Source organism: Lotus japonicus, chromosome 5, assembly GCF_012489685.1.
Source record: "Lotus japonicus ecotype B-129 chromosome 5, LjGifu_v1.2".
Classification (NCBI taxonomy): Eukaryota; Viridiplantae; Streptophyta; class Magnoliopsida; order Fabales; family Fabaceae; genus Lotus; species Lotus japonicus.
The window spans coordinates 184,278-328,456 of NC_080045.1; the positions used below are offsets into that span (position 1 = coordinate 184,278).

Sequence of the window (144,179 nt, forward strand, 5' to 3'; positions counted from 1 at the left end):
GGTTTCTGCCTTGATGTCTTTAGGAAAGTGATTTCTAGTGTCTTGATCTACACATTTCTATATTTTTTTTTTGGCAAAAAGTGAGTTTGAGCAAAGTGCTTTTTACTTGAAATTGACCTTGAGCTTTGAAATTAGTATTCCCTCATGGACTAGTTTATTTCTTGCTTTTGTGCTATTTGGTTTTAGAAGAAAAACTTTTCTTGGTGTTTTAATGAGAGGGGCCGAGAACTATGACTTTGTTGGAGGGTTGAGAATCACTTTTAAAAAGCTAGTTTAGGTACTTAATGTTTGGGAGTGAGGTTTGCAACGTTGGTTAAGTGTTGTATGAGAAAAATATCATATTGGTGTGTGTGTGTGTGTGTAAAAATAGCTTTGGAAGTGATTGGGGGAAAAGGGAAAATTTGTACATGTTTATGTAGGTGTAGCCAAGCCTATGGCATGTGTTTGGGGTTGGAAAATTGATTCTGAAACTTGTTTTTAGTTGTGAAAATCCTAAGTTTGAAGACTGAAAGTTGATTTTGGGGAAACTTTAGGTTTAAAAATACAAGAGGCCCTGAAGTCTGGGGTTAAACTTGAGTTTTAAAAGTCTTGGAGTTTGATTTATAAATTTTTTAAAGGTCGAGGGTTGAAAAGTAAATTACTTAAAGTTGAGGACCTTTTGTGATTATGTGCTTGTTAGGAATTGAATTACTTAAAAGTTTGAGGACTTGTTTGCAAAAGTATTTTTTTAAGGACCTTTGTCTAAATTTGGTTTGGACTTTAGTCCTTGAAGTGTAAAGCATGTGCATTTAGGTAAGTGAGCTAGAAAAATTAGCTAACTTGTTTTGGAACTTTAGATGTAGTCTTAGAGGCTAAAGTTTAGTGTATGTGTTTGTGAAGGTTCGGAGCACGAGATCGATTCGAGAGCGAGAGCTTTGCTTAGGAAGGAAAGCGTCGAAGGTAAGGGCACTTCGATGTTTGAATATCTATATATATGGTGTGTGATGTATGAATGGAAATGATGATGTTATTGAACAAAATGTGACACCTCGTGTGGGCGATTGAAATGACTGATGTATGACTGCAGTGATGCTTGGATTTGTGTTGTTTGTTATATTGTTCCAACTATGATTTTTGAAGTATGACTATTGTTGGTATGAATGCATCTTTTGAGGGGGAGTTCTGCTACTAAGGGGTAGCTTTAATTCTCTATGTTTACCCTATCCATTTCATTAAGTTGGTTTTAGACAAAATTTGACAAAGGGGGAGATTGTTGTTACTTTGTTGTCTTGCATTTTGTAAAAAAACAACTGGTTGTCGAAGCAGATGTCGTGGCATCTGACTTTGTGAAGCTAGGACATCAGTCCTCTGCTTAGAACGTTAGTGTGGGCCCTTGGAGTTGTTATGAAGATATGTTTTTAATTTACTTGGGATTCAAGTAGTTGTTCCATAAGAGTTTTCAATGTGGTTTGTTATTTGTTGAAACAATCTTTGATAGAAGATTTGTTTCTATCTTTACTTGTGAAAAACACAACAAGATCTTTGGAGATTCAGTTTTGATTTGATTATTGTTGCAATCTGTTTCTTCAGCCCAAACGAACCCTAGTCCTCATGTTGCCGTTGCTGAAGTGTATAAAAGGATGAAGACCTAAAACAAGAAGACTATCGAAGCTAATAGAGAGAGAGATCAAGTGTTTTAGGATTGTTCATTGTTCTTTGTCCTTGTTACTTGTGAACACACTTTGCTCCCTGATTCTATAAAGCAAAGTTGTGTTATGTGTTGTTTGATTCTGCAAACTCTGATTTTTGATTGTTTGTTACCAATCACTGTGACAGTTATTGAGAGAAAGTGAGAGGGGCTCTCATACTTAGGTTGAGATACTAAGTAGAAATACACTGGGTAGATTAGGAAGTGAACTATGAACTGTGGTGTTCATGAGTGTCTGTAATTCCTGAATCTTGAGATAGTGGATTTCCTTTCTTTGGGTGCAATCCCTCCAGACGTAGGTGAAGTTTCACCGAACTGAGTTAACAATTGTTGTGTCTTTTTTACTTATGCATTTTAGTTTCTGTTGTTATTGTTAGTCGATTGTCGAATATGTTGTCACAGCATCGCGTAGGACATCTGTTCTAAGGGAACTTGAATTTCATTATGTTTTCGAAAGATAATCAACATGTTTAGTTCACTGTTGGGTCACTATTGTGATCTGTGAAACTCATAGCGTTACAAATCACATTGTGTCCTAGATATTGCCCATATTACTCTCATATTGCTCTTCTAGACTTTGAGAACTCTCTTCGTTCATGAGTTGAATTGAGTGTCAGAGTGCCGCTATACACCACCAGGTTCAATTAGAGAATATCTTCACTCATATTCTAAAAGAATATAAAAATATTATTTATCTATTGACTAATAGGCTAAATCACACCCTTACGCCCCTTCCTCTAAGTGGTGTGCTACAATTTTCCTCATGATCACTACAAAGGAAATTAGTCATTGAAGCCTTAAAAAAAGGAATATGCTGTGTTAACAAACAATTTGATTAAATAAAATATTGTTAATTAAAATACAAGGCAATTAAATTGCATTAATTAATTCTACTTGTACAATTATTTTTTTGGATATTCATTTCTAGAATATAAAATTTGAAATTCATGTTGGCTTACACTCTGTTTGTTATTGGTAGCTTAACTGAGAGATATCTTACAAAGAGAAATATACAAGAGATGAGCATGGCAACCTCGTTTGGTTTAATTTTGATAGCGAAATAAATGAAAAGGTTAAGGTGAACGGTGAACGGTGAACCCCACATTTTTAATTGCAGAAAGTCTACAGTGGCCATAACAATAAAAAATTTTTTTTTTGACTTGTCCACCTTACTCTCTTGAACATATAAACAATAATGTATATATTTATAATTTTAATCGTAAAAATGTCTCTCATTTGTGATGGGCAGGGACAGTGATTGAGGGGTTTCTCCACATCTTTTCGGCAGGGGCGTATTCAGGATTTTCTTGTTGGGGGCGAAATATAAGACTCAAAAAATCTTCATTGAAAGTTATATAAACTTTAAATAGTAAAAAAATATTTAAATACAACTCTTCGTTATTCCATAGTACTAAATTTATTTATTATGGTATCCCGATATAAACAACTAATAAATTTCTGAGAAGATCATCTTCAATTTTATTGCGAAGCCGAGTCTTAACAACTTTCATTACAGAAAAAGATCGCTCTGTAGATGCTGTTAAAAAAGGGAGTGTCAAAACAAGACGTATCAATCTATTAACAAATGGAAACATTGTTGTTTTTCCTGTTTCAATTAACTTCTGGTAAACCTTGGATAAACTAGAATTTTTTCCTAAATTAGGATCTCGGGAAACATGTGAATGATAATGTCTCAGTTGGAACGGCAAATTCCTTCTTTCTAGCTTGGAAAAATACCTATAGTCGTAACCATTTCAAAATTCTTGGGGGGTGATGGCCCCTGCCTGCATACGCCCCTGGGTCTCAGTAGAGCTTTTCAGGCGGAACTCAAGGCGGCCGCAACAAGGCTCAGGCTTGTGTAGGAACTTGGAATCCGGAAGGTAATGTGCTCCATGGATTGTCTTGAGGCGGTGAATGCGCTTAAGTCAGGCATAGATGTGCAGAACTTCGGGCATGTGGATGCAGGGTCGTGCAAGATGCAAGACAAATTAGGTATCGGCTTAAGGCCTCAAAAAAAAATTTTTAGGCCCCAATTTTTTTTAATAGTACTATTCACAAATTTTAACTTATCAAAATAAAATAATTTATAATCTCTTTCTTCCCTAAAAATTAGTCAATCAATATCATCTTTTTTAGTATTTTATTTATCTCAAAAAAAGAAAATCCCTATTAACCCATCTCGTTCCCTCACTAACGTCTCTCACTCTCCAGTCTTCACGTTTTTTTCATCTCTTCATCTTCTGTTCATAAAAAAATTTATTCTTCTCCTTCCCTTGAAACCTATTGTCTAGTGATCAAATTTTGTCTTTGCGGCTCAACCTCTATGGATTTGACTTCGGCTGGATTCTAAACGCCTATAAACCGCATTATACATCCCGGCGTCCCGCGTACGAAGCCTTTCATCTCCATCCCGGTGGATTGGTGGAACCATTCATTTCACGGGCACGACTTTGAGTACGCAGTAATACAACGTGTAGCACCCTTGCGCCTGACAAAACATCAAACAAAAAAATCTCTGTCCGTTTCCAATTTCAGGTTTTATCGTTATGTTCATCGATCATCATTTTCTATATTTATTTCAAAGTTTAGTTTATTTAGATTTCTTTAATATTTAGCTAACTTTTAACAAGATAGATTGGATGTGTTAGCTATTTTAACTTATAAAAAAAATTCTCCATTAACATTTTTCGCCTTAGGCCACAAAATATCTATACAAGGCTCTGTGTGGATGAGCTGTTAATTACTAGCTCGATCATGGTTGGTGACTCTCAACCATACACGTAGGGAGAACAATATGGTGGGAGATGTGTTGGCTATGATGGTGTTGTGAGATGCAGTGGCGGAGCCACCGCCCGGCGACCCTAGGCGCCCGGGCTCCCAGGCCTGGCTCGGTCTTCAAATGCGGACAAGCCAAAGGTTCACAAGGGCATTTTTCACGGCCGCAGTGGCATTTTGAGGGCTGCGAATATGCCATGGACCTAGGAGGGATGCAAATACAGGTAGACCTTTAGATAGCCGAACGAAAAGAGAAGAAAAGTTGAAGAGGACCTGTTGTGTTATCTGTTGAGGCTACGCTAGATAAGGAAGATGACATTTAGTTAGGGTTTTAAGTCAAGACCACTTCTGAGTATGGGCCGTGTAAGTTTAAAAGAGTTTGGCCCATTTTTTTCATTTTACATAACCTAACATATGTAAATAAAGACAAAAAAAGACATGAATTAATAATTCTAAGAGGGTAGTTTTGTGTTAAAAAAGAAGAGGGTAGTTTAGTTTTCTATGGTATACCGTCTTACCTGTATGTGGTAGGGCCTCGGGCCATCTTTTACTCCCTTCGTTCCTTTTTAAGTGTCATTCTAGCAAAAAGCTCTCCAACCTAGATAGTGGATTATTGGACTTTTATTCCCATTATATTGGTCTCACATCCTAATCGTGAAGTTATAAAGTTTTCCAACCATGATAGTGGATAATTAATTTTTTTCCACTCTCTCATATCATTAAACAATTATCATTCTTCCCTCCCTAGTAGCAATAAAAATTTATAACCTCTCTCCAATTCCAACAAAATAAACATTTAACTTCCTTCTCATTCTTTTATTTGGCACTTGGTAATTCTAATGTTTGTTACTAATCCTTTTTATAGAATTTTAACTCTTCAATTAATGAATTTTTTCCTTTGACATAATTTAATGTTAACACCTTTTTCTATGTAACTTTGAAAGCTATTTTGGGTATTTTTATTGGAATTTAATTTTTACTTACAAGACAATACTTTGAATTGATGTAATGAGAATTTAATTTCCACTTACTAGTAAGGGTATAATTGACAAAATGAACCTTAAAACATCAAAACGACCGTTAAATATGAACAAAAAAATTCTTCTAAAACAATACTTAAAAAGGAACGGAGGGAGTATCCATTAAATGCATATCTTTAAAAAAAAAGACAAAAAAAATACATGTATAAATAAAAATGATACAAGACTTTAATAGATATGAAATTATTTATGAAAAGTTAATAATAAAATTAATATTATAACTATTATGTTATATCTACTAAAATAATTTAATCTAAATTTATTTTTAATTTAACTAGAAAGCGAACCAATTATCTATATCATTCTTGTATCATGTACGAGAGAGTATGACGAACTTGATAATAATGGATTGTATCTGCATGTTTTGGTTGGGTGTTTATTTGTGAATGAGACATATTGAAGCTATTCACTCTTTCAAAAAAAAAAACTATTCACGTGGTAATGTTCGCAACTGCAACACCAACCACAACCGCAATTTAAAACTCTGGGTTAGGCATCAGGTGTGGACAATTACGCTTAGGCTTAATCTTACACATATTCTACAAAAGTTCTGGCTCCACCACCGGTGAGATGGAGGGGGGTTTGTTCATTTGGAGGCTTCCTACCTCTCAAATTGTTCCTATTCTCTATCAGGATACTCTAGTGTAGATTTGTTTACTTTCCGTCTTTCCTTTGTATCAAAACGCAGAGCAACAAGGCAAGTGAAGTATTCACCGACCACGGCGCACGTGGTATATTGTTATGGAGTATTGTTATGCGAGTGAGTACCGTCTCGTTGGACCAGTCCCAGTACTGAGTAGTAGTCAACATACGTACACCCACTCATAATTTGCACAAACGTGGTGGTAAACATTGATATATATGCATATGCATTGGGAGATTGAAATATTAATTGGTAAAGTTACAAACAAAGAAAGAGTGAAGGAGAGAACTAGAGAAGAGAGTTCAATTAATCAATCAAATCCATTATGAGTGGAAGGAACATTGACCCGAGAAGTGGCTTCTGCAGCTCCAATTCAATCTTCTACAGCAAGCGGAAGCCCCTCCCTCTCCCTCCAAACCACTCCTTAGACGTCACTACTTTCATCTCCTCCCGCTCCCACCATGGCAAGACCGCCTTCATCGACGCTGCCACTGGCCGCAAGTTCACCTACCAACACCTCTGGACCGCCGTCCACGCCGTCGCCTCCTCTCTCTCCGACATGGGCATCCGAAAGGGCAAAGTCGTCCTCCTCCTTTCCCCCAACTCCATCTACTTCCCCGTCGTCTGCCTCGCCGTCATGTCCCTCGGCGCCATCATCACCACCACCAACCCCCTCAACACCCCTCAAGAAATCGCCAAGCAGATCGCCGATTCCAACCCCGTCCTCGCCTTCACCATCCCTCCCCTGCTCCCCAAAATCACCGCCGCATCACCCTCCCTCCCAATTGTTCTCATGGATTCCGATTCACCATCTTCTTCAGGTGCCAGTGCCACCACCCTGGACCAGATGATGAAAACCGAACCCAAGGCGAATCAGATCAGGGACCGAGTTGACCAGGACGACACCGCCACGCTGCTTTACTCCTCCGGCACCACCGGACCCAGCAAAGGAGTGATCTCCTCGCACCGGAACCTCATAGCAATGGTTGAAATCGTTCAAAGCCGGTTCAGCAAGGAAGATGAACAAACCTTCATCTGCACGGTGCCCATGTTCCACATATACGGCCTCGCTGTGTTTGCGACGGGGCTGCTCATTTCGGGATCAACCATCGTGGTTCTCTCCAAATTTGAAATGCACGACATGTTTTCCACGATCGACAAGTTCCGCGCCACGTTCCTGCCGCTGGTGCCGCCGATACTGGTGGCGATGATCAACAACGCTGATGCGATTAAGGGGAAGTATGACTTGAGTTCACTGCACACGGTGCTATCAGGTGGGGCTCCGCTGAGCAAGGAGGTGACGGAGGGGTTTGTTGACAAGTACCCAAACGTCACCATCCTTCAGGGTTACGGCTTGACGGAATCCTCAGGAGTGGGGGCATCCACTGACTCCTTGGACGAGAGCCGGAGGTACGGCACGGCGGGGATGTTGTCTCCTGCCGCTGAGGCTATGGTTGTTGACCCTGAAACCGGTCGAGCGCTGGGGGTTAACCAGACCGGTGAGCTCTGGCTCCGGGGACCCACCATCATGAAAGGTTTGTCTGTGCATTCGTCACGTCTCCGGGATATTATTCTTTTAATCGGAATGTATGTTTTTTGTTTATTAGCATGGGTTTCATGAGGACTTCAAAATGCAACATTATTGTGATGAAAGAGTCTATGCTAAAGAATCATTTTAAAATGAACATGCTATCCATCAGAATCGTGATACTACTGGTCGAGAATATATGTTCTTTATGCGTACGAGTATTAAACTATTTGGTTTATCTAACTCCTCAAGCAACACAACTCTATTGTCTTAGCTAGGTTTGAACAATTCCAAGGTCACTTAAAAATCATAAAATTGGGAATCTTTTCCTCTCACGCCACATGGCTGCCTACCTCACTATTTTTAAACAATTTCCATTCCCACATAGTTTGTGCAAATTCTGGTTGAATGGGAATGAATGTACTTTAATTTATTAGTAGATGAAATTGTAATTTATATATACATTTTTAAGTATGCATGCGAAACGTAGTTATTGTTTAAACTAATTAACATTAAACCCCTGGGGATTGCAGGTTATTTCAGTAATGAGGAGGCAACCACATCAACCCTTAATTCAGAGGGATGGTTAAGAACAGGAGATATTTGCTACATTGATAATGATGGCTTTTTATTTATCGTTGATCGCCTGAAAGAGCTAATCAAATACAAGGGATATCAGGTAACAAAAGGGTGAATTCTAAATTTTTAATCTGTGATTGTAATTAATATATTTAACACTTAATAACTAGGACTGATTTCTGATTACAAGTATACTAGAACGTAGGAAGTACTTTGTAGTTTGTAGTACTTGTTCAACCAACCAAACTTCTGGAATTGGGATGTGAATTCATGTATATTGTGAGTCATTTATCTTAGGGCTTGGTTTTGTTTCATGGTGCTACAGGTACCTCCAGCTGAACTAGAGGCTTTGTTGCTTACTCATTCAGCTATTTTAGATGCTGCTGTTATACCGTAAGTTTTTCATCTACCACTACCCGATCGATGGAGATTTCTAAAAACTACATTGTAATATTTTCTATTTGTCTCATTCCAGTCCTGAGGCCTTTGAATGTTTTGTGTGTCAGGTATCCTGATAAGGAGGCTGGGCAGTTTCCAATGGCGTATGTTGTTAGGAAAGATGGAGGTAGCATATCAGAAAAACAAGTTATGGATTTTGTTGCAGAACAGGTTAGTCTGGGACAAGTTTCAATATTTATATACTTCCCCCGTTATTATTTATCTGTCCAGGAAGAGAAGGTTCACACAAATTATGGAAAACAATTAATTGTGTTGATTTTCATAAAAGCATTCTTTGTTTTCCTATATCACCCTTTAGAATTTTTTTTATCTTTCTTTATTTATTGCTTATGTAAAGGCATTTCTTGGAAAAACATCAATTAATGCTCTCTTGAAACTCTAAGTGGACAGTTATATAGAAACAAAAAAAATTATTCAAAGTGGACAGTTAATAATAAACGGAGAGAGTACTATATAGTGTCATGTGAGCTGAGGGTCTATTTTTTTCAGGAGTAAATCTTAATAAGTGCACTCAACGTAGCAAAAAAATCCTAATTTCTTTGTTGACATATTGAGATAAGTAAAATCACATTTGCTTTGGACCAACGTAAAACAAAACATAGATATTAACATAATATTTTTTTGAAACAGATATTAACATAATATTGATTGATTCTCATGAAAATAACCCCTCCTCTCCCCTTCATTCCCCTTACACCAAGCACTATGTAATTGGGAGATGTGATTGATAATTAGATGAAAAAGATAGTGGAAATGGGAAGAAGTGAACTGTGAAAAGAAAATAGAAAAGAAAATGGGTGTTTAAATATAATTACAAATTTTTAATATATAGATCCTTATACTAGAGGGACTCCAACTCTTAAACTTTTTTGTTACATCTTGTTTTATAGGATACTTAATGCTGATTTGTTCCGTTTATATACAGGTGGCTCCGTATAAGAGAATTCGGAAAGTGGCCTTCATATCTTCCATACCAAAAAATGCATCTGGTAAAATTCTTAGGAAGGATCTAATCAAGCTCGCAACGTCTAAACTCTGATCGAACAGATGTTTATAATAATAATAAGTTTCTCATGAAATTGGAAATGATCATTATTTTTTTGAACTAGTTACTTCTTGCTGGTATATTCGGCTTTGTTTATTTTTGTTGAGATGATGTTAAATTGTTAATTATGAACATTTTATATGTTCTTTGTTCAGTCGTCAATTTGTAAAACAGAGTGCTCCCTTAATACTCTTACAGAGAATAAATTGCCTATGAGAAATTTTGTGTAATGAACCCTCTGGTATTGTAACAATGCCCTAAGGTTAGCTCTCATAGTTCCTTCTCTATAAGAAAAACATAGGCAAGTGAAAGATAGCATTATTAGCTCTCATAGTTCCTTCTCTATAAGGTATAAACGAACCACTTAATCCCTCTTCAACATCTCGCGAGCACACAAGTCAAGTCTCAAGTAGAGATTAAAACACCACACAGGTTGACTCAGATGACATTATTAGCTCTCATACAGTCTTACTTCCTCAAGTAGATAACCAAGCTACAAAATAGTTAACTCACATGTGTACAACTTTTTTTTTTCAAAAGTAATAGATCTATATTGATGAGGAAAATGTTCAAGATATACAACTCTTATGTGGGAAACCAAAATTGCTCCATTATTATGATCAATAAAAGAAAACCCTCTAATTCCCAAATTAAAAAAAAAATCGACCTGAGACTCTTCCTCTACACAGCAGCCAACGACCTAATAGCTTCCAATATCTCTTCAGGAACATACCGAGACGCAGAAGTAGTTACAACTAGACCATCACTCACCCCCAACGACCAGGTCAAAGCATAAACCTTCAGAGAAACAAGGCCCTCATTCTCAGAAAAAAGAACCTCGTCAGATTAACCTTAGACCCTTACTAATTCTCATCATTTGGCATAGAGACATGAAAGGAAGTTTCAGGAAACAGTTTCTCAATTGGAATCCTTGCATCCATAGAATCGCAAGGCGAAGAACCAGAACCCACCAACTCCTTCTCCGAGAAAAATGGAGTTGTGCAGATCCATAAATCTTCCCTACAACGACATCGCACCATGCCGTATAAGAAGAAAACGACCTCTCACCTTGTGCAAAACTCACCTCCTTCTTCCCAAAAAGGTTTTATTTAAAGAAACCCTCACATCTGATCCTGAGAACCTTGTCAAAGCCATAAAAAGAGTCACACCACCCACCATAATACCATCAAGGATTTTGATTGCCGTCAAAGCATGCGTCAAGGACAAAAACCGAACAAAACCGAAATGAAACCTTCTTCGAACCTTTCTCTTTCATTGCATAAATAAATTTTCAAGCTTTCCATGTTGTGCAAATAGCTCTCTCTGACTTGATGGTAACCCATTGAATCTACAATGTCGTCAATGAAGAGTGAAATGCAAGACCGAAATGGACCACCTTGGGAAGATCATTTCCCATCACCCTTTGAATCCTTTCCATCGTCGCCTCCTTCCGCATCCTCAGAGATGCACCCAGAAGGCGAACCACCATGGCCATAGCAAAGCAATCCAAATTCTTCATTTAGAGAGAACCACATCCTGCCGCCACGCTGCATATCAGGGAAAGAAAACCCAAAGAAGATAAATGATTCTCCAAAGAAAAAGGTAACACATAAGAGAAGATTGATCCATGAAGGACGAAAAGCACAAAAAATAAACGAGCGTGGCTGAGGCGATTGGAGGCAAAATTGCACTCATATCTCAACTAGAAACACAGATGGAGTCTCACCGGTCGGAACAAAGGGACCGCCTCCTAGAAGGAAAAAATGGTCTGCGAAAAATGGAGAAATCTGAGGATCTCGAGAGTACGATTGGAAGTACATAGAAGGATCTCGAGAAGACGACACGACCATAGTAACATGGCCAAGTTACGCTACTGCCGCTACAAAGAGAGATTAGGCGGAGATAGCCTAGAAGAAAGGAAAGGGAATGCACATCTCTCTATCTCAATAAATGTTTATTCGTATAACATTTTTAAATGCTATCTGTTGAATGCAATTGAGTTTTGCCGTTCATAGTGCTTATATCCGGCTTGAATAAGATTGTCTAACTTCTGTATATGTGTGATTATTTAAACCAAAAAATAGTTGATGACTATCAAAAAAATGTGTCAACTGTTGTGAATAAAGAGTAAGCACGTAAATAAGAGAGAAGAAGAGAGGAACAAGAGATAGATAAATAATGTGATGGGGATGCTCTGCTAGGTGCAGACTCCCTTATATTTATACTATTAGGTTTAGAGTGTTGAACAAGTATACATGTGAGCCTGGCCCATGGACTCCTAACTCTGATGGACATCCAAATATTCATAACACTCCCCCTTGGATGACCATCCCTTAAGAATGTGCCTCATTAAAACCTTACTAGGAAAAACCCAGTGTGGGATAAAAACCTAGTGAAGGAAAAAGAGTACATCATTCTATAGTTCGTCTTTGTACATTGCCTCATTAAAAACCCTACCATGAAAAACCCAATGAGAAAAAATATGGTTAAGGAAAAAAGAGTACAATGCATTTTAATTGAAATCTTTAAGCCGACGAACTCCTACATTTTGAACAAGCTTTTCAAATGTTGTAGTTGGAAGAGTCTTCGTAAAGAAGTATGCCAAATTATCACTTGAACGAATTTGTTGGATGTCTATGTCACCATTATTTTGTAGATCATGAGTGAAGAAAAGCTCCGGTGATATTTGCTTTGTCCATCTCCCATGATGTATCCTTCTTTTGATTGAGTAGGGCATGTAGTATTATCTTCATATATAGTTGTTGGCGGCATCTTTCAAGAGGACAAATCACCAATATCAAGTACGCATTGAATCACGAATCTCAGCCAAACGTATTCTCGTCTTGCCTCATGTAATGCTAATATTCCTGCAAGGTTAGCTGAGGTGGCTATCATAGTTTCTTTCACAGATCTCCATGAAATGGTTGTTCCTCCACATGTAAACAAGTAACCTGTTTGAGATATTTAGACAAATATCCAGCATCTGCATAACCAATTAGATTAAGCTTGGACATAAAGGGAAAAAATAAACTCATATCTAATGTGCCTTTAAGATAACGAAACACTTGTTTTCCATTCCAATGTCTTTGTGTAGGTGAAGAACTATATCTTGCTAATAAGTTAATAGCAAATGATATATCAAGTCGAGTATGACTAGCAAGATACAATAATGCTTTGATAGCACTAAGATATGGTATTTCAGGATCAAGTAATTATTCATTCTTTTCTCAAGGTCTAAAAGGATCTTTATTTACATTTAATGACCTTAAAATCAATAGAGTACACAATGGACATGATTTGTCCATATAGAATCCTTTTAGTACCTTTGCAATATAAGTCCTTTGGTACATAAATATCTCATCCTTTAGATACTCAATTGATGAGGCTAGACAAAAGTTTCATTCTCAACTCTTTTATCTCAAATTCTTTCTTTAGCAAATCTACAGCTTTTGTGAGCTCTTCTAGAGTCTCAATAAATCATTGTCATTGACATTAATTATGACATAAGCAATCTCACATCCCATCATAAATATGCATGAGTTGGTTGGGTCATTTTGTGACCGTCCTTAAGCAAATAATCATCTAGATTGCTTCAATCTAGTAATTTGTTCATTGTTGAGAACATGAATTGTGTGCTTTAGGCATCTTACAATCTTCAAGGAGTTTTATAGAGATATCAATCTCAAGTGAGCCATACAAATAAGTTGTAACTCCAAGTATCCACCACGATTGTCACATGTGTCTTAAATATGACAACATTATTTCATTTTACTACAAAGACTCTTTAAGCCTTATCATCTTTATACCTTTAGGGTATAGACATGAGGTCCAACGACCCTTAAATTCAGCAAATGAATTGCTTCTTTCTATTTATGGCCAATCATACCCATTCATTTTAGGGTTCAAGATTCTCGCACATATTTCTAATATTGAGCGCTACTTCATTATGTCGACAATTCTTCATGTTCTTGGTTCCTTGTTTTAACTTGTAGAGACATAATCATATGAGATCTCTTAAATAAATAATTACAGGTACCTGAACCTCTTCAGGAGGAATAAACATTTTTGTAGTCTCTACACTTTTCAAGATAGTTTGCCTCCTCAACAAGACCATCATCCTTCTCTAGGATCTATCTTTTTGAACCAAGTTTTAGGCATGCCTTAGTCTAATAATAAATTTTCCAACTGGGATATTAAGTTAGAGAAGGGTATTTGCAGCATATAAGGAATTTAATAATTCCTTTTCGGTCAGAGAATGCATCTTTTGAACTTCTGGTTCATAGTGCGAGTATACATATGCATTCTTTACAAATTTTCAGAGCTGCTTAATTCCATCTCCCCCTAATGCTGAGAAACAACAAGTAAGATATGAAATATCTATCGGTAATGGCTCAAATTGATTACATAATCTCAGCTTTCCTTGTGGTATCACATTAGTGCGTTGTGGTGGAGCAATTGAAAATATATAACGCACATTGAGAATTCTTAGTTGAGAGATATTAGGTTCCTGACCATGAACCAATTACAATGGGGAGAATTCTAATGAATTGTTGGCTTGATGCGTGTCAATGCTGCTAATTGCAAAATCACATGTCCATAAATAAGGCTATTTGTTCTCATATGTAATTATCTAGCCAAAAATATGAGGCGTTTAATTAAACAAATTAGCTAGATCATTTGAATACGAACATGTGCAACTAGATATTCAAAATCATGTCATTTACCAACTTGATCAAGGTTGGAATTTTCACTCTATCAATATGGAGAGTTGATGACATATATTTGGTCATTTAGTCGATGTATCGATAAATTTATGAAATACTTAAATGACTTATAAAAAGATTAAATACGTGCACATGTATCGCATCTAATATACTCAAGAGTATGCAGGATTCAAACCCATATATTTTACCAATTATTAATTGGTAATGAGAACAATATATAAGAATTCATTATATTGAAGAATCTTTAGGTTCTTCGATGGGTACTCATATGAATTCATATACTTTCGCATCATAAGACTCGGGATGGTCTAACCGGTCATGCATGCCAATCACATTCAATTTGTTCCATATATAGAACTTTGTCATTCAAAATAATACTTCAATGTTTGAAGTAAAATTTTCTGGCATTTTAAATCCTTCAAGGATTTTGATATTTTCAACCCATAGTTTATCGTTACATCAATTAGATGTAAATAAAGTCCTTCAAGACTTTCAGATTAATAAGGAATATGTGTACATGACAATTGTGTCACAAGATGAGTATTACATCTCATAATTTCTTTTAACTCATATCCATCGCATGGAAAACGCAATAGGTTTGACATATTTACATGTCTGGATTACTACCAATCCAAGCAATATCTAACAACAGTTTTTATATTACTCCTTATCTTTCTATACTTTGATACCAATTTAGGGGAAGATAAAGGGAGCAGAAAGCATGAGATCATGCGCCAATGTGAGACTCTAACTCACACTTCAATTCTTAACATTCTCCCCGTAAGTGTGAGTCACAACCATATTATTATGCTCCCCCTCAACAAACTATTAGCAATTGCACTGCAATTCGCTTCATCACCGTGTCAATAGGACATGTTGTCTGACCACCACATTGTGTCAAGAAGACTTTCGATATGAGGAGTCATTATCATGGTCACATCAACCATTAATTCAAATACCATTTTTAGGATTGAAACCGCATCTGGGGTTGTTTCTTCAAAAGAAAATATAAGATTATTGATCAATAGATCTTTTCAAGAGTGACAATGATCCATTTTAAGATATTGCTATGAAATTTCATAGGCTTCTTCTAGAGAGCCACCACCAAAGTTTCATTTCATGAAACAATATCATATATGCCATTGGATGTCCTTCAGGGACATTTGACCATGCGTTGATCTAAATGATCACAATTTTTGCCATGTTTGTTGAAATATTCACTTCAGAAAATATCTCAATCTTTCCTTAATATAGCTACTTCTGTAGCTTACATGATAGACACATGTTTTTCAATCAACTTGATCATTTATAATGGGAATGATATAGTTCTTCAGGAACTATAATGTAGATATTGACAAAAGACTATAGGGTCTTCTTCTTTTGTTTATTTCAAATAGCTAAGTTTGTTTAAATATTCCTTTATGATACAAGAAGGAAGTCCAAATATATGTAAACAAATTTGTTTATCATAACTAAAATAATTTTATAATAAACCCATAGAATTATTCCTAAATATACTCTCTTTATAATCTCATAAATATTTACACATATTAGAAAAAAAAAATTCCTTTAAGATTTAATAGAGATTTAGATACTAATTTAAAAAAAATCATAACCAAATAATCATTCATGTATTGAGAAACAATAATTATATAAGTACATCTTTGAAAAAAAGAAACGATAAGAATTTCTTTTCCTTTAGTTAAAAAAAAAAAATCTCTCAACTAATATAAATGCACGGTTAATTTTTTTTCATTTTTTTTATTTCAAAAGATATAAACGACTTTCAACAAATTATATATATATATATATATATATATATATATATATATTGATCAAAATGTTTTAGATTTGTTACAAACTTTACTTAACAGCATATATTGGTCATTCAATTTAAAAGATAAGATATCACAATTTAACTTAATCAATTATCAGAAAATGATTTATGTAACAAATCATATAAAAAGTAGTAAATTCAATACAGAGATCAATTTAATAATATAGTATATTTTATGAATCTTTTCTTGATCTCTTCCCATTATGATATATCTCATGACCTTTCTTTATCTCTTCCACTTCTGGTGGCAAGATTCAATAATATTTCATTCACATCAAGGAAGGAATGAAGAATGATCAAGTCAACTAAATCATAGAGTAATTTCTCTCAAACGTATCCAATAAATCGATTGAATCTTTTTGGGATTTAATATCCATATAAATTTCTAGTTCTCCAGTGTATTCATCCTATGGTACTTATGGACTCATAGCTCAAAGAGAATATATCTCAATACAATTAGGATATGATCTTCAGGAATCATATTTAAAAAAAATTCTACTACGGTACTTCCAGACTCGTAGGTTATGAATCTTCAGGAAACATATATTTTTCCAATGAATCTTCAGGATTCATCGTAGGTTATGAATCTTCAGGATTCATATATTTTTTTCAATGAATCTTCAGGATTCATATTTTAGATAATCAACTACGGTACTTCCAGACTCGTAGGTTATGAATTTTCATGATTCATTAAAAATAATTCAACTACAATGCTTCTGGATTGTAGGCTATGAATCTTCATGATTCTTTTAGAATAATTCAATTCCAGTGCTTCTGGATTGTAAGGCTATGAATCTTCCTCATTCATGCAAAATAATTCAATAACAGTGCTAGGCTATGAATCTTCCTGATTCATGTAAAATAATTCAATTACAGTGCTTCTTGACTGTAAGGCTATGAATCTTCAAGATTAATGCTTATTACTATGGTACTTCTGGACTCATAGATAAATGATTCGAAGGAGAAGGAGAAGGAGAAGGAGGAAGAAGAAAAGAAAAGAAAAATTAAAATCATAACCTTCCACATGGATGTGGTACTTACTCTGGAAGTGGTACTTACTCTTTCACTTTTTCATTTAAGAATTATGGAGAGACAATCGTGTTGATAACGTGTTGTGAATAAAGAGTAAGCACGTAAATAAGAGAGAAGAAGAGAGGAACAAGAGATAGAGAAATAGTGTGATGGGGATGCTCTGCTAGGTGCAGACTCCCTTGTATTTATACTATTAGGTTTAGAGTGTTGAACAAGTATACATGTGGGCCTGACTCATAGACTCCTAACTCTGATGGACATCCAAATATTCATAACATCAACATTATTAATTTAGTATTTAATCGTTTAAAAAAAGTAGTTTTTTGGGTCTAAAAGTTATGGATTACAATAATTATTTGTCCACACCTCTAAATTGAGGTGGAAAGAGGTGGAGGAGGAGAGAGATAGGAAGAAAAGAAAAAGTAAGAGAGAGAAAATATAAGATGTGATAGATAATAAGAGGAGAGAGATAGAAATAAAAATAGGTGAAAATAAAGTGTATAAATAAGGAGGTGTGTATATATCATTACTCTTATGAATTATATTGATAGAACTAAGCTTAAAGCCCAACAGGAAACCAAGACGGCATGGCACAAGGTAAGACATTAAGAAGCACCAGCTGGATGGTGACACTACACAATAACAGTAAAAACAACAATAATTGCTGAGTGGAAAGGAAAACTAAACGTAAAAGACTAGAAGACATTGGGGAATATATTGAAAGAATCAAGCAACTTTAGAAATATTGTCTCCTAGTCGAAGTTGCTAGGGAGCCTCAACCAATTCCTGTAGGGGGTTCTCTAGGAAGAGGACAGAGAATTGAGCCAATCATGATAGCATGTTTGGTTGGGTGACCTTGTTCTCTTGATGCGTGATGGCCATTTGGAGTTTGGTGGGGGTGAAGGGAGGCACTAGCACTTGCTTGGTTATGTTCAGCAGCAGTGGCACCAGATCTGTCTTTGAACAGGGCTCGAGTAAGCTGCTGGGGTTGGCTCCATGTCCAGTTGGCTGGGAGGCTTCCTTGATGACTCATCACTGCTACACAGTGGGCTGCTTGATTACCATTCTTGTTAGTCCAGTTGAACCTCCATTTTGGTTATGTTTGCTCCAGCTATGAATGTTAGAAATGTGGCTAACACAAATATAATTCTTTCCTTTTTTTTCTCAAAAGTGGCCCATTAAATAAGCAGGCCTATAAAAGGAGTCTACAAGCATACAAGTAAGCCGTTAAAAAAAGCTGGTCCAAAACAAAATTTGACAAAAAATATAGCTGGTCCAAAACAACACAACAATAATCATAGGATGCCTTCGGTTCTATTGATTTGCACATCCTAAAATTATTATATTGCTAACACATCCTAATAATTTTTTCCTATAAAATACCTTATTATTAAGAATAACCCAACACAGTTTTTTTTTTTACATCGGAAAGATAAATTGCCCCCTCTCCACCCCGAACATATATGTCATCTAGCTTTTACCACTTGAACTATCATTCGGGGACACCAACACATCCCTTTACCATATTTTGTATTTCCGAAAATTAACTTGTCTATTCATGTTTTGATTTAAATTGCATGCATTATAAGTGTAGAACTTCTTTACATAAAATGTGATGGTTGGTCTCCACATGAGAAAATAAACTTTTATTTTAATTAAAATAAAAAATAAATAAATCTAACTGCTTTTGAGTGTGTGGCATTAAATTAAATGTTAGTGTAAAGTTTTCGAATGATAGCTCAAGTTGCAAGAGTCAGGGGACATGTAGGTTGGGTGAGAGAGGCTCAATGATCAATCATTAGCAGGTGCAATATATATTTCCGATGTACTAAAAAAATGTTAGTGTGAAGAATTTTTAGCATGACATTGCATCAAAATTAAATTCAAAGTTTTCACAACTCAATCTAAAATAAGAAATTTGATTGCTTCCATTGAAATTCACTGCAAAGCTCTCGATTGTCTCTGAATATAATACATTAAAGAAGAAAGAAAGAAACGGTTAAGTACCGGTTCAAACATAGCTTTGTAAGCAACCACCGCATCCTTATTTTTTTGCTTAATGAACACCTCTTCAAGTGTTTGGTTTATGTGAATCATATCTAGACATCAAATGTCACATTTTACCTGTTCACACCAGATTGAGCTGTTGAGAAGTTAGTTGAAAATTGGAATTGTATGAAATCTAACAGTGCGCCCCTAAACTTAAATAATTTTATGTTTGATATTTATTTCACCTCCACTTTTAAAGTGAGATAGGAAGAGAAGAAAGAATTAGATATATAATAAGAAAAGAAAAATATAAAAAAAAAGTAAGTGAAAATGAAATGAAAGAAAAAAAAAGTATGTGAAAAATGGAACTTTGATTTTTTTTTAGATAAGCTAGGGGAAAAAATGGAACTTTGATAAACGTGATAAAAAAGAAAGAGATAAAAGCAAAAATTAGTGTTTATTAAGCAATAATGTTACTTATTGCAAGGTGAATGGTCAGAGTTCAAATTCTGGTGAAAGAACTAATTTACTAACAATTAACAACTATCATTGGCTTATCAAAAAAAAACTTACACAATTCTTTTTGAGGTGGAAGATGTGAAATGAGGAGAGATATAAAGAAAAGAAAAAGTAAGAGAGAGAAAGTATGAGATATAATAAATAATAAGAGAAGAGAGATAGAAATAAAAATATGTGGAAATAAAGTGTTTAAAAAATGAGGCGTGTATAAGTCATTGTTGGTTTATTAAGGCTTTGTTTGGAACGGTGGATGGATAGAGGAAAGAAGGGTGAGGGAAGGAAAACATTATCGAAAATTGTGCACCTCTGTTTGCTTGCATTGTTATGGATGGAAAGACTGATTTTTGCGGGACCCACAACAAAAAAGCTTTCCTTCCAAATTGGAGAGAAAACGAATAATGTTACTTACACACCTCTCTTTGAGGTGGAAGAGGTGGAATGAGGAGAGAGATATGAAGAAAGAAAAAAGTAAGAGAAAGAAAGTATGAGATGTGAGAGGTGGTAAGAGGAGAGAGATAGAAACAAAAAGAAGTGGAAATGAAGTGTTTTAAAAATGAGGTGTGTATATATCATTACTGGAGAAAAAACTGCAGCTTACTAGTGCTTCAATTTGAAAAGACTAAATAACCATTTTTCTTACTTATTATTACAACTGTTTTTAATTTAATTTGTAATTGGCGTAAAGTATTTAAATTTCTGAAACTTTCTACGTAAAGTTAAGAAAATTTTATTTCTTATATGGGTATAAATTATAATAATAATAAAAATTAATGCATGGAACAATAAAATAGTATTTTAAAATAGATAATTTTTCACATTAGTTTTTTAATAATGATTATAATATAAAAGAGTTGAGGATGTTTATATCATTTTATATATACACACTTTTCTTTCCACTCATTGTTTCTTTCCCTTTCTTTTCAACCAAACAACCTAAAAATCATCTCACTTTCCTTTCTCTTTCTTTCCTTTTCCTTTTCTTTCGTTTCTTTTCTTTCCTTCCCCTTTTCTTTCCGAACCAAACAGACCCTAAGTGTGTAAATAACTAAATATATATTCATAAGAAAAGGCAAAGGATTTGTGTTGGAAATGTGATTTAAAGTGGAGTGGAGTATCGTGCAGCAAATGACAAAGGTATAGAAACGCCCGCCTTGGCCAGTGTGCATGTGCCACGTACCCCACAGACCACCGACCTTACAAATTCAACTGATCGAGGTCGACAATTATGGGCCCACATTACACGCTAGCGTTGCTTGTGTTGCGTCCATCACTATTCATTCATTCATTTGATTCCATTACTTTTGTTTTTGAATGAATGAATCCATCCTACATCTATGTACAGATTCCTCGCCTCTCTCGCACTTTGTCGGTTACAAACACTAGTCCTAATGTCATTGGATACGTTTTTATTTTCTTAATTAATTAATAATTAATTAATCGCTTTAGATTTGCGTCGACATGCCATGCCTTGCCAATGGAAAATGTTATTTACACACCTCTTATAGAGGTGGAAGAGGTGGAATGAGGAGAGAGATAGAAAGAAAAGAAAAAGTAGGAGAGAGAAAATATGAGATGTGATAGATGATAAGAGGAGAGAGATAGAAACAAAAATAGGTGGAAATGAAGTGTTTAAAAAATGAGGGGTGTATATATCATTGTTGCTTGCCAATATATATAAATAAATCTCTCTCCCTCCTATCTTTGCATGCCAAATTAAACAATCATCATCATTCATCATAACCTCTCACACACACACTCATTCATATGTTACTACTTGTCATCCCATCTTCTTCTAGTTTAATTATTTGTGATTGATCATGGCTGAGGAGAACAAGAACGTCGTCGACACCCCCACCACCGATGAGATTGAGATCAATGACCGTGGGGTTTTTGATTTTCTCGGAAAGAAAAAGGAACAAGATCATCAAAAACCTCAGGGGAAGGAGGAGGAGGAGGTGATCCTCACTGAGTTTGACAACGTCAAGGTTTCCAATGAGGAGGAGAAGAAGAACCACAGCCTGTTGGGCAAATTTCACCAATCCAACAGTAGTTCCAGCTCTGTAAGTTTCTTCTTTTCTACACACGCTACTCTGTTTTTAATTAACTGATGGTCTGATCAGTACTTATAACTTAATCGATTGTACGTATTTGATTAAAAAATGCATTGAACGATGTTTACAGTCCATTGATGAAGAGGAGGAGGAGGTTGGAGAAGATGGAGAAAAAAAGAAGAAAAAGGAAAATAAGGGATTGAAGGAGAAGATTCAGGAAAAGATCGGAGGTGAGAAGAAGCATGACGACGTGGACACCTCGGTTCCTGTTGAGAAAGTGGAGGTTCATCATCCAGCTGTAGCAGTAACACACCATGAGGCTGAGTCGACGGAGGAAAAGAAAGGCTTCCTTGACAAAATTAAGGAGAAGCTGCCAGGTCAGCACAAGAAGACAGATCAACAGGGTGATCAGGTACCCCTATCATCATCATCATCAGGGGCAGGGCATGAAACTGAAACTGCTACTGAAGCTGAAGGAGAAGCCAAGGAGAATAAGAAGGGTCTTCTTGACAAGATCAAGGAAAAACTTCCTGGTTATCACTCAAAGCCAACTGAAGACAAGGAAAAGGAAACCCCGGGTACTGCTCATTGACGATGATCAGATCACCAGTCTCTGTTTTGTTTTGTAAGGATCGGAGGATTTGTCTTGCTTTAATTTTGTTTGTTTGATTTTATCATGGCCTTAATTATGGTATTGTTGGTGTTTCTAGACATGTACTACTTCATGTATATGTATATATGGAGTGTACTGTCTATATTTATTTCCTTTCATTTTTAGCAAAAATGGAAATGAAAATATGTATTATTGAAAGCAAACACTACTACAGATTTGACCTTTTGCCACGCCCCAATTGTCACGGTTGTAGGCGGAACCGTGACAAAAGGTCAATTATCACGGTTATAAACGGAACCGTGACAAAAGGAAATAATATTTTATTATTATTTTTTTGGAACCGTGACAACAGAAGTTTTTTTTAAACACAGACAAAATCTGGCTCTTATTTTTCCCTCCCCTCCAATTTTTCCTGAGAAAAACCCTACCACTGCACCCTAACCTCTTCTCGCGCGCTCTCAATCGGTCTCTCTCCAATATGTGCCTTCTCAATCGGTCTCTCTCTCCTGCTCCCTCTCATTCGCCGTTCGCCGTTCTCCGTCACGCCGTTCGCCGTTCGCGCCGTTCTCTGTCACGCGCACTTCTCTTTCTCGAGCACCATTGCAAAGCCCAGGTACCTTTCTCTCTAATATTCATCTCTGCTACTCCCTAATTAGTGCTTGCTGCTGTAATATTCATCTCTGCTTCCCCCGTAAACCAACTCAAATAGTTCATCTGTAACTAAGTTTCACTTAGGGTTTTTCTTGGTCCTGCATTACCTCTAGTTATTTGGGGCTTCTTTTAAACTGTCCCTCATGTGGCCAAAAATCTGGGACTGTTTGAAATCTGTGTGATCTTGTTGTTGTTGTTGTTGTTCTCGTACTGGTAGTTGCAGACTTTTGTGTGATTGAGAAAGTTTTTTGCTGCTGTGCCCTGCTCAAATTGGTACGGGTTTGGAAGTGATTTGGCCAGACAATGTGACCATATTGCTATGAGATTGTGCTTTTCATCAAACAGAATTTTTACCTAGTTTGTCTCCTTCTGTTTCTTTCTTTTATCTTTGTACAGATGTGTTCTGTTTTTGGACCCTGGCTGATGTGTTCTGCTATTTTACGGATCTGCACTGTTTCTGTTTTTGCTCCCTGGCATTTCGTGCTTCTGTTTCATTTAGTGGAGGCTTCTCCCTGTGCTTTTGGTGATTATTCTCAGCTCAAGTGACTGGCGGTTGTGAATCTAGAGGGAACTTGATGTTATTTTGGTGTTCTTGCCTGTTGCTGGAAGCTTGCTCTAACTCCTGTCTTTCTTTTCAGCTCTCTGCTCTTTTGTGTTGTGGTAGCCTTAGTTTCTTTTCAAGTAGCCTAGTTTCTTTTATTGTTCTTTGTTTTCTTGTTAGTTGGTAGCCGGAACTTTCTTGCCTTCTGCTTCGTTTGTATATTTCTTCTATTGTTAATATATTCAGCTTTCTAAAAAAATCTTTGTACAGATGTTGGTGTATTGGTCCTGGGAGTACACCTAGTACTCTCACATTAATATATATCTTATTTTGGTGAGTATCATTTGAATTGTGCCCTTTTAAGACTGAAAGATAAAATTGATTGTTCCAACTGCAAAATCACAGAAAAGAAATTGGGTTAGAGATCAAGGGGGAAGAAACATTCAATTGTAATATCTAAAATCATTCCAAGTTATTTCAAATCCTGGGCTTATTTAGTTAGTGTTTAAAATTTGATCTTTATTTCAATCAGGGAGTTGTATATCTAGGATCTATATAGTATTGAATTGGGAGGATTAAAAATAGTTGCTTGTAACTACCCGTTATCTGCTTTTCAAGAAAAACAGAGATGAGCTAGGTGCTAAAGTACAGGAGCTCAAGGAACAAGTTCTTGGTTCAGAAGATAAATAATTTTACTGAAAGTATGAGTTTTTATTTTTCGGCTGTGCTTACAGTATGATTGTACAGTTATGTCTCTTCTAGTTGAGTGAATTTGTTGATTTTCTTCTCCATCCCTCATACCGCCTCTTTGCTACACAGGCAAGTACTGTAGATTTTGTTTTGGTTGATAAGTAGAATAGTGTCAGCATCTGTATTCCATTATTCAAAGTGTTGCTAGTGCTTAATCTGTTTGTGCAAAAAAAAACTCCTAAGTCTCAACTCCTTTATTCCGAGATTGGAATTGCAACTAAGGTTGCTATTTGAAGCTTTATATTTGAGCACCTGAATGGACAAAAACTGTTCCAGTTTTCATCATATATTATATATCTCAGTTTTGTAGAAAAGGGCAGATTCACTGAGAAATCAATGATGCATGTGGTTCTAGTCTTTTGGTTTGTGGAGATGAACTTGAGAGAGAGTTAAAGAGTGAGAAGCATGCATCCCTTCTTTGATTTGTGTTTTTATTTAATTAGAATTTCCTCTAATATGAGTTTGTTAGGATCTCAGGAATCAGTTCAGTTCGCATGCTTTCTCTTTTGATTTTTGTTCTCTAGCATCTTATTGTGACCTAATTTGATTTCGTTCTTGATGCTTCCATTTAGCATGATAATTGATAAGTATTTTATCTTGGTTTTTAGACATTTAGTTCACATGATTTAAAGGACTTAATGCAGAAAAAGACTAATAAACATGGCTACATGATTTTAACTGCCCCTCATACTATCTCAGGAAAATTAAGTGCTGATGGTGTGGTTAAATTTAATTTGGAGGTTTTGGGTATTAGGTGGTGGGTTTAAATTGGCTTAGTTTTAGCTGTTTGTTTTCTCTGCAATTATATTTTGATCACCCTTTAGATTAAATTGGCTTAGTTTTAGCTGTTTGTTTTCTCTGCAATTATATCATGAGTTTTTCATTCAATTTGTTAGTGCAATGATGATCTACCGTGCTAATTGCAATGACAAGAGGATTACATGGTCCAAAGCCAAATGGAATACTATAAAGGTATACATATTTACATAGCTGAAAACAATTAGATCTAGCTACCAAATCACTGATATATATTATATTTGTTTTTTATAGTGCCCTGCCCAAACAAATTATATAGATTGCGGGTACTATGTACTAAGCTTTCTAAAGGAGATAATTGCGCACAAAAAATCTACAATTCCACAAGCGGTATGGAACTTTGACTAAATTCTTAATTTTTCCTACTTTTAAGTGTGACTCTAAATTTTGTTACTTTTACCATCATTTTGCAGTACTTCTCTGATTGTCAATTTGGCTTCTACGATGAGGATCAACTAAATGAAATTAAAGAAGAGTGGGCTACTTATGTGTTAAAGAATTTTGCCTAGTGTGAGCTATTTGGTTTAATTCTTTGTGAGAGTATGGGCTACTTATGGTATGGAACTGCACTGCATGTTATTTTAGAGTATTTGGTTCAAGCAATGTACTGTACTGGCTAGTGTTGGCTATTTGGTTTAATTTCTTGTGAGAGTATGTTCTCAACAACAATTAGTATTGTTTTGGACAAATTAGTGTAAATGTATTGTTTTCTTATTCAAGGTTGGAATATTTGAGTAATTTGGCTAGAATATGTGAATGTTGGTGATTTTATGCAATTTATTTTTCAATATAAACGTACTAAAATTTATGCACACACCAGGTAAAAAAAAAATCAAAAATTCTGTAGCAATTTCACAGACCAGGTGTATGACCTATTGTCACGGTTACAACCGTGGCAATAGAGGTCACCTATTGCCACGGTTACTTACTCAACCGTGGCAATAGAGGGAACCTATTGTCACGGTTACTCTTTACAAACCGTGATAACAGGCTAATCAATTGTCACGGTTAAATAGGTAACCGTGACAATATGTGGCCTCTATTGTCACGGTTAAATAGGTAACCGTGACAATATGTTGCCTCTATTGCCACGGTTACGTTTTGCAAACCGTGATAACAGCCATATGAATTGTCACGGTTCCGCCTTTAACCGTGACAATTGAGCAATTGTCACGCCTTCTATTGTCACGGTTAAACCGTGACGAATGAGCGGTTTTAACCGTGACGAAAAGTCTTTTCTGTAGTAGTGAAATGAATGGAATTCTATGGGTTTTTTTTTTATTTGTCCCGTAGATTGAGCGCTGCCTAGCTACAATCTCTAAATAGATGTCATGTATTTATAATGAGAGATTGTGTATTTGTAACTTCTAGTACTAATATCTTATAATCAATTGATTAATGGTCCCTTGCCAATGAGAAATCCTTCTTATTGATGACATTCTCGTTTAGGCTAAGGTTGGGGTCCGCAGGAAATAAGTGATGATGGTGTGCCCTACTTCATGATGAATGTTGATCGACCTGATATGTGCGGAGTGTGGATGATGATGAGTCAACAAAATTTAATTTAGATATGCACTAAAGCTTTTCTTTCCTGGTGGAGCCATTGATTTGAAGCACAGAGTGTTATGTTGCACGCAATCAGCCGCCTGTGGCATGGCAGATTTCACTCTGAATCACTCTGGCCTAATTTTGATTTTGAGGATGGAGTTGGCCTCGTCATTATATCGCATACTCATTTTGCGTTCTCATTCTTCCTTTTCTTTTTGGTCTACTTAAAAATGTCCTGATTAGTGGCATAGGATGCTATGTAGTGAGTTTCGATGATAAGTTTTTTTATTATTATTATAAATAGGGGCAAAGCCCAAACAACAAGGACGGAACTAATATTGGACAATCCGGGGAAAAGCAACCCCAATTACATTATTATCTCTTAGAAGAGGGAGAAGAGAATGAGGAACATGAGCAGAATCAAATTCTTCTTCCTAAGAAGTATGCCCCCGACGAGCCAAGTGGTCGGCGCAGCGATTAACTTCTCTAAAAATCACTTGAAGGAAACATTACAGTTCAGAGAAGCTAGGTATTTGATATCCTTCACTAGGTCCGCGCAAAGATGAGCATTAGGATATTTAATTGTGATTAGATCATGGGTTGTTTTAGAATCCATTTCCATGATTAAAGTTATAGGAGCCAAGGATGTGGTGTTAAGTTTTGAATGTTGTATTTTAATCTCTACACATGTCTCACATGACACCATCTAGTGACATGGACATAAATGTGAAGTCTCATAATCTCTGTTTAGGTAATGTAAAATTTTCTGGAAGAAGATAAAAGAGAACAAAACCAGAAGTGTGCTAGGGTTCACATTATGAATGATTATTAGTTGATTAAAACATTAAATACTCATTCATATCATAGTAATAAATATATCTATAATCCTAATAAAATATGAAAACAAAATCGTCTAGAAAATAATCTAAATTACCTTAAATAAGATAAAAGACTTTAAGATATGATAAATATATTATAAGATATATTTTTAATATTCTAACACTTTCCCTCAAGTTAGGCCAAACTAATTTAGCTTTCAGATTGTTGCAAATAAACCCTTTAGAACAAAGGAAACTACTGAGAGTGTACCACCATTGGTATTGCCATTGCCATTGTCACAGAGGAGCAGAGAAAATAAGAGATAGCATTGTCATTGCCAAAGAGAAGAAGAAAATATAACAGAGGGAGAGGTATGAGAGCTTGTCCTCGTCAAAAACCTTTGGGGTACGATCTCCGTGAGGTGGTTGTTAGAGAAAAGATGCAGCCTCGTGTCGCTGGAGGAAGGGAGAAGGAGATGACACGTGTGATTAACGCGAAAAGAGGACAACAGTTGTTGGCGACCCAACTTGCTTTGCCTAGGCCAATACTCAAGTGGAACATCATCAATTATTATACTTATACTCTTTTGTCAAGGTGTACTAAAGCAAAACATCATCTATTGTTAGACTTATGCTCTTTTTTTCTAAGTCTCACTGGCTTGGAACGACGACGCGTGGTGGCAAGTTGCAACGCGTAGGGTTACGTTCAATGGTGGTTGCTTCTACTGATTGCTTCTAGTGAATAAATAAAAAACATAATGAAGTTTCAAATTTTGAGAAACCCAACAACAAAATAGTGTTCGAACATGCTCTTGATACAATGTAAAGAGAAATAATGTAAAGAAAATAGGAGGACGGGAGAAGAGGAAACCAAATTGTGTTAGAGTTTACATAGTGAATGACTAGTTGAATACTCACTCATATTTACAGTAATGGATAGACTCCTTGTCTTAATGAAATAAGGAAACAATGATTCAAATCAATTTAAAAAAAATTCCAAATGACTTAAAATAAAATAAACTACTATAAGATAAGATAAAAGTTTATTTTTTCATATTCTTACACACTACCATACATTTTATCCTATTAATTTCATCTTATGTTGATCCTAACTTGTGAAACTGTGAAAGGTTTCCAACAATGTGAAAGGTTTCCAACAATATGATCTAAACCCTAAATGTTTTAGCTTTTTTTTCCTACTAGGTTCTAAAGCCCGACCTTCTTCTCCTAGCAATCACATACCACATGAAATTTAATAATTTCAAACTAAGGTTGACCCGTGTTTGATAACTTGGGATCCATTTCTCGTGTTTGTCAAAGCGCAAGTTTGATCGGTCTACCCTAAGTTTGATCGAGTACATTGATTGGGTTGATGGTGTGATGTCGATTCATTTACATAAATGATATGAAATGACAATTGAACCGATCATGGGTCAATTTTCCGGTCCAACTGATTGAACCGACAGACCGGTCTGGTTTTAGAACACTATAGTATAAAACTAGTTGAATAACCCGTGCAAGGCACGGGTGACCGTTATTATATAATATCTTAAATTTATGTTTGTAATTTTTTATAATTTTTTTGTTTGTTCGTTTAAAAAAAAATCTTTTTATAATTATTCATTGCACAAATATATAAATGTTTGTTAATTTTTTTTTAAATTATTCTCGCAATTCCTGCCCGGGTGTGATGAAGGTCAAAGGTCTACCTAAGACAGCGACTCCTCGAAATTGAACTCTCGACCTAAAGATTCAAACAATCACTTGTTAAAAAAAATATTTAAAGTTGATTTTTTATGGATTTTATATATTAATATTTCCTAGAAAATAAGATACTAATGTTAATCTCGAAAAATCTTTTGGATGATTATTTTATATAAGATATTTACGTTTATCACTATCACCACTACCGTGCCGTACTACCGCCCTTCACCGTAGAATATGCCATCCAAATTATAAGGTACATAATTTTGAATTTTAAACATGATAATAATAATAATTGTTTGAAGTAATAATACTAATAATGATTAATAATAATAATAATTATAATTGAAATTTTAATGAGACAAATAAATCATACACAATGAATTTAATATTTCCATTAATATATTTAAAATTGAAATTTTATTATGTATAGGAAAAATCTGTAGATGAAGTCATTTTTTAATAGAGAGAAACTAAATCAACATGGTGGTGACACATGATATGGGATAGAGGAAGAATAATTCTCTTTTTATGTATAGCATTAAATTTCCAAATAAGTATTGATTATTTTTTGTTTGAATTCTCTAAAAAAAAATTGTTTGAAGTTGTTGAACCTTATTTTGATTTTTTTTGGTACTTGTCGTTAAATAAAAAGAAAACTAAGGTCTCACATAGGAGACACCCATAACATCAGCTAGCAAGAGAAAGCTCATCCCTTCTGGCGGTTGTTGAATAATCACGAGCTTATTATTCTGTTGCGCCCCATGTTTTGCTAGGAAATCAGCACAAGCGTTCCCCTCCCGGAGAGTATGGTAAAGTTGCACATCCCACGCACGAGCTAAGAGGTCCTTAATATCCCATATGAGGGAAGCATACATGTGTCTCTGCGAAGGGTTTGACAACACAAGATTCACAGCATCAAGGGAATCCGATTGACATTCCACCTTACGAGCGCCATAGTCCCAAGCTAGATTCAAACCATAATAGATTGCAAGCAACTCTTGGTGTAGAATATTTGGGTCATCCCAAAAACCAAAAAAGCCTCCAAACCATTGTCCCAAGCCGCTGCGAAGACAGCCACCATACCCACCTCTCTTGGGGTTATCCATCACACTACCATCCACATTAATGACCATGCTATGCTCATCCCGAGGAAGCCATGAAACCAGCCTTGGAGGAGCCGCGAGACCCACCGTACCAGGCTCCCCGAAACAGTAGCTCAAATCAGAAGCCATGGCCGTAATATTGGAAGCAAGAAGATGAATGTTCAGCTGCGTGTGCTCCATGCAAAACGAGCACCTAGCCCTCCAAATCCACCACAAAGTTGCTGCTGCAATAGGGTTGGAAACCAGCATGTCTCGAAGCCAAGCGCTGCAATCTGGAGTGCCAAACGAAGGTCCTGTCGTTGTAAAACCCATGCGCCGCCAGACCCGCGAAGCTTGGTCACAATCCCGAAGGCAATGGAGAACCGTTTCTTCACCGGCATTGCACCAGGTGCACCTATCAGACGCAGCCATACCCCTCTGGAAGCGACATGCATTTGTTGGAAGGGCATTCTGCACCGCTAGCCAGACAAGCAAAGAGCACTTCAAAGGTGTTTTTAAACGCCAAATCCAGGTCCAATTCAGAGAGTTGTCACCAGGAGCTGCAAGTATACGCTGGCTAATAATCCAATTATAGCCAGAAGCCGTGGAATACTCTCCTGTGATGTGCCCAGACCAACGAACACTATCTGCAACTCCAGGATTGATTCTACCAGCAACCTCATTAATAATAGCAACCAAGTTAGCAGGCAATGCCGTCCATAACCGTTCCAACCGCCAGTGCTCACCATCCCAAATATCCTTTAATTGCAGCTCTACATCATAAAAATGTACAAAGTCCACAAGCTGACACAGCGGCTGAGGAGTGCACCAGGGTGTATGCCAGAAAGATGACAAGCCATTACCAATCTTAAACTCAAAGCCAGGACGCAACACCTCTCTAGCCTTCAAGAAACCCCTCCAAACCGACGATCCTTGGTTCTCAGTTGCAAGCAGAAAGGAACAATTTGGAAAATAACGAGCTTTCATAAGTTGCACCCAGGGTTTATTAGAGTCCACCAGGATCTCCCACACATGCTTACCCAATAAAGCCACATTATGGTCTCTAGCTTTTCTCAAACCTAAGCCACCAAGTCTCTTTGGGAGAGCAATACGATCCCACCCAACCAAGTGAATACCACGACCATCCCTATTTTTCCAAATAAAATTTCTGATAGTAGCATCCAGTTTGTCACACACACCCTGAGGCATCCATAATAGTTAATTTTTTTTTCGAAAATGGTTAATAGTTACAAAAACATATTTTTATTTTATACTTCTTTTCAAAAAAAAAATATGGAATTTTTTAAGTTATGATTGATATTTTGTTATTAATATTTTTTAAGGTATTAATATTTTTTTCAAAAAAAATTGTATTAATATTTATAAGGTTAAGAATATCAAATATATACAAAATAAGACATAAATAGCTGGTTAATATTTTGCTCTTAAAAGAAAATAAAAATCATTATGTTTCCTCGATATTAAACTGCCTAGTAAGTGTTGATACATTTATAGCATCACTAATAGTTTTTTCAAATTTAAATTTCAATATGTTGAATAAAAATTTAGAGATTACATTTTTATTCTAGCGGGATCCTGAATTATTTGATGTTTGTACATATTTTTTAGAATCATTTTATTTTTTATTTAATTATTTCTATTCTTCAAATTCGTATTTATACATTGGTTGAAACAAAAACCTAGTATTAATATTATTTTTGAATTAGGTGTAATAACTAATTATTTATTTCGTATAAATATTGTTTTTATATTTTTTTTAATAAATATAGAATTTGTTTTAAATCAGATTTAGTATTTTTTTAATCTTTCCAAGTAAATAGGGTATTTTTTTAATCAGATTTAGTATTTTTTTAATAAATATATTTTGTTTTAATATTTCTATAAAGATCATTAATATATTTAAAATTTGATTTTCACATACTTCCATCACTACATTTTGAATTAAATTAATATATTTATTATTTAGAAAAACCAAGACCAACAACATCGTGGGTTTCATGAATGCATTTTTTAGTCTATATAGCTAGCACCGTTCATATATATTTTGAACTTTAAAAAGAATTAATAAAAATGAAAATCGTTGGAGGCGGAAATTAGAAAATATGTATAATATTGCGTAGGACATGTTTGATTTTGAAAGTTAATATAAAAACTAAAAAAATGAAGCGAAAGAATATGATTTGTAAAAACCTTGGTGGAAGTTGGTGAATGCCTAAAGGTTTTTGCACTTCATTTTGAAGTTGTTTTTTAAAGACATTTTGAAGTTGTTGAACTTTGGTTGTTGGAAGTTTTGCATTGAACTTAATAAATTTGCACTTGAAGTTTTGCAATGAAAACTTAATGAAATTACATTGATCTGAAACTAAAAAATATGAATCATAATTGTTTGGACGTGTCACACGACATTGTCTTTAAAATTTTATTCGCTTGAGATGTAAAAAATTTCCATGATATAGCAAATTTATCTAACCAATTAGTCAGGATACAAAACTGAAGAAGAAGAAACTCTAAAATAAAAAAACACAAAATAATAATCGAATGGTATAGAGCCCAAAACTATTAAAGACATTAAAAAGGTTAATAATTTATAAACCAAAAACATGTATACTATTAAGAAGAGAAAGTTTTAGTATGTGATATTGCTGACACTATTAATCTTAATGTTGAAGTACATTTGTGAGTTGTTCAATCTTCCATTGCCTTGCATATGTTAAAAATTAAGATTTCATAATAGAGCACGTAGACAAAAAAAGATGTTTAAATAAGATATTAAAATGTGAATAGAATAAAATAAATTAAACTAGTGTATTTTACCCGCGCGTTGCACGGGAAATTTGTTTATTGTATTTGATACATCGATTAATATTTTAAATTATAAAATATTTAAGATGCTAAGAATGTAAGAACAATCATAATAAAGATGTAGATATTTAAAGAACATAAATTCAGACACTCAATTTTAGTGTTTTGTAAGCATACACTTCATTAACTAATATAAAGATTTTGAAAAACATAAAAGTTAATAAGCCAAAAGCTTTAAGTTTTGCATAAACTCTCAAAATAAAATAAAATACCCAAGAAAAAATCAAAAAATAAACAACTTAAATCCTAATCAAATCTAAAATTTAAAAAGGTCAACATGTGCTTGGATAACTTGTTGGATTTTCTTCATATTTTTTGTCAACATGTGATTTTTTTTTATAAATGCCTTAAATTTAAATCCAGTTACCTATTCAAAAAATTAATTCAAACGGCTTTTTGTGTTTTCCAATATACAATTTTTTTAAAAAAAATATACACAAACTATTTAGAATTATTCAATTTGTATATATTTTATTAAAAACAACATTCAATACGATGCTATAACTAATAAAATAGGGTCAGGAATAACAAAGTGAAGTATGCAACTTTAGATGACACTATGTCAGAGAACTATATCACTGTTGATTAAACAACAAAACTACATGCATATGTATACAGTAACAAACACTAAAGTTGTTAAATTATAGAGTGCAGTCCACAATATAGAGGAGGAAAATCCAAGAAAAGAAAGGTGAGCAATAACAATGATCACAATTCAAATAACATATCAAAAACATAAAACACAAAACGATTTCTATTTCTATGTTAGCTTACCTCTTCAATCAATTTATTCCTCATTCACGGTCTCTGAAACAAACAGCTTGAAGGTCATCCTTGAGAAGGATCTGTGCGAACATAGCAATTTCAAAAATTCTCACATCGAACCTGAATCAAAACACGTTTACTCTTTGTCGGCCAGGAAAAAATTAAGTAAAAGTCAATCATTCAATCAAGAAGGTAGTCTCCATGGATTAAAGGTAGCATAAAGCAGCAGCAATAGAACAAAATATTGTCTATGAAAAGGGAACAAAGCAAGTTGTACGAATAGAGAAGATGGGGAAGAAGAAAGTCCTAAAAATGCAGAGAAGCCAAAGACATATAAGGACTCTGTTGAATATCTGTTAAGATTTAGTTTATTATTAATCTAACAAAGAGATAAAAAGAAACTAAATCTATCTAAACCTATCTCTATTTAACTATTTAAGTAGATACTAATCTAAAATAGAGTAACAAATCTAAACTATATCTCAATGAGATAAGACTAATAATAATTAATCTAACAAATAACAATAAAAACAAAACAAAATCTTAAAAAAATATTTTTTTATGTAGATACTAATCTAAAATAGAGAAACAAATATAGATAAAAACTACCAAAATCTAGCAAATCACAATAAAAACTCATAAAATCCTGAATTAATTAAAAATCCGAAAATTCAATAAAAATACCATAAAAATTAATTAATACTCTAAAAATACCTGAGAATGACACGTGGAATTTTTTTTATGAGAATTAACGTGAGAATGACACGTCACTAAGAATTAATCTGGTGCTGACACGTCATGCTAGAAGTTGTTCTTTTCTAATCTCAATGAGATGAGATAAGACTAATAATAAACTAATCTAACAAATAACAATAAAAACAAAACAAAATCTTAAAAAAAAAATATGTAGATACTAATCTAAAATAGAGAAACAAATATAGATAAAAACTACTAAAATCTAGCAAATCACAATAAAAACTCATAAAATCTAGAATTAATTAAAAATCTGAAAATTCAATAAAAATACCATAAAAATTAATTAATACTCTAAAAATACCTGAGAATGACATGTGGAATTTTTTTATGAGAAATAACGTGAGAATGACACGTCACTAAGAATTAATTAGGGGCTGACACGTCATGCTAGAAGTTATTCTTTTCTAATATATATTGATAAGACGAACCATATGATGACACAAAGAACATGCAAAAGTGATTAAAGATGAAACACTAAAACCCTAAATATTTTTCTTGTAGGGGTTGCACTACAAAAAAACTGGTTTTTAGTGGCACTACATTTGTGGCATTTACCAAAAAGTGCCATAAACGTATGTTATTCTGGCATTTAATTAGAATGCCACTAGTTTAATTACACATTCCTAGCTAATTAGTAGCTATTTGGCAGCAGTTTTCTGAAGTGGCACTTAACTTAAATGCCACTAATTTAAAAACACATTCCTAGCTAATTAGGAGCTATTTGGCAGCAATTTTCTGAAGTGGCACTTAACTCAAATGCCACAAATAACCTTTTTCAATTTTAATATATAATTTTTTATTTTTTTTCACTCACACAATTTCAGATTTTTAAACCAAAAAGAAAAAAGAAAAATCATCGATTTCTTTTTAACTTTCACTCACAAAGTTTCAGATTTTTAACCAAACTCTCACGCGATTCATAGTTTCACACCGTTTCTCCCAAACGCTCTCCAAACAATTCCACGCTTTCTTCCGATTCACGAACGCAACAACCATCGTCGTCCTCCCCGATCGTCCGTCATGCTCGGTCGTTGTGGAGCAACCTTCACCGCCGTCCCTCTATCACCACATCACACCAGTGCGACCACCGCTCCATCTCCATTGCAGCCTTGCAATGCTCCTTCCTCTGCTTCCAGATCCAGCAAATTCTCCTGGTTCACGATACTCACCGGAGAAGAAACCCTAGATCCACGATGCTCCATGGCCGACACCTCCAGGATTCCACTCCGGCTACCACCAGGGTCCAGGTGGCGCAACAAGGTAGGTAGTCAGTGGATTTGGTTTCGTTCGATTCGGAGTTCAAATCACCCAATCAAGCTCGAGAGGTTGCATTTCTTGCCCTTCTTCTTCTAATTCGATCTTGTTTCTTACTCGCAGGTACACTGAATTGGAAATTGCGGTGCCGGAGATAGGAATTGTAGGGCTGAACGCGGAGAATTTAGGGATTGGAGGTGTTTGGGTTTGACGGTGATCCCATACTACCCGCATCAACATCAGTAGTTGGAGAATGGATAAAGGTATTGCTCACGGAATCGACTCTGGTTCTCATACGTATACTCAGGTAATTCTCCTTGGTCCTTGCCTCTGTACTGGTAGTTTGCACAATTTTACTTGTACTGGTATTGTGCATGCACTTTGAATTGTATTGCATTGCATTGCATTGCATTGCATTGTGTTTGAATCCACTGCATCATCATTCCGCTTATTAATGCCTAGTGTAGATCATATAACTTCTAGTTTCGCCAATTTTGTGTTTTGGCAGCCATCATTATTTTGGTCAGTTCATAATTTTAATTGATTTGACGCGGTTGAGGACTAGGCGAATTCAGTTCTTAGTCGTCTTTATCACTATATATGATGTTTTCTTGACCATAATTCATTTTCTGAGTTATGTTAAGATGATTAGAAAATCTTGATTCCAGTTTGAGAATGATTAGCTTGGTCACACATGGAATTGCTCACGGAATCGACTCTGGTTCGCACACGCATGGAAGCTTCCCACCAGCGACATGCTCATCGGTATGGATTAGGCATTGAACATGGATATCTGTGACATTCTCAATCGTGACCCTTGGTATGCATACCTTCCATTACTCATTTCTCTTTCCTTTGGCGACCTGATCGAGTTCATGTTCAATCTTCTTGGCCATCTTCCTATTCGTTAGGCATTTTGATCGAATTGTTCTTTGAGGTGTTCATTTTGAATCTGCTGGAGGTTTTCTCATTCTATGATTAAGTAGTGGTTAAGCATTTTTTGTATCCACGATCTTGATGCATAGAGTGATTTGTGAGTGTTAAATATATTCTTAAATTGCAATTTAAAAGAAGCATGGTAATGTCTGGTTCTGCATGTCTATGTTTATGTATTATAATTACCAATTTGCTCGGCTGGCATGGCTGAGGGAAACGCTGAAATGCTGAGCTTGCAGGGAAAACAAGGCTTTGGGTGTTTCTGGGAAGCTTAAGAAGGAAAACAGTTTAACCAATCGGAAAGAAAGTTATGCAGATTCAAGGTCTTATTGTCAAGGTAGTAGAAAGCACAAGAAGCAGCATGAAACTGGGTTTTCCGATCAATTTCGTTTATCCACTCCCAGTCCATCTGGGGGCAAACAGGTACCTTTTATACCCACCACCATTTTATTTGGTTGAGGTTGTTGCTGTTGTTAATGTGATTTTTATTATGCTTTTTACCCTCTGAATGCGGAGAAATCGCCGCATTTTTTCGCGATATGAGTGGCTTCATTTGGATTGTTTTTGTTGAAATTGATATGCTGAGCTGAACTGCAATTAGGGCTTTCATTTTATATTAGAGAGTTGCATATGGAGAGATTTACAGAGTATAGAGTTTTCCATGAACTAGCTGTTACTAATCAGAAACAGCACATGTTCATGCTTGCCAAGACGGAATGACTAGTTGAGAAAATTCATGGAAGGTTTTTATAATTGAGAGTCAGAGGCTAGATTAGATTTGGGCTTTCATTTTATCAGTTATAGTTTAATTGGTATAAGAATCATTTCACGGTAGTGATCTTAAAAAACTTAGCACAGAGTTGCAGTGGAATCTGCAATGGTCATTTTTCATGGTGATAATTAGGCTTTGATCTTTTTAACAACCGACTCTTTTAAGCCACTAAGATTCGTACAAGGTTCCTGAAGCTCTAGAGAAAGCCAAGGTATTGCTTCTGTTCTTGCCTTATGATGATCTGTTATTTCACTTATTTGTGGTGGAAGTTAAAGGATAAGCACTTTTTTTGTTTTCACCTTTGTTCACTTCAGCTATTCCTCACCCTTTTGCTCTGTTTTGATTTCAATTTTGGTTTTTGTTGATGTAGCATTGAGATTGGCAACTTTGAAGGCACCTATTGGCATTTGGGTCTGATGTGGGATTTGATTTCTCAACAGTTGATGGGTGGCCCCTTGTTGCTTTCAATACTATTTTTTATTTCATAGGAATAGACATAGACATAGTTCATTCTTATGTTTATAAGAATAATTCTCCTGAGAGAGATTATTGAAAGGAACATATTGCAGTTGTCTGCGTTTCTATTATATGTGCTTAATTTTGATGACTCGGGTTTAAGTTTGACTTAATCTATCCTGTGTCTGAGATTGTATCGAAACTGTAGTTTTGCTGACTTTGGTTTAAATTTGAAATAACTTATTTGTTGTGTCTATGAGATTGTATCGGAACTGGTGCTGGTCTAGCACAAATCATGAATTTGTCTATGGAAAAAAATAAGGAAGTATAATCAATTATTGAAAAATATTATTGAAATTGAACATTGAATTTTGTGGCATTTACTAGCTGCCAGAAAAGTTTGAGTCTTATATAATGGTTGTTGCATTTGTGGCATTTAAAAGATGCCAATACCATTTGTGGCATGTAAAACCGGCATTTAAGCAAAAAATGCCACAAACAAGTTGTGGCATCTGGAATAGGGGCACTCTAAGTAAATGCCGGTAACAGCACATGTGGCACTTATTAAATGCCACAATTTAACAAAATAAATGCCTCTAAAAAACACTTTTTTTGTAGTGTTGTACTTTGCTTTTATAATTCAATGAAACACTAAAATGTTAAAAAAAAGTAAGGGAGGGAAGAAGAATATGGTGAATCAAAAGTGGAAGAAAGTGAAAACCCTTATCTTATAAAGGGAGAATGAAAAAAATGATACCTAACTATTTCAGAAAAAAAAAAATGTCAAAAAAAAAAGAAATATTATGAATATGAAAGAACATGAAAGTACTTATAGAAACACCATGAACCATAAAGTGTATTTTTTTTTCTAATTAGCTATATATAATAGCATTTAAATTAAAGGTGTATTCAATTTGAATTTCAAATTTGATAATATCATTTGAATTTCAAATTTTGGTATAATGCAATCCATAGTATATACATTTAGGAAAAGATCTCCGCACAGTCATCTCTTACTTGGCATCTACTGATTGGTTAATATCAGGAAAAATCCTACATGGCACTCAATCCTTCATTCTTCTTATCCTACACCTTTCTCCTTATCCTTCACTCATCTCTCCTTAACCACATTGATTCTAAACGCGTTTTACATCTCTGCCGTTTCAACCTTCATTCGCGTTTACATATGCTGTCGTTTCAACCTTCATTCGCGTTTATATCCTCTGCCATTTCAACCTTCAAGATCATCTCTTCCGATCTGTATTAATCGCATTTCATAGCCCTTCAAATTCCTCTTTAATCGCATCTCTCTTCCCCTTTCGGTTCCCTTTTCTCTCATCGCTCCCTCCCTCTCTTCCCCTTCAATCGAATCTCGCATGGCCCCTTCCAATTCCCCTTGAATCGCATCTATCTTCCCCTCTCGGTTCCTGTTTCGAATCTGTGTAACTGAGATGTTTATGGGTGGCATAGAATTGATGAATTCGACTCTGTGTAAATCGCCCCTCCCGGCTTCTTTCCTCTCAACGCCACGACGGCGACACCGCAGGTATTCAGGCCTTAATTGATGTATGTTTTAGTGCCTGTATTTTGATTTTGATAAATTTGTGGTTTGCAGGCCGATTATCTACATCAGATACAATACCTGATGTTTCGTAGAAACCCTAAATCAGATTCTGGCAGGTGCTCTACATTATATCCTCCATCAAGGTAAGAGCTTTGATGTTTATATCAAATCCTGATTCTCTTAGTTAGTAAATTCCTCACAACCTCAGACTTTGTTTCATATCTGTTTTGTTATTTCAGGGAGATTTGTTCCTTCTTTTTTTTTTTCCTTGGCTTTGCAGTATTATTTTACTCCTGATTGAATTTACTCCTGAGCCCCAACGTATTGCTTATAGTTTACAACATATACAAATGATTCATACAGAATTGTGGTGATGGATAGAGGTCATGTTGTTGAGGTTGGTATATTTTTCTATTATATTTTGAATACCTCAAATATTTTAATCAGTATTCTTTCTTGAGGTTTATTATCTTTCATACATGAGCCTCACTTATTTGAAGGTGTTATTATTTTGTATCATGTTTTAAGTCATTATATTTTAGTGACAAGTTCATTCTTTCAGCTGAAAGAAACTCCTTTAAATTTTAATTTTTTAGGGGAAGCTACCTTTAAATTTCAAAGAAAACTGGAAGAAGGGAGAGGGGAGAGAGAGAGAGAGAGTAACTGAAAACAGTTATTGTATTATCATTGGTGGTTATAACTGTTAGTAATTAGTGTATTTATACTAGAAGCCAAGCTTACACAAGCTATTGCTATTGTACTCTGATAGGAGGTGTGAGCATTCCTTTATACATGTGTGTGTTCCCCTTTGCCATTGCAGGATTCTGGACTTATGGGAAGCCAAATTAGAGGTCAACAAATAGAATATGACTTGCTAATATGAATCCATACAATTATTATAGCTTGGACTGAGATTGGATGTTATTCAGACTTGGAGAATGAAGATGAGGCTGAAAATCAGCAATAAATAAGTGGTTCATTTAGTTTTTGACATTATAGCCATCTTATGGTGAAAGGGAAAGGAACACTGGAAATCATTGAGATAGAGTGTTTCTGCTTTAAGTGTGTTTCTCCCTGCTTTAGAATCTAACTTACACACTTTATTATGCCTCATTTTATTTTCTTCAAGCTTACATTAGACATTTCTTTATCATATACTACATTTTTTTCCTTCAAACAGCTGCTTCAGATTCTGTTTCTTTTTCATATTCTTCTACTGCATATCCTATATTGAGATTTTGATTGAGATGAGAAACTCTTCCTTCACTTTCAGCAGAGATGAGAAAGAAAAATAAATGCAAGAAGGAGAATGGTGAGAGTGAACACTTCCAACTCTACGCTTTGTATTCCATCTTCTACTTACTCTCAGAAGTTAGCAGTCCAAAACCCCAAATTTGCAAGTGTTTTCGTGTTTCAAAGTTTTTTAGAGCTTTTATAGGCTAACATCTATATTTTGTGTTTCTGATGTTCCTAGAAATGTCATACCCATGAGGTACAACACAATGAGGATGGATTTCAAATGTGAAACAAAGCAGTTGAGCAGCTTTGGTCTCATTTATAAGGTGAAATCTTCTTTACCTGTTTGTCTCTAAAACAAACTATTTCACAATATTTATGTGATTCTATGAATCTGCATTTCATTTGGCTAAAAGTTAGGAGGAGTTTAAATTTAAGCTGTTATGAAGCAGCTCTTGACGAATGAGAGTTCTTGATTATGAGAAACATTAGGTTAATAAGGGTTATTAATTAATTGAAACACCTTTATTCAGTGTAATGATTAATGTGTAAAACACTATCAACTGTATTTCTCCTTTTTTTAGAGCTTTCTTCTAAATCCCCCTATCCTATGACCCATAATTGTTGGCTGTCAGTTGAACTTGCTATAGTACCCACGGAGAGGTGACAAGGCAACATAAATTCTCATTTCTTTATTTTTTTCTCATTTCTCTGTCCACGTTTCTTGCAAATTTTCACACACATGTTGGGCTAATACTGAAGGTTGAAAAAAAAGTTAATATAATTCAAAGTGAAATCATCTTGAGCCATAAGATATTTTCTACATTACAGTGTAGCTATTTCAACCATGGCGATATGTCTAAACAATATCAGTAAATCAATTGGCAAAAATCATTCAATGTGTGAAACTTCCATATTATGATAACAATGCTTCCAAATACGCCTTTTGCAATTTCAAAAACTGATTCTATTACTCAGTGATTTGACTGTTATGTTTCTTTTATAAATTAAATGTCTTACTGTCTCTTCACTACAATTTGGGATGGATTGGTAAGTAAAAGTCTATGATGATCATGATTAAAGAAAATCAATGGTTATGATTTAATCAAGTACCATAAATGCTGTCTGCATAATCAGGGATTTGAATATTTGATTCTATTAATCAGTGTCTTGGCTGTTATGTTTCTTACAAAGGTCACGATTCTTGATATGCTTGATGGATTATATGAAACAAAGGAAATGATTTGTGCAGAGATATTGGAGCAAGCTGAGAGTAGGGAGTCTTTTATTGGGTGAGACATGTTTCTCCCGCTAATAGACATGTTAAACTTATTTATCTGCCTTCTGATGTGGTTATGTGCTGCAGGTTTGCAAGGAGTTACAATAAGAAGTTGGAGCAGATCTAATAGCATGATACAACCATAGAGAAATTATGGTAGTTTGGGTGGGGTTGAAAGGACACGATGCCCAACTAGGTGACAAAGAAGCAAGGTTGATGACTTATTTGAAGAGGTTGCAAAGATTGGTATTTTTATTTTACCCACGGGAAAGAAGCAAAGTATGATCCAAACAGGCCTAAGAGACCTCCATTCTCATTCCTCTAATTAAGGTAATTACGATTTATAGGTTAACACAAAATTAAACAAGGGATGGTTTTTCTGGAATATGTAACAATTGAAACTTAATTCTGTGCAGCAAAGAAGCAAGGAAAAAATATCAGGAGGATAGGTTTATAATTTATATCTGCTGCTAACCTTTGCACCCCACTTAATAGTCAATAGCCTCCCCCCACCATTCTTTTAAAGAAGCAAATTATTGGATTGCCACCTGAGCACCTGAATTTCACAGCACTATATTAATTGGGTTCACATCTTATTTAGCTTATGTTTCCTCTTTTAGCTTGGCACCATAATCCTAAGTAGCTTCACAACAGTCTTATATTTACTATCTTAAAAGCAACTGAGTTGGATGTTATTCTGCACAAGCAACTCATGACCATCATGTGTGATGTGTGTTTTAAAATGATAATTGGCATCTCAATTATGCAGAATGTCCACTCATGATGCTCTACTTTGTCTACTATATAATGTGAAGAAGTATTAATGAATATGCTCTTTTCTTCTTCTTCTTTTTCTGAAGTTTTCATCTTTATTTATTTGGGTTTTGATTTTTTTGCTTCCTTATCTTTTTAGTGTTATGTTCTAGAGATGTGTTAAGTGTGATAATTAAAGTTAGTGCTGATTGAGCAATAGATAGGAAATCACATTGAATTTGAAAATTGATATTGAAAGTTAGTGCACCTATCCAAATTTCTTACTCTGTACAGAATACAAAAAAAATCATATTTAGGTTTCTAAGCTGCTTTATATACTACACTCTTGCATTGTCTTCTGAACTATTTCCGACTCTTCTGTCACAAGCCTTAACTTTTGCATTAGAATACTGAAATGGATTCTCACACATGCTAATTATGAAATATACCATAAATATTATCAATTTAAGTGTCTGATGCAGTAATTCTATATTCTATAATAAAACATTTGTGTGCTCATGCTATTGTTCTAATTTAAATGCTGTGTGATGTTATGTTCACTAAAGTATCTTAACAGGTTTGTAACCCTCAATGAAGTCCACTGAAGGAGGCAAATTCATCACTAATTACTGCATTATCTTGGTAGTCTAGAACCCCATTGTAATCCATACACCTATTAAAACTCTGCTCACAATGACTTCCTTTTCTTAGAAGTTAGAACCCGAGTGACATTAGATGATGTCTTCATTTTGTTATCCCTAATACTAGGACAAGGGTATCCTCTAAGATGCTTCTTCTTACAAAAGTCACGATTCTTGATATGCTTGATGGATTATATGAAACAAAGGAAATGATTTGTGCAGAGATATTGGAGCCAGCTGAGAGTAGGGAGTCTTTTATTGGGGGAGACATGTTTCTCCCGCTATAGCAGGGGATGATTTCCGTATGAAGTTTTGCAATCATTATACTTCTCTTTTCACTAATTGAAGAACTGTATCAGTACTGAGTAAAGATGTACCTACTATATTTTCTATGTTTCTCTGCTTTCTTTATCTTTTCTATGGATTTCTATGATTTTACCCGTTATTAGTAGAGATTAACTACTACTTTTGACAACAACTCCTTTGGTTTCCTAAAATATTGATGAAAGTTTTTATATTGAAACATAAAAGAGAGATTGTTGTACCTCAAAGTCGGACTCTATTTTAAAATCTCTTTCAGTTCTTATGTAGGATCTGAACTTGAAGTGTTGTTATCTATGATATTGCCACCGGCTGTGTGTGGACATCATAATCACTTAGTTTGAACGCTATAAAGGATGGACATTTATTCAATTAGTTCAAGGATTTCTATACTGGGTTTTGTCCTAAATTTCTATAATCTTGAACTGTTGCTCTTTGTGACTTTGCTACCTGCTATTGTAGACATCCTATCACTTCGTGTTTTGTTAGAATATTTCAAGAACTTAACTTTGGATTTGTGATTTTTAGAATAACTTACTTAAATTCTAAATAAGGGATGCAAATTCTGATTTTTTCAGGGAACCAACAAGAGCAATAAGGGATGCAAATTCTGTAAGAGGCTACTGTGTCCAATCTGCAACCCTTTAATTTGGATAAATGGCTCAAAATCAACATATGTGGCAAGGGGAACCAGTAACTGAATAATTAAACTCATCAAGCCAGATTTCTATGGCCCTCTTGGATGTGGGAAAACTGTTAGCCAAAGCAATTGCTAATGAATCTATGTTTCTTCTCCACGAACCTTAATCTAAAGCAATGTCTTAATCCAGCTGGCAAGTATTTATGTTTGGAAGAATGTCTTTCTAAGTTTTGGACTGAATAATCCATGAAATATTGAAATTTAAGATCTTTCTATATTTTTATGCTCCATGAGAGCAGCTTAAACAACTAAACACTTTTTATAGGGTTTAGTATAGGAGAGGAGGGGTGGAAAAAAAATAAATGCACGTGGCTTGGCAAATTTCAATTTTTCACTGAATCTCCCTCAATTTGTTTATTCCAGTTATATCTTTTCATTTTCAAGGGAAATCCCTTAGTTGTAGCATCAAATATGCACCATGCTGCTTATTGAAGTTTTAGCACAATTACTTAGTTTTAGAATGCTTTGGTTTTTATATGATTTTTTTCTATAGTAGAAAGAGATATGTGTTTGTTAACTACATCAATCAATGTTTAGTGTTGTTGGTGACCAATCTTTCTTTCATTTGATATTTTTTTGTAGCGTTAATATTCATTAAGTACTCATCTACATTGTTCAGTAGGCCCAGTCATCGCTTGCGTGACACCTTCTGATTGACTAATTTCCTAAAAAATCCTACATGGCAACTCTTCCTTCCTTCCTCTTATTCTACACCCTTTTTCTTATCATACATTCATCTCTCTTAAAAAGCATATATAAGACTCTCTAATTCATCATTTATCTCCATCATTTTATTTCCACAACTCTCAGCCTCTCTTGGCTTCCGACGATTCACTCTCGGTATTCATCCCCATTTTCCATTCAATCGACCAGTTAGATTTGAATCTTTTTCGTTAACTATTAACAAGTTGAGTGCTTTTTCAATTGCAGGTGATGATTACCAAATCATGGTTTGGAACTACATCCGCACAGGTAAAGTCAATATTCTATTTAATAAATATTGTTTATACTGTTCAAATCGATTTTTTTTATCTACCTGGAATGTTCACTGAATTTCTTAGCGTTGAATGTCACTGGAAAGAGGAAAGGTAGGAAACACAGCAAGGTGGCAAACAGATTCTAGAGGACCAAGTCTACAGAATAATTACAGAATTCAACTACTTGATATATACTTCAGCCTTGAGTCTACAAATCGAGCTCTGCCAAAACGCCACTCTAATAAAATGCAAAACTAATGTCCCCCAATGACTTCGCAGATTCAATCAATATAGGTCCCTAATTCATCAGCAAATGCACAAACATCACGTACAGATAGTGATATTGCTTTGTATACTCTGCCTCATGTTATTTTCTATTATTAAATTTGAATTACAAGTTCCTGATTTGAATTTTAATATTTTTTACTCAAATGTGTATATTTGGTATTTTTTTATCTCCTAATCAACTCTATATAATGATATCATATCAAATTATGGACTCTCACAGTCGTCTCCTATTATCCTACTCAGTGCTGCGTTTTTTGTGTCCTTTTACATGACTTCAAGATCTCCTTTTGTTGTTCTCCATGACTATACGAAGTTTTGGCACATCTCCCGTTCAACTTCATAATGATGTAATAGACGACGTCCCCTGTAACGTGCTTTTGTCAAAATCCACTGAGGTGCATTTAGGATCTGAGTGGCGAAAAATCTGCAAGATCTCCTTTTGTGGTTCTCCATGACTATACGAAGTTTTACACAATCATTAAAACATTGTTGGTGTATCTTTGTTATACTTAGTCCCTTTTATTAAAAAAAACTCTCATTATGACACAGAAGTGAGTCTCAATACATTTTGATGAATATAAATATGTACATGTTGATTCATATTTTAGGTATCATATGTTCCTTCAAAAAGTAGATATTAACATATATTTTCACACAATAGTATAGTGTTGCTGATTTATGCAACACTTGCCAAGTCTTAAATTAAAGATTTTGTTAAAATCAAGATAAAAGAATGGATTTCAATTTCCTCACATCTATATCAAATGTGAGCCAATAACAAGCCATGTTTTTTAATTGATCATGATCATCATCTATTATAACAAACACTTAAATTTTATAAAACCTATTGAAAATTCATTTGGCTTATGTAGAACAATTATGATTGTTTCAAGCCTCATAAGAAATTCAAATTTCATAACTTTTTTTTGACGAAAATTTCATAACTTTATGATGACTATGACTATGGAAATAAGTGAGATATATTATTTCCGTACATAATTATCTAAACTTTATATTGAAAATTAACTAAGGTTGAGCAGATAGTGTATCTCTACAAATTGGAATATCTTGCTTTTGAAGATACGTTTTTTCTTTTTTCTTTTAGTATAAATTTTTAAAATGAGATATTTTTGGTATATTGGAAAGATAAATTTCACCCATCTGAGATTGATCTTTAGACCTCCCCACCCAACATACATGTCCTCTAGCTCTTACCACTTGAGCTATCATTCGGGGACTTAAAATTAGATTCAATTCAACTTAACAAATGTGTATTTAAAAAATTAAATTTAAAGCAACAACTCATTTTAAATCCATAATGAGAACTTCTAGGATTCAATTTTAGACTAAAATAAAAAGCAGCAACTTATCTTGAAACTTAAAATATTTTCAAACAATAGAGAACTTCTAGGAAATTAAAAGGAATTATTTAAGATCAAAATAAAAAATCAACAACTTATCTTAACTACGAAAATATTTTCAAATAGTAGAGTAATTCTAGGAACTTAAATCGAATTAAATTTAAATCACGTCATGCATTAAAGCAAAGAAATTCTTGAAAGAATGAAAAAGGTGAACATATTCATGTAAATACAACTTCATTTTAAATTTTCAATCAATTTATTAAATATTGATTTTCTTCGTTTGTTTTCACTTAATTTATAACGACGGCATGACATACTCTCCCAAAAAAATATGTGATTTAGTCCTCATAGGATAGCTCAAGTGGTAGGAGTTGAGGGATATGGTTGGGTAGGGGAGGTACCAAAAAAATATGTGATTTAGTTCACAAACAATTTCTATTTAAGGTTGAAGCGAGTAACAAATTTGAAAATGTGTTTGATTCATCATTTAACGTCCACAAAATTTGCGAAGACCCAAATTTGAAGAAAATTTCAAAAGTTGTTTGCACATTTAATTAATCTAGCGTGACATGACACTTTTTGAACTATTCATTATTTCAAATGAACGTCTATTATAATTCATTTTATTTGATTTATTCGATCTATATAACACATATTCTATAGTTTATAAAATATCACAAAATCACACCGTCGACAAATTGTACTTAAATCACCGTACTTTGCGACATCAACTTCGCTAAGTTTGACCTCTCTTTTTTTTTAAACAAAAAAACTTAATATTTTTAAAGATTTAAATTAACTATTAAGATTATCCACTACAACAAAGATGAAATAAACACAACTTCAATAAAATACGTAAAGCTTACAAAACGATTAAAAAATAAATTTAACAATTTTTTTTATAAAAACAATAAAAGTACATATACTGTCCCATGCATGGACCCACAAATAATTTCAAAATTCAAGTCAAATTTACAAGTGCAGATATGATGAAGATCAATGTGGAGAAGATTTAGAACCATTCCCTTTATGTTGCTTACACATAAATAGCGTTTGTGCTAAACGTTTCTTTATATTTGTTTATCCGCATTGACAATTCATACCTTTTTTGGGTATATTGACCTCGGTGGTCAATTTGAATCATTTTAACAATTTTTCAATTTTTCGTATATTGACCACGTTTGTCAATTTTTCAATGAATCATTGTATGTTGTTTCCACACAAAAACACATTGCTCTAAAACAACAACAATGGAAAAATTAACCATTTATGGGAACACTAATCCTATATGCTAAACTAACAAAATAACACCCACAAAACTTTAAAAAACCATTAAAAAACACACCATAACTATAATTAATAAATTAATCTTAAACAATTTGTTAAACAATTTTTTTTAAAAAAAAAATCAAGAAGAAATTCCCCCGTGCAAGGCACGGGTTTAAAACTAGTATGATTGTATTTAGATTCTGATAATCATATAATTGCATAATTGTAGCACTACAATTATTAGTCAAATTAATTAATAATTGTGAAATTTAAATTTTGAAATCTAAATTAAGAATTACTTAATTTATAACATTCCTTTTAATATATTTTCAAATAACCAACTGAGCTAGAAAAAAGTTATATATTTTCAAATATAATTTCAAGTAAATGTGATATAAATTACATTGAAAATTAAATTAAAAAGGATTTAAATTAATTTTTTCTGATTTGTTATTATTTTTTTTCTATTTTAGAATTTAATTTTTTTTCTTATTATATTAGATATATTTTCAAATTGAATTCCAAGTAAAGGTTACATAAAAATTTGAAACTTAAAATCAATATTAAATATTGAAAATCTGTACTTTCGTAATATTGAAAAATTAAAATAATAATTACGTTAAAAATTAAATTAATAAGTATTTAATTTTTTTATCTGATTTGTGATTATTTTGTTCTATTTTCGAATTTAATTTTTTTCTTATCATATTTGATATGTTTTCAAATAGAATTCCAAGTAAAGGTTACATAAAAAATTGAAATTAAATATTAAAAAAATTAAAACATTAATTACTTTGATAATTAAATTAAAAATGATTTAAAATATTTTTGGACTTTTAAATAAAAGTTACATAAAAATTTAAATTACATTAAATGATATTAAATAGGGTAAGCCATGATTGGTATATATTTTTATTTTAAATGAAACAATACTTGACATTTGAATTTTAAATATTTCTCATAATTTTAAAGTGAGGATTAATGTTCTTTATTAATAATTAATAGGTTAAAATACTAAACATGTAGAAAATAAGAAAAAATAGCCGATTACTAATATGCTCTTAACAAAATATTATTATTTTTTTTTTCGAGAACATGAATTTATTAAAAACTGGAAAGAAAAAGGATGGTGGGGACAACCCCCCACAAGGTAATCAAAAATCCACACTACTGTTAAAATAGTACAAATCATTTGGTTTCTCAGATCCTCTTTTGGCTAAAGCATCAGCAGAAATATTAGCTTCTCTATAGATATGTCTAACTTCTATAGATATGTACAAAATATTTTCTTATATATGCTTTTTTTTAAAATACATATAAAATGTATTCAAAGTTAAGAGAAAACAAAATATTTACGAATGGATGAGGTGAATATATATTTCTTTTAATGTAGATTTAATATTGTATAAATGGGTTAAAAATATAAGAAAAACAAAATTTCTATATTTCATCCTTGTTTTCTTGCAAAAGCTAATTTTAATTGATGGAAATTAAAATTCTTGTGTTTCTTCCAAAAAAAGTGAATTTAGATATACAGTAAAAAAATTTAAATAGTCATCTATCTATCTATCTATCTATCTATCTATCTATCTATACTATATATAAAAGCAAAGTTTTGCAGCCTTGGGGGCAAAAAAGTCCTTCAATAATTTATTCCAATAACTATGAAAGCTGGGCATGGATATTTTTGTAAAAAGTCATTTTATTTCACTCAGGTTTGATCCCAGCCGTTCATTCATATCAGTTTCACTCCTTCTTTCATTCAAGTGATTTATTAAATTTCTGAAACGCTTTTCAGTTTCAGGAAAATACAAACGCTTCCCCTTTCACCTTAGCTTCATCCTTTAATCCTTCTCTCAGCCGTTTCTCTTTCAAGTTCGTTTAAAACCTTCTCTCTCAAACACTGATTTTCTGTGCTGCCTCTGATTTCCAGCACCTCCTCAGCCTCCTTCCTTCGCTGCCGTCAAGTTCCACGATCCTGTCCCGGACCCCGTCGCGCTCAATCCAGAGTACCAGCCGCGTGTACCCGTTTCAGATCGGGTTATCGGGTCGGATAATGTCAACCCGTTGAGATTCAGAGGCAGTTTCAGCGGTTGCAGGTTGGGGAGAGTGATTATCGGAGGAGAAGTGAAGATGGGTTTTCCGGAGGTCTCGCCCTTCCACCGCCGTCTGGAACACCCTCATCTGCGACCAGAAGCCCCTCGACGCCCTCCTCCTCTACGCCCACGTGAGAGCCGCACATGATCCTGCGCCGTTTAGGTATTACGTATTTGATCTCTGGCGGTGTTGTGCTATTAATTTAGAAAGAAATGATCTGATTTTGTTTGTGATATGCTAGGATTCAGAACTGATATCGTTTCCCTTTTTTCCTGATCTGATATCGTTCCCTTCTTTTTTTTCCCTGATCGTGATGGAGAAGGTGGCTGAGGTTTGGCACCGGAAATATGAATTCAGAATGTTACTTTCTTCCATGAACTACTCAGATCTTAAACTTTCAATACCGCTTAAAGAAGGCTGAAGCACAAGAATACCATGTGGTTTGGTTTGCTTTAAGAATGATGGGTTGACTTATCAATTATTTGGCTGATACTATTTTGCATAAAAGTTCTGCCCAATCTTCACTGAGAAATGTTGAGGTTAGGTAAGCAATTTTGTTCTCTACCCTTATTTTTTCGTTTCAAAAATTAATTGAATGTTCGATCGTGAGATTCTGATGTAAGATCAAGTTTTGATCTAGTAGTACAACTCTATGTTTTGATGATTACAAGTTAACCTTTTGATATGAACAATTGTGGTACTCTAACGTGTTTTTCTGAGTGTGCTATTTACAGGCTCTGACCTCAACTCAATCTCACACAAATCAGAAGCACTGTGTATAAAGGGTAACCCAAGCAACGCTTTCGCATTCACCATGTTCAGTATGAACAGTGGAAAAGCTTCAGAAGTTCTGAAGCTATACAAACTCTGATGTGGACTCAGTCGCTAGAAGCTCTGAAGATCCAGAAGTTCTGATAACCAAGAAACACTGAAGGTTCAGATGTTCTGATGGTGTAGAAGACTCTGAAGATCCAGAAGCTGAATAGTGGAAACTCTGAAGTCCAGAAGCAAGAAACTCTGAAGGCCATGTTCTTCCCTCTGAGTTCAGAATCAGAAGATACAATGGTCAGAGGATCTGTGCTTTCCCTCTGACTCTGATCAACCGGCTTCACAAGTTCCAATATGAAGTATTCCCCTGATCAGAAGTCTCCTAGGTTAAAAGGTCAAGTCGCTATCCAAGTACAAAAGCAAGTGTACCTTCCTGACGACCTACCTAACGTTCTCAGCCACAGCAGAAGCTGGATTTTCCAGAACTGCCCTCCAACGGTAGCATTTCCCATGCAACGCTCAACCCTAATCCTTGGAGTATATATAGAGGCTGAAGATTGAAAGAAGCAGCTAGAAGAAGTAATACACACGCGCAAGACATATTCAAAATATTCTAAGCTTTCTTTCATCTGAAATTCATTGTGTTTACTATTAGCTTTTTAGAAGCAAATCTCTTGTAAACAATTCTTGATAAACAGTTTGTTTAGTTCCTTTAGGAGATCAAGGTTGATCGGATCCTAGAGAAGACTAAGAGAGTGAATCTTAGTGTGAGCTAAGTCAGTGTAATTGTTAGTCACTTGTAGGTTTCAAGTGCAGTTGATGTTGCAAGTTCTGGGGCTTGCAGGGATGATAGTAGGGATTGAAAATTATAAAGAACTACAAATCTACATGCTTAAGAGAAAGGCGTGCAATGAAGGTAACTATTGGATTTTTTACATATTAGAATTCTCTGTTTTTATGAAACTCTGTATTGGTTAAAATTGTTGCAAAATAAGGCTTGCTTTCAGAGCATGAACTAATTCAGCTATTTGCTAATCAGTAGGCCTTTTTTGCTGAACTCGGAAAATTGTTTTTTTTTTTGTCTTTGTTCCTCTTTTTTTTTTGTCATCTATTTTTTTCTTCTATCTGGTTATGTTCAGATTTTTTTATTTCTATGATTTTCTTTCTCTTAGATGAAATGGATTGCATGCTTCAATATGGCAGCAACATGCCATGTAACATGATGTTTTCTGCACTTGTTGCCACTTACCTTTATTTCTCAAATTGTGAAATTGCTGGGGTAGCGGGTTATATTATGCAAGTTTTAGTGGATTAATATATTTTTAAATACTTTGAATGAAATCTTATTCATTCATATTTGGAGACAAAATGGATTTCATACAGCTTTGGTGGCAGGTTGCATTGTTTGCCATTTTTCTATTGCAAACATCATGCTATGCTCTGTGGTTGCTTTAATGATCTAATCCATTAATTAGTAGATTGTTGAAATTTTAATATGAATTATGGTGTTGGTATTTTGGCCTTCAGTTCAAATGGTATACAAAAGATTTGGAAATGGGCTAGCAATTAACATAATCCTACTGGAAAGGGAGCTTTTAAGCAAATAATTACTTCCTGTAATCCTCCTTCAGTCCTTTATTTTCTTTATACTATCCATTAGTTTTCCCTTTAAATAGAGAACATGATTTTGAAGTGTATGTTATTACAGGCTACTACCCATGTTGTTCCACATTATTACCTACCCAACAATGGTCTTCTTATGAGTTATGACTAATGATATCGTGTGTCAACCTTGAAAATTAGCTAAAAGATAAAGGCATCTAATGTCATTAACACAAAGTTCTGCAAAGAAGTATATCAGAACTAACTGATATCAATTCTGCAAAGATATAAACCTGCAAGTTGGGTATAGTATGAATACTTCTCTTTTTGTTTTTTTTTGGCAGATAGATTAAATTGAGTTGGGTCATTGGATGTTATAAGAAGATATTCAAGATAATGAAGCTAAGTTGTTGCAACTCGGATCAGTTTCCACTGTGTAGAATATTTTTTTTGTAGGATGCAATGTACAAGAACAATTATCTAATAGGAAAATTACTTAGTTTGTACTTGGTACTTGAGTGAAGAGACATTAAGCAGTTGAAATATATAGTTATACATGTGTACTTTGAATGTGAAGACTGAATATTAATTAAAGCATTGTAGTGATATCTCTTTGTTATACTTAGTCCCTATTAATAATAAACCCCAACTTACTCATTATGAATCTTATTTTGATTTGTCAAGTGAAGTGTAATTTTGTCAGGAAAGGCCACAAATTACTTGACTCCTCGAACAATCTTTTGCTTTGGTCACCGGTTGGTTAGGATGAGGCCACTGGCTTGATGCTTAGGTAAGGGTGATCATTTTAAGTATATGTTATGAATGAAGTACTAATCTGCACTGATTGCTGAGACAATTGGTCATAATTCCTTCCGTTCTTAGTAGTAACCATCATATATATGTGATTTGGGAAATAAATGATCGCAAGTATGCTAGGAAATATTGGTTTTATCAAACTAAATATTTGTAGGATCATATGATTAATTGTAAAACTCTAAGTACTCCTAGAATCAAAGAAATGACTAGCTTGGGGATAAACTATTACTAAGTGTCTTTAATTAACTCATATATGTGAGTTAAACTCTCTATAACAAACTATTGAATTGTTATATAAAAAAAACTAAATTAAATAATCTAATACTTAGATAAAAAACATAAAATAAAATATAATTATTACGTTTCTACAAAATAAAATTAAATACTTTGATCGCAAAAAAAAGTTTCAAATTTATGTTATCTAAATTTATTTTAGTTTTTGAATTCATAAACGTTCTTTTAATAAACGTTACATTTTAAAAAAACTATCTAATAAACAAAAAATGAATCATCTTTTAACACTTTTTTTATGTAAATCAGAATTTTTAAAGGAAAAAATATTTATGACCTACAATATGAAGTGTAGGTAGAGATAGAGAAGCAATAAATTATCAAATTAAAATAAGATAAGTTAAAATGACTTGCAACTTGCAAGATGACACCGGTGTCATCTGAAATGCATAAGCATGGAAGAATACCACTTTTTTGAAATGGGAAGACTAACTATTCGAAATAAAATATTAATGAAAAAATTTCGAAACTAAATTAAGGGTAAACAAAAAAATTTTAAAATAAAATAACTAAATTAAAATAAATATATAGTAATTAGATTGAGAAAACTTATCATTTAATTAGGTTCATACAATGTTATCAGTTTAAAGGGTAAAAAAATGAAAGGATTTTCATATTTATTTTAAACTCACAACGATATATTTACATGGTACTTCATATAGCTACAAATTGCATTATTTAGATGGTATTACATTTTTTTGTAAGTAAGAAAAAACATAATTAATAAAAACTTCAAAAAAGTATCAATTAATTGAAAAATTGTAAATATAATAATACAAATTGATAAAAAAAATTAGTTGAGAATGACTTCAAAAACTATTAAATTGTTATATAGAAAAAAAAACTAAATAATGTAGCATTTAGAAAACACGGGTAAAAAAAACAAATAAATAAAATGATTGTGCTCTTACAAAAATATAAACAAAGATATTCATCACCAAAAAACAAATTTTTCTTTTCTTATATATATAATTATTTTTTTTCTTTTAATTTAAAAATTATCTTTTAAAAAACATAATAAAAAAACAAATATTTTAAAAAAATCACACAATAAACTAAAACGACGATCCCCCCGTGCATCGCACGGATCACTCATAAAGCTAATGTTCATTAAAAACATAACGGTTAAAAAAATAATTAAATTAAAATTGAAATAAATCATTTAAATACAATTTAATCTATTTTTCTTTTGACTTAGTAATTGAATGAATAATTGAGGTTGTGATAATAATATTTGAGTGTTATTAATCCTTTAATCTTCCACTAATGCCAAGTGATAAAATTTCCAAGCAATTTTTTATTATCTTTATAATAAACTTATACTAATTTCTTTTTCTTTTTCTCTATAGATTGAAATTATAATTTCTTTTGGGAGATGCATAAAAAGGAGAAATTTGCATGACCTTTTGCATGACTCCCTACACTCTATTATTTGGTGTATTATTGTTTTGTACTAAAACATTATGGATGGCTATAGAGAAAAAGAACTACCTACACTCTAAATTCGCATGACCTTTTGCATGACTCCCTGCACTCTAAATTCGCATGACCTTTTAGTTCAAGATTCTTCTTTTAGTAAATCTATGAAAATAACTAAGAATATGAAGAAAAAAATACACATTATAAATAAAAATGAATATCTCCGTGTATTTCACGGGTCACAATATTAGAACTTGAATTAAAACTTCTCGAGTCAAAATATGTTTATATTTTCCAAAAAAAATTTCTTCTGTTTTTGTGCTCAATCAACAATTATTCTATATGAAAATTATTGTGACCTAAAAAAAAATTAAAAACACTTTCTTTTTGGGTAGGACGTCTTTCTTTTAAGGAAATCATGTTCGAGTCGAGAACATCCATATCACCGTGAGGTTATATCTTTTAGGGGAAAGTTTCTTTCATTCCACATGAAACAAAAAATAAAAATCTATATGAAAATGACCTAAATGCACATCAAATTCACCTCACATAATTTGCCTAGCTTAAAACTCTCATGTATTGTTATTTTTTCTCTTTTTTTTTTACTCTCTTTTATTTCTTAGATTTCTTTTCATATGTTTATTGTTTGACATAAATAAGGATGAAAAGACACACACACAGATATATACAAATGCAAAACTCAACAAAAAATAAATGAATTAGATTTAGACCAAAAGCTAAAAGATAGTCTAATTAGTGTTCTCATTAATAATGAAGACCCTCACTACTCTTCAGAATATGAATACGAAGGAGATGAAGACCAAGATGTAAACCTGGTCGAATACTCATCAGACTCTCATTCTTCTTCAGAAGAAGAAAGAGAATGTGTCAAAGATAGTTTAGGGTTCTGTGATTGTGCAGGATGCTTAGGACAAAATGTCAACATGCTAACACAAGATCAAACTATGAGTTTAATCTCTATAATAGACAAAATGGAAGATTCTCCTTTGAGAGACGAATTCCTACAACAACTAAATCTTTTAGTCAAAAAGGAAGAAACCTTAAAAAAAGATATTAGCCCTCCAATAAATAGTATGAATGAGATTTTCAATAGATTTCGGCCTAAGCCAACAATAACCTTATCAGATCTTCAAGAAGAAGTGAAAACATTAAAAGAAGAAATTAATCAACTAAAACAAAATGATCTTAGCTTAGAATTTAGATTAATGGAACTAGCCGGAATAAAGATTATTGAAACCCAAGAAACTTTAGCTAGTGTTTCAGGACTAAAACAAATTCATGATAAAGATAATGAAGAACCAAATGAAAATTACCTTAATCTCCTTAATATAGTTATAACTCATAAATGGCATTCTGAAATAACCCTAGTCATTAATGATTTTCGAATCAATATAATAGCCTTAATTGATAGTGGCACAGATGTCAATTGTATTCAAGAAGGATTAGTTCCTACTCAATTTTATGAGAAAACTAAGGAAGGAGTCAATAGTGCAAATGGATCCAAAATGAACATTCAATACAAACTATCAAATGCCAAGATTTGCAAAAGCCAAATCTGTTTTAGATCGTCATTTGTACTAGTCAAAAATATGACAGAAAAGATTATCTTAGGAACTCCATTCATCTGCCTATTATATCCTATTGATAAAATAGATGAAAAAGGAATAGTTACAACAGTCTTAGGAAAGACTATTACTTTTCCATTTATAAAGCCTCCTCAGGTAAAAGAATTAAATTTATTAAAAGAAATCTCCACCTCCAAAATAAATATGATCTCTAGAAAAAAGAATCATATTAATTCTTTACAAAAGGAAATAAAATACTACAAAATAGAGGAACAACTCAAGAGATCTAATATTCAAAAGATTATTAAGGATTTTCAAGACCAAATAGAAAAGGATCTATGTGATCTAAATGCCATGGCCTTTCATCATAGAAAGATACATACCATAGCATTACCATATATAGATGGGTTTAATGAGAAAGACATCCCTACCAAAGCCCGGCCCATTCAAATGAATGAACAATATTTAAAATATTGTAGAGAAGAAATTGGAGAATATCTTAATAAGGGCCTGATCTGCCATTCCAAATCTCCTTGGAGTTGCACAGGGTTCTATGTCATGAATGCTTCTGAGTTAGAAAGAGGAGCCCCTAGATTAGTCATTAATTACAAACCCTTAAACAAAGTATTAAAATGGATAAGATATCCATTACCTAATAAAACAGATCTCATTAAAAGATTACATAAAGCAACAATATTCTCAAAATTTGATATGAAGTCAGGATATTATCAAATTTCGGTGAAGGAGGAGGATAGATATAAAACCGCCTTTGTCGTTCCTTTTGGTCATTATGAATGGAATGTAATGCCACAAGGTTTGAAAAATGCGCCTAGTGAATATCAAAACATCATGAATGATATATTTTATCCATACATGGATTTCACCATTGTATATCTAGATGATGTCTTAGTATTCTCAAAAGGTATAGATCAGCACGTTCAACATTTAGAAAAATTTATAGAAATCATTAAGAAAAATGGATTAGTAGTTTTAGCAAAAAAGATGAAAATCTTTGAAACCAAAACCAGATTTTTAGGTTATGAAATTCATCAAGGACAAATTACCCCAATACAAAGATCATTAGAGTTCGCAAAAAACTTTCCAAATGAATTAAAAGAGAAAACTCAATTACAGAGATTTCTAGGTTGTGTTAATTATGTAGCAGATTTTATCCCCAACATAAGGATAATTTGTGCCCCTTTGTTCAAAAGACTTAGGAAAAACTCCCCGCCATGGTCTGAAGAAATGAGCCATAGTGTTAGGGAAGTTAAGAAATTAGTTCAAAGTCTACCCTGTTTAGGAATACCAGATCCAGATGCCTCATTAATTATAGAAACAGATGCATCAGAATTAGGATATGGAGGGATACTTAAGCAGGTAAAACCTCAGTCTTCAAAAGAGCAAATAGTTAGGTACCATTCAGGTATCTGGCACCCAGCTCAACAGAAATATTCCACAATCAAGAAAGAAATTCTTTCAATAGTCCTATGTGTTCAAAAATTTCAAGATGATGTTTTCAATAAAAGATTTTTGATAAAAACTGATTGCAAAGCAGCACCTTCAGTTTTACAAAAAGATGTTCAAAACCTAGTTTCAAAACATATTTTTGCTAGATGGCAATCTTTACTTTCCTGCTTTGATTTTGAAATAACTCATATCAAAGGAGATAGTAACTCCCTCCCAGATTTTCTAACAAGAGAATTTTTACAGGGTAAACATGAGTGAAAAGCCCAAGTCAAAAGATCAATACGGACCCCCACTGGGTTCTTCTTCAACATCCAAAGACAAAGCACTTGCAATAACTCCTCTCAAGAGTGCTGGATCATCCGTACCAGCCACCCCGTCAAAATCCTCTCCAAGACTTACCACCTCACAAATTGTCAAAACACCTCCTCAAAATCAAAAAGCTCCATTAGTCCCACTGACTAATAAATATAACTTATTAACTCAACCCTCTTCAAAATCTTCTGTCAAACCTGAGTCAACAGAATATTTAGAAAAGCCAGAAGGCTTGCCATCTCTCGTCATAGAAAAAGAGTATTTCCATTTATATCCCAAAGAGATAGCTACCCAATTATTTCCTCCCAACTTTCAATATGTCCCAGGACATCCCAAAAAGACCCGACTTTTTTATGAGTTTATCCTCGTTGATTCTGACTCAATAGAGGTTACTCATAATCCTGACAAACAAGGAGAGATAGCCTTTTCAAAAATCAAAATCATCAAAGTTCTTTCAGCACAAGACTGGAATGCCCCTCTTCATTACTTCAAAAACTTTTCTAGGAAGTTTGACCCCCTAGTTATAATTACTATGACTACACAGATGCTTGGTATAAAGCCCTGTATCTTAGACCCTTTCAACACTCTTGGTTTATATGGTTTCAAAAAGGGATTTCCCTGAAATTCCCACAATGGTTCAAAGTCTGGTTCTATCAAGTAGGTCTGGATGAATCAATTTTTCCTGAAGAAGTTAAGCCTTTATTCAAATATTTTGTTCAAAGGACCAACTTCGTTATGGAGGAACAGCTCCTTGTGTTCGCAGCTTCTCAAGCCATCTCATGGATATTAACTTGGGACTGGAGATCTGTCCAAATCCTTGATGATACAGAATTATACCAACTTTATCGAATCTTCAGGATAAAGTGGTGGGCAAAGTTCAATATTTCATTAATACAACAAACCAAAATTGAAGCATGGATAAAAACCTATCAGCTTACTCAAAAAAGCAAGAAGCAATTATCCGCCTCTCTGGCTCCCTGTCTCTCTCAAGAAGCCTTATTTCTTCAAGAAAAATAAAAAATCATGGCAGAACTAGCCTCAGCCAGCTCGCCAGTAGAATTTCAAAAAAGATTAGACATGATATCAGTATCAGGAAGTCAGAAATCCGATTCATCAGCTGAAGACACTTCATCAGCCAAAATGGAAAATCATCTTCAAGATAATGAGGATGACTGTTTTGGAATCAGTTATCATCCATTCAATTAATCGGCCCCTGGTTTCCGATACAAAAGGACAAAAAGATCAACATCAAAACTCCTCATTATGGCAGACAAAGAATCTGCTGCTTTTATCATAATCTACTGCTTTTATCATGTAACCCTAGTTGCTTTTGTAAACCATAGTTACTTTCTTAAAAGTAATCATGGTCAGAATAACCTTAGTTACTTTCAAAAACCAGAGTTACTTTTACAAGTAATCATGGTTAGTTTAATGTGTATAAATAGGCCTCATAGAGCTGAAGAGAAGGCATCGGGTTTTTGACCTACCTTTCTCTCTTTCTCTCTCTCTTTCCACTAATATGCTTGTGATTTCTGAAGTTCTTCTTTGAATAAAAGCTTGTTTCTGTAAGTACTCTGAGTTTTTCATATTTCATATAATTGCAAAATGTTTTTTATTTTCCGCAGAATCTGGTATATATATATATATATATATAATAAATTCTTTTTTGCAAGAGAAAAACAAACACATTTATCGTGAAAAAAATACTTACAAACTAATATTTTCTTATATCCAAAATTAAATTTTATCATTTATTAATCGAAAAATTATCTTTGACCACTGTTAAAAAGTACTCCACACACCCTTATTAATACCAACCGCCCTAATATATAGGGGTAGTGAAAATGTAACACACTTTTAAGTGTGGTACACATTGAGGGATGATAATGATAGGTGCGGGTGATATTAATATCAATGTCCATTATCTTTTAATACATATAACAACAATAACACGTATTTTAAAATTTTCCGCAATAAAAAAATGAAAAGTAAAAAATACTAGTATTATATAATTGCAAAAGAAAAAAAACATTGACAGTGAATATAACAAAACAACTCTAACTGTACCGTTACATGTGCTATAAGATCAGAAATAACAAACCTTTGAACCAAAGATATTTTTGAAGAAGATTAATGAAAAAAAAACATAGAACATTGTGGATTAGAAAAAAAAAGAAAAAAAAAATCTCAATTGTCAAGATGAAGGTATATAAGGAACAAACCTTTGGTCATTGCATGTTAATGGGGAAAAGATGAGCAACGAAGATAACTTTTTTCTTCATGTTATGAGAGAAAAAAATATATACAATCATGTATTAAATAGGATAAGAAATTAAATAGGGTGATAGATGATCATCTGTTGAAAAAACTTACTCAATAGAAGATGAACACCGACACCTAAATCTCTTCTCCCTCTTTTGGTATGACCCGTTTTTTTTCTTCCTCACATTGTGTATTGTACACTTTTGTGCTTGACACAATTTATAGCACTCTTATAAAAAAATTGATATCGTTGTCAATCTAAATTTTTTTTGTCTTAAATTACTATAATTAAATTATATGTACACAATTTATAGCATCATAACAAAAAAAAAATTAAAACTCATGGTCAATTTAAAAGATTTTATCTGAAATTACTATAATTAAAGACATGAGAAGTTTATTTTGATAAAAAATCATGTTCATCTATTATCTATATCTAAAAAAAATCTTCTTTTAGTATAATGAGATCATTACACAAAATACACAAAGGGAATGAAAAATAAAACGACTCCAATTATTTTTAATATTTTCAAATGTGATATTTTTATGTATCTTTTTTATTTATTTTGTGATTTTTGAATATGTGTTTTAATGTTAATAATATATTAAAATTAATATTTCAAAACGATGTGGGAATGCTACGTGACAAAACCTTCCTTTAGTATATTACTAGTACTTATACCCGTGCAAATGCACGGGTCTTATAGAATAATTGGAGATAATGTTATTTATTTTATTAGGTGATGGTAAAACTTGGATTCTGATTTTGTTTCTTGGCTAAAGTAAAATTTAATTGTGTAATTTCAAGCATGTTATCGTTTGCCATTGGTAACTTGATATAAGTTACTCTATTGAAGAAGGAATTATTTTAATCAAGATAAAGTCAAAGTCTTTTGTTGAGATATCATGAATAAAGAAAAAGCAAATTTTAAGAATGGACTCCAAAATAAGATGCCAATCATTTAGGAGAGTTATACTTTATCTAACCATTTTGGGCTAATTAATTTTTGACCTGTAAGTAATTAGTAAGATTTGTTAATAAAATGATAATGTGTAAGATGTAATATAATTCTTAAGAAAAGGTAAGTAATATATTAGAAATTTTGTATAACACTCCAGATAGAGTAGTACAAAAATGACAAGGGGTGTAACTCAGGTGCCCAGGTACAGAATGAATAAAAAGGCTAAAGGAAAGCATACAATCAGGAAAAAAGAGAAAAATATAAACAGCAAAAAAAAAAAAGCAGTGGAAATGCTCCTGGAGAAAATAGGATAGTCATGGTTTGTCAGAAACATGAAGCCGAGTTGCCAAATAATAAACAATGCAACCAGTAACTTCTGTGTTCTCCTTATTGGTACTTGAATCCTGTGATTACATTGGAAACAAATAATTATTATTAATAATTTATAACAATGGAATTTGTCTAAATTTGTAAAATGCAGAACATACAAATACAGTACAGTAGGCACTTCATGGTGTAGTAAATTAAGCAATATATATCATTTTGGCATTTGTGATAAATATGATTATCTATTTATTAGAAAGTAAAAGAGAATTATTGATTATCATACATAACATGAGAACAACACCCTCATATTAGGAAAAGCAAGTAAACTAAAGACAGAGCACATCATTCAACTCACATAATTATAACTATGTTTGGTATAATTTCCTACGAAGCTGTGGACTAATAGTGCTTACTGGAATTTGTTCATTTTACCCTTACTCATGTTGTGGGATCATTGAAAATTTATAAAAAACTATTTTTCAAGAGATAATATGGCAATGTTATATCTATTGTTATTTAAATGTAGTTCTATCATTTTGTAGGTGAAACTTTCTGAGAATACTTTTTCACTTGAAATAGCATGACAGAAGGCAGTGGAACTTACATCTAAGGTTAATGAATATAAAAAGCTAAAACAAAAGTTTGAAAATGACATATTATAGATTTGGAATAACTAATACTGAATTAATGTTTCTACCACTAATGGAAGACAATCCATTATTTTTTCCACCTATTCTTGTTTTTTATATTTATTATAGCATCTAATTGCTATTAGGTTCAGGGATATAGTTCTAATTTAAAAGATCATAAAGGATTCCCTGATGACTGTGATATAACTGAGCCTTGCAGGAGTGAGGTGTCTGAGGTGATTTTTTTTCCCCATATGCTATTCTGATCAACCTTCACTATTTCTGTATCATATTCTTTGACAGAAGCATTATATGAGAATCTTAAAAGACTTATAATCTTGTTTGTGGTTTATCACTATTGTTTTCTTATGAAGATCAGATCTCATTGTTTCTAGATTGATTCAGAAGAGGTATCTTTATTGTCTATATAGATTTGGAACACTCAGCTGTTTTTTTTATTTGACATAACTTCCATCAAATTTTAGATTTTAGATTTTATTTTGATGGTGGATTTGGTTGAATTCTTCACGTTTATTAGGAAATAAGGCAGTTGAAGGAGAAGATTAGGGTACTAACATGGGAACTTGTAAAGACCAAAAGTGTATTGCACACAAATAAATGAATGTTTATAAAATACATTGCAACATATACATTGTAAGAGATAATAACGATCAAAAGATTAAAAAAAGTCCCTTATATAACGTATGTCCAGTTGGTATTGGCCAATTGTATAGGATTCCATCATAATGAAAAAGATAATGAACTAAAACTCTTAAGATCTGGACAACTATATACTGGCATTAGTAAACAGTTCAATATAACACATAATGAATTCTGAAATGTCAAACTTACTCAGTTAATAAATCATCCCACATTTTTAGCATATAATACAGAATAAGAGAAATCAGATTTAGCATTTGAGGGGTAAATTGAACTTGTATCAACTTACAAATATAAAGTTGAATAAGAAAAATGTTTAGGTGATAGTATTGGCAACAATATCTAAATATGGAACTAAATAACACAGGAAAAAGACAGCATCCTCCAAATGAGTATCTCTAAAATTTAATTGATACCACAATATGCAGAATATAACAATCAAATAGAATGTAGTCGGTGTTTGGAATAAAAGAGATGTTAAAGGTTACCTCATATGTTCTGAAATACTTCTCTATAAACAACATTTTTTGTTGATTTGCTTATTTTTTCGTTGTCGTCTAAAATAAGGATTTTTAATCCTTTTCTGCTTTTGACTCTTGAAATGGCGACATAGAATTGACCATGAGTGAAAACTGGTCTAGGTAGGTACAAACCAACATGACTTAGAGATTGTCCTTGACTTTTGTTGATTGTCATTGCAAAACAAATTGTGAAGGGAAATTGTCTTCTTTGGAATTTGAATGGAAGACCAGAATCTTGGGGAATTAAGTCCATCCTTGAAATGAAAACCTTTTCACCTTTGTTTCTTCCAGTTACAACAATGGCACCGATGACATTATCTCTCAAATGTTTGACAATAAGCCGAGTTCCATTGCATAAACCTGAGGACTGGTCAATGTTTCTAAGCAGCATGACTGGAACACCAACCTTAAGTGCTAAATTGTGATTTGGAAGTCCTGAACATTTCACTTCATTAAGGAATTCTGTGGTTATCCAATCTGCTTCAAAGTTCTTATCTTCATCTGATTTGCAGGGAGTATCACAACTAAGATATTGTCTTTCATTTCCTTCAATTTTGGACAGTATATATTGATTAACTTTTTCAACTGATTCACATGTAGGTGCCAAAATAGCTCTTTGCTCCCAAAAATTAGGATTTGACATATTTAGAGATAGATTAGGATATACAAAATCAATTAGTTGAAGCAAAGGATCTTCTGAATTGTTAATCAAAAGATCTTTAGGAACTTCAATGTTTATTTCTCCATCGTCGTTCATATTAGAATCACCATTTCCTATCTTCATAATCCAGTCAGAAAAATGCTTGATTTCATCCTGATATTGTTGTTCCTTTAAGCTTTGTAATCTCATATTTTTAGTCAAGGAAAGTACTTTGCAATGCCTCCATAAATATGATGAATTTACTGTTGCTGAAACAATATCTTGTCTACTGCCTTTCTGAATAACAGGAAGTATTTGGCGAAAATCTCCTCCCAAGACAATTGTTTTACCTCCAAATGGTCTTTTAGCATTTTCTTTATTTTCCAAAGACATTATATCCCTTAGTGTCCTGTCTAGAGCTTCGAAGCAAAATTTATTCATCATTGGTGCTTCATCCCAAATAATCAAGGAACTCTGGCGTAGCAAATTTGCTTTCAAACTTCCTTGTTTAATTTTACATGTTGAGTGCTCATTAAGATTCAAGGGAAGTGAGAACCTTGAATGTGCAGTCCTACCACCAGGGAGAAGTAATGATGCAATTCCACTTGAGGCTGCATTTAGCACAATTTTTCCCATTGAACGAAGTCCTGCAGATAAAGTCTTCCAAATATGTGTTTTCCCTGTCCCACCGTAGCCATAGACAAAGAAAAATGTTCCTTTAAAGTCTGATACTGACTTTATTACTTCATCATGAACATTTCTTTGTTCCAAAGTCAATGAATTAATCAAGTCTTCATACAAAATACGCATCTCCTCTTTGTTGTATGACATTTCTTCAACTATTAACTGGTTTTCAAAGATGTCGTCATCTGGTGGTTGATAGTTAGTGAAGCCTGAACAATCTGCCAACCTTTTACCATTTCTCTGCAAAAGTTTGTCAATTTCTTTGAGGCACAATTTTTGAAGATCATCATCTTCAATATTTAGTGCTGCAAAGTAATAATCCTTTAAATTAATAACTTCTAAAATTGCAAGTAAAATTATATATTGGGTTCATCTTAATTTTAAATATATTAAATCAGTATGCAAATGAAAAGCATGGTTGATGTCAATGAAATAATGTATACAATTTCAAAAAATTGATGGAAAATCTGCATATAATATAAGGCATGTATTGAAGAGTTTGATATTGTAAAAGAAAATGTGTTAGTCTTACCAAAATTATGATGAAACTTTCTCAGATTGTATTCAATTCCATCAGCTAGCAACTTCCAAGTCTTAGACCAAACATGGAGTGGTCTGCTCATAGTGTTTGTAATTAGCAAATAAACAAATAACTTTCTGATTTGGTGTCCGGATCCTAACTCACTTGTCTCATTGATTGCTGCAATGAACTCTTTATCATCAGCTAGTAATCCCAGTGCATGACATGCATCTTGAAAAGTTCTTAAAATTTCACCATTCACTTTTCTTATACTCTCATAGCTGGTGCAACCTTTCTGAATAGTTAGTAGCATCCTCATATAATAAAGTTCACCTGTTCCAGGAGGAATATATGTTAGTCTTCCAATTGAATATCCTTGCTCCCTTAATTTCCATGTTCTACTTTGTTTATCATAAACAAACTTGTTAGGAAATTCTGAATAAGTCAGACTTCTTGCTTCCTGATATTTTCTGTTGGCTTCCATCCATGCCATGAACATAGTTCTATCATCCTTTTTAAGTTCAAATACTTCATCAATAGGCTGGTCATCTCTAAATATAATGGTTTGTTCATTCGGAAGGTGGAATTTCAATCTTTTAACTGACGGCCACCTTTTATGGATTTTCCAAGTAAAAGTTCGCCATATTGCTTCACATGGTGAAACGTATCTACAGTCATAGTACTGCTTTATCTCATCAACAACACGTTGAGAACCAGATGAATCTGCAGAATTTGAAATTTCAGCAGTGACCCTGTCCTGACCCTTGTTTACATATTTGAACAGATATTTTATGGAGTTTGACTTGTTGCAGTATTCCACATTTATGTGAGCCTAATACTTCATTAATAACTGAGGGTTATAAGGGACAACACTACGATTATCAAGTTCAATTCCATTCTTTGAAACTGTAATGCCATTCTTCCGTCTTCTATAGTTTGGATATCCATTTTCATCAATTGTTGTGTTTGCTGCATATTTCTTTGGAAAGTACTTGCTACACTTGCGATCCTTCATGCAAGCACAATGAGGATTAGATGTACCACACGGACCATGGATCATGTAATTAGAAACTAATTCATACAATTTGGGATATAATATAGGATCTGGCAACTCTGCTGATATGATTCCATCAATGTCACTTGGTGTTGTTAGCTTTTTTTCACCATGTAACCAAAGAAGTATGTGAGCATGGGGAAGTCCTCTCTTTTGAAACTCAATGGTGTACATTCCTGTTTTTTTTTTAAATTAAAGTAGTATTCCTTTATAATCATTTATAAAGCTCAAACATATTCAAAGGAATATGAGAATCATTAGTTAGGAATATGAAATATATATTGAAACTTACCTGCATCAAGTTGTCCAAATATTTTATTTTTTCTGAAATCCACCATGAGGTTATCAAGTTTCATCTTGAAAACCCGAGAAACTATATCTGGTCGGTCTTCTGCATTCAAATGTCTGGATTGTACAAATTCTTTGATTTCACTCCAATTAGAATTGCAGGTAATTGTGATAAACAGATCAGGAAATCCCATTTTCTTACAAATTGCCATAGCATCTTGACAATTGTTAAACATATATCTTACTCCTCCAGTGAAAGAAGATGGTAGTATGATACGTTGTCCTATAGATGCTGGATCAGTATCTCCTCTGTTAATTGCTTCTTTCAAACCATTTAGAACGTCAGCTCTTATAAGTTTCTGATTATACCTTAGGAAGGAGAGCCTTTGAGATTCTATCATGGTGTAGCAATCTACTACAAATTGTTGAAATAGTCTTCCAGCATTGACAATAGTCCCATACTCAGCATTTCTTTCTTGAATTCTGAATGAGATGAATTCTCTAAGTGCAATTTTTATTCTTTTTCTATTTCCATTTGAGTTTCTGATTGGAATGTTGTCTTGGAATCCGTCTTCGCCATAAGGGAACAATAATGGATATTGCAATGGAATAAAGGAGATATGAGTTTCTGGGATCCTTGTCAGGCGGCCTGAAATTTTTCTGACAATTATATCTCATCCTGGATCTACATCAGTTATATCCCCAACTATTAAAGCTGCAATTTCATTGCATGAAGGTAGGTTATAAGTCCTTGGATCCTTTGTCCTACTTCTATATAATCTAAGACAAAAGTCTGATGTTTGGTTATCATTGAAGACATCTCTAACTCTTCTCCATATTTTTGCAAGCTCATTGTCCTTGTCAATCATATCTTGAAGATCCTGAACTAATGAGACATCAAATTTGTCATTCACATTTTTGACCTGCATTATAATTAGATGTAGTTCTGAAATTAATATACAACACATATGCATAAAGCTTATGATGAATATTTGATTGAATGTAATTTAATATGTATGGATTTAACTGACCGAAAATGTCGCATTCTATTTTCAATCTCATTTTCGGTGTCATATATGTATAGTTGTGCAAATTTTGGTCTGTCACCATTGGATGGTACTAAACTTCCTATGCGATGATAATTCTGACCACCCAATATGAATTGAGGAGGCGCAGATCCATTATTAAGAGATGTATCAACCTTTCCACCAATAGAGGTGAATGAGAACATGTTGTTGTAAGCTCTGATATTCTTCTTGAAATTCTTGCTTCTAGGGTCAATGTCTTTAATCAACTCGTAAAGAAGTTTTGGCGGCTTTTTTTGTAATGGAAGTTGCACCTTTCCTTTCATACAACATATTGAGAATTCAGGATTTCTACTATTTTTTGACTTGTCTGATCTCTCTTCATACCAAACAGATGCATAACAATAGGTGCAAGTGAATGAAGGTTCTCCAAAGCAGAAGATTCCTGGCAATAGTATGATTTTAAAAAAAATTATTGTTAATTTGGAAAAATAATTTAATTTTTTGAGGCTTAATACAATATTATCTCATTTAATATTATAATATAGTTCTATTCATAATGTACCTTCATTTTCTCCTTTACTATGCAAATAAGATTCATAGGAATTATGAGTCTTTTGATGTGAGGCATCATTTACTTCAAAATATATTCCATCATGGGAAATGTTTGATGAGCTTGACACAAATTCTGTTGGTTGTAGACAGAATGCATGAGGTGTAGTATATGATGAACCTGTCAATTTTCCATTTGCTAAAAAAATAAATTGTGTTAGTTGTGTTTATTAAATTTCATAGCAAATATGAATGGTCATCTATAAATTTTAAAGTTAAGTATGAACTAACCTGAAGTTGTTGCATTGTTTGCATTGCGCTTTGTTTTCAATGTTATTATCCTTTGACATCTTGCTTTTTTAGATAAGTTTAGAACAGGAAGTCGTGAGTTGGCTCCAGTACCATTAGTATCAAATTCATCTGATAATTGTATTAAATATATGAATATTAAATTATCATAGAAAAAGACTATGATGTATGTAATATACTATTTAAACTTATGAAAATTACAATTATCATATTGTCTTTTGAAGTATATTTACCTTTAGTATTCAAGTTTGAAGTACCAATGTTGACATTATCACGGAGATGATGATTGTTATGTATTCTTTCACTCACATTGGGTCCATTCCATTGTATACTGTGCATATCAGAGTTGGGAGTTTGCAAACATATTCTCTTGCCTTTGTATTGTGGGTTGTTGTTATTAGTGAAATCTGATTCGGGTTTAATGCTTGTTGGTGTATGTGTGATATCTTGTAGATGACCTGCCAGAACAATAAAAAAGTTATCAAGAATATGTAATATATAATAATTATAAGCAAGTTATGGGTTATACCATAACTGAGATAAATGTTAAGTATTGAGAAGTAATAAGTGTTGGGAATAATAGATGATTTAAATTGAACCTGTTATTGGATCCAGACTATTTTCATTTGTTATATTACACTGTACACCTTTAGTGTTGGTGTCTTGTTGAGCTTGTTTTCTTTTCTTATATTGGGAACTTCCTGAAAGAATGAATACAGATTGGGATTTATTTTGTGTGCAAGTGTTAGTGATATAATTTTGAGAACATGTGTTAAGGTTAAGTAAGAATAAAATTGTGACAAATTAGTATATAATTCTAGTATACCATTAGTATACCATTTTTTTCTTATTTATGTATAGTGTTAATGATTTTTCTTTTCTCTAATGCTTAAGTGAGTGTTTTTATTGTAAATGATTAGAAAAGGCATGATGTCAGTACCTTTGGTATTTGCTGTGCGCTTAAACTTTAAAATGGTGGTCCTCTTCATTCTGGCATCCCTCCATAGTTTGAGATGTGCATTTTTTGAATTTGAATTTGTATTTGAATTAGTGGGGTTAATAACATGTGAAGATGAAAACATAGGAGTTTGGTATCTGGGTTTTGACATATATTGCTTATCCATCACCAGACAGCCTAGTTTATAAAATTAATCAACATTGTTTAGTTATAATTGTTTGATTTAGTAAAAAGGGTAATAGAGATAATTAATCTGTGATAAACATACCTGAAGGTGGGTTAACAAACGGATAATGCGCAGTATGGCTGGTAGTGGAGTATATGAACATTGTATTTGGATCAGTGTTTTCATCTGTGTGAGCATGAAAATTCTATTAATTAGAATGAAATGTTAAACAAAATAATTTAGTTCAAAAAATATGTATTGTAGTTTGTAAAGGAAAAAAAGGCCTTCATCGTACCTGGTGATGTATGTTGAAGTTTGTCATGAGAAGGGTGCATTGATTTTTTTCTTTTAAATTGTGAACTTTGTGTTGAAGAACATCCAATTTCCATATCAGTTTAGTTGTCTATAGTGGAACATCAATTAAAAAAGAACTTGAAATAGAAGTAAAGGGAACTCTACTGCGAGATAGTCTGTGTCACGGTGATAGAGCAGACAGCGTGGTTGAAGGCAACCGCTGTTTGCTTTGATAATAACTTGCCAAGATCTGATTTATGAATTGATGATGAAAATAGGCCTTCTTCACATCCAATTGTAGATGATGAGTTCCTTGGTGGTGGAATATGTGACTGAATATGAACTTCGGATAACTTTTTAACAGAGGAATTGTCTTTGTTGTTGTTATTGATGAAGGGATTATTAGCGGCAATCAAAGATGCAGAAGCGATATTGATGTTGTGGTAGAGTCTGTTTTTTTTTCATCGTTATTCGTTTTATTGGTTAAGGTTAGGTTTTTTTTATTTGAAAAGAATGAGAGGTTGATTCTGTGATTTTATTTTGATATTTAAGATATATTAAAATTTAAAATAGGAAGATTATTTGATTATTCTTCAAACCATCGTATTAGTAAATTTTAAATATTATCATATCAAGTATGTTTTGATTTTGAGAAAGTAAATATTATATTTATTTTTTTATTATTTGATTTTGCCATTTTGGGATAGTAGATTTTAATTTTGATAAACCTTTGGGGTAGTAGATATTAAAATATTTTGAAATTAGTAGATTTTTTTGTTATTTTTCAAATATTTGAATTTTATTTTTTTAATATTAAATCCATCGTCTTTCCCATTATCATTACCATTTGATAATACTTTATTTTTAAAATTAAAAAACCGTAATTATGAAATCACCCCAATTTCATATTCGCTTTGTCCCTGAAAAATAGGTTTCATATGTTCTTCCAAATGCAAAATTAATGGTATATTTCACTCAAATTTAATCAACGTTCAAACTAATTTATTCCCAAATTAATTTGATATTTCTAAATTTATGAAACTTGCTAACATTTAGGGATGGTAATTAGTCTTGAACTATTGGATACTCACAGAAAGTTCTCATAATGGGTGTGTTTTAAACTCATTAAATGGTTATGGTGTTAAGCATGTGTAAATACCCACAAAAATGAGTGGTACCCATGAGGGTATGAATATTATAGTACCCAATCCGCCACGTTCCTACTGAAAAATAACTTTATAAGTTCTTTTAAAAAATTAGTTAGTGAAGTCCGAATATAAAATATATGATTTTTAATTTATCATTAATCATTTTTAATTTTATTGGTTTTTGATATCTAGGTACTAATAGGATTTGAAAACAGAACTTATGTAATTTTAATCCATCAAGTACCATTTAAGCTATCCATATCAGTATTTTTAAATTTAGTTAGTAACATATTACTTTTAGGAGTTTATTAACAATTCTAAAATTAAAAATTTAATGCTTCACTTTATGACTTATTTTTTTTCCATATATTATACTTATTTGAATATTTTACTTGTTATAAATTTGGATTTTCAGTTTAAAAAATAAATGGGATTATTATTTGTATTTTTAATTTTATAATAGTATTTATTTTTTAAAATTTTTTTGAAAAAAATCATGTAAAATATAATTTGTTTTATTAAATTGTGGGTAGTGGGCACGGCTACAGGGACAGGTACTCATATAGGCACCCACACGAGTATGAGGTCGTGTATGATTACTTTTTTAAAAGCAGGTATGTGGATGAATATTATAGTATCCTAATCAGACTCTAATTATTGCCTTCCGTAGCTCATTTCCTTCACATGCAACATTAATTTTTTTTCACCGTTCCACTCCCACACTCTTCTTTATCTTCTCTTTTTTTGTTTCGTAAGGCTGAAGGAGAAAAGTAACAAAAAATTAGAGATTTGTGATTTTTTTTTTATTTGTAATTATTTTAGCAATATCATTGTACAATTTTTCACTGAAGGTATACCTTTAGCATCAGATCTTATTCAATTGAAGATTTTTGAATTCCTTTTTTGGTTTTTTTTTTAATTTTTTTTTTGTGAATGAATTTTAATTAAATTGTTGAATCTTTAGGTTTGCTTTGATGGTATGAAAAAGGACAAGAATTAAATTAGGAACCGAGTGAGTGAGGTGGACGTAATGGGATAAGAAGGTTATGAAGTGAAAATATAGTGAATTGATTAACGCCTTATTTGAAAAAACAACTTAATTAAGCGTTTATTCATAAACTATAACTATAAGCTATTTTAAAAAGTTTATTGAAATAAATTGAAAATAACTATAAGCATCAGCTTTTTTTCATAAACTATCCTTCTAAGTTTTAAAACATTTTTGTAATAGTAGGGACTAAACCCAAACATTTTCTAACTAACCCAAATTTAGTTTTTTTTTTTACCAAAATCTTAGTTGATCCTTTAATTAACATATTATTTAATTTTAAATATTAAGTTTACCATGTAAATTTACGTTTAAAAAATTTTTGAATAAATAATTTTGGGTATGCAAATATTAATTTTTGTTTGTGCTAAAAAAAGTCTAAATCATCTATTTATAAAAAGAGTATAATAGTTAATTTTTTTTTTGAAATTTCTAAAGATTATCTGAAAGATATTTGGATAACCATTTACTTTTAAGTTATAACTTTCATAAGATATAGAGAAAACATTAACATGATAATAAATTGGAGGGGACACGTAACAATATATTGGTGTGGGCATAATAGATATATAACAATAAAGATTCCAAATAATAAAATAATACATATGTAATCAAAATATAATTAAAACATATAAACACATTAAGTAATTATGTTTGAAGTATTTTTAAAACATACAATTTGCAATAAAATATAAATGTAGAAGCACAACTAAATGGTTATTTTATCCTGTCCCAGGTATTTAGAAATGACATTAGATCTTCTCTTTTTTGATTTTCTTGATGATTTTGTTGTTTGGAACATCAGATGCTTCTCCACCAGCAGTACCCTTTTTGCGGGTATAAGTCCTCTTGAATGGATCTTTCTTAGTCACAGTTGGGCTGTCATATTTTCTCTTTTGCTTAACTTCTTCAGACTTAAGCTCATCATCAATAGAAGCAGTAAAATCAGTCATCAAATCCTGAAATATTAAAAGATCATATTACTTAAATAAGAATTATTCAAAGTTTTAAATTTTAAAGTCAAGGTATACCTTTGAGTTCATTTTTGCAATTTCAGTCTTTTGTGGATTTGTTTTGATGACTTCTGTGACCGATCTGTCAACCTCCTAATGAGAAATATTTTAATAAGTGAAATGTTTGTTTTGATCTTAAATTATAAATTAGTATATAACATGTAGATATAGATATATTACCAATTTTTTTGGACTCATGAGTTCAGTGAACTTTTGGATGATTGAAGCATCATCAGTTAGTCTGTTAACACGATAGCATGCTTCATATTTGGAGCTTTGATTTTTTTTTAGTTCAACCTTGAATAAGAATGTCTTATCCACCAAATCAAGCAGTTGAGCCGGAGGAATGTGCAGGGTATTTTTCTGAAAAATTATTATTTCATATTTGTTAGTCAACCATAATATTATAATGAAGTTAATTATAAGAATAATATGGTTTTTAATAGCATTAGTATTGTAATTATACCTTATCAAGTATATCAATGAACTCAGAACATGTTCGGTTTAATATCAGAGATCCCTCTTCATCAAATATAACCAAGGATACAAAGTCACTTTCATCAGTAGCCCGGACCTTTATTCGGTATCTAGATTTTGATTAATTTACATGCTAAACTTGATGTGACTAAACAGTAATGTCAAATGTAACAACATGTATTGAAGGTTAGAATTTTTTTTAAGATTCAGTGTACAAAAATTTTAGACAAGGAAAAATACCTTGGGATTGCTGTCAAAAGGTGGTGTTTGCAACTTTCACAATAGTACAACTTGCTCCGTTGAATAAGTGATCGATTGCATTTACACGCAGGGTACCACCAATCATCAGAGTCTACAATGTGTTTAATGGTGGCCTTAATCACTACATATTTTTCCTGTTGAAAATTTGACATCAATCATTAGATTTTAAACAATTTGCTAAAGGACAGTTTGTTGAAAATATTGAAAATCAAATCAAATTATATTAAGGTTTTATAAATAGATACATACATGTTCACAATCCTTAAGTTTCTCAATTGACATTCTTGTGTTCTTATGAAGAAAATCTTCCTCAGCAGATGTCTGTGCATAGATAGATTTCTGGGATAGGTTGGGAGTTATGACCTGATTTTCATTTTTGCTTGCATGAAAAAAAAAAGAATTAATTAGTTTATTGTGAAAATTAAGATTTACTTTTAAAAGCAATTTTTTTGTATTTACTTAATTTTACAGTATTGTATCATACAATTTCTTAACTCATTCACTTCTGAAATTTCTGGATTGTAGAACAGTTTTGTGGAGTACATTGAGTTTTGCAATTGTGTTCTTCCTAAGCAAACATGTTGAATAAACATGATTATGTACCAAAATTTTGTCATAGTTGTAAATAGATGTTAAGTATGAGATTATCTTATACCTCTAAAAGTTTTAACCCTTGCATATTGAACCACCAGAACGTTGTTTGTAGATGCATCATTATCAAAGTATGAATTGAATTCATCGACATAGTGACCAAATAGAGTACAATCAAATTTTTTCCTGTAGCATGTGTTAAACAGAGTTATGATTTGAATATTGAAAATTTTCTATAATAAAATCACTAATCTGAAATGTAAGATAGAACTGACCCATCAATAAGAAGATTAATTACCATCCTCTTGCATTTTTCTCCAGATTTTTCGAATTCAATAACAGGATAACAGCCAACAATTATTCCAATGATATCTACAGAATTTAGTAAGATCAATAGTAAAAAATGAATATAAAACCTTCCTGTTTTAAATTTTAAAGGAATGCTACGTGACAAAACCTTCCTTTAGTATATGATATAGATATAGATATAGATAGATTTTATTATTTTTTGGTCAAATAGTTTGTCCTGAATTGTTTTTGTTGATATTATTAAGATTGGTGGGGTTGAGTGCATGGGCCAAAGCCCAGTTCCCCGAAGACCCATGGGCGACTTGTTACTGTTGTGTGAATTGGCTTCGCTGACAAGAAAAATGAAAAGGTGAAATGGAAATGAGTTGAATACTTGAATATGTAGATGTATTGTAATTACTAGGTTATATTATAATTATTATTCAAGGTGATTATTGGAAGAGTCTCAATCTGTTCTCTTGTCAGACTTGTTTCTGGAAAGATCATCGCCTCCATCTCCGGTGAGTTTCTTTCTTTTGCTACCTCTACTCTACAATCTTCCAAACATAGATCCCTTTACTCCTTCCAAATCCTCTGCTTCCTCCCTGTCATCATCTCTCAATCTTCAATCGCACCTATTATCATTTATTATAATTTCTGTTGTTTTCATATCTCATAGCTTTTTTATACCGCGTCTAGTGTATGATAATAAATTGTGCATTTTATTTTCATTCGATGTAAACATACAATTTTCCGCGTCTCTTGATTGCATATGCATTAGGCTACACTACTGACGACATGTCGATGGCACTTTGAGTTGTTTAGACAAACGAGTAAAGTGATGCATAAGATAATCACAAATCATTTTGCATCTTTGGAATCCATCTCTCAGATAACTTGTAACTTACTGGGTTTTATAATTTAATATCTCAAAATCAACATATATATCACTGCTCATACAAGTTCTTGTTAGGTCATTTTCTGATGCTTCAATGAAATATCTCTGGACTGCATTGTGTTGCAGTTACTTTGGTATCATATTGGTGTGGTTAGTTCTGCTGTATTCCTTGCTCCAAGACTTTGCACCTGAACCAACAGCATGGCGGATCAATGCTCCAATGAGGGCTCCACTAGTGCCAATACTTCAGCACAGAGTTCGGACTCAACTGTTCAGCTTAATATCAAGACTCTAGATTCCCGCATCTTCAGTTTTCAAGTGGACAATAATGTTAGCTATAGTCTCCATTCCTGTCATTCTTGTGTTTTTCAGGTCCTTTCTTGTGGTAATATCTATAAGTTAGAATATAACTCCAAAAATGGTATTGTTTCAGATGCCCGTTTCATCGTTCAAAGAGAAAATTGCTAATGAAATTGGTGTTCCAGTTAGTCAGCAACGCCTGATTTTTAGAGGAAAAGTGTTAAAGGATGAGCATGTCCTTTCTGAGTATCGTATCCTTTCAAATTGTTAATTTATTTTTTTAAAATTAGATCCATGACCTGGATGTTTCTTACTTATAAGGTGATTTAGTTATCTTTCAAGTGAAGTGCATTATTTACATTCAGTATCTTCTCTGTATTGAATACTTTATTAGTTTGGCTTTTAAAAAACTTGGATTGCGTGGCAAATAGAAATTCTGTGACTTGAAGCAAAACTTTTTATATTTGATGAAATGGCTTATTGTTTGAAATCAAACTGTGGTGCTTATCTATTTGTTCTAATAACATAATCCTTAACCTTTGAAGATGTTGAGAATGGGCATACATTGCATTTAGTTGAAAGACAGCCAAATCAGTCACAGGCGTCTGGTACGAGATCTGCTGAGCCAACTGGCACAAATGGTAACAGAGGTGTAAATCATGGTCCTTTTCTTTTTCTCCTTAAAGCTTAATAATTTTTGTAGATCACGTTTCTGTTGTCCTGTACTAAATGCTGATGATAAACATAAACTTTATTATTTGGAAGGGAATGATACAGGCTCAGGGGCTCCTCGTAATCGTGTTGGGCAAATATCACACAGTGTTGTTCTTGGGACTTTTAATGTGGGGGAACAAGGTGAAGGCATTGTTCAAGACCTAACCCGGGTTCGTTACTGTGTTATTTGCATCTATTTTGAGTAGTTATTGTTCTTGTTTTCTGCCCTATTCTGTTTTTGGATAGGTGTTGGCAATGGTTTGCTTTGGTATTGCTTAAGAAACATTATATGTTGTATTATGTTTTCAGGTTATTGGGACAGTTTTGAATACTATTGCAAATGGTGGCCAGAGCACAGTTAATGTTCCTAATGCTACACAAACTTCTTCAGTGAGTATCACTTTTTGCTTGACAAGATGACCCTGTGTTGCTATATTTTCTATCATTCTCATTTAATTTCCTTATACATGAATTTCACTGATTGAAGTTCACAGCCATTTTTTTGTCTATATTTTCTATCTGTTATTTTGAGATTCTCCTTTCAACAGTGCATGTTAATTGGTTAAGTTCCTCTACTTTTCCTTTCAATTTCATCTGCTTAGATAGTGATAAGAACAGAATATATTATAGAGGTAATGATGCAACTCTGGTTTTTCGAGAGTCAGCCTCTCCTAATTCTGGAATTCGGGAGTCCAGTCTCTCCCCATAAAAGACACCACTTGTGAATGAAACAAATGAACATACACACCCCCTATTTAATAACCACCCCTAGACAATTACAAACAGACACAACTAACTAATAATAACTGACCCAATTTAAATTAAAACACCTCCTATCTGCTACTGCAGTCACTGTTCATGCGCACTGTTCACATAGCCCCCTATCAGATAGTTTATGAATCAGTCAGAAGTTGTATTATCTATTTCAGGTGGCTTGTGTTTTTTGGTGCACAATTTTTTATTTTCACCGACTATTCTAACAGTGCCCAATCTCAAGTATCATATGGATAATCCCGGTGTTGTCAATCTCGGATAGCAGTGCGTAGCGGCCGGCTGCACAAATGCCATTGTGGTATAGCGCATAGAGGGATGGATACTATTGTGAATTTTTGTATAGTATATATAAGATTACTATATGCAGATAAATGATACTCAAAACTCATGGAACTCATAATTAATATTAAAAGGGTCATAGGTGTCTTAAACAAAACATACTACTACCAACAAGAATCAAGGTAACCAATAAGTTTAAGTCTCTAATTCCTAAACTAAACTGCATAAAAGTAAAAACATGAAAGTTCTATATCACTTCCTCCTCAAACTAAACCATTTTCAGCATGTTTCAAAAGCTAAAACCCTGAAATACGTCCCCAAAATGCCCTAACATGAACTTTCTGTGGGTTGTTTTTGGGTTTTTATCAGTTCCACCAAATAGCGGCCAAATAGCGCCCTATGGCTTCTATTTCATCCACCTTGGGATAATCCTTTATCTAATTTTAGAATTGTTACTTTCCGTTTTTTTTATACAATGGTAGATCTTTATTTTTCCTTTTGCTACTATCATGCCATGGATAAATCCTCTTATATTCTGTCATCAGTTTATTTTGTGAAATAGATTTAGTGCAAAACACCTGTCCTCTCAAGTTAATAGATGCTCTGCTACATGTATCCTACAATATATGTCCTTTGAACTTGGTTGTTGTGTATCTAAACTGGGGCTGAATCAATCTGGTCAGGCTCCACCGGGGAATGAAACTGAAGGAGTGCATGCTGTAAGACAAAACCTAGCAGGAAATCAGGCACCGTCTGGACAGACATTTCCTGGTCTGGCATTCCAATCTATGCCTCAAGTTGTTCAGATTCCTATGGCTGCAGGAGCCATACCCCTTCCTTCTCTCAATTCAGTAGGAACATAATATCTCTTCTGCATACACTCTTAATTTAATATTTTTGAAGTTTAATGCCTTTTGTTTTTATTATAACATATCCCCTTCATTTCAGCCAATTCCTGATTCATTGAACACACTGTCTGAGTTTATAAATAGCATGCAACAGGCACTATCACAAAATGGTATGATATTGAAACTGTTGCCCTTTTCTTTTAAATTGAACAGACATTGAAATATTTATATTTGCTTATGCAGGTTATCGGCCAAATCTTTCTTCGACTAACCTTGCAGATCAAAGAGTGGAATTGCCTTCCAATGCACAGGGATTGCCAACACTTGAAGCATTAAGCACTGTATTGCATCGTGCAGAACAGTTGCTTGGTAGTCAAGCTGTTGCTGCACTATCTGTAATCTACACATCCCTTTTAAAAATATTCTGCTTTTCTCTTCAATTTGCAATTGTAGGATATTTGTTGTCTACAGTATAAGTTTTACTGGCAAGAAGACTTGAGCATTATAAATATACTCTTAACCAGTACTATCTTAAATGCTTGATTGTTTCATTCTATATATTTCTGTTCGGAGGAAGTATTACATGGTCATAATAACTGGCATTTTGAGTTTGTTTGTTTTAGCGATCGATGGTAATGAAGTTTTATTTATATGAAATTATGAACTGAAAGTAATTAAGAGCCTTCCTAGTTTTGGTTCTTTAATTCAACTTAGTATTTGAGAGATGTATTTATTCTCGTGTTAAATAAAACATCTAATCTTCTGATATCTCACCATTCATCCCTGGCCATATGTGTTGATGCAATGACACATAAATCTCTAACAGACCGAGTCTAAAATAGAAGTAGCTCTGTCCAACTAATTTTTTTTTGTTATCATGATGTAGTATATTTTTTATTGTAGGATTTGTTAGTATGAAATAACCTTACTATATTCGTTCTTTATCTTATCTGATTACGTTTTACTTGTAATTTTGCGACTCTAGCATATTGCTGGACGCCTAGAGCAAGAGGGGACTTCTACCGATCTGGGTATGAGGGGTCAAATACAGTCAGAGTCAATGCAGATAGGACTTGCTATGCAGCATTTGGGTGCACTTCTACTTGAACTTGGTCGAACAATGTTGACACTGCGTATGGGACAGTCTTATGTATGTTTTGATTATTTTCTTAAGTGATCTGGCTTACTTTATTGTGTCAAAATATTGTTCATGATCATATTCCAATTTCAGGCAGAATCAGTTGTGAATGCTGGACCAGCAGTTTATATTTCTCCATCAGGGCCAAATCCTATAATGGTGCAGGTTCGTCATTTATTTTGAACTATTCACATTAGCTGATGTTTCAATCAAGCATTCAAGTTGATTAACATGCGATAAACTATGCATGGTTTGATATTTCAAAACTGAAATGTGAAAATTATACAAGATTAGCTTGGTTTAACTGCAATTAGATTGTTAGCAGCACATTGAAGATTGAAAGAAACACAGCTGATAACCACTTTTATTTCGGAACCTTGTCGTAGTTACTCTGTTCAACAAAAATATTCATTGTGGAACTTGAGTAAAGAAATCTGATATTCACATGTACTCTTAAGTCTTAACATATTACACTGTATGCTTATTTTCTTGGCTTCAGAAACAATATAAACTAAATATTCAATAGATTGTGTCATGATATGTGAAAGAATGAATTAAAAGAATGACTGAGGATTGCTGTGAATCCGATTATATTTGCATATAGCAAAGTTAGCGCTGTATGCTAAATACTGGAAGGAAGGGGAAATCAGATAACATCTTTATTGAACTTGTAAGAGAAAAGAGGAAAATTAGGGAAAGATGTCTCTTTAAAAGTGGCTAGATTAGAGGCAATTAGATTGAAGAAAAATCAACAATGAAGCTAGGCTTCGCAGTCTTTCTGCGAGAGAAGGCAGTGGACTTGGTTTAGTTAAGTTCTATATTGAGCATCACTAGTTGCTTTAGAAAGGGTATCTACACATATAATTATGATGAGTAAACAATTGTTTTTAGCCCCTCAAAGATATAAGTGACATCTCTTTGGTCATCCGAAGAAAGTTTGCATCAGTTTAGTCCATCATCACTGAAAGTGATTAGTGACGTCAATTTAGTGATAGAAATTGTTAGAACTGGTAATTCACAGAGAAAGGGAAGAATCAATTGACGAACAATTGGATTCCAGAGCCTGAATTGATTCATGAACCCTTATCTCTATGTATTGAATATTGCAGAAAGAATAGGAAAAGCATACAGAGAAGGTAGTTGTAACTGAATCCCAAACATCCAACTAACCAAAACCTTGTGCTTTCCATTCTTTATGGTCTTCAACCTTTTTCTTCTTTTTTGATGTTGTTGTCTTCATCAAAACCCAACCAAGGTCAAGGAGAGGCTCTTCTTCACAAATTGTGGTGTGCTAAGTGCTCGCATTATGCAAGTTCATTGATATTTGCAGCATATTTGATGATCAATTTACTGAACCATGTCCTTATCTGTGCGGTTTGGTTGATGGGTTTTGTATTTTCGTTTCTGACTCTGCTGATATATTGCTATTTTTCAGCCCTTTCCACTTCAGACAAGCTCCCTTTTTGGCGGTCCTGCTCCATCTTCAACTCCTGCATCTTTAGGTACCATTGGTATTGGAAGTGCTCCTAGGAATGTAAACATTCACATACATGCTGGTAAGTAAAACTAACTGTACTAATACCTATGAACTATACAGCTTTTATTTATTTTGCTTCTTACCAGGTACCTCTCTGGCACCAATTGTTTCAGCAATCGGTTCTAGGCCAAATAATGGGGAAGGGACAAGAAGTGAACACCGTAATGAGCCCGGCTCTGGTGATTCAGGTTCAACACGGGTATTACCTGTTCGAAATGCTGTATCAGCGACTCTCCCATCACACACTCCTGGTGTTGGAATTGCTGGTAGCACGCAAACTGGATCTGGTGTTTCTACTTCACAGCCACCTCATGATTCAGCTCCTTTTTCATCTGTTTTAGCTGAAATCCATTCTCGCCTTAGGAACTCTGTTGGTAATATGCAAGGAAATAACACAGTTCCGTCAGGTGGTTACCAAATTGTTATTTCATTTTATATTTAAGCTTCTATTCAGTATCATTTAGTTTTAAAATTATTTCGCGTTGAATCAGGACAAATGGAATCAAGTAATAGGGACTTGTCTTCTGGGCCTGAATCAAGACCTCCGCTGGGAAATGAACAGCAAGATACCATGGAGAATGGCTGTGAGGCTGCCAGTGCATCCTCAGTTGGTGGCACTTCTGAAACTGGAGTGGAGAAGGTAGTTCTTTTGCCCATACCTTATGATATATCTGTCTGCTACAAGGATTAATTTTAATTGACTAACAGTTTCTCAATCACAACCAGCCCCAAACCGAGGCAACCCAAACCTATAATAATGAAGAGAGAGATGTTTTGGTTGACAAATTCGTTTCAAGCAGCTCTTCCAATCAAGATTTACCAAGTTGTTCTAGTGGAGAAACAATAGTAAAATCAGAAAAAGTACAGGATGCTCCATCAGTAATCGAAAGACGAGATGGAACTGAACCTGCCAAAGCTGCTCCACTAGGATTGGGTGTGGGTGGTTTGGAGCGTAAGGTAAGCTTATTGGTAATGTTTTATGAATAAGAAGCCTGAAATTTCCAATTGACGTGGCATGCTGTGGGAATGGATTTGTTTGCGGTAATGTTGAAATGATATTTGCGGTGTTTGAAAGGTTGCTGGATGAGTCTTCTTCCTCCCTTTCAATTTATTTATTTTCCTTTTTTGACTTTACATTCTGTTATACTTCTTGCAGCAGTTCCCTCAATCACACTAAATTTTAACCACAAGAACACATCATATTTTCCAGTATGTATTTCTATAAATTAACCAATTTAAAAAGTAGCACAAGTCACATAGCCTTTGAATTCGGATTGTGTCTAGGCTTGTATCTTGGAGAATGAATAAAATATTTTTACTTTGTACTAATTAGAAACTGAAAATATTTGGATTTAGAGTGTGGTTGTTTTAAGACAATGGTTGGTCAGATAACTTCTTAGATGTTGTGCTTGTGCTTTGATATGTCCGTATGAACTGTAGCTATGAATCCCATTCCTTGGCTGGTAGGTATTCTGAAGTCATTCTGTTCTTCAGCTTAACATTGAATTTTTTTAGTATGCTTTCATAATTTGGAAGATAATATGATGTAGCAGTTTTGAACATGTTCTGTTGAAGCTAATTTTGTTGCACTTCCAAGACTAGCAATTTAAGTTTGGGAATTTTTATTAAAAAATGAGGTTTCTATTTGACATGATTGTGACAGATTTATTTACCATGCTCCGCATCCTATGAAGATAAAGATTCCCCATGATGAGTGAAAGTGTCCCCGTTCCACCCTCTTTACCTACAGTTATTCTCTATGGGGCATGTTTATATATATATCTTTTTTTTTCCTCGGAAACATTTGCATTTTTTCTGAACTTTTTACTTAGGGGTTGGAGAATGGGAAATATTGATTTATCTGTGATATGGGAAAACGTGTCGTAAATGTTATAATAATGAAAAACAGCAGCATGCTGTAAAGAAAATGGAATACTTAACGTTTATTGAACTTCTAGAGTCTGTTATGTAAACTGTTACATAAACTGTAATAAAATTGTAAAGTTGACAAACTTGTGCTTAAATGATATGGACACTATTTAAATCTTTTACTTTATCATATTTCATGACTATATTCTTGACTTGTTCTTATTAAATTTGTGTGCCAAAACAGAGGCGAACTAGACCTCTATCTCCTTTAGGTAAAGGTGCTGATGATGGATCATCTGGTTCTTCCATCAATCAAAGTCAGCAGACCAGAACAGATGGTCAACATTTATTGCAAACTCTAGCTAGTCATGGATCTGCTGTGAATTTGAGAAATGCTAATAGAACATCCCAGCAGCCCTTGCCCTCCAGTAGTAGCCAGGTTGATGTGGCTGGTTTAATGTCTCAGCTTTTGCATAGCCCTGCTTTGAATGGTTTGTTGGAAGGAGTTTCACAACAAACAGGAGTTGACTCACCTGATGGATTGAGGAATACGTTGCAGCAGTTCACGCAGAGCCCACAGATGATGAATACAGTCAATCAGATTGTCCAACAGGTTGGCAGTCAGGATATGGGGAGAAATATGTTTGCTGGAATGGAGAGAGGGCAGGGTGGCGGTATTGACTTGTCAAGTATGTTCCAACAGATGATGCCTATTGTATCTCGAGCGCTTGGTGGGGGTAATCCTCCCTCGTTATTCTCTGCTACAGAGCCAGAACCTGGTGCACCCTACAGAGATGAAAGTTCTGATAATCGAAGCATACAGGTTTGTGTACATGTGCTAACTGCAAGCCGTTGGCTGTGTTACTGAACTTCCATGTTCTTTATTTCTGTGAGCTGTTAAGAACAATTAGTTTTGTGTTGGCCACTTATTTTGGTTCTAACTGAAGTCCTCTTCAGTTCCTATATGTTAACTGGAAGCTGGAATTTATAGATTTTTCCCATTGATGGGGTGAGCTTTCAATCTCCTCTTTGGCAGCAATAGAGTGAGAAAACTGGAGTATCATTTACATGTTGCATCTCTGTGACAAGTTGATGCTGCCTCTTAGAATTCTTATATTAGTCTTGTTTATGAGTGTTGTGGAAAGTTGGTTTGGAATGTGGTACATTTTGTTCCTACACTATTTATGTTGATAGATGGAACTGTCAAAAGGGCCTTGGCAACTGGGCCAGAGTGGGTTACTATGAGGATTAGCCCATTATTTTAGTGGCATGTTTGACATAGCTTGCTGGCCCATTAGATCTGTAAACCAACCTCTTTAATTTTATTAAAATAATTTCTTAATGTCTTTATGGTGGGTAAATGAACTAAAGCCTATTTTACTCTCCATTTATTTATGGCTCAGATAAGATCCTTCAAAGGCTGCTGGTGCATTTTTACTTGGCTCATCCTTAGCTAAGCCTGGCCTGCCCATTTTGACATTTCATGTTGCATGGCATGTATTTGTGTTAGTATGACTAAGTATTGTTTTCCTTTTGCCAGCCGTTGCAAACCATGGCCTAATTGTCTGTTTGCCCGTGGTTTGGCAGTCAAAATAACTAAACATTATTATCCATTATTTTTGTAAACTGAAATGTGGTAGTGCCTCAATAATGATGTTTTTATCTTTTCCAGCTTGACCTTCAATCAGTAGCTGAGAGGATTGATCGCCTGAATCCACCTAGTGATGTTTTCCGTGCTGTAGCTGAAAATGCTGTCGAGCTTTCTGGCAGTGGAAGTGCTTCTAGTGATCTTCTGGATGAGTTATGCAGCAATGAGAGCCTAGCTAGGGTAAGTATTCATTTATGTGAAATGTCCGTTGTGTGCTCAAAGGTGCTTGTTGCCTGTTGCACTGCCTTCATATGTTGATCTGAAGATTTTTTTTATGCTTTTTTAATGAAATGACTGCACAATCTCATAAAAAATTAAATTTCTTATTATGCAGGAATATGTGGACATGTTGCGATATGATGTAAATCAGCTGCTCGAGGGACAATCTGAGTCGGACAAGTCCTAATTTAAGTTTATGTGCATATTCATTTTCTGCTTTGTTGCTTCTGTTTAGAGCAACAGCTTTTAACCTTCCTGAAAGTCCTTCTAGAAAATGATTTGGCGTGTTGTGCCCTCAAACAATTATTTGGTCTGGATCATTTTGACGGACTTCCAGATCTTGCGTGAAAAGTCAATATACACCACATGCCTGGCAGTTAATTCAAGTGTAACATTTGTTTGATGGCCTCAACAGCCATACTTATATATAGTCTTCTGGGCTCATTTTGGACATGTTAATTCTTGATCAAATAGCCTTGTACATCTTGTGCTTTCATTGCAATTTGATCCCTCTCCCTCAACCACCACTCTTCCTCCTTCAACCACCATAAAAAACTCATCTTAAAACCCAGAAATTCGTGAATTAGCCCAGAAATTCATGAATCATCTTCTTCCTCCTTCTTACTAATATTTTTTTTATTCTATATTACCTTATATATTATATATTTCTTTTAAAAAAATATTGTTTAATTTATAACGGTAAAACCAGTGAATATATTTTCCGATGTATCAAAATAAAACCAGTGAACATTAAACCGGTAAGGGTACCCGTTTCATCACGATCCAGTTCTAATAACTTTGATATTTGTATTAAACTTGATGTGGTTGTGTTGTCATGCGTGGTTTTTAAATTTACTGTCTAGTTTTATGTAATTTTATATTTTTTATTCACGTGCTGGAGATCCCAGTAAAAACCTATAAGGACTGAGGAGGTGGGAACAAAAATGAGGGAAGAATTCACCCGTCGTCCCTAGATCTGATTTACAAGGCATGCATTGAAAATTGAAACTCAACAATGTGAAGCATCTGCATGCCATGAATAATGAGATAGAAAATAATTGAAAATGAATGGAGCATAAATTCGTCACATGTGTGACCTACCTGCCTTGAAGTAAAATACAAAACCAAACCATCAACACAACAAAATACCACCCACAGTTGTATTTGCAATGCATTAAAACGAACCCATGTGGGAGACAAGACAAACACGCACAAGTCAAATTCGAGAACTCCACCACCGACACCCACGTTGTTTTTTTAAATAGATATGTGGATTCAAGTAGTATTTATTTTTTTCATTAATAACTTCATTATTATTAAGTAAAATTGTTAACTGGCTATTAGATTTCTAAATAAGAAATTGATGAAATTCCATATCATGAGACAATTTTTTCATGAATGATCCAGAGTTCGAACCCTGAAAAAAGATTAATTTACTAACATTACTAACAACTAACATTTGCCTATAAAAAAACATAGAGTGCGAAATCACATGGAAGATATTGACATTATTCACTAGCTCTCAATGGTTAATGTAACTCATTGAATTCCTAAGTTTTCTTAAAAAATGTTCACTTTAAAAAACATTTGTCCATTATCACATGCAGACCAAAATTATGGAAGCACTTTTGTAAATAAACAAAATTAAAACCGTAAACTTGTAGTCTTTTTTTTTTATCCAAATCCGGTACTGTATCTATACTAATCTGAGTTTCTTATTATTTCTTTTTACTAATGTTAACTTGTTCAGGAATTTATGGTTGTCCGTCCCAACAAATTATTTTCCCGAGATTAGATATCGTGACCTCACTCTTATGAAGCTCTAAATTATCTACCAATAAATCAATAGAATTGGTTGGTTATATTAATCAAACTTAAAACACTATATATCATAAAATATAAATAGTAGTCTTATATATATATTAAAAAATTAATTCCTCACCTCCTCCATTTTTAAAAAGATAAAAAAATAGAAAAGCAGTATTGTGGTATTGAGTATTGATACATTCACATTTTACTTTCTCTCATCTTATTTTCACATATCATATCACTTATTTCTCTAATTCATCTTTACATTTATATAAGGTGAATGTGGAAATTGATAGTAGATTCAACATTATTCGATCTGGTTTATTCCTTGGTTGTAAATTGAGTAGAACTAGAAGTTTTGGCTCTGTTGGATTTAACACTTTACGGCTACAGCGAACCTTCCCCACTCTGTCCCGCACATACATTTAAACGTGTTCTGTTCTTGTTCCCATCCTTAGCCCATTTCTTATATCTTAATTCTTCCTCTTCCTCTTACCTTTTAAGTTCCTTATTCTCTCTCTCTCTCTGGCACTTCATTAGTTGTTGATTCAACAACCAACCAACCAAATCCAATAGAGTAGTCAGCATTAGTAAGCTTAATTAGCTACACAGGCAGAGAGTGGTACGTGTTGGTGATTCCAGATTTCTAACAGTACGTACTGTGCTGTGTCTCTATCTGCCTTTGAGTATGGAGCTGAACAATATTGGAAGCGGCGTTGTGGTGTTGTTATGCTTTATCACATTCACCAGTACTCTTGCTGAAGATCCCTACAGGTTCTTCAGCTGGAATGTAACATACGGTGACATTTATCCACTTGGTGTTCGCCAGCAGGTATATTATATTATATATTTGGTTAATTTTTCACTTTTATCAATTAATTATTAATCATTGGATCTGAATCTCATGAATCAACACGCAGGGAATACTTATCAATGGACAATTCCCAGGTCCAGATATTCATTCAGTTACCAATGACAACCTCATCATCAATGTCTTCAATAGCTTAGACGAGCCCTTTCTCCTCTCCTGGTACTCATCCCAATCCTATCTCTATCTATCTCATCTGTTTTGATTTTTTAATTTTCTTTAATTTAATTTCAAATGTCAGTTCAGTTGTACTAGTGTCTGTTACTTGTTGGTTCGTACATTGCATATACATTATGGATTATATAGTGTGTGTTTGGAAAACTTCTGCAGATCCACGTTTGGCCCCGATCCACGTTTGTAGAAGCAAGAAATAGTTGTTTTTGGATTTCTGGATCCACGTTTGGCCTCTCCAGATTTGAAACCAAACACACACATAGTTGGTTTGGTTGAGTCACGCTACTCGTAATAATAGTGGCTGGAATGGAATATTGTGATATATCCATATGTTCTCTCCCAGACACACACATACACACATGGATCCAGATCTGTATCGCTCGCTGCTCTGCTCTGCTCTACTGTATATTATAAAGTTAATTTGTATTTTCCTTTTCAAATTCATTTGACAGGAATCAATCAGATTTATATTTTTAACTTTATTCACATCGAAAGGGCAAGCAAAAACACCACACGTGATCACGGGACGCCAACTTACATGATTAATCAAGTATTTATATTGTATTAATCATTAAATTAGAAATACTAATTAATTTGTACATATGGAGATGAAAACCATTATTAACTAAAAGTTCATTATTGTTCCAAATAAGTACTAATTGGTCAGCAGAGCAAAGCTTCTACCAAACACCCCCTTAGCAGTTTGGGTTTGTTGCGAAAATAAATAGAAAGAACAAAAAATGTGCAGGAAGAGTTCACTATAGGCTTTTTGTGTTAATCAGTTGGAATTTCTGTTATTGCTTAGCCACAACAAATTATTGTCAGGGCCCATTTACTTTATTTATTTATTTATGCTTGGCTGGCAATCAATTGCCTTGATTTAGATTTAGTCGATCGAATAATTACGACCTTTATTACTTTTTACTAGTAATTAATAATTATGGATTTGATAGGAATGGGGTCCAGCAGAGAAGGAACTCGTACGAAGATGGGGTATTCGGAACAACATGCCCAATCCCTCCGGGTAGGAACTTCACATACATACTTCAAGTGAAGGATCAAATTGGGAGCTTCTACTACTTCCCATCCCTTGCATTCCACAAAGCAGCTGGTGGTTTTGGAGGCATTAGGATCCTCAGCAGACCAAGAATTCCAGTTCCATTCGATGATCCCGCTGGTGATTACACTGTCCTTATTGGAGACTGGTACAAGTCCAACCACACGGTAATCTAATCTAATCTAATCTCTCTCTAATTGCCATATAATATAATTCAAGGTAGTCAAATCGAGATACGTATCATGTATCGCTAGACCCTAATTTTGTGTCGCGTATCGTATCGTAACGTGTATCGTAAGATACGGACACACAAAAAATTAAGTCATAAATTAAATAATATACTAATATATCATCTAAATATAGTTCAAAATAATCAAAGATCCAAGTCATAAGTAGAAAAATAGTCTCACAAAGTTCAAGTTCAACCTAATTCCAAGCCATAAGCCAAACTAAAGTACTAAACATCAAAGAGATGAAATTAAATGCCCACTCCCTAATTCCAAGCCATTAAAGGGCTGCTGAAGTTGAACGTGAAACATGAAAGGGCTGCTGAAGTGAAGTTGAACGTGAAAGGGTGAAAGAATCGAAGAAAACATCACTTTTTAGAGCAATTTACTAATTTTTAATGAAATTAAATGCCCATTACCTAATTTTTCTAGGGGAGTAAGATGAAACGACATTTGAAAAACTATTTTTGTATCGTATCGGAATACGTATCGTGCGATACTCATGCGATATGTGCGATACAGGTCACGATACGAACACAAAAAGATACATACATGGGATACGTATCGTTTGGTTGATTTTCGTATCGTATCGGGATACGTATCGTGCGATACTGACTACCATGATATAATTCAATATGTTTGTCTTGGGACAGCTGGGTCTGCGTTACGTGTGGGCCAAGTGCCTCAAATCCCAATTAATTTCCACACATACCCATCCACATACATATACTTACATATACTAATAATGAAAATGATCATTTTATATTATAACATAAGAATAAGAATAAAATATACTAATAATGAAAATGATCATTTTATATTATAACATAAGAATAAGAATAAATAAATTATCACAATCTAATTATAAATGGTTGGGAGGAAAACATAAAGTAAGTCACGTGAGTATTAAATTATTTTAATCTTTACCATTCATAATTAAATTTAATAATTTATTCATATGATTTTACTCCCTATAAAATAGAGGTAAATTAGATTTGGTCCCTAAAAAAATCTCATAGTTTTTAATATCAAATATTAATGAAATATGTGAAATTAATCCATATTATTCATTTTGTGAAAATTTACATACATTAATTGAGATTTTCAACCGCCACAAAATACATTAGAAAAATCATATTTGTTTAAATAAGAAAAAGTTAAGAGTTTAATGGATATGCACTGACAGTGTAAAATAGTTTTACACAGTCATCCAATCAAAGCATGCCACATAGGAGAGATAATTACATTTGACTTTAATTTTAATTAAAAGAATAAGATATTTTCTGATTTGGCGGAATTCAATTGGATGTCTGTGTAAAACTATTTTACACTGTCAGTGCATATTCATTAAACTCAAAAGGTAATTATGTAAATTATATATATTGCACTCTGGAATTGAATTATCTTTCTTTTTTTCTTCAAGAAAATTGAACATCCTTGTCATGTTCAATGGTTTTGTTATCTAATTAAATCCTGTTTTACTGAATATATTATATCTACAACGGTTTTCTTTTGCTAAACCTTAATTATCATATTCAATAATTAGTTATTACTATGTGACAGGATCTGAAGGCCCAACTTGATAGCGGCAAGAAGCTGCCATTCCCTGATGGAGTCCTCATCAATGGCCGTGGGTCTGGTGGAGCATCTTTAAATGTGGAACAAGGTAATAAGTAATAACACTGAAATAATTTATAATCCAACCATTTCAGCTGGCTACTTCATTTAATGATTGAAAATTTTGGATAAATACCTGCTTGCTGCCTGTAATATTCACCTTACCAAATAAGACTCAGTAAAATGTGTCTATATAGCATTGCCTAATTCTCTTTTCTTATTCTTGCTGAACCATCATTGTTTTCTCTATTGAAGGAAAAACCAAATTGTATACCGGTATATAATATAGTACACTTCGCAAACAAAGAAAATATTGTTCACAGATTAAAACAGTTTTGTTGCAAATTAAATTTAGCACATAAAAAGCATGTTGTAAATAACATCTATAAAACGATAGTAGTAAAAACATGGTTTATGGATGAATCGGTTTTTTGACATAATTCACCTTAAAATTATCCAATATAATAACTTTAGGTAACTTTGAAACATGCAGGAAAGACTTACAGGCTGAGAATATCGAATGTGGGGTTGGAACATTCACTTAACTTCCGGATACAAAACCACAAAATGAAGCTGGTAGAAGTGGAAGGAACACACACCCTTCAGACTACCTATTCCTCCCTTGACGTTCACGTTGGGCAATCTTACTCGGTTCTAGTAACAGCTGATCAACCAGCTCAAGACTATTACATTGTGGTTTCCACACGATTCACCTCACCGGTGCTCACATCCACTGGAGTCCTTCGATATAGTAACTCTGCAGGCCAAGTTTCAGGTCCACCCCCTGGTGGACCTACCATCCAAGTTGACTGGTCCTTGAACCAAGCCCGCTCCATCAGGTATTTTAGACCATACATCTAAAACTCTGTTTTTAGACTAAACCAGATTAGTTATTTCTAAGGAACTAAGCACACCTCATTGCATGTCTAGAATAGAAATCAATGTATGCTCCACAAAAAAACAACTGTCATAATTTGTTTTATTTCTGGACATCCTCTTAGAACATGCATTAGTTGTTATTCCAAGAGCTTGTTAGGATTTTTTTCACTAAATTGGATTTTAATTAGTTTTTCCATAATTGTGTGTTTAAATTGTGAAACTGCCCAAGTTCTTTGTTTCCATCTTTCCTCAAAGGCATGTGAAAAACCTCATGTCTATCCCCCCCCCCCCCTTTCCAAAACAGTAACATGTCTAGCTTGAGTAGTTTCTCACCTGAAACTATAGAATCACAGTATTTTTTTTACCCAAACTATCATAGGAAGCTTTTAGGACAGAAACTAGTAAGTGCATCTTGTGAAGTCTTTTTACAATTGATTTTATAACAACAACAATAACAAAGTTCCAATTAAGTGAGATCATCTCTATGGATCACACTGGCAAAATTAATTGATTTAATTCTAAAGTGAAGCTTATGTGAGTAACTTGTGTCAAAATTGAGTCTGATTATAAGTTTATAACATGTTATACAAAATTGGGATGTGAAATCAACCAGAGGTGTCTATCATTATTCATGTATTTATATCTATGTATGTATATATATAAGTAACATGAATGAATGTTGCACAATTTTATTTCAGGACTAACCTCACAGCAAGCGGACCGCGGCCAAACCCACAAGGATCCTACCATTATGGTATGATAAACACGACGAGAACCATCATACTCTCGAGTTCAGCTGGGCAAGTGAACGGCAAGCAAAGATACGCGATGAACAGTGTCTCTTATGTTTCCCCAGACACTCCTCTTAAGCTCGCTGACTACTTCAAAATCGATGGCGTTTTCCGTGTCGGAAGCATTTCCGACAGACCCACTGGCGGTGGCATATATCTTGACACCTCTGTCCTGCAAACTGACTACAGAACATTTGTGGAGATTGTTTTCCAAAATGACGAAGACATCCTTCAGAGCTATCATCTTGATGGCTACTCTTTCTTTGTGGTTGGGTAATGCACTAAACATGCTTGGATTTTATTTTATTTATATATAAGCTATAAGCCTGTGAATGAAACATTTCTACTATACTTGTAGTCTGGATGGAGGACAGTGGACACCTGATAGCAGAAACCAGTACAATCTTCGAGATGCAGTTTCGCGTTCCACCACTCAGGTGAGTGGAAATACTAACATATAATTCTAAAGTCAGAATCTGTTATGAGGAAAACCTTTGTTTTGGTTTTCAAAATTGATTTTGAAGAAAAAGAAGATGATCCAAACATGCTAATATATGATCATCATCAACATTATCTTGTAGCCTAACTAGATTAATTAATTGGATTTTAGAACTGATTCAAATTAATTAATTAATCTTTGATAATGTTGATTACTGCATCCAGGTATATCCCAAGTCATGGACTGCTATATATATTGCGCTTGACAATGTGGGCATGTGGAACTTGAGGTCTGAATTCTGGGCACGTCAATACCTTGGCCAACAGTTTTATATGCGTGTTTATACAACATCAACCTCAATCAGAGATGAATATCCTATTCCAAAGAATGCACTACTTTGTGGCAGGGCAAGTGGGAGACACACAAGACCCCTTTGAGCTACCAAGCTTGCCTGCTGTAAAGATCCCACGCTTCGAATATGAATTGAAAAGCAGTTAACTTATCTGCTTCAGATTTTGAATTTATTGTTTGGTATTTTAAGCTATGGTGGTATGGTATGATGGAAATGTATGATTCAACTATAAATGACCCCAGCTCGAGGTCACATTCTTTCCCAGTTAAATTAAAAGAGAAACAATATTGTTCTATTCCCATTGTAATTTCCCCAATTTTACTATTATTTATTACTGATAAGGTGATGAGAAAGTTGGCATTTGGCACTTGGTAGAGCACTGGTTGTCTCTTCTCTTAATAGGTCTACAATAATAGAATACAATGAATGCTTTAACATATATTTCAATTGCTATAATGTTGAAAGAATACTCAATTAATGTATTGAAAGTTGGTTACAATGCTTAACATATTTCAACTAAACACATGACTTATGTGTGTAAAATGAATTGTTATTGAATGAATTAAACTGTACATATATACTATACAAGAGAAGTGATAAGGTACAGGAAAGATTCTATTGGATTTATGTAAATTATAGAAAACATGTATAACTTTGGAAAATTGTTTCCGGAAGTGGTTTTGGTTAAATAGCTATAATTTACAATTTACATAGGAGCATAACTTAGGTATGGATATGCATTGTGAGATTGATCGAAGTGTAACTCTAGAAAATATAATGAATTATCGGTGTCCAGGGGTGTTTTTACTGTAGTGTGGTTTACTAAGGGCCTGTTTGGTTTGATCATTTCCTATTTTCATTTTCATACAAAACAGGAAATAGGATGGAAAATGTGTTCACTTTACTTTTTGAAAATGTTTTTAATGAAAATATTTTCGGAAACAGGTGAGAAATTGAAAACAAAAAATCCTCGTTTCCAGCGTTTTCCATTTGAACCCTTTGAAAATGAAAAAATATGAAAACGCGGTGGCAATCCTGTAAATAGTTGGAATACTAATTGAGATGCGTTCTTTTTTCTTCCACTAACCTCCTGGTTGTCGGTTCGATTCCCGTAAGCTCCACAAAATTAAAAATAAAAATTCCTTCATGTGGTTTCAACGCTTAGATTAATACGACGTTTTGATCAAAGAATGAATCTCAGCAGGAACGCACAATGGAAGAGAAAGCACACGCTCTAAATTATTTCGAGTATGTTTCAAGCTCTGATTTTTGAAGATCTGGTACAGACACGTGGAACAAAGCAAGGACTTTTAAGTACCAGATGACCCTTCGAAGCTTTCAAATGGAACAATGATAGTCCAATCACTGGTCAAGCTCTTGAAGAAATCTTACCCTCACAAGCAATAAGGATGAAGGATCCATTCAAAGGGGTAATAGTGTTCTGGTTATGTATATGAGCGTGTCAGTGTTGCAGGGATAAAGATAGTGGGGATAAGGACTATTTTAATATTTTAGTTAACGTCTTAATATATATATACAATTAAGTATTTATATTGTATATTTATTGTTCATATATTTTTAGCAAATAAATATATAGCTATACATTTATGTACCAAAGTAAATTATAGCTATACATTTATCATTAAAAAATGCTTCATTCAAATTATTGAAAATAGTTGAATCAAACACAATTCTAGTGTTTTCATTTTTAGAAAATGAAAAATGGAAAATTAACCAAACATGTTTTCTTGAATTTTGGAAATTGAAAATGAAAATTGTTTTTGGAAATTGAGATTGGAAAATGAAAACATAAAATGTTTTCTCAAACTAAACAGGCCCTTATCTTTTTTTATTAGCGAAGTGAGTATATCATAGCTTGACTGACACATGATTAGATCCTGCATACGATAGTGTGCTTGAGTGAACTACAAAAAAAAAGATGTTATTTTAGTGGGGGGGTTTTAGCGGCGGTTTTATTAACCCCCGCACGCAGATTCCTTTAATTTGCATTATTTTACCTCAACTGGCGGAATATTTTTACCAACTCTGACTCACCACTCTCTCGTCGTTCTCCAGAGAGGAACCCTAACCAATTGAAGGTAAGTCACTCCGCGATGCGTGATTGATCTAGGGTCATTAGATAGATATCTTTGCAATTTCTCTCTCTGCATTTGTGTGTGATTCTCATTGTTGTGTTGATTTGTGTTTGCGATTTCTCATCGTTGATCTAGTCTACTTGTAGGGTTGCATCTTTGTCCTCCTTGTGGGCTGGTCTCATCTTCTATCTGTTCTTATAGGACCAGTGTATCATTTAGGGATTTGTTAGGTTTTTCTGGTGGTTTTCTTTTGTATTGGGTTTGTAAATTGTTTGGATTTGAATGGTAAGGTTAAGCTCATTATTGTTCAATCATCAAACTGATTAAGCCCCATTAGGAATTCAACAATTTGGTGACAGTATATATACTTACGTGTTGTGGGAAAAAGGAATTGGAAAAAATGGCGGAGGAGGAGTTAGAAAAAGTGGTCGAGAGTTTGCCTTCCGACGTCGTGAATGACTTGGCGTCCCTCGGGGTTCGTTATCTAACCTTCATTTTACTACCAATTCAATTCATTCATTTCCTTTCTTTCTAATCGCTGCTTCTTGTTTTGCAGTTATGTAACCGCTGCATCTTTCGGGCGTTGGGGGTTCAAGGCCACCGCATCTATGCTTCTCCCTCTCTCTTCTTCCCTTCCATCCACCACCACCAACAACAACAACTCTGCACTCTCTGCTTAGGGATCCTCCAGTTCTCATTTTCTGATGACAGCGGAATCCTCCATAACAAGCAAAACGATGATGTCGCCCTTCTCATTGCTGATATGCTCAAACGACAACGCTATCACTTTGAATCCTTTTCCCTTGAAGTTTCCATCCCGCCTATTATCCTCCAAAACGACAACTCTCTCAGCTCATACATCAAAACCAAATACGGATCCCAACAAAATTTCCATGTTGGATGCATTTCTGCAAAGGATGCCTTGAAATTTTCTCTAGTACATCCTCTTCAAAATCTTCTGGTCAGTCAATACCAATTGCAATTGCTCATCAGAATCCAACTTACTCCATCTTTGATTGTACCCTCTTTTCATTTTTCTACAGAAATCAAGTTTGCAGGAATGTAAATCAAGTGCGAGCTCTTTCCGCATTCGTTTGACATACACTCACTCTAAAGCGTCCAAAGGGGCTGAGAACTGCTCTGATACTGCTCAGGGTTGCAAGAGAAGAAAAACAGGCATGTCTAACTTTATCACTGTGCCGTGTGTTTTATTTTCATTTATGTTTTTTTATTAAGAAAAGTGTGATAATCTGACTTTGTTTTTCTGATTGCATACAGTATTAAACCTATGTACATGATTTTTTCGTGACAAACCTATTATGTTTCTATTAAAATGGTCTTCTTTTGCATAATTATTAAATCTTCACAAGAATCCATTTCTTGCTCTGATATTCTTTTTTATGATAATGGGCCTTTGCGTAGCTGTACATCGTTATTGATGAACAATGTCTTTTACCAGATAATGCTGCCATAAATAAGAGTCCTTTGTTGGGTCCGTTGAAATTTTGGTTCTTTACAGTAAGTTCCGTATATTGTACTAGTTTTTCAGTCACGCTGCATGCTGTGCAATAAACCGATAATTGCATTAGTATTCCTTGTAGATTATATAATCCTCCTTCCATTGAATTTCATAATTTCTGTTCCTTGAGAGTTACTTTAGATCTTCTCCTTACTGTGTAAACCATAAAGCATATAATCTCATATCCCCTTATGAGTTTTCATCATATTTGTTTTTCAGTTCATAGCTGATTTTTCAGCTAAACAATGTCATATCATATGTCCAGTACTTCAGTTGTTTCTCCTTTCTAACTATTCTTTTGCTGCAATGTACACTAAGATTGTGAGTAGGTCTGACAATGGTGTAGACACTGCCAATGATTTCACAGTTCCTTGCACTGACCATTTGGATTTTCTTTTTTAATAGGTGAATCCAATTTAGTTGGAGAAAAGCCTTCTAACAGTTCACTAGAAAATGAAACCTCTGACTGCTGTAAATTCTTGCTAGAAACGGTAATTCTTGGTTCTCCTCCTTTTCTATGAATACATGTCTTACGAGTTTAATTTAATTGACTTTCATGATGACCATGTTGTGAGAACGCTTTCTATCAACTTCATATATATTTTAAACCCTTGTAGATTTGTATAGTGGGTTCACAATGGGAGTGCTTGCGTTCATAGTAAAAGCAAAATTCTGAGCTACATACTTTTTTTATTCATTCTCTTTATGATTTTATTTGATTCTATTGCTAACCTTATTTCCCTGCTTTTTAGGTAAATGAGCCTTGCCATTTTACTTACACTTGTTACAGGACACCTTTTTATTTTGGTGGAAGGTACCTGAAGGTAATGGATTTGTTCTCCCATCTTTCCTATTTGAATTAAGTACGCATATTGCAACTCTTGATTCTATTATCACATCACAGGTCAAGTCCTTGCCTCCTATGAGCCTCTCAGATGGCATCAACATTGGTGTTTTTTTCACCTTGCTATGTTCTAAAACATAAATGTTTCGTTTCTTTTTCCAACAGCTGCACTCATATTTTACATATTCCTATGTGCTAATATGTCATGATATGCATATTTGACATGCATAGTCATTTCTCTGTGCTAATATGTCATGATATGCATCTTTGAAATATACAGTTGAAATTTATTGTAAATTGTAATTTTACTAATTGTCACAAAAAGATATCCTTCATATATGGAATATAATTTCCTTTATCATATGTCTATGACTTGCAAAGTAATGATCGACCAAGATTAATCTTAGCTTGTGCAACTTTTAATCTATGTTGTTACTTTCATGGCAGTATTCACGGAATGTGAGTCAAACACGCTGGATCATTGATGATGAAAGAATGGGGGAAGCATCAGTTGAGGTATTGTTTACTCTTGCAAATAGCTATTGTCACCTTATATTCCCTTTTTATGCCAATTGTGGAAGGTGACAATAATGTGTAATCACGTTGTAGGAAATTATAGGTGGAAACATCCTCCAAGCATGCCAAGCTGATAGTTTCAAGTTTCATGCTGCTGGTAGAGAAGACATTGATGTACTAAAAATTCATGGTTTTTATTTATTTTTTAAGCTCATTGGTTAATGAACTTATGTGATACATAACTATTCTTCTAGGTCCGAATGTTGGGCCCAGGAAGGCCATTTCTTGTTGAGGTGCAAAACTCTCGATATGTCCCATCGGAACTGTCTGTAGAAGATATAGAGAAACTGATTAATAACATGGAGAATAAATTGGTAATGTTGAAGCTGAACTGGTGATGTTTCTATGGTAGTTTTTTACTACACGATGAGTAAATACGTAGTATCATATGTTCATGTAGGTTAGAGTGAAAAATCTGAAACTCGTTGGTAGTCAAGGCTGGGAACTTATGCGTGAAGGTGAAGCAGAGAAGCAGGTCTGGCATTCTCTTCTTCTTAGTTGGTTAATTTATTTCATAGTTCATGGTTTGCAACTCTGCTCTTTTCATTGTTTTATCTGAATCAATCTTAATGTTACACTCTTCAAATTGTCTAGAAACAATACACTGCTTTAGTGTGGATTTCTCGTCCTCTGAAGGATGAAGATTTTCAATGCGTGTCTTCACTAAACGATTTGGTGAGTGTTTATGTAGTATATTACCTGTTATCAAACTTGTATATTGTAATTTTTTTTTACATATACTTTGAGAACTCATGTTTTTCGTCTTTGCATCATTGATTTAGGCTAAGCAGTGCTCAAAGATGTGTCTGTTCCTGATTGTAATGTTTTTGTCGTTAAGCCTGTGATTTATCCTTTTCATATGTATAACCGTTGAATCCTTTTGTGTGCATTGCTCATATCGATTTGCCATTTCATTGTATTAGATGTATGTACTTTTATGGTTTTATTTTTCTCAACAAGTCTATAAAATGGGAAATTTTACCATAGTAAAAGACGACTATCACAAGGGCAGCTAAAATGTGCTTCTAAAGTAAAATGATCAATAATTAAAGTATGTCTCATTGCTGTTCTTAGTCAATTTGATTGATGTTTTCTGATGAATCAAGTCATCAACTAAGCTGAAATCAAAATTGTGTTTGTCCAGAAGGCTAATAAAAATAATAGGACCCATGTAACAAATTCAAACATTAGATTGAAATCCATTGTTTAGTAAAAATGCAGAGACTGATTATCAAATGAGAAATGAATCATGCTCTTTGGTTCCATATTTTCAACTACTTTGATCTAGCTTGAAGCCTTGAACATGGTTCATATTACCTTGGTTCATACTTGTTGAATATCTGTTTAGATTTAGTTTACTATTAGTATTATCTCATTGAGATATAGTTTAGATTTGTTTCTCTATTTTAGATTAGTATCTATTTAAATAGAGATAATATCTATTTAAATAGAGATAATATCTATTTAAATAGAGATAGGTTTAGATAGATTTAGTTTCTTTTTATCTCTTTGTTAGTCTATATATATTGTAGTTTTCAGTCAAGTATTAATCAATGAAAATACACAATAATTATTTTATCAAATTCAAGTTGGTATCAGAGCGAGTTTCGATCCTACCGCTGTGAGGGGCTCCTCCCCCGTGAGCCCCCTCATGGTGACCTTCCAAATCTCTTTGGATTATTTTCACTCGTCCTGTGCTTCCGCGCTTGTTTGTTCTAGCCTTTTCTTACGGCCTCGTTTCTTTCTGATTATGGTCCCCTTTGTCTTGGAACCCTATTGACCGTTGTTTCTTAATACTTAAAACAACCGCGCCTTCTTCTTCGGCGCGTGAAGGTAACGCACAAACCTGAACTCGACGCGACGACCACATACATGTTCGTCCGTTGTAGTATAGTTGGTCAGGATATTTGGCTCTCCCTCCTGGTTCTGTTCCAGATGTTGTTTTCTCCAGATTTTCCTTCCTTTAATGCAGTTGCGTGATTGGAAGAAATTGTGGGAATTGATTCAACAATTGTTTACTCAAGAATTCTTGATTGGAATGACATAATAATTCTTCACTGCCAGCGAGAGTATTGGTTACATGAAGTGGAAATATGGAATGCCAATGCGTTGGGATGGTGATATTGGAAGTTTCTGATGATGCCAGAATGAAGCAGTACCATGTGGCTCTTTGGTCCAATCCAGTTCTCAATTAGTGTGTTGGGTTGTTCTAGTTTCTTGTTTTTGGTTTCTTGGTTTTGGTTGGCACAGTGTGGTTTTGGAGTTGGAAAAGATTTTTGCTCTCTATTAAAGTGGAGAATTGGTTTTGCATTGTGTGGTTTGTTGGTGTATAAATTTTGGACTATTTTTGGGAATATCTCTCTCCGGCAGCAGCTGCTTCTCAAGTTAATTATATTTGTTACAAGCTATGCATATGACATATATGCTATAGCTTGAGGGGAAGTGTTATTAGAGACTACGGCCAGCCACCACCGTCGGATTTCAAGCCACGCGCCCTCACGTGCCTCCCATCTCTCTGCGTGTGAAGTCCACGCGCCGCTCTCTCCGCTGCTTTGTTCTAGCTGGTCCTCTTTGTGTATCAGCCAGGTTTGGTTTTAAGGATCCTTCCTCTGTTTTGACGTGTGTTGTGCCGTCACAGTTGTGATCATCCGGTCGTCCTCTCCCTGTTTGGTTTGTGGGTTTGCTATTTTGACCCTGTTTGGACGTTTCTCGTGCCATCTCTCATTGTTGACCAAGTTTGGTTTGGTTTGGTTTGGTTTGGTTTAGTTTGTTTTAGTTTGGTTTGGTTTGGTTTAGAGTTTTAACTCCGTTTTGACGCTCAGGTTCCGCATTGGATTTTGAGACTTGAGTTGTTGTTTGCGTCTCATTGATCGAGATGCTCTTATAATACCGCTCCTGGCTGACTTTATGCAATTTGGTTTTGAAGGTGACAATGTCACCTTCGTTTGTTTCGTCTCGATTGTTTGGTTTTCTAGTTGTTTGGTTTTCTGGTTTAGGGCTTCAGCTGCGAGTTGCGCTGGCCCACTCTCTAATGTTTGAGAGTTGTCTGTGTCAAAGTTGACACCATTGTTTGTCTTAGAAGCCATCAATCGATCGACCTCAAGTATGTTTTATTTCTGTGTGGTTGTTGTTGGTGAGTTGTTGCTTCAGCCTTGTTTTGTTTTCGGGCGTATTGTTGCTGGTTTTTTTCGCCCTTGTTTGCTGGCTCAGCTACCCTACGACACTCCAGAAGAATTGGTTTTTGTCTTGCATCAATTTCAGCCAGATCAAGTATGAGAAGTTGTCTTTTGCCTGCCCATGAATTTAGCAGAAGTTCAAAAGATTATTCAATTTGAAGTATGAGAAGTTGTCTTTTGCTGCCATGGATTTACTAGAAGTTTGAAAAGTTATTCAATTCAGAGATTCGCCAAGACTGTCATTATTAAGGGATATCTATTAAGATAATTTTTTTCTTGGGTTCGATTTGTTACAAGCTTAAAGCTAAGTAAGCTTTAGCTTGAGGGGGAGTGTTGAATATCTGTTTAGATTTAGTTTACTATTAGTATTATCTCATTGAGATATAGTTTAGATTTGTTTCTCTATTTTAGATTAGTATCTATTTAAATAGAGATAATATCTATTTAAATAGAGATAATATCTATTTAAATAGAGATAGGTTTAGATAGATTTAGTTTCTTTTTATCTCTTTGTTAGTCTATATATATTGTAGTTTTCAGTCAAGTATTAATCAATGAAAATACACAATAATTATTTTATCAAATTCAAGTATACTTACAAAAAATTGGGCTAGTTTCTACTGGGAATTCTGCATATAATTTTTTTGTTTTGTTTTAACCTATAACTGTGGAAAGCACAACTTTATCTTTTGTGCAGAAAGTTTTGCAGAGGACCCCAATAAGGGTGCTACACCGTCGTAGTCCTTTGGAGCGTGAAAAGATTATACATTGGTATGACGCTTCTATATATTGATAGTTATATGCCATCCTCACTGTCATGGCCACATTCAGAGTAGTAATGAAATTTTATCATCTCTTTTGTTTCTCAAAACTTAGGATGAAAATGGAGACAGTTGCTGGAAGTTCCCAATATTTTCTTTTGCATCTATGTACACAGGTATTGTTTTATGTAAATGAATTTTCAGTGACTGGTTTAGTTCCATACACCATTGTCTTTTACATTTTGATTGACAGTCAACAAATTTGGTAGAAAATGTCAGGAAGGTTTAATACTCGTTCTTTATTTGGTTGAAAATAATTATTGCATAGGGCAAGTGATTGACTTCCATTTCAACTTGAGTTTTGAGTTGTATAAATCAGATGATTTATTGGTAAAACATCTAATATGATCTACAGGCTGGGACCTACATCAAAGAATTCGTTCATGGGGATCTTGGACGCACACATCCTAGGTATGACAGACAATGCTTACGACTTAGTTCTGGGAATAGATAAAGGATGTATTCCCTCCATCCATTTCTATGCCTTACACATATAAATGCTACTGTCTTGATCACATGCCATATTTGCCTTACATGACTTTGGTTTTGCAGCATTGGATCAATTTTGGGTTGTAGAGCTGAGATTTTGCAACTTGATGTTACAGACATCAAAATGGAATGTTTCCTTACTTAATAAGGTTATCTGATAAATTGGTTTTAAATCATAGGTTTTAATTCTTAGTTGACTGAAATTTGACTTTAAACAGCTCTTTGATGAAATATACTGCCACATCTTCAACTTGAGCTATGTTTTTCTAGTTTCTAAAAGATATTCCTTGAACTGTTTTTTTTTACATTCATTTGTACACTGGTAAGTAGGGGTGTAAGCGTGTACAGTCCGATCCGCGAATCCGATCAAACTGATCCGATCTGAACACATTATGGTGGGTTGGATTGGACCATCGGGTCAGTTCGGATTTTTTTTCGCTGCATCCGATCACACCATCGGTTCGGGTATCAGATTTAGGGATTGAAAAACCGATCAATCCGAACCAACCCAATGAATTGATAATTATTATTTACACACTCCAACCCATTACATTGCTTATTTATGTTTATATTGAAGATGTTGGTTTTATTTGAATTATATGGATTATGTCATTATCGAATGTTTGTTCTTTAGAAATGTTGGATTTTTCTATATTTATATAATTTTTCACAGTTTTAGAATAATTTTCGTTCAATTTTTTAAATAATATTTTTTATTTCAAATCCGACCATCCGGTCCGAACCAATCCAATTGAGATCGGGTTGGTTTGGTTCGGTTTTAGAAGCAAAAATTAGGAAATCCGAACCAAACCAAACTGAACATGTTTGATTGGTTCGGACATTTAAACACCTTAAATCCGAATTAATCCGGTTCGATTACACCCCTACTGGTAAGCGAGAATTGGTTGGTAAATAGCTAACTAAAAAAACATACCCGTATTCATCTCGTTGACACTGAGATTTGGAGTCTCTATTGTGATAAATTTCAATTTGATAGATTTGATTCTAAAATGTTAATATTTTTAAAACCAATATTTGAATGTGAACTAGGATGGTACCCGTGCGATGCACAGGCGTCTTCATCCCTAATTTTTTTATTTTATTTTATAACTAATCGAACGAAACATTCATAGAGAGGGGTCTTCATCCTTAGTTACATAATCAAAGTTAAATTTATGAAGGTATAATGCAGGTTTGCCTGTGCGATGCACGAGTGACTTTTAATCAAATCAATTGTTAATTATAATCATTTAGTATTATATATATATGGAATATATAATGACATATTTACTAAAACATACAATTTTAATTAGTAAAACACTTATTGTTATTATTATTATCTTCATTTTATGTTTCAATGTTTTTTTTTGGAAATACCAAATATATAAAAGGGGCAAAGCCGAAACAGTAACTAACAGTACAAGGAAAACAGAGAGAAAGAGAAATACAAAAGCTAAGGGAAAGGAAAAACAAACAGTAAGCAAACAGAAAACAAAAGAGCCCCAAAGGGTAGCAGAAACATCAAAATAAAACAACAAGACCAGAGCGACATCAGCTACAAAGACCGCACTAGGCAGATGCTCGCAAAGGGAGGAAGAAACCTCAAACAACATCACACTCAGTGGCGGAACCAGAAATTTTGGGAAGCCTGGGCACATTTATGAAGTAGTCCCTGAATTTTTCCCTTACCTTTACATTTGCCCTTTTTATTTTTTTTTTTGGACCTAAATTATGATCTGGACCAAAGAAAAAAAAACAATTTTTGGCCAGAGCCTGGGCACAGGCCCAGGATGGCCAGGCGGTACATCCGCCTATGATCACACTCTACTAACCAAATCAGTCGTCACTCTCTTCTGTCCACACAAACCCACAATGTATCAGACCTTGTGACGCCGCATTTGGCAAGATGGTCAGCTTTGTCATTAGCCTCCCGGAAAATGTGCTGGACACCAAGGCAGTTTACTTGAGCCCTCAGGAAGTCGATGTGATTCAGATCATTTAAAAGGGCACTCGGTCTCCTAGACTTCGAGTTTACCCAGCCCACCACAATTGAAGCATCGCTCTCAATGTAAATATTACTGAACATGAATTGTTGACAAAAGAGAAGAGCTGTTAGGATGGCCTTCAATTCAGCTTCGAAAGCCCATCCTTGTCCAATGCCTTTGGAAAAGTAACCCAGAATTTCGTTGTTGTGGTTACGCAGCACTCCACCCACCCCACAAAGCCCTGGATTGCCCTGAGAAGACCCGTCGACATTGAACTTTAAATAACCCAAGCTGGGTGGGAACCAAAACGCCACCTTAGGGAGAGTTATCTTCTTGCTGACTTTTATATTGCAGAAATTGGTGGAGAATTGATTGACATCGTATGGACAATCATACCAGATTGTTTTTGTCCACCAAGCCACCCTCAGAATGTGCAAGTCCCAAACCTCACTAACCTTGAATTGTTTGCTGTTGAATTGTAGATCATTTCTGCCAATCCAAATTGACCATACCATAGCATAAGAGGTAAGATTCCTTAGCAATAAATTAGAAGAAACAGCGAGAGAATTCCATTCTGAAGCCACCTCACTCAATGACCGTGGCATAGCCCGAGATAGCCCCTCTCTATGTATCGCAGCACACCAAAGAGGCCAGGTAGCCTGGCAGTGGAGGAAAAGATGAGAACTGGTTTCCATGACTAGCCCACACAATGAACAAAGACCATTATCACTTAGAGACACGCCCCTTCTCATCAAATTCTCCTTGGTGGCTAGTTTGTTGTTGCACACCTGCCAAAACAGAAGATTTACCTTTGGTGGGATAGCTTTACGATTTTTTGCTGGAGTTTCACATTTTCCTGCTGAGAACACTCTACTTTCAGCCCATTTGTACAGTGATCTAACTGAAAACACTCCTGAGTTGTCCAGTCCCCAAATCAAGCTATCGGGTTCTCCAATAGCTGGAAATAGGCCATTGATCGAGTTTAGAAATTGATTGTAGATATCAACCTCCCAGTCAAAGAAAGTTCTCTGAAAAGCTAGATCCCATACCCATCTTCCCTGGACCACTAATCCCATATCCGCTATCATGCCTGTCTTATTTGAACTAACAGCAAAAACCCGTGGGAATTTAAGGCAAAGAGGAGATGAATCTTGCCATGGATCAGACCAGAATCTAGTGTTCTTCCCATCTCCCACTTTGCATAACAGACCTTCTTTTAAGCCTTTCGATATCAACGAGTCCTCTTTCAAAGTGTTCACGATATCAGTCAAAACAGAGGACCAGCTTCTCCCTTCTAGCATTACTGTCTGAAATAACAACAGCTCCCCATTGAGATTATATTTTGTTGATATTACATTTCTCCATAAGCTGTCCTTTTCAACTCCATACCTCCAAGCCCATTTTGCCGACAATGCTTTGTTTTTCCAGCTTATGAACCCAGACCAAGTCCACCAGATTCCTTTGATTGACATATAAGAGACCAAGGTATCCAGTTCACTTTCCTATCTCCACTACCATTGCCCCAAATGAAGCCACGAATTATTTTCTCTATTTCCCGCACAACTCCCACCGGAGCCTTGTAGATAGACATTAGGTAAGTAGGGATCGAACAAAGTGACGCTTTGGCTAAAACCAATCTGCCGCTCAAAGAAGTGTATTTAGAGTTCAAAGAGCGACTCTTCCTCCTTAATTTATCCAACATTGGTTCCCGGAAAATTTTCCGCTTTGGATTTTCTCCTAGAGGTGCCCCCAAATACTAAACCGGAAGCTTCCCCGTGCTCCATCCATAGAACTCAGCCACGGCTTCAACAATTGAGTCAGGTATATTACACCCAATAAGAGTGGATTTGGACATATTAATTTTCAGACCTGATGCAAACAAAAACGCCAGCAAGGTATTGCATAGGAGGTCCACCTGATCGAAATCGTTCTCACAAAACAGCAATGTGTCATATGCGAATTGAAGATGATTCAATCGCAACTCCGGTCCCATCCTAACCCCGCTGAATCTATTATCCTCCAACAGTTGGTTAAGCATGCAGGATAGTCCATTAGCACATAGGTTGAAGAGAAAAGGTGATAGAGGATCTCCTTGACGGAGACCTTTTTCTATACTAAAAAAATCTGTCGGCGATCCATTTACCAAGATAGCCAGAGAAGCTGTGGATATGCATGATCGCATCCATTTAATCCACTTATACCCAAACTTCATAGCCGCTAGCACATCAAGTAAGAACCCCCAGTCGATATTGTCGTATGCCTTAGCGAAATCGACCTTTAGCAAGAATCCCCCTTCGGATTTTTTCTTCATAAAATCGACAACCTCATTTGCAATTACAATGCAGTCTGCTATTTGGCGACCCTGGGTGAAGGCGAATTGGTTGGGGGTGAGAAGTTTTGGCATAACAAGTTTCAGACGTGCCGCCAATACTTTCGAAATGAGCTTATAAGCGCTGCCTATTAAGTTGATAGGCCTATAATCTACCACTGATTCAGGCTGATTCTGTTTTGGAATGAGACATATGAATGCCGCATTTAGACCCCTTACCAATCTCCCTGTCTCATGAAATTCTGCAAAAAATCTGATCACATCTTCTTTAATAACAGGCCAGAAATGCTTGAAGAAAGCGAGGTTAAAACCATCAGGTCCCGGAGCACGATTCCCATCACAAGACTTGATAACCTCCCAGATTTCCTCCTCAGAGAAAGGAACTTCCAACTCAGTTGCCTCTGCCCGACTGAGTTTAGGAAGATTACTACATCGAAGCGTTGGCCTGGACTTGTCTTCTTTGGCAAAGAAAGATTTGAAATGATTAAGGATTGCTAGTTTGATTGCTGTGGGATCCATCACTAGCTGCCCATATACCACTAGGGAATTAATGCTTTTGCGACTTTGGCGAGCTCTACAAATAGAATGGAAGAAGGAGGTGTTTTTGTCTCCCTCCTTGAGCCATCTAAGCCTGGACTTTTGTCTCCATATGCTCTCCTCCCTTCTAAAATTATCCCAAAGAGCCCCAAGAATTTCAATCCTCTGAATACGCAGCTCATTTGATGGGCCTTCCACTTCTAACCTACTCATGACATTCTGTAGGTCCGCTTCCAAAACTTTTACCGCTTCACCACTGCCCCTCATAGAATAGCCTTTCCATTCCTTAATTTTGGTCTTAAGGTTCTTCAATTTATGCTGTAAAACATAACCGGACCAACCTTCCACTGTTGCAGAGGACCACCATTCACCCACAAGGGTGTTAAACTCCTTATCCAGCAGCCAAGCATTAAAGAATCGAAATGGTTTGGGGCCAAAGTTTGACTGCCCCAAGGATAGAATCACGGGCCTATGGTCGGATAATCCCCAGTTTTCAGCACTCTGGTAACAACCTTGGAATAAAAGCATTGCCTCTTCGTTAATTAGCCATCGATCAATCCTGCTCCAAAGTCCCCCACATCGAGAGCTATACCAAGTAAACTCCGAATTTTGCAATGGTAAGTCAAGCAGATGAGAGCTTGACACAAAACTACTCAGCAATGGATCAACCTCATCTCTAACACCCTTCCTTTCTCCTAAATTCAAGGTTCCATTAAAATCACCACCCATAACAACACAACAGTTTCTATTGCTCAATATCCTTCCCAGTGTTTCATAGAAAGCCTGTTTTTCAGCATCTACATTTTGTCCTTATGAATTCCCTAAGAGGCAATTTTGGTTACTGCTGCTGAAGTTGACTAACAAGCCCAAGAACCTTTCCTCTTTAATTATTTCGAGTACAGTGAAATTGTGTGGTTTCCACATAGTAATCAATCCACCTGCTGAGTCTCGTGCATGTATGACATCCCACTCGTAATTGAGTGAGTTTGCAAAACACTGAATGAATTTTGACTTAGTAGCATCCAATTTAGTCTCTTGTAAGAGGATTACCTGGGCGTCGGATTTCCTAAGAGCCTCCTTTACTGACCTTCTTTTTTCAGCCCCACCTAACCCTCTCACATTCCATGACACCCACTTGCACTCCATGGGTTATTCCGGACGGATTTGCCTTAACTCCGCCTCCAAACCTTCCACGGCTTTGCTATCTGGTCCATCAAACTGTAAACCAAGAGCTTTCCCCACTTCCCATGCTTTCCTTGCCCTTGACTCGTAGCCTTCTGAGGATAACCTGGCACCAATATCTGTAATCACCTCTCTGTCCTTCTCGGAAATTTCCTAAGGATTGAATTTGCGTCCTCGTGTTTCATAGATCCTGGCAGAGTTAGGTGAGGGAGCAGGATACTATCCTACTTTTTCTTGGTCTGCCTCTGTAAGACCTGGATTTACAGAACAAGTTAATTTCCGACTCACGCGTAGAATCAGTGTAAGCTTGACAGGAGTTTGATGTTTGAGAAAGATTAATGAAGAAGAAATTTCAGGAATTGCTTGAGGAATGTTGCGTAGTCGTTTTAGGAATTAGTGCGAGTCGTCTGCACACCTGCCTTATGGCGAGCGTGTCCAGAATAGGCTAATTTCGCTTTTAGAGCAACGTATTAAGTGAGATTTCAAATCCTGGGAAAATTTAAAGGTTCTCTTTATTTTTCCTTCGACCAGTGTTTCATTTCGGAACCCTGGACTGTACGCACGATAGTATTCACTTTTCGGAAGTCTGACGACGCTAATTTCTTTGCTTCGAAACCCTAAATTCAAGCGTTGGTTGAAGACTTTTTCTATTCGGGACTTCTAACGAAGTTTCTGTCCGCGTTGCCAAATTTTTTTCGATGTTTCCAATCTTTCTCCAGAACAAAGTTTTGTCGTCTGACCATCACAGCAAAAAGTAGTTTTTCGGGACAGATTAACTTACACCGCTTTTGGGATTTTAGATATCGTTTTTCCCAAATGTCAGAGATTTGTTTTGAGTTCTGGAATTCTGTCTCCAGAATCTCTCTTAGAATTCATCGGTGAACGTGCTGCAAAAATCGGAATCGCGAAATTTTCATTTTCCCGCGATTTCACCTTCCTATAAATAGCCAAAAATTCAAAATATCTTCTCATTTCTTTCTCTTGAGGCCGCGAGTTGAGGAGAGGAGAGGGAGAAGAATTTTTCGCCGAAACTTGACCGATCTTCGCGCAGTTCGTTCCAACTTCAAGGTATCGAGGTAACTAGCTTGATTCTTACCTCTGATCACTGTTTCTACTGCGTTTCTTTAGTTGTTTCTGTGCTCAAAGTTTCGAGCTTTTTGTAAAACTGTCCGTTTTTCCTGATTTCTCTGTTGGGGTATCTTCTCTACGTGCCTAAGAGCCTAAAACCTTCGTCGGTATTCGCCGATATGGATCGAGTTGTCAAGGATCTGAAAAACTGATTCAAAACCCTTTTTGTCGCACATTTCGAAACTTTACTGTCGAAAAGTCGTAATCTGACTTCGTGCCTTTAGGATTAGTTGTTACGAATGTCGTTAGGATCATTGCTGTCAAATTTGTTTTCCGAAGTGATAACTTTGAGGTTTTGAGCTTTTATTTTGGACCAAAACGCCCCTGAACAGCCGTATTTCGATCCGATCGTCCGAAAATTTTTCCGACAGTTTCTTTGCCTTAGTTTTACCCTAAAACTACCTTGTAAACAGATTAGATCGAAGAAAAAGAGCCGGAGCTCTTTTCCCTTTATGGCCGAGAGCTATTTCAAGAGGGGGGGGAGAGTTTTTCGTTTTCGAAAACTTGTCTTTTCGTATCCGATTGTTGTATTCTGAAGCTTTAATGCTTTCTCTATCGTTAATTAGCTGTATTGTGATCGAGCTAATCGATTTTGGTTGGATTTCTGCTTTGTTTTCTTCGAGGTTCAGTTGAAGGGACTTTGGATATTTCAGAGCAATCGGTTGAAGGATATTTGAACCACGAGACTGGAGCAGCTCGAGGTTAGGGAAACTTACTATTAGCTATGACTGCATGATTGGCGTCGATAAATTCGACTTATGCTTTACTTTGATGTTGATTATGTTGATGAACTGATGTTATGATGTTTTCCATAACTGTTGATGTTGAGATGTTATTGAATTGTGCGTTTTGACGCGACTTCGGAGCAAAGAATCACTGAACTGATTCCTTTTGATTTTTCGGGTTGGATGAACAACCCTAGGCAAGTCCAACCACAAGGTTTGAGACTTAGCCCTTCGTTGGTCTACTTAGACTTTCCCCGGGAATTTCTTTTGGTGGGTTTTTGGAAAACTTAGAATGAATAGAATTTTGAAAACTAAAGACCTTAGAGAACTTAGTTTTCAAAGAATTAAACTCATAACCTGACTAATTCAATTTAAAACGTTTTCATTATTGAATGAACCATAGGGAACCTAAAGGGGAAAATGATTGCGAAAGACGGGGAAAAGTCGACAAGTCTTGAAGTTACTGGGAATTGGGGAAAACCACTGAGGTGAGCTACGGTGATGATTGAAAGTCACCGAGTACTCTAGTACTCTTGTTATTCGAGTTGTATTGTATTGACCGACACTAACTCTGGGTTTTGACTTTGGGTTTTTTTGTTGGAGCTGTGTTGTATTGACCGACACTGACTCTGGGCTTTGATTTTGGGTTTTGTTATTGGAGTTGTGTTGTATTGACCGACACTAACTCTGAGTTGTGTTGTATTGACCGACACTAACTCTTGGGTTTTGGGTTTGGGTTTTTAAGCTAAATGCTTGTGTTGTGAGGACGATTCGATGTTTGGCTAACCATATTGCATCATGCATCTTTTGGTGAAGAACGGGAATGCTTCACCAATGCATAATTCGATGAGGAACGGGAATGCTTCATCGATGGTGAAGAACGGGAATGCTTCACCAATGCATCATTCGACGAAGAACGGAAATGCTTCGTCAAGGATGAAGAACGGGAATGCTTCATCCATAGTGAAGAACGGGAATGCTTCACTAGTGAAGAGCGGGAATGCTTCACAATTATCCGGATCATATTGATTGCATTTCACGCATACATTCATCCTGACTGGAATTGTGTGCTGTTTGCATTACTGAATTATTGTTAGAGCCGATAACATGCTAGGAATGTATATATATAATTCTATAAACATATATATATATATATATATCCCCAATCACATGTTGTTTGTATATCTACTCTATTCCGTGAGTTGACCCTAGCGCCTTGGCTTTGGTTTCATGTTTGTGTTTGGGCGGTCGGCCTGCTGCCAGATGTCGACGGTGGATTGGGTTTCGATGGTCTCTCCCTCGGGGGGGATCAGGTTTGAGTTGGTGGATCGTCATGCCCCACCGCTTGGGTGATCGATCTTGTGGGTCATCGAGCGACGTACCGGGGAAGGGTCATGGAGGACCGAACTGACGAGCGTGGACGTCTGACGAAAGGAGTTTTACGACGCATGGAGCTGAGCTACAACTTGCCAACTTCAGTTCGCTGTGGACTCGGTACTGGGAGGGTAGGTTTAGGTAGGCGTCACATTTTGTGTAGAGCTCTGATTCGTTTTGCTTTTGGGACAGGGTAGGTTCCCGACGCATGGCTTTTCGTATGGTTCTTTTACTGAGGGATCACAGTGAGTCAGTCGGACTATAGGGGTCTTTGCTTAGGCCATTTTGAGGCTGACTTTCTCCTAGTGGATTGTAATTATAACTTTCTCACTCACACTTCGGGATCTGTATATATTTGCCTGCGGGCACACTACTTTGGAGTCACTGCGAGTGCGCATGACGTGGGAGTGCAGCTGAGGCTGTACATGTTTATATTTGGGTGTACATTGGTTAGTTTAGTTGTTGGGTTATGTCTTTATTTTCTATCGCTTTATTTAAAAGGAATCAAACGGAAAAAAAAATTACTTGTTTTCCGCGTAAAGTTTATTTTTAGTTACTAAAGTGGCACCTATAAATCGGGGTGTTACATTGTGGTATCAGAGCTTAGTCGAGTCTTTTGGGAGTCTTTGGGGAATAGGTCTTCTGTGCTAGGTTGTGTGACTCTGCAAAGAGTGAAAATTGATTGTCTGCAGAACGATTTTTCGTTCTAATTGATTGCATTGTTACTTAATCATATGGAATAGTTTTGATGCTATCATACGATTAGGACTAACAGTTTTCCTAGGGGTAACAGACGATGGTGAACACAAATCAACTAGCAGAGATGATGGCCACTATGGCTCAGGCGATGACTAACCAAGCGAATGACAATGCTTTGAGGCGTGCTGCGGAGGAAGCGCGTGATCAACACCAGCGTCAGAGGGAAGCGACTCTGGTTCAGAACAAAGGTTTGAATGATTTCAGGAGACAGGATCCACCTAAGTTTTCGGGAGGTACTGACCCGGACAAAGCGGATCTCTGGATTGAGGAAATAGAGAAGATCTTTGGTGTGTTACAGACTGCTGAGGGAGCCAAGGTGGGAATGGCATCCTTTCTGTTGTTGGATGATGCTGAGTACTGGTGGAGAGGAGCCAGAGGGATAATGGAAGCAAATCATGTTGAGGTGAACTGGAATTCTTTTCGAACTGCTTTTCTCGAGAAGTATTTTCCTGACAGTGCTCGTGACGAGCGTGAATCACAGTTTCTGACTCTTAGACAAGGGAGCATGACCATTCCGGAATATGCTGCTAAGTTGGAGTCTCTAGCAAAACACTTTCGATTTTTCCGTGACCAAGTTGATGAGCCCTACATGTGCAAGCGTTTTGTGAGGGGACTGAGAGCTGACATTGAGGACTCAGTGAGACCGTTGGGGATCATGAGATTCCAGGCATTGGTTGAGAAAGCAACAGAGGTGGAGTTGATGAAGAATCAAAGATTGAACAGGGTTGGAACAGGAGGACCAGTGAGGTCGACACCACAGAGTTTTCAGGGAAGGGGAAGGTTTCAGGCGAGGAAGCCGTATCAACGTCTTGCGGGGAGAGGGTTTACCCCGGGATCTTATAAGCCGATGGCTGCTGCTGCTACTTCTGGAGGGTCGGGAAGCCGTACCCCAAACCGTGAGGTGACTTGTTTCCGATGTGGAGGGGTCGGACACTATGCAAACAATTGCACGATGCCACCAAGATGCTACAACTGCAATAAATCCGGGCATCTGGCTGTGGATTGCAAGGCACCGAAGGCTGAACCGTCTGTGAATGCTGTTAGTGGGAAGCGCCCAGTGGCGAAGGGAAGAGTGTATACAATGGATGGTGAGGAGGCTGAAGGAGCGGATGGATTGATCAGAGGAGAATGTGAAATCGACGGTAATCTTCTAACTGTACTCTTTGATTCTGGTGCAACTCATTCTTTTGTCTCTAAGGATTGCGTATCAAGACTGCATCTGCCTAATACTACTTTGAGTTTTGATCTCATGGTAACTACACCTGCTAGGACCCTAATTGCTAATACCGCATGCATGCACTGTTCAGTAGTATATAGAGATAGAACTTTTCATGCCAACCTAGTATGTCTACCCCTTAAAAACCTAGATGTAATCCTAGGGATGGATTGGTTATCCCACTACCATTGTCTTTTGGACTGTAGTCGAAAGAAAGTGGTGTTCCCAGACTCGGATCTTTTCGAGTATCTTTCTATTAACCACATTAGCGCATCGTTGAGCGAGGGCACTCAGAAGTACTTTTCATTGCTAAGTCTGGAGGGGAAGAAGGAATCGGATATTCATGGTATTCCGGTGGTTCGAGATTTTGCGGATGTTTTTCCTGGAGATGTACCTGGACTACCGCCTATACGCGATGTAGAGTTTGTGATCGACATTGTACCCGGAACCGGACCGATCTCGATTGCACCTTACCGTATGGCACCTGCGGAGTTAGAAGAGTTGAAATCTTAGTTGGAGGATCTTTCGGCAAAAGGATTCATTCGACCAAGTGTTTCACCGTGGGGAGCGCCAGTGCTTTTAGTTAAGAAGAAAGACGGAAGGTCGAGATTGTGTGTGGATTATCGACAACTGAACAAGGCGACGATCAAGAACCGATACCCGTTGCCGAGGATAGATGATTTGATGGATCAATTACGAGGGGCTGCCGTATTTTCCAAGATAGATTTGAAGTCAGGCTATCATCAGATCAGGGTGAAGACTGAGGATATACCGAAGACTGCTTTCAGGACACGTTACGGACACTACGAGTACCTAGTGATGCCGTTTGGGGTGACGAATGTACCTGCTCTTTTCATGGACTACATGAACCGCATCTTTCATGAGTTCTTAGATCGGTTTGTAGTGGTGTTTATTGATGACATATTAATATATTCGAAGGACGCGAAGGAACATGAAAGACATTTGCGCCAAGTTTTACAAGTGTTGAGAGAGAAAAAGCTGTATGCGAACCCTTCCAAGTGTGAATTATGGCGGGAGGAAGTCAATTTCTTAGGCCATGTTATCTCAAAGGAAGGCATAGCTGTGGACCCAGCGAAAGTGGAGACTGTTTTGGCTTGGGAGCAACCGAAGACAGTGACAGAGATCAGAAGTTTTGTGGGTTTGGCTGGATACTATAGACGCTCCATTGAGGGATTTGCCAAGATTGTTGGACCTTTGACTCAACTCACGAGGAAGGATCAACCTTTTGCATGGACTGAGGCGTGTGAATCAAGTTTTCAGACTTTGAAGGAACGTTTAACGACGTCACCTGTGCTTATTTTGCCACAACCGGTGGAACCTTATGTGGTCTACTGTGACGCTTCGTATCAAGGCTTGGGATGTGTGCTGATGCAACATCGAAAAGTGGTGGCTTATGCTTCGAGACAGTTGAAGACTCATGAGAGGAACTACCCGACTCACGATATTTAGCGATCACAAGAGTCTTAAATACTTGTTTGATCAGAAGGAGCTGAACATGAGGCAACGAAGATGGATGAAGTTTATCAAAGACTATGAGTTTACACTGCAATATCACCCTGGGAAGGCAAATGTAGTTGTTGATGCTTTGAGTAGGAAGATGCATGTCTCGTCAATGATGGTTAAAGAGCTGGAGTTACTGGAACAATTTCGAGATATGAGTTTAGGTGTGACACCGTCTGAGGGAAAGTTGAAATTCGGAATGATCAGAATCGCCAGTGGACTGATGGAAGAGATTAGAGAGCAACAACTGCAAGATGCGTTTCTGCTAGAGAAGAGGAACTTAGTAATTTAAGGGAAAGACCCGGAATTCAAGAACGGAACTGACGATATCTTAAGATGCAAGGACAGAGTTTGTGTACCCAACAATCCAGAATTGAGAAGGCTAATCATGGATGAAGGACACAAGAGCAAATGGAGCATTCATCCGTGAATGACAAAGATGTATCAAGATTTGAAACTGAATTTCTGGTGGCCGGGAATGAAGAAACAAGTGGCCGAGTATGTAGCTGCATGTTTGACTTGTCAGAAGGTTAAGGTAGAACATCAAAGACCTGCTGGTATGCTACAGAGTTTAGACGTGCCAGAATGGAAATGGGATAGTATATCCATGGATTTTGTGGTAGCTTTGCCAAGAACCCAGAAGCGACATGATTCGATTTGGGTGATTGTGGATCGTTTAACTAAGTCAGCGCATTTTCTACCAGTGAGAACTACTTACAATGTGGAAAAGTTGGCTGAGATTTATGTGGCTGAGATTGTGAGACTACACGGAGTTCCGACGAGTATTGTGTCTGATCGGGATCCAAAGTTTACGTCGCACTTTTGGGGAGCTCTTCATGATGCGTTAGGAACCAAGCTGAGATTGAGTTCGGCGTATCATCCACAAACTGATGGGCAAACAGAGAGAACTATTCAGTCGCTAGAAGATCTACTACGGGCTTGTGTGTTAGATAACAGAGGAAGCTGGGATGATCTTCTGCCATTGATCGAATTTACATACAACAATAGTTTTCATGCGAGCATTGGGATGGCACCGTATGAAGCTTTGTATGGTCGGAAGTGTAGGACACCGTTGTGTTGGTATCAAGATGGGGAGAGTTTGTTGATTGGGCCAGAATTGTTGCAACAGACGACTGAGAAGGTTAAGCAGATCAGAGAAAAGATGAGAGCTTCACAGAGCAGACAGAAGAGTTATGCTGATCAGAGACGCAGAACCCTAGAGTTTGAAGAGGGCGACCATGTGTTTCTACGAGTTTCTCAGACTACGGGGGTTGGACGAGCTATTAAGTCAAGGAAGCTCACGCCAAAATTTATTGGACCGTATCAAATCACTCGACGTGTTGGACCAGTTGCATATCAGATTGCACTACCACCATTTCTTTCCAACATTCATGATGTATTTCATGTGTCGCAGTTGAGGAAGTACATTCCAGACCCGACTCATGTAATCGAGCCAGACAACGTTGAACTGAAGGATGATTTGACCTTTGAGCACCGCCAGTAAGTATTGGGGATAGAAGAGTGAAACAGCTGAGGGGAAAATAGATTGCGTTAGTGAAAGTGATATGGAACAACGATACGAGAGACACTACATGGGAATTGGAAGATAAGATCAAGGAACTGTACCCCGGACTTTTTGCAGAACTCTGAGTTTCGAGGACGAAACTTTCTTTTTGGAGGGGAGTATTGTAAGACCTGGATTTACAGAACAAGTTAATTTCCGACTCACGCGTAGAATCAGTGTAAGCGTGACAAGAGTTTGATGTTTGAGAAAGATTAATGAAGAAGAAAGTTCAGGAATTGCTTGAGGAATGTTGCGTAGTCGTTTTAGGAATTAGTGCGAGTCTTCTGCACACCTGCCTTATGGCGAGCGTGTTCAGAATAGACTAATTTCGCTTTTAGAGCAACGTATTAAGTGAGATTTCAAATCCTGGGAAAATTTAAAGGTTCTCTTTATTTTTCCTTCGACCAGTGTTTCATTTCGGAACCCTGGACTGTACGCACGATAGTATTCACTTTTCGGAAGTCCGACGCTAATTTCTTTGCTTCGAAACCCTAAATTCAAGCGCTGGTTGAAGACTTTTTCTATTTGGGACTTCTAACGAAGTTTCCGTCCGCGTTGCCAAATTTGTTTCGATGTTTCCAATATTTCTCCAGAACAAAGTTTTATCGTCTGACCATCACAGCAAAAAGTAGTTTTTCGGGACAGATTAACTTACACCGCTTTTGGGATTTTAGATATCGTTTTTCCCAAATGTCAGAGATTTGTTTTGAGTTCTGGAATTCTGTCGCCAGAATATCTCTTAGAATTCATCGGTGAACGTGCTGCAAAAATCGGAATCGCGAAATTTACATTTTCCCGCGATTTCACCTTCCTATAAATAGCCAAAAATTCAAAATATCTTCTCATTTCTTTCTCTTGAGGCCGCGAGTTGAGGAGAGGAGAGGGAGAAGAATTTTTCTCCGAAACTTGACCGATCTTCGCGCAGTTCGTTCCTACTTCAAGGTATCGAGGTAACTAGCTTGATTCTTACCTCTGATCACTGTTTCTACTGCGTTTCTTTAGCTGTTTCTGTGCTCAAAGTTTCGAGCTTTTTGTTAAACTGTCCGTTTTTCCTGATTTCTCTGTTGGGGTATCTTCTCTACGTGCCCAAGAGCCTAAAACCTTCGTCGGTATTCGCCGATATGGATTGAGTTGTCAAGGATCTGAAAAACTGATTCAAAACCCTTTTTGTCGCACATTTCGAAACTTTACTGTCGAAAAGTCATAATCTGACTTCGTGCCTTTATGATTAGTTGTTATGAATGTCGTTAGGATCATTGCTGTCAAATTTGTTTTTCGAAGTGATAACTTTGAGGTTTTGAGCTTTTATTTTGGACCAAAACGCCCCTGAACAGCCGTATTTCAATCCGATCGTCCGAAAATTTTTCCGACAGTTTCTTTGCCTTAGTTTTACCCTAAAACTACCTTGTAAACAGATTAGATCGAAGAAAAAGAGCCGGAGCTCTTTTCCCTCTATGGCCTAGAGCTTTTTTCCCTTTATGGCCGAGAGCTATTTCAACGGAACATATGAGAACTATTTTCCCGATTATGGATTTCCCAAGGCTAACCTATGCGAATTTGGGTGCAAAACGAGTTTTCAAGGGAAAATCTGAAGTTGGAAGGGAAATTTGGTTTGCCATGGCATGCCTCGTTGTCCAAATGGTTTCCCTATGCCAAGGTGCCCCCGTGAGCTCCCATGTCAAAATTTGAGAATTCTTGCCCCGATGATGGATTTTTCAAGGCTAACCTATGCAAATTTGGGTGGAAAATGAGCTTTCAAGAGAAAATCTCAAGTTGGAAGGGAAACTTGGTTTGCCATGGCATGCCACGTTGCCCAAATGGTTTCCCTATGCCAAGGTACCCCCATGAACTCCCATGTCAAAAGTTGAGAATTATTTTCCCGATGATGGATTTCCCGAGGCTAACGTATGCGAATTTGGGTGGAAAATGAGTTTCAAGAGAAAATCTCAACTTGGAATGGATTCTTGGTTTGTCATGGCTTGCCTAGTTGCGCAAATGGTTTCCCTATGCCAAGCTGCCCGCGTGAGCTCCCATGTCAATATTTGTGAATTCTTGCCCCGATGATGGATTTTCCAAGGCAAACCTATGCGAATTTGGGTGGTAAATGAGTTTTCAAGGGATAATCTCAAATTGGAAGGGAAACTTGGTTTGCCATGGCATGCCTCGTTGCCCAAATGATTTCCCTATGCCAAGGTGCCCCCTTGAGCTCCCATGTCAAAAATTGAGAATTCTTGCCCCGAGGATGATCTTCCCAAGGCTAACCTATGCAAATTTGGGTGGAAAATGAGTTTTCAACGGAACGTCTCTAGTTGGAACGGAGGCTTGGTTTGTCATGGCATGTCTCGTTGCCCAAATGGTTTCCCTATGCCAAAGAGCCCCCGTGAGCTCCCATGTCAAAATTTGAGAATCATTTTCCCGATGATGGGTTTTCCAAGGCTAACCTATGCGAATTTGGGTGCAAAATGAGGTTTCAAGGGAAAATCAAAAGTTGGTAAGGACTCTTGGTTTGCCATGGCTTGCGTCGTTGCCCAAATGGTTTCCCTATTCCAAGGTGCCTCCGTGAGCTCCAATGTCAAAATTTGAGAATTCTTGCCCCGATAATGGATTTCCCAAGGCTATCCTATGCGAATTTGGGTGGAAAATGAGTTTTGAAGGAAAAATCTCAAGTTGGAAGGGACTCTTGGTTTGACATGGCTTGACTCGTTATTCAAATGGTTTCTCTATGCCAATGTACCCCAGTGAGCTTCCTTGTCAAAATTTGAGAATTCTTGCCCCGATGATGGATTTCCCAAGGCTAACCTATGCAAATTTGGGTGGAAAATGAGTTTTCAAGGGAAAATCTCAAGTTGGAAGGGAAACTTGGTTTGCCATGGCATGCCTCGTTGCCCAAATGTTTTCTCTATGCCAAAGTGCTCCCGTGAGCTCCCATGTTAAAATTTGAGAATTGTTGCCCCAAGGATGATCTTCCAAAGGCTAACCTATGCGAATTTGTTTGGAAAATGTGTTCCCTTGGGAACATATCATGTTGGAACGGAGGCTTGATTTGCCATGCCATGCCTCGTTGCCCAAATGGTTTCCTTATGACAAGGTGCCTTTGTGAGATCCCAAGTCCAAATCTGAGAATTCTTGCCCCGATGATAGATATCTCAAGGCTAACCTATGCAAATTTGGGTGGAAAATGAGCTTTCAAGAGAAAATCTCAAGTTGGTAGGGAAACTTGATTTTCCATAGCATGCCACGTTGCCCAAATGGTTTCGCTATGCCTAGATGCCCCCATGAGCTCCCATGTCAAAATTTGAGAATTATTTTCCCGATGATGGATTTCCCAACGCTAACACATGCCATGACTTGCCTCGTTGCCCAAATGGTTTCCCTGTGCCAAGGTGCCCCCGTGAGCTTCCATGTCAAAATTTGAGAATTTTATCCCTGAGGATGGATTTCCCAAGGCTAACATTTGCAAATTTGGGTGGAAAATGAGTTTTCAAGGGAAAATCTCAAGTTGGAAGAGAAAATTAGTTTGCCATGGTGTGCCTCATTGCCCAAATGGTTTCCTTATGCCAAGTTGCCCCCATGAACTCCCAAGTCAAAAATTGAGAATTCTTGTTCCGAGGATGGATTTCCCAAGGCTAACCTTTGCAAATTTGGGTGGAATATGAGTTTTCAAGGGAAAATCTCAAATTGGAAGGGATACTTGGTTTTCTACAGCATACCTCGTTGCCCAAATTGTTTCTCTATGCCAAGGTGCCCCCATGAGCTCCCACGTCAAAATTTGAGAACTATTTTCCCGATGATGGATTTCCCAAGGCGTTCTATGCAAATTTGGGTGGAAAATGAGTTTTCAAGGGAAAATCTCAAGTTGGAAGAGAGACTTGGTTTTCCATGGCATACCTCGTTACCCAAATGGTTTCCCTATGCCAAGGTGCCTCCGTGAGCTCCCTTGTCAAAATTTGAGAATTCTTGCCTCGATTATAGATTTCCCCAGGAGTTTCTATGCAAATTTGAGTGGAAAATGAGGTTTTCAAAAGAACATCTGAATTGGAAGGGAGGCTTGGTTTTCCATGGCATGCCTCGTTCCCCAAATGGGTTTTCTATGCCTAGGTGCCCCCGTTAGCTCCCATGTGAAATTTTGTTAATTATTTTCCCGATGATGGATTTCCCAAGGCTAATCTATGCTGTAAGACCCAAGTTTTTAAGCTTAGAATAAGTGGAGGAGATTTCCATTTACGATTAGGCTTGATGTATTGTGAAGGGAAACCTGAACTAGAGTTTACCAAATGAAATAAATTTATGAAGGAGAAAGTTCAGGAAAGGTCAAAGGATCGTATCGAAGTCGATAAAAGTTATAGCACGATCGTTATACGCTTAAACCTAGGTCAGAAACCCTAATATATAGCTAATTTTCATTTATAGGCACGATGGAAGTTAATTCCAAAAATCTTCAGAGAAATGTTAGAACTTCTCTTTTTCCATATATCACAATCGTTTCGAGGCGAAACTCTAGGATCTACGAACGTCCGATTCCAATCATCGGAAGTTTGCCGAAACCGAAACCCTGGTATTTCAAAACCCTAGAAATTCTTGACAATGAAGACTTTTTCTATTCAGAGCTTCAAATGAATATTCCACTCGCGTACACCCATTTCTCTTGATGATTTCAATCTTTCTTCAGAAGGAAGTTTTCCATTCCGACATTCGATGCAAAAAGCAACTTATCGGGTAAAATAGTTTTATACCGACTATGCATTAGTTGCCAAAAATACAAGGAGACCTCATTTTAGTTTTGGAATTATTTCGCCAAAACATATCTATTAATTCACGGAGTATGACGCCGGAAAAATCAGATTCGCGAAACTTTCATTTTCCCGCGAATTTCCAACCTTTATATATAGCAAAGAAAGGAAGAAAAACTCAAATTTTCCTCCATTTTCTTCATCAAGGCCGCGAGTTCTACAAGGGAGGGAGAAGAGAAGATTTTCTTCATCGTTTGCTTGATCGTCGATCAATCAGTTGCTGCTTCAAGGTTTCGAGGTATAGTCGCTAATCCTTACCTCTGATCGCTTTTTCCATAGCTTTTCTGTAGACTTTTCTGAGCTGATAGTTTATGGGTTTTTGCAAAACTATCCTGAATCTTTCATTTCTGATTCTAAACCTCTTCTATATGTGCCCAAGATCACTTCTGCCGGATTAGATTTTCCGTTATGTTGCCGGAATTCCGCCGGAATCAATTTTAGCCTTAAATACCCATTTTTGGAGTTTTTGAGGTAAAGCTTCAACCTTTAGGTTAAAAACTATCGCCTTAGCTTAGTGTTAGTAGGATTAGTTGTCATAAACGTCGTTAGTAACGTCCCTGCAAAATTTGATTTTTGGGATTTCAGTTTTGAAATTTCTAAGTTAAAAATCATGACCAAAATACCCCTGCGACAGTTTTCGATCCGATAATTTTTCCGAGTTCAGAATACCCTTAGTTACGGCTAATGAAAGCATAGGAACCAAGTTTGATCGAAGAAAAATCGAGCCCCACAATTGTGAAAAGTGGCCGAGCCCTATAGAGGAGGAGGGGGAAAATTCCTTTTCCGAAAACTTGTCCTTTCGCGCTAGATTATCGTACCTCGGAGTATGAACTACTTCGTGTAACCTTAGTGAGCATTGATAGCTTAGTTTCCGATAGATTTTGATAGAATTATGTGGTTTTACTTTAAAGGTTCTTTTGAAGAATTTCCTGAAGATCAAGGAGCTCATTGTGAAGGAACGTTTGAGGAGAACGCTGGAATAACTAGAGGTAAGGGCAACTTACCTTACTAGCTAATGCTTTAGGTGTCGACGCATTCGACTTGATTTACTGTTTATGCACTTGTTTGTGTATGATTGGGAAAATGTTTTCTGAGGCTTCGGCTGACAATGTAGATGATGCATCTACTACTATGTTTTTGAGATTGACTTACATGCTATGTGCTATGTGGGTAATCTAGGATGTGTGGTGCATGATTTATATGCTAAGTGCTACGTGTTTAGTCTGAGATTTATTGTTATATGACATGTTTGATGACGGTGATGATTTAAACTATGTCTTGTACTCATATCTCTGATTCTGAGTAGTGAGAATAGCGGGCAGGTCATGCCGATTTTATTTTGAGAGTTTTGAGAAAGTTCGATAGGACGAATGAGATTCGGGCCTTGTTATGGTTTTTCATGGATCGAGACATTCTCTGGAGTCATTTGGGATTTGGAGATCCCGGGAACTTATAAGATTCGCGATAAGATTAAAAGGATATTATTTTGTAAAGAAAACTCATAAGACATTAAACAACCTCTAAATCTTCAAATAATGATAATAAACTCGAAAGGAAGCTTGGGATGAAGATCTTAGTTTTGGAAAACGAGAAGTGTCGTCGGATCCAAGTGTTGAGGAAGTTGAGAAGTAGTGAGTATGTTGATGCTCTTGTGCTGTTGTAGCAGCTGTGTTGTTGGGCTATCCGGGGGATAAGTCCGGGAAATTGATAGTTTCCGAGTATGTTGATACTCTTGCTCGTTGAGCAGTTTTGACCATCGGATGGAGATGAGTCGGATGATTTGGAGATCATCATGAGATAAAGTTTATGCCTTCGGGTACAGTTTATGCCTTCGGGTACAGTTTATGCCTTCGGGTACAGTTTATGCCTTCGGGTACAGTTTATACCTTCGGGTAATTCGGACATCGACGGGGGATATGATCGACCGTAAGGTTAGGATCGACCTGTTGATTGTCGGGCATAGCGGAGGGAAAAGTCGACCCGCAGGGTTAGGACTGATCCGGCTATGTCAAGGTTGTAAGTGACACTCGGGGGTTATGGTCGGCACAATGCCAGTGTTAGGACCGACTCAAACGTGCCCAGCCTACTCTTTCCGGAATCGTCGAGATTGACGTTGCATTGACATATCATGCACTCTAATTATATTCGTTGGGGATTTGGATGAGTAGATGTTGATAAATATCGTATGTGCTTTGATGATTGAATTGTACTAGAGATTTGATAACATGCTATGTTTAAACCTTAGGGTAGACAATACAGAACTTATATGTATATAGACAACATATATATATATACCCCTTATACTTTATCTGGTGTCTTGTATTCTCTATCCTATATTCCGTAAGTTGACCCTTGCACGTGCTACCTGTGTTTGGGGGGCTATGTATGCCCTTTTTGTCAGATGTCGTTGGTGGATTCTTCCGTGATTCCTCGTCGTTCGGGGAAGACCCGGAGCGAAATGACTACTATTGAGCCTTCGACGTGGACCCGGACTTCATGCATGACCAGATGGGAGTCGATGATGGAAGTATGGGGGATGGGTGATTAGAGTCTATTAAGGTTGGGTGTTAGTGTCCTAGCTCTGACTTGTTCTTATTTTTGAGGGCTTGTGTTGCTGACACTTGACCTAACATTTTGGGATTGTACATTTTGCCTACGGGCGTTACACTTTTCTACTTTCCGTCATAGGAGGTTACTCGTGACGAGGTCGCTATTTACAGCGGGGGATGCTATATATATTGTATATTAGTTCTGTTGCCTTTCGCATTTGAGTTTTATTTAATTCAGTCTTGTCTTAGTTATTATAAAAAAAAAATATTTACGTTTTTCCGCATTAAGTTTACTTTTGGTTACTAAAGTGACGCCACCGAAATCGGGGTGTTACATATGCGAATTTGGGTGGAAAATGAGCTTTCAAGAGAAAATCTCAAGTTGGAAGGGAAACTTGGTTTGCCAAGGCATGACACGTTGCCCAAATTGTTTCCCTATGCCAAGGTTCCCCCATGAACTCCCATGTCAAAATTTGAGAATTATTTTCCCGATGATGGATTTCCCAAGGCTAACGTATGCGAATTTGGGTGGAAAATGAGTTTCAAGGGAAAATCTCAAGTTGGAAGGGATGCTTGGTTTGCCTTGACTTGCCTCGTTGTTCAAATGGTTTCCCTATGCCAAGGTTCCCCCGTGAGCTCCCATGTCAAAATTTGAGAATTCTTGCCCCGAGGAAGGATTTCCCGGGGCTAACCTATGCAAATTTGGGTGAAAAATAAGTTTTCAAGAGAACATATAAAGTTGGAAGGGAGGCTTGGTTTGCATTGACATGCCTCGTTCCCCAAATGGTTTCCCTATGCCATGGTGCCCCCATGAGCTCCCATGTCAAAAATTGAGAATTCTTGCCCCGAGGATGATCTTCCCAAGACTAACCTATGCAAATTTCGGTGGAAAATGAGTTTTCAAGGGAACGTATCTAGTTGGAACAGAGGCTTGGTTTGTCATGGAATGCCTCGTTGCCCAAATGGTTTCCCTATGCCAAGGTACCTCCGTGAGCTCCCATGTCAAAACTTGAGAATCATTTTCCCGATGATGGATTTTCCAAGGCTAACCTATGCGAATTTGGGTGCAAAATTAGGTTTTAAGGGAAAATCAAAAGTTGGTAGGGACTCTTGGTTTGCAATGGCTTGCGTCGTTGCCCAAATGGTTTCCCTATTCCAAGGTGCCCCCGTGAGCTCAAATGTCAAAATTTGAGAATTCTTGCCCCGATAATGGATTTCCCAAGGCAATCATATGCGAATTTGGGTGGAAAATGAGTTTTCAAGGGAAAATCTCAAGTTGGAAGGGACTCTTTGTTTGACAAGGCTTGCCTCGTTATCCAAATGGTTTCTCTATGCCAAGGTGCCTCCGTTAGCTTCCTTGTTAAAATTTTAGAATTCTTGCCCCGATAAAGGATTTCCCAAGGATAACTTATGCAAATTTGGGTGGAAAATGAGTTTTAAAGGAAAAATATCAAGTTTGAAGGGAGACTTTGTTTGCCATGGCATGCCTCGTTGCCCAAATTGTTTCCCTATGCCAAGGTACCCCCGTGAGCTCCCATGTTAAAATTTGAGAATTGTTGCCCCGAGGATGATCTTCCCAAGCCTAACCTATGCAAATTTGGGTGGAATATGAGTTTTCAAGGGAAAATATCAAGTTGGAAGGGAGACTTGGTTTTCCATGGCATACCTTGTTGCCCAAATGGTTTCCCTATGCCAAGGTGCCTCCGTGAGCTCCCATGTCAAAATTTGAGAATTAGTTTCCCGATGATGGATTTCCCAAGGCTAACGTATGCGAATTTGGGTGGAAAATGAGTTTCAAGGGAAAATCTCAAGTTGGAAGGGACTCTTGGTTTGTCATAACTTGCCTCGTTGCCCAAATGGTTTCCCTATGCCAAGGTGTCCCCGTGACCTCCCATGTCAAAAATTGAGAATTCTTGCCCCGAGGATGGATTTCCCAAGGCTAACCTATGCGAATTTGGATGGAAACTGATTTTTCAAGGAAAAATATCAAATTGGAAGGGAAACTTGGTTTGCCATTGCATGCTTCGTTGCCCAATTGGTTTCATTATGCCAAGGTGCCTCCGTGAGCTCTCATGTCAAAATTTGAGAATTGTTACCCCGAGGATGGATTTCCCAAGGCTAATCTATGCAAATATGGGTGAAAAATGAGTTTTCAAGGGAACGTATCAAGTTGGAACGAAGGCTTTGTTTGTCATGGCATGCCTCGTTGCCCAAATGGTTTCCCATTGCCAAGGAGCCTCCGTGAGCTCCCTTGTCAAAATTTGAGAATTTTTGCCCCGATGATGGATTTCCCAAGGCTATCCTATGCGAATTTGGGTGGAAAATGAGTTTTCAAGGGAAAATCTCAAGTTGGAAGGGACTCTTGGTTTGCCATGACTTGCCTCGTTGCCCAAATGGTTTCCCTATGGCAAGGTGCCCCCGTGAGCTGCCATGTCAAAGTTTGAGAATTCTTTCCCCGATGATGAATTTCCCAAGGCTAACATGCGAATTTGGGTGGAAAAATAATTTTCAAGGGAAAATGTCAAGTTGGAATGGACTCTTGGTTTGAAATGGCTTGCCTCGTTATCCAAATGGTAGCTCTATGCCAAGGTACCCCCGTGAGCTCCCATGTCAAAAATGGAGAATTCTTGCCTCGATGATGGATTACCCAAGGCTAACCTATGCGAATTTGGGTGGAAAATGAGTTTTCAAGGGAAAATCTCAAGTTGGAAGGGAAACTTGGTTAGCCATGGCATGCCTCGTTTCCCATATGGTTTCCTTATGCCCAGGTGCCCCCGTGAGCTCCGATGTCAAAATTTGAGAATTCTCGCCCCGATGATAGATTTCCCACGGCTAACCTATGCAAATTTGGGTGGAAAATGAATTTTCAACGGAATATATTAAGTTGGGAGGGAGGCTTGGTTTTCCATGGCATGCCGCGTTGCCCAAATGGTTTCCCTATGACATGGTGCCCCCATGAACTCCCATGTCAAAATTTGAGAATTCTTGCCCCGATGATGGATTTCCCAAGGCTAATCTGTGCTTATTTGGGTGGAAAACGAGTTTTCAAGGGTAAATCTCAAGTTGGAAGGGAGACTTGCTTTGCTACAACATACCTCGTTGGCCAAATGGTTTCCCTATGCCAAGGTGCCCCCATGAGCTCCCATATCAAAATTTGAGAACTATTTTCCCGATGATGGATTTCCCAAGGCGTTCTATGCGAATTTGGGTGGAAAATGAGTTTTCTAGGGAAAATCTCAAGTTGGAAGAGACTCTTTGTTTTCCATGGCTTGCGTCGTTGCCCAAATGGTTTCCCTATTCCAAGGTGCCCCCGTGAGCTCCTATGTCAAAATTTGAGAATTCTTGCCCCGATGATGGATTTCCCAAGGATAACATACACGAATTGGGGTGGAAAATGAGTTTTGAAGGTAAAATCTCAAGTTGGAAGGGACTCTTAGCTTGTCATGGCTTGCCTCGTTGCTCAAATTGTTTCCCTATGCCAAGGTGCCCCCGTGAGCTCCCATGTCAAAATTTGAGAATTCTTGTCTCGATGATAGATTTCCCAAGGCTAACCAATGCAAATTTGGGTGTAAAATGAGTTTTCAACGAAACATATCAAGTTGGAAGGGAGGCTTGGTTTTCCTTGGCATGCCTCGTTGCCCAAATGGTTTCCCTATGCCAAGGTACCCCCGTGAGCTCCCATGTCAAAATTTGAGAATACTTGCCCCGAGGTTGGATTTCCCATGGCTAACCTATGCAAATTTAGGTGGAAAATGAGTTTTCAAGGGAACGTATCAAGTTGTCACGGAGGCTTAGTTTGCCATGGCATGCCTCGTTTCCCAAATGGTTTCCCTATGCAACGGTGCCTCAGTGAGCTCCCATTTCAAAAATGGAGAATTCTTGCCCCGATGATAGATTTCCCAAGGCTAACCTATGCAAATTTGGGTAGAAAATGAGTTTTCAAGGGAACATATATAGTTGGAAGGGAGGCTTGGTTTTCCATGGCATGCCTTGTTTCCCAAATGGTTTCCCTATGCCAAGGTGCCCCCATGAGCTCCCATGTCAAAATTTGAGAACTATTTTCTCGATGATTGATCTTCCCAAGGCTAACCTATGCAAATTTGGATGGAAAATGAGTTTTCAAGGGAATATCTCAAGTTGGAAGGGAGACATGGTTTGCTATGGCATACCTCGTTGCCCAAATGGTTTCCTTATGCCAAGGTGCCCCTATGAGCTCCCATGTAGAAATTTGAGAACTATTTTCCCGATGATGGATTTCCCAAGGCTAACCTATGCGAATTTGGGTGGAAAAGAAGTTTTCAAGGTAAAATCTCAAGTTGGAAGGGACTCTTGGTTTGCCATGACTTGACTCGTTGCCCTAATGGTTTCCCTATGCCAAGGTGCCCCCGTAAGCTCCCATATCAAAATTTGAGATTTCTTGTCCCGAGGATGGATTTCCCAAGGCTAACCTATGCGAATTCGGGTGGAATATGAATTTTCAAGGGAAAATCTCAAGTTGGAAGGGAGACTTGGTTTGCCATGGCATACCTCGTTGCCCAAATGGTTTCCCTATGCCAAGGTTCCAACATGAGCTCCCATGTCAAAATTTGAGAATTCTTGCCCCGATGATGGATTTCCAAAGGCTACCTATGCAAATTTTGGTGAAAAATGAGTTTTCAAGGGAAAATATCAAGTTGGAAGGGAGACTTGGTTTTCCATGGCATACCTCGTTGCCCAAATGGTTTCCCTATGCCAAGGTGCCCCCTTGAGTTCCCGTATCAAAATTCGAGAATCCGTGCCTCGAGGATTGATTTCCCAAGGCTAACCTATGCGAATTTGGGTGGAAAATGAGTTTTCGAGGGAAAATATCAAGTTGGAAGGGACTCTTGGTTTTTCATGCCTTGCCTCGTTGCCCAAATGGTTTCCCTATACCAAGGTGCTCCCGTGAGCTCCTATGTCAAAATTTGAGAATTCTTGCCCCGATGATTGATTTCCCAAGGCTAACCTATATGATTTTGGGTGGAAAATGAGTTTTCAAGGCAAAATCTCAAGTTGGAAGGCAGACTTGGTTTGCCATGGCATACCTCGTTGCCCAAATGGTTTCCCTATGCCAAGGTTCCAACATGAGCTCCCATGTCAAAATTTTAGAATTCTTGCCCCGATGATGGATTTCCCAAGGCTAACCTATGCAAATTTGGGTGGAAAATGAATTTTCAACGGAATATATCAAGTTGGAAGGGTGGCTTGGTTTTCCATGGCATGCCTTGTTGCCCAAATGGTTTCCCTATTCCAAGGTGCCCCCATGAGCTCCCATGTCAAAATTTGAGAACTATTTTCTCGATGATTGATCTTCCCAAGGCTAACCTATGCAAATTTGGATGGAAAATGAGTTTTCAAGGGAACATCTCAAGTTGGAAGGGAGACATGGTTTGCTATGGCATACCTCGTTGCCCAAATGGTTTCCTTATGCCAAGGTGCCCCTATGAGCTCCCATGTAGAAATTTGAGAACTATTTTCCCCATGATGGATTTCCCAAGGCTAACCTATGCGAATTTGGGTGGAAAAGAAGTTTTCAAGGTAAAATCTCAAGTTGGAAAAGACTCTTGGTTTGCCATGACTTGACTCGTTGCCCAAATAGTTTCCATATGCCAAGGTGCCCCCGTAAGCTCCCATATTAAAATTTGAGAATTCTTGTCCCGAGGATGGATTTCCCAAGGCTAACCTATGCTAATTCGGGTGGAATATGAGTTTTCAAGGGAAAATCTCAAGTTGGAAGGGAGACTTGGTTTGCCATGGCATACCTCGTTGCCCAAATGGTTTCCCTATGCCAAGGTTCCAACATGAGCTCCCATGTCAAAATTTGAGAATTCTTGCACCGATGATGGATTTCCCAAGGCTACCTATGCAAATTTTGGTGAAAAATGAGTTTTCAAGGGAAAATATCAAGTTGGAAGGGAGACTTGGTTTTCCATGGCCTACCTCGTTGCCCAAATGGTTTCCCTATGCCAAGGTGCCCCCTTGAGTTCCCGTATCAAAATTCGAGAATTCTTGCCTCGAGGATTGATTTCCCAAGGCTAACCTATGCGAATTTGGGTGGAAAATGAGTTTTCGAGGGAAAATATCAAGTTGGAAGGGACTCTTGGTTTGTCATGCCTTGCCTCGTTGCCCAAATGGTTTCCCTATACCAAGGTGCTCCCGTGAGCTCCTATGTCAAAATTTGAGAATTCTTGCCCCGATGATTTTTTTCTCAAGGCTAACCTATATGAATTTGGGTGGAAAATGAGTTTTCAAGGCAAAATCTCAAGTTGGAAGGCAGACTTGGTTTGCCATGGCATACCTCGTTGCCCAAATGGTTTCCCTATGCCAAGGTTCCAACATGAGCTCCCATGTCAAAATTTTAGAATTCTTGCCCCGATGATGGATTTCTCAAGGCTACTTATGCAAATTTTGGTGTAAAATGAGTTTTCAAGGAAAAATATCAAGTTGGAAGGGAGACTTGGTTTTCAATGGCATACCTCGTTGCCCAAATGGTTTCCCTATGCCAAGGTGCCCCGTTGAGTTCCCGTATCAAAATTTGAGAATTCGTGCCTCGAGGATTGATTTCCTAAGTGTTCCTCCTCTCTGTCCAAGAAGGCTAACCTATGCGAATTTGGGTGGAAAATGAGTTTTGGAGGGAAAATATCAAGTTGGAAGGGACTCTTGGTTTGTCATTGTAACACCCCGATTTCGGTGCCGTCACTTTAGTAACTCAAGAATAAAATAAAGACAGGTATTTTTTTTCGTTTTGTTTAAATAAAAAGACTTGTCGAAATAAAGACTCAACCCAATCGCGATTAACGGCGATTAATATACAATACAAGCACAGCCCTCGCTGCAACTAAAGACATCGTCACGAGTGCCCTCAGGTGACGGGAAGTAACATCAAGTAACTAAAAGTATTGCCCAACGGCAAACAAGTGCGACCCATAAATAGAGTCATAAGTTTCATAAATACAGTCCTCCGAAAAGTAAGTTAGCCCATAATGGCTTCCAAAAAGACTTCCTACGTCCGACTACTCCATGCGATTCCCATCAACGGAGAACCACACCGAAAAGCAATCTGTCGGAAACTACCCTGTCCCAAAAGTACAAATGACGAATCAGAGCTATTACAGTAACGACCAACTCAAAAGACTCTAACCACCCATATCCCACACTACTATCATCGACCCTTCCTCGATCAGGCATGAAGTCTGGGTCCTCGTCGAAAGCTTCAGTAATAGTCATTTCGCTCCGGGTCTTTCCCGCACAACGAATCATCACGAACCGGCTGACGGACGCCTGGCAGCAGGCCGACCGCCCAAACACAATTATACAAACAAAGCCAAGGCGCTAGGGTCAACTTACCGAATACAATAGATATACAATCAACATGCGATAAAGGGGGTATATATATATATGTTGTATATATACATATAAGTTATGTGTTGCCTACCCTGAGGTTTATACATAACATGCTATCGAATCTCTTACACAATTCAATCATCAAAACACATAACGATGTTTATCAACATCAAATCATCAAATCTCAACAACTATAGTTAGAGTGCATGGTATGTCATGCAACGTCAATCATAATAAAATGCATTGTGTGCCAATGCAGAATATGCTGACACAAACCCGAATAACGTCACTCTGCTTGGCGACGGAACAAATCAACAACGTCACTCTGCTTGGCGACGGGACAAACCAACGACGTCACTCTGCTTGGCGACGGGACAAACCAACGGTATTGCCACTTATAGGCTGGGCACCTCGAGACGGTCGTAACACTGGCCTCGTGTTTAACCATTTCTGCTCGGGCGTCGCTTATCACCTTTGGCTATAGTCAAGACGGTACAAACTCTACATGGTTCGACCATTTCTGCTTGCTATGCCGGACATCAACAGGCACGATACAACTCTACATGGATGATCGTTACCTCCTGTTGTGCCAGGTATAGTCAGGACCGATTCAACTCTGCATGGCTGATCGTTACTTCCTGCTATACCGAAGTACTCCACTTGGCACTTCATCGCGTATATGCATGTGTGCAATATGATTTTTAAAACCACGACTCGTCCTCACAGGTAAAAATTGGTTCATTGACCAAAGGCTTCTACAACGAGAAACCTAGGCTATAGTCAAGTCGGCTATGACCCCACGGGTTTAACCATCCTGCTTGCTACGCTAGACATCAACAGGAACGATACAACTCTACACGGCTGACCGTCACTTCCTGTTGTGCCAAGAGTACTCTACTCGGTACCTTACTAACGCCCAGACCCTTGGCTAAAGCCCATCTTCAAATTCTTTTCCATAAAATGAGTTCCCTTAAAAACAATATTTCTTTTATTAGGTAAAGTGTTCCATCGTAAGTTAGTGCATTATGTCGTTAATTCCAAAGTTCAGTTTTCATTTTCAACACCTTTCAAAATAAAGTTCCCAAATCTAGGATCACCGACCCATTCCCGTTTTCCAAACTCACTTTCATTCCTAAGTCTTTTCCGTTGACTCATCGTCATTAAATAAAAGCATTATATTCTTAATAAATATATTATGGATTTATTTACATAAAACAGATTATGATTACTTTCGGTCCAAAACTCTATAAGTAAAAAGATTCCAATAAACCCAAGTAATTCCCCGGGAAGGTCTCGATTCCTAAAACAAAAAAGGCTCGAACCTTGGTTCGACCTATCAAACATTCCCAATACGAACCCGTCATTGCCATGACAAAGATAAGTGTAATCCACACTCCGAAAATCGCGTTAAATGCACGAATATAGTCAGCACAATTTAATCATAAACACAAATACATCAAGCTCTATTGAGCGATGAAACATTAATGCAGTGCTGCAAAACATAACCCTGTCATGTCCACTAGAAAGCGATAAGACAGAAACCAGTAAACGGCCGAAGCCTCTCAGAAAACGGAGACACACGTCTCATATAAGTTCACTCGGCCGAAGCCTCCATAAAATATTTTTCCAATTCAAAGCGATAAACATTATCCAAGCAATATTCAATATCAAGCAATATTCAAGTCGAAGTTATCGACGCCTACAATACAAATAGCTAGTAAGTAAGTTGCCCTAACCTCGAGTTGTTCCAGTCTCGCGGTGTAGGTCTCCCTCACAAGCTTGTTCAGTCAATCCCAAAGTTTCCACAATTGAACCTTTGAGCAAACAAAGCGATAATGAATCAACACAAGTCGATACAGTCGAAACAATCCTAACTAATGTTCGACAAAGCTCAAGAAGCTTCAGAGTACAACATTTAGGCACGAATGGAAGGACTTTCCCCGAATGGATGAGTTTTGACTCGATTCAAGTTTTGTACAAAAACACTTTATTCGCTAAAACGTGCATAACTCGAGCTACAGAACTCGGAATGACACGAAACCGGCGCCAAAATTTCGAAAATTGAAAGAGCTACGCAATGGCTCAGGTCATAGAGACCCAAAAATTATTTTTGGACACGGTACCCAAGCAAATAGGTTTCGGCCACTATGGAAATTAGGGTTTTCGAACTTTTTCTTCGATCTAAATCAATTTCTAGGTATTCTTAGGCGATATCTAGGCCAGGGAAACTCTCAGAAAAATTATCGGGTCGAAAACTGTCGCAGGGGTATTTTGGTCAATATTTTTAGCTCGGAAACTCAAAATCAGAATTTCGAAAAACAAATTAGATGGGGTCAATCCTAACGACATTTATAACAACTAATCCTAGTAAAGCTAAGCTCAGTCGAGAGATTTTGATCCAAAAAGCGGAACCTCAGCATAAAAATGGGTTTTTGAGCAGAATTGAAACTCGGCGGCAATTCGGCGAGATTCAGCAGAAAACAACCGGATATTCATGCTCTAGAGCACGTAGGCAATAAGTTTAGACACTGAAATCAAGTTATTTGGACAGTTTTACAAAAAGCTCAAAACTTTGAGCACAGAAAGACATAGAGAAAAGCGACATAATTGACGATCAGAAGTAAGGAATTGCATCAGTACCTCGAGGTCTACGCGTACCATCGAACGGAACGACGATCGGTCAAGAATTAGCAAAATCACTTTTCTCCTCCTCCTTGAGTTTCCCTTCCAACTTGAGTTTTTCCCTATAAAACTCATTTTCCACCCAAATTTGCATAGGTTAGCCTTGGGAAATCAATCATCGGGGCCAGAATTCTCAAATTTTGACATGGGAGCTCACGGGGGCATCTTGGCATAAGGAAACCATTTGGGCAACGAGGCATTCCATGTTAAACCAAAATTCCCTTTCAACTTGAGATGTTCCCTTGAAAACTCATTTTCCACCCAAATTCGCATAGGTTAGCCTTGAGAAATCCATTATCGGGGCAAGATTTCTCAAATTTTGACATTGGAGCTCACGGGGGCACCTTGGAATAGGGAAACCATTTGGGTAAGGAGGCAAGCCATGACAAACAAAGAGTCCCTTCCAACTTGAGATTTTCCATTGAAAACTCATTTTCCACCCAAATTTCCATGGGTTAGCCTTAAGAAATCCATCATCGGGGCAAGAATTCTCAAATTTTGACATGGGAGCTCACGGGGTCAACTTGGCATAGGGATACCATTTGGGCAACGAGGCAAGCCATGGCAAACAAATAGTCCCTTCCAACTTGTGATTTTCCCTGGAAAACTCATTTTCCACCCATATTCGCATAGGTTAGCCTTGGGAAAACCTTCCTCAGGGCAATAATTCTCAAATTTTGACATGGGAGCTCATGGGGCCACTTTGACATAGTGAAACCATTTGGGCAACGAGGTATTCCATGGCAAACAAAGTCTCCCTTCCAACTTGACATTTTCCGTTGAAAACTCATTTTCCACCCAAATTTGCATCGGTTAGCCTTGGGAAATCCATCATCGGGGTAAGAATTCTCAAATATTGACATGGGAGCGCACAGGGGCACCATGCCATGGCAAACAAAGAGTCCCTTCCAAATTGAGATTTTCCCTTGAAAACTCATTTTGTACCCAAATTCGCATAGGTTAGACTTGGGAAATCCATTGTCGGGGCAAGAATTCTCAAATTTTGACATTGGAGCTCACGGGGGCACCTTAGGATAGGGAAAACATTTGGGCGACTAGGTAAGCCATGGCAAGCCAAGAGTCCCTTCCAACTTGAGAACTCATTTTCCACCCAAATTCGCATAGGTTACCCTTGGGAAATCCATCATCGGGGCAAGAATTCTCAAATATTGACATGGGAGCTCAATGGGGCTCCTTGGCATAGGGAAACCATTTGGGCAACGAGGCAAGCCATGGCAAAAAAAGAGTCCCTTCCAACTTGAGATTTTGCCTTGAAAACTCATTTTCCACCCAAATTCGCATAGGTTACCCTTGGGAAATCCATCATCGAGGCAAGAATTCTCAAATATGGACATGGGAGCTCAATGGGGCTCCATGGCATAGGGAAGCCATTTGGGCAACGAGGCAAGCCATGGCAAAAAAAGAGTCCCTTCCAACTTGATATTTTGCCTTGAAAACTCATTCTCCACCCAAATTCGCATAGGTTAGCATTGGGAAATCCATTATCGGGGCAAGAATTCTCAAATTTTGACATTGGAACTCACAGGGTCACCTTGGAATAGGGAAACCATTTGGGCAAAGAGACAAGCCATGACAAACCAAGAGTCCCTTCCAACCTGAGATTTTCCCTGGAAAACTTATTTTCCACCCAAATTTACATAGGTTAGCCTTGGGAAATCCATCCTCGTGGGTTGAATTCTCAAATTTTGACATGGGAGCTCACGGGGGCACCTTGGCATAAGGAAACCATTTGGGCAACGAGGCATGCCATGGCAAACCAAGTTTCCCTTCAAACTTCATATTTTCCCTTGAAAACTCATTTTCCACCCAAATTTACATAGGTTAGCCTTGGGAAATCCATCCTCGTGGGAAGAATTTTCAAATTTTGACATGGGAGCTCACAGGGGCACCTTAGCATAGGGAAACTATTTGGGCAACGAGGCATGCCATGGCAAACCAAGTTTCCCTTTCAACTTGATATTTTCCCTTGAAAACTCATTTTCCACCCAAATTTGCATATGTTAGTGTTGGTCAATCCGCAAGTGTACGAAATTCACCCGGTTTTAAATTTATCGAACCACAGGGAATTGGTGTGACAATTCAGTTTAAGCCTCGAGTTCACGGTAGGAAAGCGAGTAAAATTCAGTTTTAAGGTTGATTGTTTAGTTGATTAATTAACAAGCAATTGAAATATAAGTGTGTGAAGAACAATGGTTAGCATGCCATGGGTTCTTGCTTAACTAACTCAGTTCTAATCAACCTATTCTATCCACAAATCTCTGAGTCTCTCCTTGATGTTCTAGCCTAATCAATCATCTATCGATGCTTCGCATAGACAATCCTCTCATGCCAAAAGATAAGCACAATTCCTTGATAACTTAAATATTTGCTAAAGGCATTAAGCATGCAATTCAGGCCAACAAACCCCAACCCTTCCTCTATTCCTAGTAGCAAGCATAGAAGAGGTAATCCAACAACAACTCCCTAATCTATAACAAACTTCCGTTCTATTATAGAAAAGTATAAAACTAGCACATGTTCTAACTTGAAACATAAAGCATGGATATGGGATTCAAGGGTTTACTCAGAGGATTCATGAATAGAAATAGGAATTAAGATTAAAACATCATAAGTCTTACAAAGAACCCAAAGCAAAAGGGATTTAGCCAAGCATGGCTATAGAATCCATACAAGAAGATAAAGATGAAACCTGAAACATAGGGCTTAGAGAAAGCTCCTCAAGCTCCAGAACTCAAACCCTCTCTTCTAACTTATGAAAATATGATAAAATGACAAAAGGTTCTAAGAGAAATATCTAAAAACCAATTTATAGGCAAAACAGTCGAGTCTGGGTGCTCAGGCGCCAATTTAGAGCGCCTGAGCGCCAATTCCAGCTGAAAACATGCTCTCTGGAAGGTTCCCAGCGCCTAGGCGCCAATTCCAGAAGGCTCAGAAAATATAACTAGCGCCTAGGCGCCAATTCCCAGCGCCTAGGCGCTCGAAGCTCGCTGGAAAGGCTTTTTAGCTTCTTCATAACTCCTCTTCAAGCACCTTTAAGTCCTCCATCAATTCCATGCTTCTTGGGCTTCTTTCTCCTTCAGCTTTTGATCTGAAAACTTAACCAACAAGACAAGGAAAATATCCAGAAGCTCAAAGAGCTTATTAGCAAAGAGGACCATCAAATAACATAAGAAAATCATGCAAGTCCTAAACTTACATAAAATGCGAGAAAAGTCCCTATAAAACTATAAAATTACCAAAACAAAATAAAAACACAAATAAAGATAAAAATGCATGAGAATGCATGAAACACTACATGTGACTCAAAAAAAAGACTCAAAACTAACTAAGAAATGACCCTAAAACCACTACTAAAATAGGGCCATCAGTTAGCCTTGGGAAATCCATCGTCAGTGCAAGAATTCTCAAATTTTGACATGGGAGATCACGGGGGCACCTTGGAATAAGGAAACCATTTGGGCAACGAGTTATTCCATGGCAAACCAAGTCTCCCTTCCAACTTGACAGTTTCCCTTGAAAACTCATTTTCCACCCAAATTTGCATCAGTTAGTCTGGGGAAATCCCTCCTCGGTGCAAGAATTCTCAAATTTTGACATGAGAGCTCACGGGGGCACCTTGGCTTAGGGAAACCATTTAGGCAACGAGGCATGCCATGGAAAACCAGGTTTCCATTCCAACTTGAAATTTTCCCTTGAACACTCAAAATCCACCCAAATTCGTATCCTTGGGAAATCCATCATCAGGGCAAGAATTTTCAAATTTTGACATAGGAGCTCACGGGAGCACCTTGGCATAGGGAAACCATTTGGGCAACGAGGCAAGCCATGACAAACCAAGAGTCCATTCCAACTTGATATTTTCCCTTGAAAACTCATTTTCCACCCAAATTCGCATAGGTTAGCCTTGGGAAATCCATCATCGGGTAAATAATTCTAAAAATTTGACATGGGAGCTCACGAGGGCCCCTTGGCATTGGGAAATCATTTGGGAAACGAGGCATGCCATGACAAACCAAGTTTCCCTTCCAACTTGAGGTTTTCCCTATAAAACTCATTTTCCACCCAAATTTGCGTAGGTTAGCCTTGGGAAATCAATCATCGGGGCAAGAATTCTCAAATTTTGACATGGGAGCTCAATGAGGCACCTTGGCATAGGGAAACCATTTGGGCAACGAGGCATGCCACGTAAAACCAAGTGTCCCTTCCAACTTTAGATTTTCCATTGAAAACTCATTTTCCACCCAAATTTACATAGGTTAGCCATGGGAAATCCATCCTCGTGGGAAGAATTCTCAAATTTTGACATGGGACCTCACGGGGGCACCTTGGCATAAGGAAACCATTTGGGCAACGAGACATGCCATGGCAAACCAAGTTTCCCTTTCAACTTGAAATTTTCCTTTGAAAACTCATTTTCCACCCAAATTCACCTAGGTTAGCCTTGGAAAATCCATCATCGGGGCAAGAATTCTCAAATATTGACATGGAAGCTCACGAGGGCACCTTGGCATGGGGATACCATTTTGGCAACGAGCCATGCCATGGCAAACAAAGAGTCCCTTCCAAATTGAGATTTTCCCTTGAAAACTCATTTTCTACCCAAATTCGCATAGGTTAGACTTGGGAAATCCATTATCGGGGCAAGAATTCTCAAATTTTGACATTGGAGTTCACGGGGGCACCTTAGGATAGGGAAAACATTTGGGCGACGAGGTAAGCCATGGCAAACCAAGAGTCCCTTCCTACTTGAGATTTTCCCTTGAAAACTCATTTTCCACCCAAATTCGCATAGGTTAGCCTTGTGAAATCCATCATCGGGTAAATAGTTCTAAAATTTAGACATGGGAGCTCACGAGGGCTCCTTGGCATTGGGAAACCATTTGGGCAACGAGGCAAGCCATGACAAACCTAGTTTCCCTTCCAACTTGAGTTTTTCCCTCTAAAATTCATTTTCCACCCAAATTTGCATAACGCCTTGGGAAACCAATCATCGGGGCAAGAATTCTCAAAATTTGACATGGGAGCTCACGGGGGCATCTTGGCATAGGGAAAACTTTTGGGCAATGAGGCATGCCATGTCAAACCAAAATTCCCTTCCAACTTGAGATTTTCCCTTGAAAACTTATTTCCACACAAATTCGCATAGGTTAGTCTTGGGAAATCCATTATCGGGGCAAGAATTCTCAAATTTTAACATTGGAGCTCACGGGGGCACCTTTGAATAGGGAAACCATTTGGGCAACGAGGAAAGCCATGGCAAACAAAGAGTCCCTTCCATCTTGAGATTTTCCCTTGAAAACTCAATTTCCACCCAAATTTCCATGGGTTAGCCTTAAGAAATCCATCATCGGGGCAAGAATTCTTAAATTTTGTCATGGGAGCTCACGGGGGCAACTTGGCATAAGGATACCATTTGGGCAACGAGACAAGCCATGGCAAACAAATAGTCCCTTCCAACTTGTGATTTTCCCTTGAAAACTCATTTTCCACCCATATTCACATAGGTTAGCCTTGGGAAATCCATTCTCCGGGCAAGAATTCTCAAATTTTGACATGGGAGCTCATGGGGGTTACCTTGGCATAGGGAAACCATTTGGGCAACGAGGTATTCCAGGGCAAACCAAGTTTCCCTTCCAACTTGACTTTTTCCCTTGAAAACTCATTTTCCACTCAAATTTGCATCGGTTAGCCTTGGGAAATCCATCCTCGGTGCAAGTATTCTCAAATTTTGACACGGGAGCTCACGGGGGCACCCGGGAATAGGGAAACCATTTGGGCAACGAGGCATGCCGTGGATAACCAAGTTTCCCTTCCAACTTGAAATTTTCCCTTGAAAACTCAGTTTCCACCCAAATTCGTATAGGTTAGCCTTGGGAAATCCATCATCGGGGCAAGAATTCTCAAATTTTGACATGGGAGCTCATGGGGGTTACCTTGGCATAGGGAAACCATTTGGGCAACGAGGTATTCCAGGGCAAACCAAGTTTCCCTTCCAACTTGACTTTTTCCCTTGAAAACTCATTTTCCACTCAAATTTGCATCGGTTAGCCTTGGGAAATCCATCCTCGGTGCAAGTATTCTCAAATTTTGACACGGGAGCTCACGGGGGCACCCGGGAATAGGGAAACCATTTGGGCAACGAGGCATGCCGTGGATAACCAAGTTTCCCTTCCAACTTGAAATTTTCCCTTGAAAACTCAGTTTCCACCCAAATTTGTATAGGTTAGCCTTGGGAAATCCATCATCGGGGCAAGAATTCTCAAATTTTGACATGGGAGCTCAGGGGCGCACCTTGGCATAGGGAAACGATTTGGGCAACGAGTCAAGCCATGACAAACCAAGAGTCCCTTCCAACTTGAGATTTTCCCTTAAAAACTCATTTTCCACCCAAATTCGCATAGGTTACCCTTGGGAAATCAATCATCGGGGCAAGAATTCTCAAATATTGACATGGGAGCTCAAGGGGGATCCTTGGCATAGGGAAACCATTTGGGCAACGAAGCAAGCCATGGTAAAAAAAGAGTCCCTTCCAACTTGAGATTTTGCCTTAAAAACTCACTCTCCACTCAAATTCGCATAGGTTAGCATTGGGAAATCCATTATCGGGGCAAGAAATGTCAAATTTTAACATTGGAGCTCACGGGGGCACCTTGGAATAGGGAAACCATTTGCGCAACGAGGCAAGCCATGGCAAACCAAGAGTCCCTTCCAACTTCAGATTTTCCCTTGAAAACTCATTTTCCACCCAAATTTCCATAGGTTAGCGTGAAGAAATCCATCCTCGGAGCAAGAATTCTAAAATTTTGACATGGGAGCACACGGGGGGAAACAAGGCATAGGGATACTATTTGTGCAACGAGGCAAGTCATGGCAAACAAAGAGTCCCTTCCAACTTGAGATTTTCCCTTGAAAACTCATTCTCCACCCATATTCGCATAGGTTAACCTTGGGAAATCCATCCCCGGAGCAAGAATTCTCAAATTTTGACATGGGAGCTCTTGGGGGAACCTTTGCATAGAGAAACCATTTGGGCAACGAGGTATTCCATGGCAAATCAAGTCTCCCTTCCAACTTGACAGTTTCCCTTGAAAACTCATTTTCCACCCAAATTTGCATCAGTTAGCCTTGGGAAATCCATCCTCGGTGCAAGAATTCTCAAATTATGACATGGGAGCTCACGGGGGCACCTTGGCATAGGGAAACCATTTGGGCAACGAGGCATGCCATGGAAAGCCAGGTTTCCATTCCAACATGAAATTTTCCCATGAACACTCAAAATCCACCCAAATTCGTATATGTTAACCTTGGGAAATCCATTATCCGGGCAAGAATTTTCAAATTTTGACAAAGGAGCTCACGGAAGCACCTTGGCATAGGGAAACCATTTGGGCAACGAGGCAAGCCATGACAAACCAAGAGTCCATTACAACTTGATATTTTCCCTTGAAAACTCATTTTCCACCCAAATTCGCATAGGTTAGCCTAGGGAAATCCATCATCGGGTAAATAATTCTAAAAATTTGACATGGGAGCTCACGAGGGCTCCTTGGCATTGGGAAACCATTTGGGCAACGAGGCATGCCATGACAAACCAAGTTTCCCTTCCAACTTGAGATTTTCCCTATAAAACTCATTTTCCACCCAAATTTGCATAGGTTAGCCTTGGGAAATCAATCATCGGGGCAAGAATTCTCAAATTTATACATGGGAGCTCACTGAGGCACCTTGGCATAGGGAAACCATTTGGGCAACGAGGCATGCCAAGTCAAATCAAGTGTCCCTTCCAACTTGAGATTTTCCCTTGAAAACTCATTTTCCACCCAAATTTACATAGGTTACCCATGGGAAATCCATCCTCGTGGGAAGAATTCTCAAATTTTGACATGGGACCTCACGGGGGCACCTTGGCATAAGGAAACCATTTGGGCAACGAGACATGCCATGGAAAAACAAGTTTCCCTTTCAACTTGAAATTTTCCTTTGAAAACTCATTTTCCACCCAAATTCACCTAGGTTAGGGGAAATCCATCATCGGGGCAAGAATTCTCAAATATTGACATGGGAGCTCACAGGGGCACCTTGGCATGGGGATACCATTAGGGCAACGAGCCATGCCATGGCAAACAAAGAGTCCCTTCCAACTTGAGATTTTCCCTTGAAAACTCATTTTCTACCCAAATTCGCATAGGTTAGACATGGGAAATCCATTATCGGGGCAGGAATTCTCAAATTTTGACATTGGAGCTCACGGGGGCACCTTGGGATAGGGAAAACATTTGGGCGACGAGGTAAGCCATGGAAAACCAAGAGTCCCTTCCAACTTGAGATTTTCCCTTGAAAACTCATTTTCCACCCAAATTCGTATAGGTTAGCCTTGGGAAATCCATCATCGGGTAAATAATTCTAAAATTTTGACATGGGAGCTCACAAGGGCTCCTTGGCATTGGGAAACCATTTGGGCAACGAGGCATGCCATGACAAACCAAGTGTCCCTTCCAACTTGAGTTTTTCCCTATAAAACTCATTTTCCACCCAAATTTGCATTGGTTAGCCTTGGGAAATCAATCATCGGGGCAAGAATTCTCAAATTTTGACATGGGAGCTCACGGGGGCATCTTGGCATAGGGAAACCATTTGGGCAAAGAGGCATGCCATGTCAAACCAAAATTCCCTTCCAACTTGAGATTTTCCCTTGAAAACTCATTTCCACACAAATTCGCATAGATTAGCCTTGGGAAATCCATTATCGGGGCAAGAATTCTTAAATTTTAACATTGGAGCTCACGGGGGCACCTTGGAATAGGGAAACCATTT

General features: G+C 36.3%; 6 protein-coding genes, 1 long non-coding RNA gene and 1 pseudogene across 14 annotated transcripts; 6 read left to right on the forward strand and 2 right to left on the reverse strand.

Moving 5' to 3' along the window:
- The first annotated feature begins 6,295 nt into the window (after positions 1–6,295).
- Positions 6,296–9,986, forward strand: LOC130717857 (peroxisomal OPC-8:0-CoA ligase 1-like). The gene is made up of 5 exons (XM_057568236.1): positions 6,296–7,680; positions 8,207–8,352; positions 8,578–8,645; positions 8,759–8,861; positions 9,637–9,986. Exons 1-5 carry the CDS (start codon positions 6,471–6,473, stop codon positions 9,748–9,750), a joined length of 1,641 nt encoding a protein of 546 aa, XP_057424219.1. The 5' UTR covers positions 6,296–6,470; the 3' UTR covers positions 9,751–9,986.
- An 11,570-nt stretch (positions 9,987–21,556) lies between these two features.
- Positions 21,557–22,909, forward strand: LOC130721079 (dehydrin DHN1-like). Its single transcript, XM_057571809.1, has 2 exons — positions 21,557–21,917; positions 22,039–22,909. The coding sequence occupies exons 1-2, from the start codon at positions 21,675–21,677 to the stop codon at positions 22,498–22,500; spliced, it is 705 nt and encodes a 234-aa protein (XP_057427792.1). The 5' UTR covers positions 21,557–21,674; the 3' UTR covers positions 22,501–22,909.
- A 16,462-nt stretch (positions 22,910–39,371) lies between these two features.
- On the forward strand, positions 39,372–40,118 carry LOC130718350 (uncharacterized). Its single transcript, XR_009012594.1, has 3 exons — positions 39,372–39,802; positions 39,872–39,963; positions 40,060–40,118. It is a non-coding gene; the product is annotated as an uncharacterized LOC130718350 (long non-coding RNA).
- A 24,217-nt stretch (positions 40,119–64,335) lies between these two features.
- LOC130717308 (uncharacterized) lies at positions 64,336–70,952 on the reverse strand (annotated as a pseudogene).
- Positions 70,953–73,805: 2,853 nt separating this feature from the next.
- On the reverse strand, positions 73,806–76,461 carry LOC130717310 (replication protein A 70 kDa DNA-binding subunit C-like). The gene is made up of 10 exons (XM_057567492.1): positions 76,431–76,461; positions 75,671–75,767; positions 75,460–75,581; positions 75,300–75,372; positions 75,054–75,183; positions 74,784–74,938; positions 74,533–74,653; positions 74,247–74,429; positions 74,085–74,159; positions 73,806–74,012 (listed from the first exon to the last, which is right to left on the reverse strand). The coding sequence occupies exons 1-10, from the start codon at positions 76,459–76,461 to the stop codon at positions 73,806–73,808; spliced, it is 1,194 nt and encodes a 397-aa protein (XP_057423475.1).
- Positions 76,047–86,360, forward strand: LOC130717006 (ubiquitin-like domain-containing protein CIP73). 4 transcript variants are annotated; one of them, XM_057567089.1, is made up of 18 exons: positions 76,047–76,204; positions 76,708–76,911; positions 77,015–77,132; positions 77,427–77,531; positions 77,647–77,765; positions 77,905–77,985; positions 79,332–79,499; positions 79,597–79,666; positions 79,740–79,891; positions 80,482–80,646; positions 80,728–80,799; positions 82,070–82,190; positions 82,258–82,578; positions 82,663–82,811; positions 82,880–83,128; positions 84,285–84,863; positions 85,713–85,868; positions 86,023–86,360. In XM_057567089.1, exons 2-18 carry the CDS (start codon positions 76,783–76,785, stop codon positions 86,092–86,094), a joined length of 2,826 nt encoding a protein of 941 aa, XP_057423072.1. In that variant the 5' UTR covers positions 76,047–76,204; positions 76,708–76,782; the 3' UTR covers positions 86,095–86,360. The 4 variants fall into 4 exon arrangements, with proteins under 4 accessions (XP_057423072.1, XP_057423074.1, XP_057423075.1 ...); XM_057567091.1 differs by having other exon boundaries at positions 82,898–83,128; XM_057567092.1 differs by having other exon boundaries at positions 82,285–82,578.
- Positions 86,361–88,040: 1,680 nt separating this feature from the next.
- On the forward strand, positions 88,041–94,487 carry LOC130717159 (L-ascorbate oxidase homolog). The gene is made up of 8 exons (XM_057567294.1): positions 88,041–88,548; positions 88,637–88,746; positions 89,712–89,982; positions 91,606–91,708; positions 92,153–92,498; positions 93,237–93,602; positions 93,688–93,766; positions 93,993–94,487. The coding sequence occupies exons 1-8, from the start codon at positions 88,405–88,407 to the stop codon at positions 94,203–94,205; spliced, it is 1,632 nt and encodes a 543-aa protein (XP_057423277.1). The 5' UTR covers positions 88,041–88,404; the 3' UTR covers positions 94,206–94,487.
- A 1,578-nt stretch (positions 94,488–96,065) lies between these two features.
- On the forward strand, positions 96,066–103,946 carry LOC130717625 (uncharacterized). Of its 5 annotated transcripts, none has more exons than XM_057567932.1 (15): positions 96,066–96,219; positions 96,554–96,691; positions 96,773–97,177; positions 97,260–97,392; positions 98,141–98,226; positions 98,488–98,559; positions 99,027–99,095; positions 99,189–99,269; positions 99,350–99,469; positions 99,556–99,630; positions 99,750–99,830; positions 103,029–103,102; positions 103,208–103,268; positions 103,508–103,563; positions 103,705–103,946. In XM_057567932.1, the coding sequence occupies exons 2-15, from the start codon at positions 96,617–96,619 to the stop codon at positions 103,784–103,786; spliced, it is 1,470 nt and encodes a 489-aa protein (XP_057423915.1). In that variant the 5' UTR covers positions 96,066–96,219; positions 96,554–96,616; the 3' UTR covers positions 103,787–103,946. The 5 variants fall into 5 exon arrangements, with proteins under 5 accessions (XP_057423915.1, XP_057423916.1, XP_057423918.1 ...); XM_057567933.1 differs by having other exon boundaries at positions 96,073–96,219; positions 96,576–96,691; XM_057567935.1 differs by having other exon boundaries at positions 96,099–96,219; positions 96,605–96,691.
- The last annotated feature ends 40,233 nt before the right edge of the window (positions 103,947–144,179 follow it).

What these genes read in the sequence shown, in the direction of transcription:
- LOC130717857 (XM_057568236.1), top strand. Translation starts at nt 6,471, where the DNA reads ATGAGTGGAAGGAACATTGACCCGAGAAGTGGCTTCTGCAGCTCCAAT. An exon ending in TCAAATACAAGGGATATCAG is followed by an intron (nt 8,353 to 8,577) that starts GTAACAAAAGGG and finishes ATGGTGCTACAG; the next exon opens with GTACCTCCAGCTGAACTAGA. An exon ending in TTAGATGCTGCTGTTATACC is followed by an intron (nt 8,646 to 8,758) that starts GTAAGTTTTTCA and finishes TTTGTGTGTCAG; the next exon opens with GTATCCTGATAAGGAGGCTG.
- LOC130721079 (XM_057571809.1), top strand. Translation starts at nt 21,675, where the DNA reads ATGGCTGAGGAGAACAAGAACGTCGTCGACACCCCCACCACCGATGAG. An exon ending in CCAACAGTAGTTCCAGCTCT is followed by an intron (nt 21,918 to 22,038) that starts GTAAGTTTCTTC and finishes CGATGTTTACAG; the next exon opens with TCCATTGATGAAGAGGAGGA.
- LOC130717310 (XM_057567492.1), bottom strand. Translation starts at nt 76,461, where the DNA reads ATGCATATGCAATCAAGAGACGCGGAAAATT. An exon ending in ATCAAGAGACGCGGAAAATT is followed by an intron (nt 75,768 to 76,430) that starts GTATGTTTACAT and finishes TAAATTCTGTAG; the next exon opens with ATATCATTGGAATAATTGTT. An exon ending in ATTAATCTTCTTATTGATGG is followed by an intron (nt 75,582 to 75,670) that starts GTCAGTTCTATC and finishes CACATGCTACAG; the next exon opens with GAAAAAATTTGATTGTACTC.
- LOC130717006 (XM_057567089.1), top strand. Translation starts at nt 76,783, where the DNA reads ATGGCGGATCAATGCTCCAATGAGGGCTCCACTAGTGCCAATACTTCA. An exon ending in TTGTTCAAGACCTAACCCGG is followed by an intron (nt 77,766 to 77,904) that starts GTTCGTTACTGT and finishes TTATGTTTTCAG; the next exon opens with GTTATTGGGACAGTTTTGAA. An exon ending in CAAATCCTATAATGGTGCAG is followed by an intron (nt 80,800 to 82,069) that starts GTTCGTCATTTA and finishes GCTATTTTTCAG; the next exon opens with CCCTTTCCACTTCAGACAAG.
- LOC130717159 (XM_057567294.1), top strand. Translation starts at nt 88,405, where the DNA reads ATGGAGCTGAACAATATTGGAAGCGGCGTTGTGGTGTTGTTATGCTTT. An exon ending in GAGCCCTTTCTCCTCTCCTG is followed by an intron (nt 88,747 to 89,711) that starts GTACTCATCCCA and finishes TGGATTTGATAG; the next exon opens with GAATGGGGTCCAGCAGAGAA. An exon ending in AACCAAGCCCGCTCCATCAG is followed by an intron (nt 92,499 to 93,236) that starts GTATTTTAGACC and finishes ATTTTATTTCAG; the next exon opens with GACTAACCTCACAGCAAGCG.
- LOC130717625 (XM_057567932.1), top strand. Translation starts at nt 96,617, where the DNA reads ATGGCGGAGGAGGAGTTAGAAAAAGTGGTCGAGAGTTTGCCTTCCGAC. An exon ending in TTGCAAGAGAAGAAAAACAG is followed by an intron (nt 97,393 to 98,140) that starts GCATGTCTAACT and finishes CTTTTTTAATAG; the next exon opens with GTGAATCCAATTTAGTTGGA. An exon ending in CTGGTAGAGAAGACATTGAT is followed by an intron (nt 99,270 to 99,349) that starts GTACTAAAAATT and finishes CTATTCTTCTAG; the next exon opens with GTCCGAATGTTGGGCCCAGG.